General features: G+C 31.7%; 3 protein-coding genes across 10 annotated transcripts; 2 read left to right on the top strand and 1 right to left on the bottom strand.

Annotated features, from left to right (window-relative positions):
- The first annotated feature begins 10,870 nt into the window (after window positions 1–10,870).
- LOC143246556 (carboxypeptidase E-like) lies at window positions 10,871–37,382 on the top strand. Its single transcript, XM_076493456.1, has 9 exons — window positions 10,871–11,287; window positions 12,661–12,857; window positions 16,856–17,014; window positions 20,296–20,459; window positions 23,038–23,168; window positions 25,541–25,680; window positions 29,531–29,657; window positions 30,838–31,004; window positions 31,807–37,382. The coding sequence occupies exons 1-9, from the start codon at window positions 11,026–11,028 to the stop codon at window positions 31,966–31,968; spliced, it is 1,509 nt and encodes a 502-aa protein (XP_076349571.1). The 5' UTR covers window positions 10,871–11,025; the 3' UTR covers window positions 31,969–37,382.
- A 1,741-nt stretch (window positions 37,383–39,123) lies between these two features.
- Window positions 39,124–64,410, bottom strand: LOC143246557 (cyclin-dependent kinase 1-like). 5 transcript variants are annotated; one of them, XM_076493458.1, is made up of 7 exons: window positions 64,317–64,410; window positions 54,464–54,514; window positions 50,619–50,775; window positions 46,905–47,028; window positions 43,500–43,834; window positions 41,392–41,533; window positions 39,124–39,765 (listed from the first exon to the last, which is right to left on the bottom strand). In XM_076493458.1, exons 2-7 carry the CDS (start codon window positions 54,507–54,509, stop codon window positions 39,664–39,666), a joined length of 906 nt encoding a protein of 301 aa, XP_076349573.1. In that variant the 5' UTR covers window positions 54,510–54,514; window positions 64,317–64,410; the 3' UTR covers window positions 39,124–39,663. The 5 variants fall into 5 exon arrangements, with proteins under 5 accessions (XP_076349573.1, XP_076349574.1, XP_076349575.1 ...); XM_076493459.1 differs by having other exon boundaries at window positions 64,230–64,365; XM_076493460.1 differs by having other exon boundaries at window positions 64,216–64,326.
- A 6,805-nt stretch (window positions 64,411–71,215) lies between these two features.
- Window positions 71,216–124,098, top strand: LOC143246555 (ribosome biogenesis protein BMS1 homolog). Of its 4 annotated transcripts, XM_076493452.1 has the most exons (26): window positions 71,640–71,720; window positions 73,398–73,432; window positions 73,727–73,929; window positions 74,807–74,997; window positions 75,921–76,000; window positions 79,279–79,467; window positions 80,053–80,195; window positions 82,908–83,029; window positions 83,773–83,972; window positions 84,995–85,128; window positions 85,969–86,227; window positions 90,610–90,799; window positions 94,526–94,627; window positions 97,176–97,336; window positions 99,970–100,048; window positions 101,682–101,747; window positions 102,102–102,277; window positions 103,614–103,802; window positions 108,462–108,642; window positions 110,300–110,358; window positions 112,618–112,740; window positions 116,610–116,705; window positions 119,779–119,830; window positions 121,552–121,727; window positions 123,072–123,227; window positions 123,798–124,098. In XM_076493452.1, the coding sequence occupies exons 3-26, from the start codon at window positions 73,760–73,762 to the stop codon at window positions 124,002–124,004; spliced, it is 3,501 nt and encodes a 1,166-aa protein (XP_076349567.1). In that variant the 5' UTR covers window positions 71,640–71,720; window positions 73,398–73,432; window positions 73,727–73,759; the 3' UTR covers window positions 124,005–124,098. The 4 variants fall into 4 exon arrangements, with proteins under 4 accessions (XP_076349569.1, XP_076349566.1, XP_076349567.1 ...); XM_076493454.1 differs by lacking the exons at window positions 71,640–71,720; window positions 73,398–73,432 and adding an exon at window positions 71,216–71,303; XM_076493451.1 differs by lacking the exon at window positions 73,398–73,432 and having other exon boundaries at window positions 71,603–71,720.
- The last annotated feature ends 7,497 nt before the right edge of the window (window positions 124,099–131,595 follow it).

Here is a 131,595-nt window from a genome sequence, read left to right as displayed (position 1 = left end):
AAAAGGACAAGTGTTAACTATTGGGATAACATAGTATGTATTAATTAACAAAAAAGTGAGGGTTAATCATGAAACATGTCTGATATGTTATTTGTAATTATCTATATAATTAAAACAAGACAAAAGTTTATTATTAGATTGTGAAAACTGTTCTTGAAAATTAGTCATGAGTAAAGTAAAAAATGAAAGTTTATATGCAAAACGCTCGTTTGGGTTGAGAAAATATTTTACATAGAAGAGCGAACAACGTTTCGACCTTCTTTGTAAAATATTTTCTCAACCCAAACGAGCCGTTTTTGCATATAAATTTCTCAACAAATGGGTTTCTCGACATCACTGAAAAAATGAAAGTGTTATGTGACCATTTCAGGAGGAACTGCAGAATGTAATTACATTACAATTTAGAATAAAATGCTTATTGTGGTCTCAGTAAAACTGTTAGTTTCAAGGAACAGAAATAAACTTTGACTTAAGTGGAATTAAAAGTAAACTACTTGGATTTATAAATTGTTAAAAAAGAATGATACGTGAAGATACTGTGTGTTGACCCTCATTCTTGCTGGATAATATGCGACACCATGTTCTGTGAGACATTTTCAAGTGTAAATGGATTTACATCGGCCATATTTCAATGAAAAAAAAAGAAACAAATTTATAATAGATGTGTAATTGAATACAACATAACATATGGATGGGTAGGGACTTACGGACCACCCTGTACAATAGGATCAAAATTGTTGAATGAGTGAAATATACTCTTCAAAAAAAAGAAAGCAAATTTGAGAAATTGTTAACAAGTTTATTCCGGGTAGTTCTATATGACATGTGTGAAACTTTGCACATTCACTGCTGAACATCCAAAGTCTGCAAAGGCGAAGTCCACGCTCACTAGTTGACGTTTAACACTCCTACGAAAATTGGGTCCTAATAGGCCCCAGAGCAACTTGAAAGGTTATTAATATTAGGCTAATAATTTTGTATTTAAATGAAATTGCTATTAACTGACCCTATCCCTTTATATTTTAAGGAGCAATAATATTTTGACTTTTCAGACATTTGCGAAATAATATTTAATTTAAAACATCCACCACTAAGGGTATTTTGGGGCCTATTAGGCCCCAGATCAAAACATAAAATGACTATTTATTTCCTGAATAATTTTAGAACAGGCCTGGGCAACCGAAAAAGAAATTATAGTAAAATATATTAATTTTACAACTTCTTTCAAAAGATGGATATTTAGGATAATAACTCTTCCTGATTATAGTTTGCTGTTCTAGAACATTCTAGAAACTTTACAGAACTAGAAGAATCCACAAATCCTATATATATAGGAGCTGAAATCTTCAAACCGTGTCAAAAATGATATCTCTTGATGAAGCTGTACATTTACTGACAAAACCATCCGACGATGAAAGTGAACATGATAATGTCGAAGACTACTTGAAAGTTGTGATGATGATCCTTCTGAAGCCGAAAATGATGAACAAATCGCGCCGTACCCTTCTGAAAGTGAAGAAAGTAATCAAGAAGATCTTACTACGATGCCAGTGAACGAACTTTTGTCCAAAGATAAGAATTTTAGTTATTCAACAACACTTTCAAGGATCAACAGGAGAACCGCAGCTCTCAATATATTCAATGGGAACCCAGGCATTACAAGGCAAGCTGCTCCAAGAGTCTCTACACCATTCGAAACATTCAAAATTTTCATTTCTGATAATATGATGGAACAGATCATTCACTCAACAAACACCGTCATGAAAGAACCAATTTTGAAGAAGACCTCTGGAAATGGATCGCAGCTAATCTTTTCCTTGGAATAAGCAAATCCAAAATGCATCGATAGACGAAATGTTTTCAACCGAATTCGGTTTGTCATTTTGCAAAACTGATTACACAAGACAAATTCAAAAAAATGTGCTAAAAATCAGATTTGACATCCACTCTCAAAGAAATAGAAATCAAAGATGCCGCCATCTCTGGAGTCTGGAATTTTTTCATTGAAAATTGCAAAAACAGTTACAACCCAAGCGAATACCTGACAGTGGATGAACAACTATGTAACTTCAAAGGAAGAGTTGGCTTCAGAACATACATTCCGACAAAGCCAGGCAAATACGGAATAAAGATTTGGTGCCTAACAGATGCAAAGACAAGTTACCTCCTCAACGCTCAAATTTATACTGGAAAGGTTGGAAATACGACAGAAACAAATCAAGGAGAAAAAATAGTCAGAGAACTGAGTCAGCCATTTCTTGGAAAAGGAAGGACAATAACGACAGATAATTTCTTCACAACAATGACACTTGCCAAGTACCTACGAAAAAAAGAACAGGACTTGTTGGAACCATACGGAAATCAAGAACCTTCCTGCCTCCTGAAATAAATGCAACATCTAGAGAGTTATCACCAAAGTTTTTCTACCATGACGACACCACTCTTTTCAGGCACTCAGACAAACCAGGAAAATATGTGCTACTACTGAGTTCTCAGCATCAGTCTGGTGAAGTAGAAGAGAATGGAAAGCCCAAAATCGTCAATCTTTACAATGCAACGAAGGCAGGTGTCGACACTCTCGATCAACTGGTGAGATATTATACAACAAAGAGGCGATCAAAGCGCTGGTCAGTCTGCATATTCTATAACATTCTAGATCTTGCTGCGTACAATGCTTTCGTTCTATACTCGACAAAACATCCAGAATTTTTTCGTCAACATAAATCAAGAGCCAGAAGAGAATTTATACGGCAATTGGTGCTTGAAATCAAAGAAATTTACTGCAAAGATTATGACAAAACAACCTCATGTGAACCGCCTGCAAAGAGGGCAAAAAGAGGACGATGCCATTTGTGCGGCAGATCAAAAGATAGACAGTCGAAAATTGTTTGCTCAAATTGTAAAAAAAATTTTGTCAGAGCCATTCTAAAGTTGTTTGTAATGAATGTTGCTAAATCACTGTGTTTCTATTGGAAAAATATATGGGGCCTGATAGGCCCCAAAATCACTTTAGTGGATGTAAATATTTTTTTCGTAGGAGTGTTAACGTCACTCAACGTCAATAACGAGTATGCCCCCCGTGAGCATCAATAACTGCTTGGCATCTCCTGCCCATGGAAGCGATGAAATAACGAATCACATCCTGTGGAATGGCTGTCCACTCAGCCTGCAAAGCTGCTGCAAGCTGAGGTAGAGTCTGCAGTTGAGGTTGTCGCCGTCGCAGACATCGGTCCAACTCGTCCCAAAGATGTACGATGGAGTTTAAATCTGGTAATCTGGAGGGCCAGGGAAGAACGTTGATGTCGGGCTGTGTGAGGACAGGCGTTGTCATGTTGAAAAACGTCGTTGACGTTCACCATGATGGGTTGCACATGGGGCCTAAGAATCTCGTCGATGGTTGCGTACGGTTTGATCGGAAATCCTAAGCAGCCCTGGTATGGTTGAGGCAGTAGACGTCGCAGTGGTGGTCCTATCCCGAAGGTGACGTAACCGGATGTAGCGATCTTGTGCGGGCGTGGTCATACGAGGTCTGCCAGATTGTGGACGGTCACAAGTTGATCCATGTTGTTGGTGACGATTCCATAGCCTTGTGATGGTGCTTGGGTGGACATTCACAGCTCTGGCAACATCTGATCGAGGTTCGCCTGCTTCCAAGCGACCAATGGCGTTGTTGCGTTGTGCTTCAGTCAGTCTTGGCGTAACTGTATTGCGTGTCGGTGGCTTAACACTGTGCTATGGAAACCGAGAACCCGTCACTTTTATAGGGATTTTGCACATGTTGCACTTGCAGAACATGCAGATCTCTCAAACAAATTTATTGGACACGAATGCGTTTTGGCGAAAAATCCGATGTTTTCCTCCGTTTTCAAAGTGCACAACTTTTATTGTCATTTTGGTCTGACAATCAGTGCCTTAACACGTGTAACATTACATACTCTGAGCTTGTAACGTTATTGCATATATTTCTCTTTAAAATAAAAAAATATCCCTTTTGCGTTTCTTTTTGTGAAGAGTATATATAATTTATAAATTGTAAACTTTTTCTGTTGTTGGCAAAAAGCAAAGGTATAGTAGATTGAAGTGTTACTAACGGAAGAGATGAAGTGATAATGGGCTGAAAATCTTAGGGAAAGAAAAAACTTTACTTTCCTATATCACAGACCCGAACTACAAGAAAACTGTGGAGAAAAAAACGTAATTATATTATTTTTTCAAAACGTTTCCTGTATGGAAGATATTTCACTAGTTTATCTTGAATAAATTCAGCAATTAAACGGTTATCACAGTACAAAAAACAAGATAATTAATTCATAGAATATTCCAAATATTAGAAGTAAACTTAAATTGTCTGAATAAAGATAAAGGATTGATGTGAACAGTAAGGGGACATGAAGTTAGAGCAAAATGTTTGTCTTACTGCAAGAAACTGCTATTCTTTTTTTGGGTAACTGGCATTGAGTAAGAATACATTAGGAACTAACTTTGTGTGGAGGTTCAGGTTCATTCTTCAAACACTTTCTGTCTATGATCAGGAAATTTTTGTGCACTACAAAGTAATTACTTTTCCAGAGATTGATCTTCCTGTAACAACAAGGAGGGTGGGCTTTATTTCACCAAAAATGAAATATTTGTGCCTTGGGATATACAAGATTGTTCGCTTTAAGGGTTATTATTTTGTGATTTAATGTTTAATGATTATTTAGCTTTCATAGCAAGTTTGTTAGTTATTTTAAAAGCAATAATTATTACAAGTTTGATTACCTCTGTTCAAGCCAGTGTTGTGTGTGCACTTTAATTGTTGTATATTAAGCTTCTGTAATATTGATTTCATCCCAGCTAAAGCTTTTGAGTTTATCCTGCTACTAGTATTTTTCTAGTTGCATGTTGTAAATATACAGATAGAGAAAGTAAGTTAGTGAAAATGAAGTTAGACTGTATGATTCAGTTTAGCCTTGACAGGCAATTTCTAAGGCGACAGTTTCACAGCTTGTATTGCAATAACAGATATATATTACTAATTTGTCTTTTCTAAAGGTATTTTATATTTAAAGTAATTGAACCCACCCACTTGTGTGGACTTTGACAAAAAGGAAACAATTACTTAAAGTTCTGGATATAATTGTAATAACCAACAGAGATGAAGAATTAATCTAGTCACTTGGGTTTTAAAATGAATGAACCATTCTGTGTGGAATCCTGGTGTACAAAATAATTATTTGAAGTTGGATACAGCTGTGATGACCCATGGAATAACGTAATTTCACTTATCATCGGTGTAATGTAATTAAAAAAGTTATGCATTTCCTTACTTTGGTTCAAAAGTAATTGAACTCGCCTCTGTGGACTTTGGATGAAAGAGAGAACTATTTATTACATTTCTAGATTCAACTGTGTTATGCTGTAGTGTAAGTAGAAGGTGCATAACATATGCTGAAAGTTACAATATCCACAAATATTGTAATCGTGGAATGTTGTAAAGAATAGTAAACTGACAAGTTCCTTGTACATCTATTTTGTTTTTATTTACCAGTTACATATCCACCCTTACTAGTTCAAACCCTTACATTTACGGATCGATAATGTATGTTATTAACAACGAACATTGTAGGCCAGGTGGGTTAAGGGACTTGACTCGTAATCTAAGGGTTGCGGGTTCGAATCCCCGTCGCACCAAATATGCTCGCCCTTTCAGGCGTGGAGGCGTTATAATGTCGCAGTCAATTCCACTATTCCTTGGTAAAAGAATTGGCGGTGGGTGGTGATAACTACCGTGTTTCTCCGAAAATGAGACAGGGCTTATATTAATTTTCACTCCAAAATATGACACTAGGGCTTATTTTCGGGGGATGTCTTATTTTGATATATCAGTTAATATTTATATTTCATATAAAAAATGAAGTTACAAAGTAAAACTATTAAACTAACCATTTAAAATAAAAATTAAAACTATTAAACTAACCATTTAAAATAAACTATTATTAAACTATTAAACTAACTGATTAATACTTAAACAAACTAATTAACTAACTATTAAACTAATTAATAAATTATTATTTTTTTTATTTCTTTCCTCTTCCTGCCACTCTTAACTAGGGCTTATTTTAAGGGTAGGGCTTATATTAAAACTATCCCCAAAAATCACACTAGGTCTTATTTTATGGGTAGGTCTTATTATCGCAGAAACACGGTAGCTGCCTTCTCTTTAGACTTACACTGCTAAATTAGGATCAGCTAGCACAGATAGCCCTCGTGTAGCTTTGCGCGAAATTCAAAAACAAAGAAATAAACGATTTGAAATAACCCGAAATTTAAAAATTAATTAAATGTCGATAGGTGTTAAATTTGTGACACTTTCCAACAAGATTGATACACACAATTTTCTATTTTAACACACATATATTTTAGTGAACAAACAACAATACGATTTGTACTAATAGTTATTACAAATAATGATTTACATACAATATTTTTACAAAGTTGCAAGCAGTACTAAGTCTTCTGCCTGGTTAGGAACTGAATCTTTTATCGACGTTTACAGAGAGAATACAGTTAATTTTTTTCTGCCGGCTTGAAGCACACATCAGTTTTCCAACAACGACAATATCTGTGTTCTGGTAGAAACTCTAATATCCGAAGTTAATTCTCTGAAGTTGAACGGTTCGAAATCTATAAACGTTCCTGGTCAAATATCTGTAGTTCTCCAATTAATAAGTGTTCATCACAGTTACAAATTCTGAGGTTTATGGTATATTAACCGTAGCTAACCAACAATATAAAACTGTCTCTTGTAGATTTATAAACTTTTTAGCAACATTACTGTCAGTCTCCAGTACTACATACATGTCTGGTATATTTCTAACGAGGTCAGCATTGCTAGATGGACAAGGCACTCGTCTCGTAATCTGAGAGTCGTGGGTTCGAATACCCGCCACACCAAACACGCTCGCCCTTTTAGCCGTGGGGGTTTTATAATTTAACGGCCAATTCCACTTGGTAAAAGAGTTGGCGGTGGGTGGTGATGACTAGTTGCCCTCTGCTGCTAAATTAGGGACGGCTAGCGCAGATAGCCCTCGTGTAGCTTCACTCGATGTTAAAAAATTCTGGTTCTAACTCTTGAGAACCTACAAATTTATAGAAGAGGTGGGACTTGCGCAATAGTGTGGAAGAAATCCATCGTTGTCCAAGCAAATAGTAAAACTGAAACTTCTTATTGTCAATTGCTTAGATGAACATCAACTGAATTACATGTGGAAATATTTAAAAGATAAAAACTTTGCGTGAACTTAAAAACAAATTGAACAAGTGTGCTCATATCTCCTCTGTGTAAAAGCTTTTAACCGAACTCACAAATAAAAAATTAATTACCTTAAAGACTGATGTTCCAATGTTAACTAAATTTACCTACCTCAATAATCTGAATTTTTTTCTTCTTTGCACCCTTGTAAACAATATACTCTCATTCTCACCTTCCTCTGGTAAACCTCTATCCATATCCTGTCTTTCTTCTGCGACTTCTGCTTTTAATAACGCGGTCTTCTTCCTCAAGTAAGCAAACCCAGTTAGTGTATTGTGCTGTACCTTTCTGAGCCTTCTGAAAATTGCAATTTAGCCTATAATTTTCAAACATTATCTTGTCTTGGCATTAATGTTTCCGAGTCGATGAGGAACATGATATTTGAAGCATTTTGAAATCACGAAACAAGTTTAAGTTGTCTAAAGTTAACTAGTAATAGGTAGATGTCCTCAGCCATGAGCGAAAATGTGGATTGAGAATGGAAATTACAAAAAATAATATTCGTTTTTAGCAGTCAAAAGAAATAAATACACGTCTGTGTAAGATGGCTTTCATGGACGTGTTGTCACAATGGTAATTTCTCTGGTTTTGTGGTAATTCAAAGTATAAACATATGAGAACTGCACCAGCAAGTCTTGGATTCTTCAGAATTAAATCTAATTTGCCTGAAAAAACTGACATTTTCGACGTCTTCAGTTCGACCGGAACTGAATAACTAGAATGTGATAGTCAGTGATGTCGAGAAAACCCACTTGTAGAGAAATATATATGTAAAAACGGCTCGTTTGGGTTGAGAAAATATTTTACGTAGAGGAGCGAACAACGTTTCGATCTTCTTCGGTCATCGTCAGGTTCACATATAGAATGTGATAGTCTTTAAGCAACTTCAAATTCAAAGTGATACTAACATATAACTATCTCACGAAATGATTCATAATGTCCTTCTCCGATTCATACTATATAATGTAACACCTATGTGAATCTATTACTACTTGACCTAATCTGGATCTAATATGTTCTGTTTGCTTGCTGAATTTTCGTATAAAAATACTCGAGAGCTATCTGAAATAGCCGGGCTCAATTTTGGAATAATAGACTTCTCGTTATCAATGAATAGTAGATAGAAAAGGGGTAATCAGTGAAGGTCTTTGATTCCGCGATCCGCAGTTTATCAGTTAAGTATCCCAACTATAGCCAGGTAGGTTAAGGCGTGCGACTCGTAATCTGAGGGTCGCGGGTTCGCATCCCCGTCGTACCAAACAAGCCCGCGTTTTCAGCTGTGGGGTGTTATAATGTGACGGTCAATCCCACTATTCGTTGTTAAAAGAGTAGCCCAAGAGTTGGCGATGGGTGGTGATGACTAGCTGTCTTCCCTCTAATCTTACGCTGCTAAATTAGGGACGGCTAGCACAGATAGCCCTCGAGTACCTTTGCGCAAAATTCAAAAACAAACAAACCAGCATCCCAGCTATAAGGCCAGAAAACTGAACTAGAATAACTCTAGAAAATAAAAATAAATTTTGTATTTTATGTTAAATGTAATACCATAGAGGAGCAGGAGATGTGTTGTCTGCACATCAAGTTTGCAGTAAATAGTCCGTAACTATGTCTTGCTCAATTTACAAATTTGGAAGAGACGTTTGTGTGACCTATTTTATATTATCCCATCTAGTTTACAGCATTTTATTCCGCTCAAGTCACGTAGAACATTCATTGACTGGAGATATTCATTAGAGACTCTTTTCACCACTGGGATTCCCCTGTGAATCAGACAATCGGTTTATGGACTTAGAACATAAAAATCCAGAACTCGATTCCTCTCTTGAACACAGAAAACAACCCAATGTTGATTTGCACTAAAACAAATGCAAACACACTCACCAATACGTTGATTTGTCTTTCTGTATGCTAAAAATATTTCATTTAATGCACTTTATCGATATACTAATAAATCCGTAGACAATGCAGTACCCTAACCCTATGGACTACACCTATTTGATTTTTATAAAGAATTTGGTTTGGTTTGAATTTCGCGCAAAGCTACTCTAGAGCTATCTGCGCTAGCCATTCCTAATTTAGCAGGGTAAGACTAGAGGGAAGGCAGATAGTCTTCACCACCTACCGCCAACTCTAGGGCTATTCTTTTACCAACGAATAGTGGGATTGACCGTCACATTATAACGCACCTACGGCTGAAAGGGCGAGCTTGTTTGGTGTGGCGGGGATTCTAACTCGCGACTCTCAGATTACGAGTCACACGTCTTAACCAACCTGGCCATGCTGGACCTTTTATAAAGGACAATGTGAAAATTATGATCTCGAGAGCATTACGTAAACAATCTTATTTGGAAAAATACTTGTTCATATTAGTAACATGTAACAGAGCATTTTAATTCAAATTATATTTGACGACAAAAGATAGCTATTTAATCTTTACAAATATGTACACAGTTATGCAGTAAAGAAAATGCCATGAATTATAAAAAAATATTGTCGCTCAGTTGTTTAAAATTAAATTTACTCGGCGGAAATATTTCGTGAGTGGGCAACATTTTAGTCATTATGAGCACATACTTCATCCCTGAAGCATGGAGTCGTCAGTGACAAAAATATTACTTTTCAATTTTTATAAATATATTCTTAAACCGGAAGGATGCTGTTTTTGTATTCTACTCCTTGGCATGAAAAACTGATCAAATTTGTCATAATTTCTTATTTCACGTGTTTTCCTTTATACTGATTTTACATTCTACGTCAATCCAATGCGAGAAATCGTGTAGAAAACAATTGTTTATGCAATTCAATATAAATTTGGTTTTAAGTACGTGTTTCATATTGTCTATTCTTGCGATCACGTGAATTAATGGATTTTAATTCTATGACCTAAATCAGCACACTTCAAAGTTTTAAAATTACGGCACACCACTCCACATATGTCATAAAATCTATTTTCTTCGTCACAGACACCTTTTCCTGAATTTCATATCTGGTGAAAAAGAAAAGAAAATTTTAACGTAGGTCCGGTATGGCCAAGCGTGTTAAGGCATGCGTTTCGTAATCTGAGGGTCGCGGGTTCGCATCCCGTCGCGCCAAACATGCTCACCCTTTCAGCCGTGGGGGCGTTATAATGTGACGGTCAATCGTTGATAAAAGAGTAGCCCAAGTGTTGGCGGTGGGTGGTGATGATTAGCTTCCTTCCCTCTAGTCTTACACTGCTAAGTTAGGGACGGCTAGCACAGATAGCCCTCGAGTAGCTTTGTGCGAAATTACAAAACAAACAAACAAAATTTTAACGTGTGTAATGCACAATCATTTTCTTTGTTATTTTTACCAATTTCAACACGACTTAAATAGTGTAAAAAAGCAAACGTTATTAAAACTTTAGGTATGAAACTGAAAGATAAACTTATTTAATATTTAATTTAACGAATATTTAAGATCAAAGATTTGAGATATTGTCCCTGAAGAAGCCGGAAAGGCGAAACGTTGTTTAAATAAAAATATATATATTTAAATTATAGAGGACGTTTTCTCTTAACTTTTATCAAAATACGAAATATTAAATTTTGACGTAGTGCGCCCACGGTGTTTATGGATTTATTACGTCATTATTACCTTGACGACGGAACTTGAGTACCAGATCGATGACAGCTCAATTGATAAAGATTCGTAGAAAGGAAAAGGAAGGAAGAGGTCAGAATTGTTTTAAGTGAAAGATCAGAAGACGCCATATGTTAGGAAAAACTATCACGATGATCATTTGTGTGTTAAATGTTTTGTTTAACTTAGCAACAGCCTTGTCAACTTCTATCCCTCTATCTCCTGATTTCAAGTTTAAACATCATGATAACCGAGAACTGAACGATGTTTTGAAGCAAGTCGCTGAACGTTGTCCAGATATAACGCGAGTTTACCAGCTGGCAGAAAAAAGCGTTTTAGGTTGGCCTTTGTCTGTAATTGAAATATCAGATAAACCAGGAATCCATGAACCATGTAAGTGTATTTCAGTAGCCGGTTTCAAACTCAGTTATTATGTAATTTCTTGTAATTAGTGGGGAAAAAACCAACTAAAAGTATACGAACGTTGTAGCTAATAATGTAATGATGAATGCCCCGACTTATAATTCGACAGTTCTTTTATAAAAATGATCTAAAAAATAAAATTAAACTTGTGTCACAGCTATTTATTTGTTCATCTTTATAATGTGTTTTTCTATACTCTAGCATTACTTGCAATAATTTATGATGTCTTACAAAGAATTGTGTTTAAACTTAGAAGTTAAAGACCATATGGATTCTTCATTTATTTGTGATAAGAGGAGAATTATAGGTTGTTGTGAGAATGAGATAAGCAAACATGGGACAAACATAACTTTTAAAAACACATTCATAAATATAAATTTACTAAAAAAGATAATTTATACTTATTTTACAAAAAAAGAGACCAAAAAATGTATATTTGGGAGATAAATTATATGAAGGTATGGCAAATACAAACACTTAAGTAAAAAAATATGAAAAAATTATACAGGTCAGAAAATGAGAAGTGAGAGAGTTGTGTGTGTGGTGGCAAGAAGCAGACACAAAAAGTTGATCAAGGGAGCTGTTAATAAAGTATATCATGAGCTAATATTTTCAATTAAGTAACATTGTTAAATCATTAAGACAAACAAACTGGTTTGAAATAATCTTAAACAGTAACTTAAATCAGTCACAAATATTAAAACAAACATTCAAGAGCTGGAAAGGAAAGTGCAGTTATAATTTGGATAAGAAGAAAAAACATGGATAGAAAACCTGTTTTGATAGAATTAAAATATCGAGTAATCAGATGTATGCCTCTTCAGTGACAACTAATGACATTTAATATTTCTGTAAGTATTTAACAGTACTGCCACTGCTGAGTACCAGTAATAATCTAAGATGTAGTTTTGCAGTGATAAAATGTTTTTCCAATGTTAAAATTTGCAGTAAGAATTAAACAAGCATGTGACAAACACTTTTCATAAATAACATTGTGTTTATAGAGAAAAAAACACATTAATCACCCATATTTTTCTTAATTTAATGTTTTGGTTTTATAATTAATATAATTTTAGGATTGCCCTATTTTATCTTATAATTTATGTAACCTTAGTTTTAAACATAGATTGTTAATATAACGCTGCTGAAAGCCACTTAATTTGAATATTGTATGGCGAAGACTTTGTCCTTGTAACTTCATTTAGTGAACTTTTAACTGTGCAGATACCAATGAAATTCTTTATGTAGATTTATCTCTTATTTGTTCATATTACTTATATTCATTATGAAATAAATATAGTATTTTTTGTGTATAATATTTGTAGGACTTGTATATTTTCTAGTGGAGCCAGAATTTAAATATGTGGGAAACATGCATGGAAATGAAGTTCTTGGCCGAGAAATGTTACTGGCATTAGCAAACTATTTGTGTTGGCAGTACAGAAAAGGTAATGAAGAAATTCAAACCCTTGTCAACAACACTCGAATTCACATTTTACCCTCCATGAACCCTGATGGTTGGCAGATATCGACGGAACAGGTATGTATGTTTAGATTAAATAGTTCAAGAAATGAAATCCTGTAATTTGATAAGTCATTTAGATGCCACATTTTTCTTTATTTCAATTATAGGAAAAATGTTGCAGTATGTTGTTATGCAGTTGTAGTCTTTAAAGCATCTCTTCTGTTTGACCAGCCTGCAAATAAAAGTTGATCATTGGACTGAACATTAGTTGTGTAGGATTTGTAATGTTAACTCAGTGAAGACTAGTTGTTTTAATATAGAAAAGATACAGAAATAATAAATGCCAAACATTAGTAGTTAATATTTTTTTAATGAAAATTAATTAATCTTTAATTATATACAAAATCATGTCTGTAATATTTCCATAGATATCTGGCCTTTTTTTCTTTTTTTTTCTCTGTATAAATGTTCAGATATAAAACAGTAGATCATCAGTGGATTATTGATTAGTGAAGTGTATGACAAAGACTGTGTCCTCTTGACTTTAGTTTGTGAGGTTTCACTGTTCAGATACTAATAACATTCATAATATAGACATATCTCTCATTTATTCTTAGTAATTATGAAATATTAAAGTTTCAGAGGTTGCTTTTTGAATGCCACAAAGTAAGTATTTTATTATGTTAGATGAGTAACTAGTGTCCAGTTTTAAACATCTGTTGAATTTGGTGTGAAACGCACAAAGCTACTGTTTTATTCAGAATCTGTTTTTCCTCCCCTTTCTTTTTCTTCCACAAGAAACAAGATCATATTTGTAATTTACAATAATAGTGAGTTGGATCTGCTGAAACTACCAACCACAGTACCAAAAGGTATACTTGTATATATTAAATATAATAATCTAACAAACCTTTAGCATTAAAATCTGTATACTGAGATGCTTTTGTGAAATTACAGAGGTAATAATTGTGAGACAAAAATTCAGAGTGCTGAAACAGAATAATATTCTACTTTATGTCAGTGAACCTTCCTACTTTGTTCGTATGCAGTTTTGGAATTACTTAAATTTCTAATGGTGGTACTATGGCTAGAAAAATTTTGAGGTGGATTTTCAAATTTTTATTCATTCTACACAAAGTTTACTTATCCTGCAAGAGGCTTAAAACATTATATTCATTTTAAAAATATTCTTTTCACTGTACAAGCTGTAACTTGTAATAAAATAATAATAATGCTAGTTTACTATTTTTATTACACTTCTAAATAGATAACACGATAATGTTATACAAGTTTAAAGGTACCAAAAGTTTTAGTATTTACATCAACACTCAATGAAACTATTAGCCTTGCATTTCATTGTATTAAAACAATTATTAGTTCATAATAAATAAAGTAAAATTTGAGATGCTGACCTTAAACTCAGAATTAATTTCTAAACATTTCAGACTTATCCCAACTAAGAATTATTTACTAGAGGGGTCTCAGCAATTGCTTAATAAATGAATGGTTTATTGCAATATTGATTCTTTAAGTTATGCACCATTATCGTTGTCATTTTATGTGATATATATATACAAATGTGATAGGCATTATGTACATAGAAACATAACTGGTCAAATTTGATATCTTATTCTGTATAAGATCACATAAACAAAAACACTATGAGAGATCAGAGTTTGTTGGGAAACATTTGAGAGGTTAACAATTTCAAAGATTTACGGAACTGTCAGAAAATAAGTACACATACCCTCGATTGTGATATGAAACTAGAAAGTAATACTAAAGAAAATATACCTGTACAGGAACTTTGTCTACTACTTTTATGAAACGTTAGTTATAAATTTTTGTAGGGTGGGAGTCAGCTTCAGCCTAGACAGTTTTATTTTTCTAATGGGGTAGATGGCATTTGGAATGGGTTGCCTTCAAATGTGTTGGAAGAAGTATGTTAAAGGGGTTTAGTAGAAGGCTTGATATATATTTGAATAGTGGATGGGGCAGCTTACATAGACAAACAGGTCCTTTGTTTCCTTTAAATATTATAATTGGTTTATGCAGGTTATCAGTGTTGCTGTGGATCAAAGCAAATACTGATCTGATTAATTATGGATTTGACTGCTTGTTTGAGTATATACAATGTAAATCTAATTTTGGCTTCAACTGTGAAAACGTTTAAGAAATTGCATAAACAACAAAACCCTAACTTGAGAAGTGGTTTTGTTTAAATACTGTATGGAAAATCTATATTAAATTAACTTTTTTTTTATCATAATGCAGTGCTTGTACAATAAAATTGGCATTACATAACTGACTTTGTATAAATATCTAAGGATTCAAATTAATTGTGGCATTTGTAATCACACCTGTGCTCAACATTAATACAGGGTGTTCGGAAAGTCACTGTGCACTTGTATATTTATTGACAGACATGTTTCAATATAGGCTACAGGAGGTAAGTGTGAATGACAATTATAAACAACGTTGAAAGTGACCCTCATTGGCATCAATACAGGCTTGGATCCTCATTATTTTGTTTCTAAACACTGCTATCAGTTGCTGGCTTGAAATAGACTGAATGAATGTTGTTATACAAAACTGCACAGTGACTTTCCGAACACCCTGTATGACAGCTCATTGAGTGCTCTTCCTTTTACAAAATGTCTTTCACGTCTGGCTGTGTGTGAAACAAAATAAAATCACTATTTTGAGGTTTGGCTGGAGATAATAGTTTGGGTTGATTTTCATTTATGAGATTTAGCATTCTTAATTATGTTACATTTTTCTACTATAAAAACTGTTATTTTCATCTCATGGCCATGTACAGATATTTACTTACTAGAGTGATGTTCAGAGTACATGTTTCTATTAATGAAAGTAATAGTAAGGACATAACTTTCAGGAGAAACTAACAAATTAAGAAAAATATGGTAAGTTTGTTAGCTTTCTGGATCAACACATATGAAAACTAATATTCCTAAAGGTTTATTTTAAATAAATCATGAACTTAGAGGACACCAGTGAGAAAAACATTAATGTTAGTGATTTATTGTTTGAATGATTTATAAATTACAGAATTTGCAGTGACAAAATTGAAGAAAAAGTAGTTTCTCTACTGTGCTTCCATGACATTAAAAAAACAAAAGGTTACAAGTTATTTAACCTTTTTGTACAACTAAAACTGCATATCCATAAATGAGATGAAATGTTTCAACTTTATTGGATTAGATGAAATTGTTTTGAAAATCAGATGAAATAAAGCTGGTGTGTGTGTGTATACATACATACATACATACAACTACCATCAGTTGGTGTTTCTGCTTTAATGTTTTTGATCTTATTTTTGGCTGATATAATTTTATTGCACTTTTTTGTAATTGTTCCTCATGGATTAATCATTATTTTCTTGTGCTAAATTGAGTGTTGATTTAAGATTTTAATTACACAATCAGTGCCAACTTATCGATTAATGACAGTAATTTTAAATTTTGCATGTTAGTTGTTCTGTGTGGTGTAACGTACATCATGTTAAAAGTGAGTCTACAGAATTAAGCTCTTCTTTATGCATAGAAGACATCTTAATCTTGGAAGTTGTTCTTAATGGGATTAACTTTTACATTATGATGACTCATGGCTGAGAGGGTGAGCTTGTTCGATAACAGAATATGATCTTTCAACTTGTAAATTTCAAGTCATGTGCCCTATCATCAGGCCTCAATTAGTTAGATGTGTTGGAGTTACATGTTTGCAACCTGAAATAAAAATAAATTCTAAATCATTTATAGTATGCAGTTTGAATGTTGCATTTAAATTTAAGCTTTTGACTAATGTAAATGAAAGTTCTGGATCTCTGTTTCACTGTAAATCTATAATATATATGGATTTATATAAATTTTATGGAACTTAATTAACATTTGAGATTGCCAAGTTGATCATCTCTTATATAAATTTAAATACATATAACACCTTCAATTTGTAAACAGTGTTTTGAACACTTGTTATTGGATGCTCAGAAGTTAATGTTAGTGTTGTACACTGAACGTATTTCGAGAAGTTGTAACATGGTGTGTTTTGTGCAGAAAGGAGGAAAAGACTGGTTGATTGGAAGAAGCAACGCAAATGGTGTAGATCTTAATCGTGACTTTCCAGACTTGAATGAAATACTTTACTCTGAAGAAGAGCTACCAATTCATCAGACTCACCACTACTTCCTAGGTAGTCAAATGATAGATCACATGGTAAGAGGAAAGATGTACAGGGTATATACATTTGACAGTTAAAATTAGAATAGACTAGAAAGGTCAGTGAATTTATTAGAAATTGGTTCTAATATATTTGATTTTTAATGATTTCTACTTTAGATGGTGTGCCAGAAATGCTCTGTGGTAATTTTACTAGCTTAATTGCAAAAAATGTTAATTAATTAAGAAGCAGTTTCATCATGTATAAAACATTATCAATGATAAATAAATAAAGATTCATGTTGTGATATGCAGGCATACCATATATTTTCTACCTGTTTAATTGATGCAGAAGTTTAGAAACATTTTGGTTATTTAGTTTTTATGTTTTTATAGTGACAACACAGTGGTCAGAAAGCCATTAAGACAATACTTTGTTCTAGTTGCTTCATTACTTTGTTCTTACAGCAGGTGATTTCTATTTTGTCTAAGGGAATATTGCAGTAATGTTTATTATATATAGCATCTAAGGTAAATGGATTGACACTGTAATATCTTTTGCTGGCTCATTATGACATTGGATGAATGTGATAACTAACTAATGCTGTAATGGAACAAAGTTTACAAGGTTAAACTGTCAACTGGGCAAAAAAGCAAATTCACATGTTGAGTTCTGGTACGCTTTGTTTAGCTAGTTTTAGTAAGAGATTGTAAAATGAAGAAATCTTTTTGAAAATTGACATATTTATTTCAACTGTAATCTATTCTGAGAAAGAGAAAGCTGTGGAACTAAACATAGTTCAGTGAAACTGATTATTGTTTCCTAGTACATATGCTACATTTGTTTTTTTTTATATAATGATAACAATTGTTTTCATTTTTACCAGCTTTGTCAAGCCTCATTATTTCACATGCACACATGTGGAAGACTCAGTTATGTGGTCAGAATCACTCTCCTTATTTTGTGAACCAGTCTGAAGTTATACAGAAATCCATCTATCTGACACTTGTGTTTAAATCAGAAGTTTTATCTAAAATTACCATATTATTATTATTACTTTATAAATTTTAAAGGAGAAAAAAGGAGCTTATCAGCCTATCCAGGATGTCCCTTCCAGTTCCCAACTATAACTTCTTACTACTCATATGTTCATTCAATCTTTTCTCAAATTCAGTTAACTTTTCTGCCTCTGCCACACTTAAGATGAGTCATTTCGAAAGCCAATCATCTTGTTTGAAATGTAATACTGTCTAAACTGGAAGTGACTCCTACACTGCCAAAATTTGAATGTATGACCCATTGTTCCGTTGTTTTCACTGTTAAACACAAAAAGTTTGTATTTATGCTATCAATACCCTTAATGATGTTAAACACCTTGATTAACCCTTCCCCCTTTTACTCTTTTTCTCTCCAGAGAAAACAAGTTTAGGGATTTTAGTTTCTTATAATAGGACAATCCCAGGAGTCACCCTAGTTGCTTTCCTCTGAACCTTCACCAACAATTCAGTATCATTCTTGATGAAGGGAACTCAGAACTGTAAACAGAATGTTTTTGTTGGTGTTTTTTTCACCATAGGTAATTCTACAAATATTCAGTTAATTTTCAAAATACTTTGTTCCACACAGTATGAAACTTTTTAAAAGGTGTCTTGAACTCTTATTATTTACCACATCTTCAGTTATTAGTTAAAATAATTTTTGAGGGGGATATAAATAAGTGTCATGTTATCTCTCTGTGGTTTAAAAAAAATAAATTTATTGTGAAGGAAGAGGATAAACACTTCTGTTAAAGTTCACACTGTCTCCCTGTTTCACCCTTTAAATACAACATTCCTGAAAATCTGGTATCCAAAATATAATATCAATAATATTAAACTATACTAGCAGAATACAAGCAAAAATAATTACAATAACTATTACAGTTTTGAATTTTTTTTAGTAATGAAAAAAAAAATAGAATAATTAAGAAAACTTCAGCATCATGAGTGAATGATTGTTCCTGTTTATAACAAAAATAAATTCAACAACTCAGTTTCATTTTATCACAGTAGATCATTCATGTTTGAGTTTTTTTTTCTGTTTTTAGTTATTGTTGTTCATGTTTTATGAAATCTAAAACAGAATGGCATTTTTTAAAGATTTAGAACAAATGAGTTATGAATTGTCTGCCATTTTGATGACAATTTGAAATATTTTTTTAGCTACTACTTATAACTTAATACATGTGCTCAGTTCCTCCCAACTATTTTTACAGTAAACAATGTATTGGAAAGGCTTGTGATTGTTTTATGTTTATTTATTATTATAATAATTAGAGTTGAACATTAGCATTCATAATGTTTTTTTCTCTTTAACATCTCATTCTATCCAGTTTTTCTGGATACTGAGCCACGTTGGTATTCGCGGGAATGAGCTCGCCGACACCTCATCTAAATCTGTCTGCTCTGGCACTGCTGTGCCTGTTCCATACATGGACTATGGTCCTGTATTGAAGACTTGGCTCCGTGCCAGCTGGCAATCGACTTGGAGTGAGCAATGCGAAAACAAGCTTTACCAAATAAAACCCTATATGGCCATCTTGCTTCCATAAGGATCGGAAAGAGGAAGTTGTTCTAACTAGACTATGTATTGGTCACAGTTTTTTAACTTATTGTTTTCTTTTATCTAGAACTGGTGCACTAGTGTGTAGTCTGTGTAACACTCAGATCACAATATACAACAGTTTACTTTCTTGCCGTTGTTATGACTGTCGTTATAAAATGGCTGTAACATTAAATAACTCGAAACCAGGACTGGAACGGCCAACTTCAGATGACTAACACTGCTGTTTAAACTACCTGTTAGTCATCCTGGCGAGTTATTATTAAAATTTTGCTACACGTCTTTTAAAACTTTATTACTTTACTTTTTGAAAATGGCCATAACGTCAAATAATTCAGAATCATGACTGTAAAGGCCAACTTCAGGTGACTAATGGTGGTTTTTGTACTTAGCTGTTAGTCTTCCTCACAGGTTATGATAATTTCAGTTATGTTACAGAAAGTCCTTTACATCTTGTATTACTGTAGTTTTTCTCTTACTGCTGGAGACTAGATGTAAACACTGGTTTTATGCTACTTACGTTTTGTTGTTTTTTAAACTTTGTTTTGTTTAACCTTAATTTCCTTTTATGAATTTTACTAAATTTACTTTAATTTTACCCTTTTACCAGCTGTTTGGTGAGATAGCCTAACTGTTTTGTACCATAAAACACTAAATCAACCAACCATAATGTTTTTTATAGTGAAACATTTTTTGAAAGAGAAAGCACTGATGTGATTTTTTTTTATTTCTGTAGCTCCAACCAGAAACAAGAGCAGTTATGATGTGGATTCTTAATAATCCATTTGTCTTGTCAGCTAATCTTCATGGTGGTGCTTTGGTGGCAAATTATCCTTATGATGAAAGTCCAAGTGGAAAGACTCAAGAATATACTGCTACACCTGATGATCAAACATTTAAGTTAGTGTTCTAAATAGTACTTTTAATTTACAACCTATACCCTTACAATACACAGACTGAGTGGGGTATATCAATTATTTTACTTATTTCTGACAAAATAATTTAGTTCAGAGCCCATAGTTTCTCTTATTGTTACCATCTGTCTCCACTTGTGTTTATAATATGTCGTTATGTATGTTTTGTATTAATGTGGGATAAAGTTAATAGTTCAAGACAGAAATTTTTAGTGTGTTGTATTTGTAGAAGTAAACAAAACATTATCTCAGTTATTTAAAGTCATGTATGTGTTATATTTTTTTGTTCTTTAATTTCCTTTTTATGACCTAAAATTTTGTACTCTTGGTTTTGCTTTTGTAGTGCTTTCTAAAAATTTTTGGTCACTGTCTCAATTTTTTTTTTGTCTTTCTTTTGTTGTTGTTTTTTCACTTCTACAACTAACTGTTACCAGGTCACTTACAAATTTCTTTTGAGAGATGTTTATAAATGTCACTTCAGTCCTGGATGTCAAATTCTTTATGGGCTAGCAAAAATGTTCGCAGAAATAAAAGCTCAGATTTATTGCAGAAATTTAAAAAAATTATAAAAGTTTAAGTGTTAACTTTTATATTGTCCAGTAAAATAACTTTGGAATTCACCTCATCCAAACAACGAAGCATTATTTATCTTTAAATATGCCAGTTTTTGACAACATTTATATTACATTTTATTTCTGAATAACTCGATGGACAGAAAATTCCCAGCATCTTAATATTTTCATTAACGACTATTGGAATAATTAGAAACTGCAGATACAACTAAGCTTAACAGACTAGAATGCTTTAAGAGTAACTCTAAAGCTATTTTTAACTCTGTATTAATCTTCTCTAAGAATTTTCCGTAGTTGGGGATCTGAAAAAACCCCATCATAAAAATATTTAGAAGATAATAAACAATGATAAACAATTATTTTGGATACAAAAACCATTAATGCTCAAAATATTCTCCTTTATTAACCAATAAATATTTAATATTGCAAGTTGATTTTTTTATCACCTAAACTAGGTGTAAGAATTTTGCACAAACTAGTCGAATGCTGAAGCTACTGAGAACAATAAATATTTATGTGCTTCCATTTGTCTCTGGTGACATTTATAAAATATTTGGGGTCCACAAAGACTAAAGCAGGGTTAACAATGGACTAATTGCATCGCATAATGGTTAGATACGATGTTGATGGCAGATTTTGCAATAATTAAAAGTTTATATGATTGATTTGGCTATTAAGTTTGCATATTTATTTTAAACATCAATTATCAATTTGAAACCTCCTACTTTTTATTTATTTCATACACATTGAATTAGTTTTATGAGGATATGGTTTAGTTGTTTTGTGTTAAGTTGTAAATAGTATATTTTCACAGCAGTGTTATACACTGGTAATCAGCAGTAATTATTAATGCTATTTACGTTGCAAACACTTTCTGTTTGTTAGAGTTGTAGTTAATAGCTCCTAATATTACTTAGTGTTTTAACACTTCATTTGCAAATAGCTGCTGTACCTAAAAGTTAAGAAATGTATCTTCAAGGGTATAACATATACCTAATATGGATCTCATTAGAACATATAACTTATCGAAATAAAAGATGAAATTTGTCTGAAAATTTGTATTTTAGAGCTAGAGACATGCCAAAATTAGTTCAGTTAGTTATAAACAGTGAAAAAAACAGGCTTAAGAAACTGAGAAAGTGTTGGAAGTAGTCCATGAGAGTTTTCATGCTTCAAGAATAAAGTTAATTAGACTTGTAGAATATAAATGGAGTGTACAAACTTATGCACAATGTTTTTGTCTTTCAATTTTGTAATTCATGTGCAAACAAAGCTCGGTTCATATTAAGCTATGGTTAATGAAGAATTGGCATAACCATTCAGTGATGTTTGCTTAACTTGTAACTTGTCTCTAATTATTTTTATGTTTTCATTTCAGGTTTGTATTTAATCTAATGTTTTATCATGATGAAAAATATCCGAGCATTTCAAAAAATAAAATCAGTTGTCTTACAAGCATTTAATAAAGACCTCTTTCATGATGTGATATTCACATGCAACTGTGTTTAATACAAGTTTGTAAAAATAAAAATAATAAGGACTTCAGGAATACCTTTCTTCATTTATTTTTCAAAACTTGCATATGTAAGAAGGATAACCTAAACAATTATTTTATCCATGAATTACATTTATATGTTAAATCTTGATGTGTTTAAGGAAAGTTGGTGTTAAATCTGAGATAGAGCAAGGATTTGCATTTTTCTTTACTGTGTTGGTTTTAAATTTTGTTTTTAATTATATGCATTTTTTGGTATAATTTTTGTTTATTTTTGGAAATAACCAGTTTTTGTAATTAATTAATTGTTCATGTAAAACCCATGTTTTCAATTCATTAATTTTTCTGTACTTGTCATCTTTTTATTAATTAGCTCATATAAAAAAGTAAGAAATTAATTTACATTTTAAATCTTGTACACCTAGCTTGTTTTTGTTACTGAACATGTAAAAATAAAATGATGTAAGAATAAATTAGTTCATCTTTTATATTTTCAGACACCTGGCCCATTCTTATGCTTTAGTACATAAAACAATGTCAGGGAAACAACATGTAAATTGTGGTGGTGATGATTTCACTCACAAGGGTGGCATCACTAATGGAGCTGCATGGTACAGTGTTGCTGGTGGTAAGCCTAACTTTTAGTAAACTTGAATATTTCCACTTTGTATTCATTAGAAGTGGAATCACTCAGGGCTTTCTCATAAAATATCATGTTTTTACAGTGTACTTCAAATAAATAATTAATTGTTTTCTCTTCAGTACTTCAAATATGTGTGTGTGGATATATATTATTATTATTGTAGAGTTAGTTAAAATGAGACATCTATTTTCGATGCAGGTCCTTAGAATGCATTCAACTGTCGTAATTATGTTGAATTAACTCAGACAGGTAAAAATGGGGGGATGCCCCAAAAAACCCCTATAATGTTAGTGCCCACAGAATAAAGGGAAACAAGCTAATATCAAACTCAACCACTTACTTTGGAATATAATGAGAGACTGATATCTGCATAAAAATATAAATTCATAGGATATCGGCAAATATGCTTACATCAGGGGTAGGTTCACACATGGACATTTTGTTTTGTGCACAGGAGAAAAGTTAAAAACAAAAAATTTTAAGTTAAGCATTGTGATGCGTATACTGACTTAAGCGTATTTGCCGATATCGTATGCATTTTTTTTATGTAGATATCAGAGTCTCTCATTATATCTCAAAGTAAGTGGTTGAATTTGATATTGGCTTGTTTTCCTTTATCCTGTGGACACCGACATTATAGGGGTTTCTTGGGGCTGTACTCCTCCCCCATGTAATTTTAATCCTCGTAGAGGGCAATTTTTACCTGTCTGAGATAACATTCCTTCCAGATTTTATCAACATAATTAGACAGTTGAATGCATTTTAAGGACCTGCATCAAAAATAGATGTTTCTTTTGCACTAACTTTACAATAATAATTCTTATTGTAATTCTTACAAGTAGCCAAACAGAATGACAGTTGTTAAAGAATTTTACTAATTTTAGATAGAAAAAGAAACTTATAAGAACATGAAGAGATAGTATTAATAACATACATCAAAATACTGTATTTATAGCCTTAATTGTCCTCTAAAAGGATAAAAGTATTCCTGAGATATTTAGTAAAATATCCCAGTAATCTACCCAGGTATAAGCTAACTATTTTAGGCATGGCTGTTGAATTTATGACACTTGCTTTTTTGTTTTAGTTAACAAATTTTAGCAATAACTGACAAAGAACTTAGGCTAAAAATACTGTTAATTATTTTTTAAATGTTTATGTTAAAGATAGAATATAAGAATTCTGCAACATCCATATTCTTTATTTTATCAACAATTTATGGTTTTTAGATCTTTGTCAAATGAGCTTGGAGAGCATGTTATGTGCTCATAATATTATTCCAACAACAGCCACATGAAAAGAAATGTTGACAGTTGCACATTTTAAGAAAAGATAAATTGTAAAAAAATTGACAGCATCTCTTGACACAGTTAGAGACAATTACATAGCCAGTTAACCAACATATTTATCCAAATTTTTAGAATACAATGAACTTGAAAATTATATTTAATAAAAGAAAAAGGATTTGAAAGATCAGAATGTTCTGCTGCTGCTAATCATACTTACCAAACTTAGCTAAGATTATGTGATTCTTCTCATCAAAGGAACTTTTTGTAGCTTTCAAACAGATGTAATTTAAAATCCAAACACTTTCATAATGAAAAATTATAAAGAGACTAAACAAAATTCCAAAATCTGTGATTTATTCCTAAATCTTCAAAATATCTCATTTAATGCCTGTAGTCAATGCTCCAGGAGTTCAAACTGTCACAAAATCGAAAGCTGCTGCTCAAATAAGCTAATTTATTTTGTTGTGATGTGAAAGTAAATATTACTCCAGTTGTATATAATTCTATTTTATAGCTATTTCAAGAGCTGTGTTTTATTAGTATATGATCAAAATTCTCAGTGTGATGTCATTGAAGGATGATAACATCAAAGCTTATACAGAAACAAGTATGACAAATTGAAAGGAAAGACTTGAAAGTCAAGAAATAAGTAACGCATATTCTCACGGTAGATACTTTCTTATAAAAAAAGGTTATTCTTTGAGATAGGCAAAAGATATTCTAAGAAAAAATCTGCAATATATATATTGACTTCTGTAAGTATTAAAACATGATAGTTTGTCAACATATATAAAACTTAATTAAAAAAAAATTTGGTGAAGTGATGGGGTTGAAAATTGTGAAAAACAACAGGAAATTTTGCATGAGATACATTTGGTTTTATACTCAAGTAAAAGGTGTACACACCGTAAACATTTTTTTTTGCATAGTGAATAATTTTAAAGTATTGAAGTTTTATTAGTGTTTTCATGTGGATCTTGCTTATTCACATTTTGAAGGTTAGGTTACGGGAACAGAATGCTAAGCCAGATTTATAGGTGAACTGAAAGTTTCTACTCTTGTTCACAGGAATGCAGGACTTCAACTATTTAGGATCAAATGACTTTGAGATCACTCTGGAACTTGGGTGTAATAAGTACCCTTCAGAGGAGCAGTTACCAAAAGAATGGGATATTAACTCAAAGGCATTATTGAACTTTATGTGGCAGGTGAGGCATTATTTATCTCACAGATAAAATGTTTTTTAGTACAGTGAAAGTAGTATAATGCACACTGAAGTTTAAACATATTTAATATTTAAAAAAATCCTCTTTTCAGTGAAAGGTGTATTACCTTAGCATTTCACCTAGCACCTTCTTCAGAAGGTTAACCTTGTCCAGTCCAGAAGACTACTTTAAGTAAAAATTAGTAATTCTATTTCAACAATTTTTAACCCAGAGGTTTTTTTTAAGTGATATTTTGTCATTTTGTGATGTTCATTTAGTGTAATTCCTAGATAAAAGGGTAAAAACTGTTTTTCAAACTTGTAATATTTATACACAGCTCTGAAGAATATTGCTTGTATAAACAATGTACTTTTTAGTTTCTTTTTATGCCCATGCCAAGGCATATATTTATATATTTGCTAAAAATCATCTTTTGAAAAAATAATTATCTGTGCTTTGTTTGACCCATTTTTTCCTTCTCTTTCAATGATTTTATTACTAAACATACTAGTCCTTTCAGCTATGAGGGTGTTATAAAGTTTGGTCAGTCCAACTATTCATTGGTAAAAGTGTAGCTCAAGAGTTGGGGGTGAGTAGTGATAACTAGCTGCCTTCCTTCTAGTCTTACACTGTTAAATTAGGGACAGCTAGTGCAAATGGCCCTTGTGTAGCTTTTTGTGAAATTTGAAAATCAAACAAATCAATTATTTTATTAATACTCCCTCTTTTTGATCTCACAGCATGTTGTCTCAATAACAAGTAATGAAGTTCAGCATAGACCTACAGGTGTAATTTAACCACTGTTGGGTAGAGAAGGTTATGTACCATGTATGTCAATGTAAAGTCAATAAAGTGGTGTGAGTAGTAATTTATGGTTCCATGGTAAACTGACAACTTGTAGTTCCTACACTGGAAAATATTGGAAAGTTTAGAAAACTTTGATATAAACCACAGATCTGAGAAATTTTCAGTAGTTTCTCTAGACATTCTCCTCATTTATGAAAAAAGTTCTTGTGTTGAATTATATTTGTTTGAAAGCTACAGGAATTTTCTTCTCTTGAGAGACATCACGTAAGCCTAATTAGGCTTAGGAAGTACAGAATCTGATGGCAACATATTGTGGTTATTCAACTCATTGTTATTGAATGTTATTAAGTACATTGTATTCAGCAACACATAAATAAAATAACTTATTTATTGAATAGAAATTACATTCAATGTAAGCAAAAATAATTGCCTCATCAGACCTGATACCATTTTTGAAAAGGCAGGCCTGACTTCACCAATAAATCTTTGTCAGTCTTTCTGGTGTAATTTAGAGCCAGAAATGACCACTGGAGTTGAGAGATAAAAGTATCAAGAGAAATATTTAAATAAAAAGTAAAGTTGAAACTTAGACATATAAAATAGTTTTCCATTCAGCATTAAAATCTTGATTTTCAAAAGTGAAAAGAAGCTGTTTTTTTTTCCAAAACAGTGTTTCACAACAAATCATTGGAAATTTAAAATCATAAAAACGACAGATAAATTAAAACAAATTATAGAAATATTTTAAAATTGAAAACCATATGTTATTTAGTAAATTTTTCTTTGTTCCATGTTATTTGGTTAAGTATTTCCACTGTGAGAAGGAAAGAGTCCTGAATATCAGTGAAACTCCTCCAGTTCCCAAAAGGCTAACACTCTACTGATCAAAATAGTAAGTTTAAAACAAATGATAAATTATGCAATATGCACAATCTTAATAACATTCCACCACAGTTTTTTACAGTTGACAATTATGGACAAATAATTCATCTGCCTGTCTCCGTTCCTTATTTCCCACCATTTTGAAAACTGAGTGAACCTGTTTTCATCATTACAAAAAATGTGCTCCTTTTGTCAAGATTCCATTGTTGATGTGCAGTTTATATATTTTAGTCCTTGCACTGAGCACAAAACTAAACAATAGTGCCTGTTCAGATTGGATAAGATCATTAAAAATCTGTAACTTTAAAAGATGATTTCTGTTTCTGCCTGTTTTGTGTTTTTCCATCTCTAACAAGTAAACATTTATCAATTTCTGATGACATCTTTGGCTTTATAGATTTTTTTAGATGTTATGTTTTCATGTTCCCAGTGTCATTGCACAGTCTAATATTTAGTAAATCGTTTATGTTTGATTATTCTGATGGACTGACTCACACAATATACAAAGTTTTGGTATATTATATGTAATTTTATCATTTTTCAACTCTGTAACAAGTATGATAGTATTAAAAGTACATTCAAGTGTCTTACATTCTCATAGTGATAAGACTTGGTACAAAGATTTTAAATAGTGTGTAGTTTTTATGTGAAACAAATTCCTAACATTGACTGATTTCTGTTTTCTTAAACCATTTTTGAGTTTGTGAAATTGTACTATTTTTGTGTGAAACTGTTTTGAAAAACAAAAACAGAAATATTTTTCCTTTATATTTTTCAGCATTGGTCAGAAAGCCCTATTTTATCTGATCAAGTCAGTTTTAACTTGTTTGATACTAGTTAGTACATTTCTTTTGGTACTTTAATTTCCTGGTCGAAACAGTAAACTCCCACTGTTGATCATGTAAAGGTAATATGCCTGACAAAGAGTTACCAGAGAACAATAACCTTATTTTTTAAAATTGTAGCACTGCTACTTGTGTCAGATGTCATGTCATAGCATGATATTTTGCCAATAGTATTTGTGTTTGAAGTCAATTTATATCTAAGAATTATAGTTTTTTCTTTAATGAATGAGACGTTATTTTATTGTATTTTTGTGCATTGTTTGAATACGATATATTCAATAAAAAAGGATTTGTCTCACATTAAGAGATGGCCTTCTTAGGACTCAACTTACTGAACTCATTAAATCTAAACATTCTAAACTGGTTACTTAACTGATTATTCCAGTAACTTGAAAACTTCTCATGAATTTAAAAAACATCAGATATTACAAGAAACAATCCCAGACCTCTAACTAGTTGGAAAGTATTTCAAAACTTTGTCTTGAGATTGGTTTTATATCAGTCACAGTGTTTGACCTCAACATTTTCAAACAAAAAACTGTTGTTTTTTTCATATAACACTATTATATTCTCAATTGCAGAGTGTTAAAACTTAGAACCAACTCATTTGATGGTTATTAGATTCAGGCTGCATTCCTTTCCAAAACTGACATAGTTTAAATTTCTTGGGATCTTTCTCTGAGCAGTAATAACAGAAATATGAGTTCAGTCAGTAAACTCACACTTAAAAATGGAAGCTTTTAAAAAAAATGCATGAGTTTGAATGAGAAAACAATTAACCTTCAGAGCTATAAAAAGTTTGCAAAATGTCTAGGCCTAGCATGTGTTAAGGCATTTGACTCGTAATCTGAGGGTTGCCAGGCCCTCACATTGTTGGTACTTGCCAAGCTTATATGAGCATCTAATTTGCTGCATCCCTTCATGGCCAGGTGAGTTTAGGCATTTGACTCGCAATCTGAGGGTCACGAGTTCAAATCCCCATCGCACCAAAGATGCTTGCCCTTTCAGTCATGGGGGTGTTATAATGTGACGGTCAATGCCGCTATTCATTGGTAAAAAAGTAGCCCAAGAGTTGGTGGTGCATAGTTATGACTAGCTGCCTTCCTTCTAGTCTTACACTACTAAATTATGGATGGCTAGCGCAGACAGCCCTCGTGTAGCTTTGCACAAAATAAAAAAAAATCTAGTAGTGTAAGTGTAGAATCCAGACTGATATGAACATGTACAAAGTGTACTTGTTTCAGTGTAAAAGACCACTTTTTGCACTTGTTTGATTAGCTGTTAAGTTTCAGTATTCTCAACCCAGTTTTCTACTTTAGGCTCACATAGGAATCAAAGGCATTGTGCGGGAAGCAGGGAGTGGAAGACCTCTTCAGAATGCTGTCATTAAAGTACATAATATAACTAATGGCAAGGATTCTCCTATCAACCATGATGTGACATCAGGTAGTTGTTTGGCATAATTCTTAGCAATAGATACTGAGAAGCTCTGTTTCTAGAAATAAAATAGTTTAAGCCATGATGAAGTAATTGATGAAAGGATAACTTAAGAAACAATAGGCAAGATTTTTCTTCAGCAGTAAAAGTAAGAATAGCCAACTGTTTGAAGGTGTTGAAACTTCTGAATCTTTTGGAATCTATTAAAATAGTTACTGAGAAGCTCTGTTTCTAGAAATAAAATAGTTTAAGCCATGATGAAGTAATTGATGAAAGGATAACTTAAGAAACAATAGGCAAGATTTTTCTTCAGCAGTAAAAGTAAGAATAGCCAACTGTTTGAAGGTGTTGAAACTTCTGAATCTTTTGGAATCTATTAAAATAGTTTAAAATGCTACATGGGTCATCACTAAAAATAAGGTAAAGATGCAAGTTCTCATTTCTCAAACATTTTTCTTCCACACCTCCCATAAATGAATTTATCCACCTCTTCTTTTAAATAAGTGAGAAAAAGTAATACACAGATACACATTAAAATGCTGTAGTGTTGTATTAATTGCATATTATTTTCATTTAATGAAAGACCTATGAAAACTTCATTGTTTGGACCTCTTTAGGGAAAAGCACCGCAAATTTTGCAAAACAACTGTTTAAATAATCAAAAATAACAAATAACAAAGACAGTTTAGTATAACAAACTGAGGAGAAATACTTAATATTATAAATCAGTATATCAGAAAATTAAATCCCTTATTGATTGGGTTGCATTTATTCATAAGTTGAGGGTCTTTCCTGTTAACAGTATTTTTTAAATAAGTGAGAAAAAGTAATACACAGATACACATTAAAATGCTGTGGTGTTGTATTAATTGCATATTATTTTCATTTAATGAAAGACCTATGAAAACTTCATTGTTTGGACCTCTTTAGGGAAAAGCACCGCAAATTTTGCAAAACAACTGTTTAAATAATCAAAAATAACAAATAACAAAGACAGTTTAGTATAACAAACTGAGGAGAAATACTTAATATTATAAATCAGTATATCAGAAAATTAAATCCCTTATTGATTGGGTTGCATTTATTCATAAGTTGAGGGTCTTTCCTGTTAACAGTATTTTTCATCAAACAGTTTTATCATTTAAATAATTATCTAGTAGATTAATTTATTACATTTAATCTCCTTTAGTGAGAGGAGGAGAGTACTGGCGACTTCTGACACCAGGCACCTACAGAGTTACGGCTGTGAAAGCAGGTTTCCAGCCACAAAGTCGAGAAGTGACTGTCACTAACATTCCCTACCAAGAAGCACAAAGAGTAGATTTTACACTGGAAAGAGAACCTGTCTACACAGAGGTATTTATAAATATGTAATTTTTAATTGCTTAATAGTCAGTAAAGTTGGAGTAAATTGTATTATAGTTAAAAAGAAGTGATATTTTTAATTTTCTTTTCCTGATTGTACAAGGTGTAGCATTGCTAGGTTTTAGAGTTTGGGGGATAATTATCCAAAAGATTTGATTCAGTATTTAATGTTTAGTAAATGTGTGGAAAGAGTGCTATGGGATGCATAGTAATTTAAAAAGAAACACTACTGAAACCTATTTATTCCACTTAAATTTTTGGTCAGTAATTTTTATCTATTTGCCTTTTGTATGAATGTTGAGAAACGTGATTATGGTAATGTCTTAAAGTTAACATAAGAGTTATTCACACATTCATATCTGTCTCTACAAATTTGTATGCTGTAAAGCAGATGGCCTTATGAGCTCTGTTATTGATCCAAAATTCCTGTTGTATGACTGATCACTAGTCTTACAAAGGAGTGATGTGAGTTAAATTTTGATCAGTCTTGTTGTAATGTATTAACTCTAAATATACAACATGTGTATGCAAATATTAAAACACTCTATGTATAACAAATATATTTGAATAAATTATCTGTAGCAGAGAAGTTTACTTTATTAACAGTGCCATGTTTGCATCTCCTTTGATTAAGCGCTCTTAAACTTGTAAAGTTTTCCACATAAAAAACATTTAAAATCACCCTTTAAAAGACAGCCACAAGTTTATTTATCCAAGATAAAAAAACTTTTCAATTGCAGTTATAAATTAAAGAGTTGGGCATAAATTAAGTTTGTTTTTTGTTTTACTTTAGTCTGAAAATAGTTTAGAGGAGAACAACAAGGGAGACATCCCTAATCTTATAGAGAACAACAAGGGAGACATCCCTAATCTTATAGAGAACAACAAGGGAGACATCCCTAATCTCAGCTTGTCTCGTCTCCTGGCCTACATGAGAAGTCGAGGACGATCATGAAAATATGTACTTACATGGAAAAAGGCTTCTGTTAAAAGGTTTTTTTTAAAGTACTGAAACTGATATAGTCACATTCAACATATTATTGTTATTAGTAACGTACATTTTATTATTTTTTTAATGTCTGAAACCTTTAAAGAATCTTTATATTTCACTTTCTTAGTTTTAGCTTGTTTATCCTGTAACTTTTAAGTAAAACATTTGTAGTGTTCCAAACCATTTATGATAAGAAAAAAGAAAAAAATTGGGATAAACATAATTTACGACTGAAATTTTATTTATGAATATCATGTTCCTTTAATACTGAAAATATATATTTTTTCAGTTTAAGTTTATGACAAAATTCCTACCTCAAATATTTGATTTTGCTGTTTTATCCAGATGTATAATGTTTATTTAATATTACATTAAAACTACAGATACACAAAAAATTGTCACAAATTCAAGCTTAAAGTTCCCTTTTCATAATTTTTAATGTTTACGTTTACTACGCAGACCCACTTTTTATGGATAGTTAACTTTTTACTACTGTTGGTCTTAAATCAAATTGTGTTAAACCTTCATGTAACATATTTGTCAAACGGATTCGTAATGTCACAAGAGTAACTAAGTTTATATTCTTTTATATATACATAAAACTGTTGTAATTTTATTGAAACTTGCTGTTTTAGTTACAGTGAAAAAAGGTTATTAATAAGTAGAAATTTAATATTGCTCATATGCACAGATCACACAGTGAATCTTTGTTAGTTTTGATTCAGGTTCTTGAAATTGGACCTGGTGATGTCAAGGTCTTGAAAATCCTGGAATTTGTTTGTGTACTGAACAGTGTACAGATTTTTCAAAAGTCTGCCAAATTTACTAAATATTTAATGAATTTAAGCTAAAGAAATTATATCTAAAATGTCTTTCTCATAATAAATCTTTATATTATGTAGAAAATGAAGGAAAAGATACTTCTATGAAATGTGTAACTCTGCTGGAAGCATAAACTTTCTTTCAAAAGATTTTAATCATATCAAAAACAGAAGGTCAAACAAAATATCTAGTCATACAAATTTCTATCCATGACACCTTAATTTTTGTCATTACTTTTAACATGGTGTTTTAGCGGAGAGTTTTAATGGTAATGATATAGATTTTCGTAGTTTTATGTATTAGTGGAAACAGTTAATAGTGAGTTTATCATGAATTCCCCTAAAGTTGTCATCACAAACATTTGTTTGATCATTTTTACAGTATTTTTATTTTCCTTTAACCCCTTCTGTGATTTGCAAGAGATAAATGCAGACATCCCTGTGTTTCAAACACACCTGCATTAGTTAATGTGGGCAAACTGTTTTTTACTGTCTCTTTAATTATTTGTCTAAATTTATTTTGCACGTTGCCATGTATTACAATCATTGCTTGCTGGTTTTTTATTGAATTTATTCTGAATTATGTATTCAATAGTGTGGTGAGTAGAACACACTGGTCTGTGTTGGGAAGTTATATTTTCTGTTTGTAATCTCTAAATTTGTATCCACTTTATTTGACTTCAGCTTTTTTGTTGCTGAATGGGTGTTGGACATAGAAATAGTTTTTCTGTAAGTAAAACTACTATCTCAGAACAGCGTTAATACTGCATTATTACAATTTTAGGTACGATGTGTTGTAAACACTACCAGACAACTTTCCCCTTCTTCACGTAGGTTCCAGTTGTGTGGTACTTCTTCACTGAATATTGACCCTAATTATGGCATTTTGCAGCTCATGTTTTGATAATGTATTAGTAGATACAGTAACAACAGAAACAAACCATTATATTGCTTAGTGTCTCTAAGAATACTAAAGTAACTTTTACCAATGTCATCTCACAATAAGTGACTGAACATGAACATTTCTTACCATCATAAATTTATAGTGTGTAAACCTTAACAGGAACATTTTGGTCCAAGAATCCTCCAGTCCCATTTCCCATTTCTCCAACGTTACGTCTTACCAAAGGTTTGTAATGTTGAAATGATACCTTCATTTCTCTAACAATGATACTTATGATCAAGAAAATTATCCAAGTTTAAAGCCAAATAAGATATGGCCTGTATTTTAACACCTGAATAAGAAATTCAAGACAGTTTATAAACCAAACACTATACACTGATAAAATTATGCTTTCCAAAGAACGACTTGGTTGAAAATAGTAGTCCTCTAAAAAGAGCCAGATTTGGTGTCAAGAAATTATTGCCTTGTGAATCCAAGTCTGTAAACACCTAGTCAAGACTAATATAAACAGGAATTATTGTTGGTAAAGATCAGAAAGAACTTCCTGTATTGGTGCAGGTTGTGCTGTTGTTGTTTAAACATTTATTAAGCAAGGACTAACTGCCTAACAATACAGTTTTTACACTTTCCCATATCAGTGCACATATGGGACAATAAAACTTCTAAAGAAACAACTACAGACTTACGATGAAAAAATGGAAATCATGGTATATCAGCGAGGAAAGGTCACGGATACATACTGATGGGATAAGATGCAAGGTTTGTTGTTTTTTCTAGTGGAAATTTGAAAGACTGCTGTAACTGTACAACACAGTTAAGGTTTCTACTGTATGATTCCTTATTAAACATGAAGAACTTATGATTTAACAAGACAATGGAGACTTCTTTAGCAGTTTAGGTACCATTTTTAGCAAAAGAGAGACTTCCAGTTTCACTTGAATTCCCAAGTCAACATTCAGTTTGGATATATCCATGTGATTTACTGAGTTTTGGAAATCACTTTAAAAGTCTAAGTGCATATATAGTATCTTTCTTTATTTGAGGTTTGAACCCTTCTATCAGTCCCTTGACCAAAGAAGTCTTGTTGTTGCACAGAAGTAGTAGCATTGGTTTGTCTGTCTGATTTCTCTAGCTATCATCAATAGGAAAATTCAGCTTGGCACCCAGAAAAAAACAAACTTCAATAATTGCCTAAGCTAGTCATTGTTTGGCTTAGAGATATTTGAAGAAACATTGAATAAATCAGGGTTTTCTTCTTTAACTGAACACATGTTTCTTACAGAGCATAAGGCAAGTGATGAAAAAATCTGCATCAGTAGGTTGGATTAAACCAGGGGTTCCCAACCAATGGGTTGTGACCCCTTGGGGGGTCGCGAAACCTTAGCAGGGGAGTTGCATAGCCTTGTTAGAAGTAGCTTGGGATAACATTAATTTTATTTCATCAATTACATTTTCATGTTGCGAGTGCCAAAAGGTTGGGAACCCCTGGATTAGACCAACTGTTTGGATTATTTACTTTAAGAAGAGAAAGGCTTAAAAACCTATTGGTTTCTAGGCTTGCAGATTTAAGTATAGTAATTATGTGTTTAATCTCCTTTGCATTATTCTTGTTAGAAATTATTTTAAATAATATTTAGTTAAATAAGCTCAATTGTATCAGAATCCTCAAACAATCTTTGAAACAAATTATTAAAAGCTAAGCTTTTTTAAAAAGTGAAAACTTTATTTCACACTGAGGTTAGAACTTATCTGTAATGGGGCTTGGCAATGTAGATTTCTCCATCTAAAATGCATACTAATTTTTTTTACAGTGAATACAGTAGGCTTTGTTCAGGTTCTTCCTATCTTTTTGTACCGTTTTCAATTACCTGTTGCTTAACTTACTTTTTTTTTAACATTTTAAGAGTAAATTTGATCAACTTTTTGTTAGGCATAACACAAGAACTAAATAGCTCAGTAATCTTAAATGACTACAAGCTCATACTGTAGGACCTTCTATAGCAATGGAGGTTTACTCTGGTGTGCAGGTGAATCTCTGCCAATTGCAGCACACATTGTTTCTGGTTCTGTATTATCAGGGATTTATTAAAACCAATGACTATGAGTGTAAAACTTTAATGAGCATTTCACAATCTCTTACAAAATATATTACACTCTCAGAATTAAAGAACTTTTTAAGTACTTTAATGACCTTGGACTGATCACTTAAAAAGTTAAGACTTCTGAGGTTTTCAAGGACCAATGCAAACACTTAGATGTAACCCTAATCTTAATACTCTGCCCATAGTGTTATTGTTGTTAATGACTTCTTTTGGCAAGATTAGTCATCGTTAATCAACATTTTTCTCACTATCCCATTCAAGGAAAGTGGGCAAAGAAATGTTACAAAAGTATATTATTTCACCTTTTAAACATAAGCCTATGGAATGGATGATTGAAACATTTTTTTCATTCATTTATTTATTCAGAATATATAAAATTGGTTTAGATTCCCTCTCCCCATTTTCAAAAGGTGGGTGTCCAAAGACACCATCAAATCCAATAAAATGCCACTTCCCTAATATTATACCAGTCCTAACAAGACAGTGTGTAGTGTACAAAGGAATTAAAAGAAAGAATATGAAGCGAGAAATCAGATGCTATTATCTAGGTTACAATGTCACATTTTGAGATGTTCCCTGTTTCAGTGTGTGCCATATTGAGGCAGATTTTTAAAAATGGAAATTTTATTCTCTAACAATGTAATTTATTTATTTATATTAGACCATTATATATTTTTGTCAAACTCTGGAGAAAATAATTTATTTTTTACTGTAATTTCATTGAAGTATGTCACATGCTGATGAATATTGTACCATTTATTTGTGTAGAAATGTAATAGTAAGTCATGAAAAAACTTTTGTTAATTAGGTTTTAAAAAAAAGATGGTAAGCTATTAAGTATAAAGTAATTTAAAAAAAAACAGTTACGTAGAAGGGGTAAATGATATTGCCACATTATTTTGTTACCCTGGTAATAGAACTATAATACGTCATTGCGTATTAGGACTACTGTACTAGTGTTTGGAGTTTCGTTATCAATACCGTAAAAAAAAAAAAGATTGTTTTAAAATCTTCAACTTCATTAAGAAAATAGTTTATTTTTCAATGATAGGAAATAGTATTTGTAGAATGCATGGTTTACTTTATCACACCAATACGAAAGTTAGCAAAGAAATATAAGAACTGTTTTTTTAATGTAGAAGACAAGGAACAACCACAAAGAAGCAGATTAAAATTTTTGTATGGTAGAATTATTTTGTATCAAACTTTACTTCTGATGGTAACATGTCTATAGATCATGTAATATTCTAGCATTTCATTTATTTAATCATGTTTTTATACAACATTATCTAAGAAGTAGTAAACTTTAATTGGTAGTCTTTAACGTGTATTAAGATATTTATTAATTATGAAGTGTTAATTATCTTGTAACCTAACAATAAAGTTTGTTGTTGCAAAAAATTAAGTTATGTATATAAGATATAAGTGCCAGGCTGTTTCTATCTATATTATTTTAAAAATAAAAAAAATTAAGTGTAAGAAGACAAACTTATGTAAACTGTTGAAAAATATTAATCTTTTTCTCTGCTAGTAAATAAAGTATCACACTTGCAGTAGGGTGTGTGTGGAAGGACTGTCTTACATTTAAGGATGTGTTCACTCATAGAAAATGGAAATTTATAACTTCAAACTAAACATTATTACTTGGAAAAGGTTGTCAATAACATTCACAGAATTATAGAAATGATTATTTTTTACTATAAATATTTCTAATGCCTCTAAAGAAAATTAACGTAAGGGTGTTTGGCATTTTAAATCTCGGTGCCTCATATCTTATACAATTAGCAAATCCATGGCTCTTTGGGCCACTATGATGTTTGAACTAGAATTTTTAAGTTGAATGATTATTGCATTATGATGCAAGTTTAGTTTCTTTAACCAAGTTATTAGTGGTAATTAGTATGCCCATATATTTTCCTGCTTCAAGGGTAAGTCAGTGCCAGAGTTAGGGATTAGCTTATGGGGACTCCCCATAAAGATTTTGTGAAGTACTTAGGTTCCCTAAGGGATTGAATGAAAATTACCATTGGGCAAACCTCAACGCCAAGAAAATTCATTTGATATCATTTACAAGTTAGTGAGTCCAGCAGTCAGAACTGACATGATTCATTTGGTGCCATTTAAAGATTGGTATGACCAACTTTTTATGAGTCACATGACACTGAAATTTACATGCAAATTCATTAATTAAAACCTCCTTCAAATAGGTTTACTAAAGAGCAAAATCTAGTGCTAGCTCATGGAACAGATGTATGAAACTTAATTTCTCATGTAAATTTCAATGATAAAAATGTCAGCCACCTATTAGGAAAATGTAGGTAAGAAATCTAAATTCCCAGGTTAACAAGACATGAAGTAGTAGATTATACAAACCTTGTAAACACAGATTAAATGAATTAGAGATTTCTTTAAAAAACAAGATTGTACAACAACTAGTGTATGTATATACTGAGGTAAGACTTGCTATAAAGAATTAAAAGATCTTAAAATATTTGCATTTAAAACCTATAAATGTTCAGTTGATAGTTTCTTGCAAAATGTGCTGCTTCTGCAATGTGTATCCACATTCTAAGAACAACTTGATTCATTTAATACAAGTAAAAACTTAAAGAAACTTCAGAATAACATTAACATTTGGTAAAACCAAAGGTAGATTAATGTTCAGTAACCATTAATGCATCATACAGCACCTTTTGTTACCCAAAGAAATGTTATCACTAGTAGCTGAATGAGGTAAGTTGTTGTCAGCTTTCCTATTCAACAAGTGAGGATGTATAGTATTTCCTAACTCTCTTGGATCTTTTGATTCCAACCATGGCATTGGATTTATAGATCCCAGCCACCAAGTGGCCCTGTTGAAAGGTCCATTGAAATCTATTTTGTCAGAGCAATACCAGTTTGCTTCTCACCTTCTCCACATCAGTGCTATCATCGACAACACCTGCCTTGGTCTTCTTTCTGCTTCTGCATCCACCAGACATTTGCTAAATTTCATTACTGACACTTGCCAAATTCCTTAATCAACATACACTAACAACCATAGACACTGTAATAATTAAATTCGTCTAATTTTCCATAGCATCCACGTGTGGGAAGTAAAGGGGGATAATTTTATCCCTGAATACCCCAGTTTTGGAAAGTGTAAGAAAACGTTCCTCCAAAAACTAAGTACCTGTCATAAAATTTTGTTTTTCTGTTTTAATATCATGATTAATGAAAACTATGTATTTTTGTTTAAGTTGTAAAAACGTTTCACACACAAATCCAAATAGAATATTGTACACTGCAATCTTAAAAGTAAAATCTCTTTAATGATTAACTTTCATTTACACTTACAAACATGCTTAAAATCATATACAAAAAACAAATATTGTGGTCCCACATATTTTTTAAAGTAACCTTTATCAAGTTTAAAAATCTTCAGTGTTTCAAAGTATCCTCTCACACATGCTGCATACATTCAATATATTTAGTATGGATCATGCATTATATTACAATGTAAAACTATGCACAATGACTTATGTTGTGAGTCCTGAAACCATTAACTGGAAATGCTCAAGCAGTTTCCATAGAATAGAAAAATAATGATAATTACCAAACACTGTGACAGGTAATGGAAGGTATAATATTGGATAGAAAACACAGAGATGGGATTATGACACAGAAGAAAAATATACAACATCAGACTTCATAAGAGAACACACGAATGGTGATCTGACATATGTAACGTACCACATTCTATTATTGAACAGGAGATAATTCATCAATGCAAGACACTAGGTCAGTATCAGATTAATGATTTATACATCATTTTGAAATATAATAAAAGACTTCAGTTAGCTGGAAGGATAGACTTCTCCAGGTCATCAAAGTATGGATGGTGAAGTGCTACTTTAGCAGTTATTCTCTTAGATGGGTCATACATCAGCATTTTCTGGGGGATGGAGAAAAAAAATCTTAACTGTGATTTTATTTGACACCATACAAGCTCACTTTTAAAAAAATTAAATTAAAGTTGATGCTACTAAAAGTGTGCATTTATTGTATTTAATTGAAAATACATTTTTTGTGTACAGTAACTAGATGGGATGAACTTGTTCACACTGTAGTTAAACAGAATTTATTGTTATATGTGTGTTCTGTATTTACATAAAATATTTAGCTGTATTTTGGTATAGTCAACTACAATTCCATTAGTTCAAGGCTAAATTTAAGCTTTAACATATGTATATATGCATGTCTCATAGTAATTAAAATACGTGTTTAAACAAATGGATGATTCAAACACTTGGTTAAAGTCTCCTATATATATGTTGAAATACCACAAAGCACAAATTAATGACTAAGTCAGTCACAAGTTGTACTAAAAATAACTAATACTATTAATAGCAATTACAGATGCGTACAGATAATAATATGAAGAAAATATTTTGTGTTAGTTACAATTTTTCATAACATTATGTCTTGTATTTATATATAAGCTGATTTATTTGATTTACTAAAATATACTACATTTTTGATGAAATCAAAATTCAAAGAGATTATGAATTTCCATGTATAAAAAATTGCAGTTTGGAAGTACACTGTAATACAGTGTAATAAGCTAATAATGCCAACTCTTAACAGGTGAACAATAAGGTATCAGAGTTCATATAAATATAAACCATATGCAAAATATATTAATAGAACTGTGGTAAAATGATCAGTTATGTTAAGTAAGTTGCTTTAATAACATCTTTTCCACTCAAGTTGCCTTTAAAGGTACTAAATTAAAATAAAAGTTGAACATTTGTAATTGGCTATCTTTCCAAGAGCTACAGAACAAGATAGCTCCATCATATTACTACATTTTCCCTTATACAACAGAATGTTACGAGCACACTAAATGTTTTTCTCCAGCAATAAAAATGATATTTTTAACAAGTATTAAGAGCTTAACACTTCAATTCAGTTAGAAGACCACTCACCTAAAGGAGCAGACCCTCATTTGAAACATACATATGTCAGATGACAACATTCAAGCTATCACAAGTAAAACTGATGTTCAGCGTAATGCCATTAAAACAATCGCAACAAAAGACTCAAGAATGTGTCATTTTTTATGGAAGGACACGGTAGTTTGAGTTGTTAAAACATCTTACTAGTAAGCACTAAGAAGTAAACCCTTTAGCTCAATTATCTAACAGTGAAAGTGGTAACAGTTATAAGAACTGCAAACATAATCAAGAGGAAAAATATGAAAGTACAGCACATTAAAAGAATTCTTGATATCTGCTTCATAGCTGCAAGATGCAAATCAGTTTGTTTTTTACCACACCACATCCTTAACTTTGCAATTTCTTTCTAAAACTAAGCACTTGTGCAGATAAATGTGACATTTTTTAAAGGCTTCAAAATGTGTAAAACAAAACCAAGGGCTAATAGTTTACCTTATGATAATATTGAGGCCTCCTTTCGAAATGTTTCAAAGTTTATATTGTGTTGAAAAATATAATCAGTAGTCTTAAATAAAACAAAACACAAGTTATTGTTGTTTCAAGGGAAGAAAAGTAAAACTAACCTGTAGAATATCTATACCATTGTCATCCATTTGACTACAGATAGAATGTAAGATGTTCTCTTTCCAGCTTGGAAATGTTGGTTTGTAATCAGGAAGATCAGTGACTCCAGGCCACACTTCTTCTGTTGCAGTTCCCATGGTTCTACATGAAACATCAACCATAATTTAACATCAACGTATTTTAAATCAAATACTTTTGTTTCTCAATACATATGTACATTTTTTAAAATCCTATGGACTCCTAATTAAGAATGTTTGCAGGTTGGGACATTATGTAGTCCCGAGAAACTTACCAGTCTAACACAGTGACAAAAGTCACAATTATATATTTTGGGTTTAAGCTAAAGGGGGACTCGCAAAGATGCAAGTAGTATATCAACACTGATTATAGCACATATATTAAAGCCCTACCATAGCAATGATGATCAAAAGATACAATTACTTTCCTACTAGTCTTGTGTTTCTGATAAAAGTAGCTTTTTACATTTTAGGTTGTGTCCAAACTTGTAACTGGTAGATTTGAGAAATATACCCCCACAAAAACTATGAAGTGTAAAATGGTTAAAATTATATACAGAAGTACACATTTTTTTAAGTTGAATCAACATCAACTGGTAAAACATAATGCATCTCTGTATATATCTTTTATATGAGTTTGGCTAGATAATTATATTTTAGATCCAAGGTGGTATGTCATCACTCTTTCATAAAAAAGCTTTTCTGTATGGTATGAATAATATACAAAGTTAATCATGTGGAAAAATATATCATTATTACAAAAGAATGAGCTTTAACTATTGCAATATAATGTTTTGGAATGTGTGTAACACCATTCCTCTCAGGATTTTATTAATGGTCACTGTCACTTCAAGACACTGGATGTTGGAACCATGGTACATTATCTGACATGCAAATGTACGAAATCAATTTTTATTATTATTATACATTACATTTTACACTACAGAACCTTTCATACAAGAAAGTGCACAGGCATTAGGAAAAATATGTATTGTTAAATAAAAAATATACACAAGGCTGACATAGAAAAAATAACCAAACAAGACAGATCAAAATGGACATATTACTTGATCTGGTTATTGATGTATAGCAAACCAATCACCTGAACTTAACATGAATAAAATTTCTACATTACTGGCTTTGTCTATCAAAAGCCTGGTGTTTGAATAGAATATCAGCTTTCATCATTCTATATTTCATTCAGTTAACTTTATAATATTACAATTATTGCTACAATATAACAACTTTTTACAACTGGAAATTCTGGTTTTTCTTGTTTTATTAATGGATTGTTAGGTGGTTTTTGGCCACTTTCTAGTGTGGTATCATAAAAATGATTTCTCATCTTGTTTTTGGGTAGAGAAACAAATGAAAGCAAGTGACAATCATCTTTAAAGTAAAACTATGTCACTGTTGATATTTTAACATACATATTTGTATTCTGTCTATTGAGTACCTTGGCGATTCCTACACATAGTCTACCAACTCTATGATATTTTTAAGAATTATTTATCTTACCTTAGGTGAATAAAACAATAAAACTGAGTTCAAAAAACACTTATTGGTTCTCCAATTCCTTTCAATTATGAGGAATAATTCAGATCACATAAATATTTAGTATAAAAATAATTTGACATTAATAAAAATTATAAACCTACTTCTGATATGTAATTTTTAAAAATAAATTACTGGTAAAATTACAGTTCATAAATTTAATCAAGTTCACAATGGAACAGTTTTTCAAATACCTGATGGTAGAAACAGCATCTCAACCACTACTGTCCATTACATCCAACCGAGCCTGTTAAGCCCCAGTATTAAGCAAAAGGTTTAGTCAGCACTGTACGTAGCAGATATAGTGTATTTGAAATATTATGTCATTGTTTACTTTCATTTGAGGGTTTTTATTACTACCATACTCTAGTGAAAAGGAATCTCATTAGCTCCCATTCAAGATATTTTCCAAATCTTGAAGCAAAAAGATTAACTTCAAGCATGGTAATAAAATGGACACACACATATTAGATTAAAGATTTTATCTATAAAAGAATTTAAATTAAGACTGGTTTAATTATATTTACTCCTCTTACCTGAAGATACGAAACAACTGATCAATCTCTGAATCCCCATGGAAAAGTGGCCTCTTATTCATCATTTCAGCAAACATACATCCAATACTCCAGATATCCACAGGAGTGGAATACCGTGGGGAGCCCAGTAGGACCTCTGGTGCTCGATACCATAATGTCACTACTTCATGAGTATACACCCGCACAGGAATTCCAAATGCTCGAGCTAAACCAAAATCTGCTATTTTAATCATTCCATTTTGATCAATGAGGAGATTTTGTGGTTTGAGATCTCGATGTAACACTCTTCGCTGATGGCAAAACAATATAGCTTGCAAGATCTGGTATAAATAGCTCTGAAAAATAATCTTCATTTGAATAAGTACATTTTTTACATAAACACATCATAATTCCATTATTACTAAACTGAAACCAGAAGAACTCTTAACTTCACTTTTAACAGAAATAGAGCAAATTGTAACAACACGAACAGAAACATCTTGAAGTGAACAGAAAAATGCTTTAGCTTCAACAATAGCTAAGCTAATCCTAACCACACAAAATTTTCGCTCGTATATTTTTCGGGAATACCTGTTAATAAGTATCAAAGAACAAAAGATATTTTGAATTGGGATTTACATAAAAATATATATATTGTAAAGACTAAAACAGTGGATCTCAAACTTTAGCCTATGTGAAGGGTAAATTATTACAGCTAGCGAAGCACATATATCCCACTGAGACCCCTACTACCACCTAAAGTAAAATTAATCATAATTAGAAGGTCCACAAACAGAGTTTGGGAACAACTATTCTAAAGTATCAAGTAATGAGAATCTACAATCTATCGTGTTTTTAAATCTTTTTTTCTCAAAAATAAAACTCAATTCAGAATCTTCATATGATATGCTTGAAAAACTAGTAAACATATATATCTACAAAAGACCTTCAAACACAGGACAAATGAATGCTACTACAAGTTATACCAAACTACCAAAAAAACAGAGACTTTGCATTAATTGGTGTCTGATATTCTCAAGAGTGATATCCAGGTTCTGATTACTTCTATTTTGGGTTTCCTGAGTGTGTCACCAGTTAGGTGGACATAGAATATTTACCTTTCTTTCCTATTATATGAGCATCATTCTGATTTATTGCAGTTTTCTCCTTGGCTCGATGGACTATTTCATGCAGATCGGTACATTTGTTATGCTCTTGATGTCTAACATGGTAACTAGCACAGAGAAGAAAACTAAATCTTCATGAAAAAGATTTTTAATAGAATCAGTCCAACTACCAGTACACATAAATGTGTGGTTTCCCGAAAACTTGTATACAAGGCTACTCTAGTACCTACAGAAATTCACCCACATACAGACAGCAAGTAAAAACAACATCTCCATTAACAAGTCAAACATTCTCACATGTTAAGTCTACATTACAGCAATTATGATAACCTCATATCACACAATGATCACATTTGATGTATCCAACCTCTTCACAAGTGTACCAACCCCTACACCCTACAAATACACCACCATGAACTTGAAAATAATAGGAATAACCTACATCCTTCTGTTTCATCACAATTTAATTCTAACTTGAAGGTAATTTTGTATTGTTTGTTTTGAATTTTGCAAAAAGCTACATAAGGGCTATCTGCACTAGCCATCCCTAATTTAACAGTGTAAGACTAGAGGGAAGGCAGCTAAACATCACCACCCACCACCAACTCTTGGGCTACTCTTTTACTAACAAATAGTGGGATTGACCATCAAATATAATGTCCCCACAGCTGAAAGGGCAAACATGTTTGGTGTGGTGGGGATTCGAACTCGCAAGTCTCAGATTACGAGTCAAGTACATTAACCACCTGACTTTACCAGGCCTTTTCAAGATAATTACTGCCACTAACACGAAAAAAACCTGACTACAGGCCTTCCCCTATTAGGTAATCTCTACATCCAACATTTTGAAATTAATGTCCTCTAAACATCTCTAAGACTTAAAATTTGACTCAGGTGTGTCAATGTTACATTTTTAATATGGCCACACCTACAGATAAGATAGAAGATTTCAAGAATTATTTAAAACAGAAAATATCTCTTGACACACTTCAAAGGAAAAAAGAAAGATAAACTTCCATTCTTTGATGTGATGGTTACCAAGACATACAACACAGACATGGACAAGCATCTTCACTGTAAATCAAACCACCACTGCATATGTTTTGAGAATGAACAAGATTTTTAATACTTAAGAACCTAAGATGGAATAAAAACACACCACAATAACACTCTTTAACCACAGATACTTGGAATATTTTATAAACACCTAGAATAAACAGACAGAAAACTATAAACATAAACCATATTTCAATAGATTAAAGTTTATCTGAAAACACAGAAAAATATGCAAATAACATGAAGTCAGAATAGTCCAAGGCCACAGTACAATATGACCACAATTAATGCAAACGAAACACCACCTAAAAGCCCAAGTGAAAGGAAAAAAAACACCAATTACAAAACCACCTATAAATGTAGATTTGAATACACTTGTGATACAAAAACAGCACAAATGTTAGAACTGGAAATAGAATTGAAGATAATGAACTATTTTCACAGCATCTTGCTAGTGAAGACCATACTATAAAGTGGAAATATGTTGAAATAGGATATCAATCATGCACGCACGCACAAAAAAAGAAAAATCTCCTACATTCACTTAAGTGATAAACACAAGCCAACCTAACATAAAAGTCAGTAAAACATGGATAACCTGACTGAAAAACATACAAGATCAAGAAATATTTACTGTACATATAGACTACAAAATAATCACTAAATTAAGCTTGTTTATACATCAATGAAGATAAATTATTTATTTATTTCCAAATTCATATACTCAATACTAAACTAATGGAAATCTCAGGTAATGTGTTGACATTTCTAAACAATGTAAGAAAAATATCAGACACTAGAATAAACCAGTAATACACAAAAATGCACATGCTATCTTAAAGGGAAAGTCTCATGTAAATATTTTATAGAATACATAAAAAATACAAGAAGCTAAATCCTGTCACAGGACAAAGAACTAAAACAGTGGTCCTCAATTTTGTCCATTTAATGATTAGTTAGTTCTGATTCCAAAATTTCATGGACCAACTTGTACAATGCTAATTTTCTAAGGTACTTTTATGTTACATTACAAAACACTATACTCAAGTAGTTATTATTTCAAATACACTTTTTCAACCAGCTTGCATATAGGCTTAAGTGTTCCTGTAGTCTGTGTAATAGAGTGCGTTTTACTCTTCCAAAGAATGTGTGGTACATTTCTAAACTTAAATTTTTATCTACTCATTCTTACCTTATATACTTGTAACAACATACATACTTATTTTTCACTTAGAATAAATACCTTCACCAGCATCTTGTCCATATTTTGACCACTGGGAATGCTATCAAGATACTTTTTCAGATCCATAGACAAGAACTCGAACACCAAGTACAATCGACTTTCTTGCATTAAAACATCCTGCAAACTGAGATACAATACCAATAGTAATAGATTTCTTAGCTTCAAACCTAAAATATTACAAAAAAAATTGTTCATTGTATCACCACGAAAAGAAAGATTTTTATGTGAACAACATCTCTGTCAATAGCGTACTTCTACCTAAAAATTAACCCCTATTTTCAGAAGCAAATAATTTTGTAGTCCTCTAGTTAGCCACTAATAATGTTTAAAAGATTCTTCTCCTGCAGGCAGACCATATTGTGGTTTCACACTTCTGCAGGCAGACCATATTGTAGATTCACACTTCTGCAGGCAGACCATACTGGTTTGTGAAACAATATTTTTGTCATTTATATTTGATTGATAACAAATGTGATTTTCTATAACTATCTGTAAAATGTCCATGAAGTAATCCATTGTTGCATGTATAATAACAGATTTTATCAATTACACTCTTGTAATAGTGTGAATTATTCTACTGTGCCATAAACAGGTCCAGAATAATTACATTTTCACTGGCTTGTATTCCATATTTATGGTAATACATTGTTTCTGGTTAAAAATACTGCTTCACCTTCAAATATCTAGGTTTTTTTTGGCTTATTTTAAACACAAATAGTTTCACAAGTTTTACAGGTTTCACTCACAGGTTTAAATGTATCTGAGTTAGGTTTAGTGTTGTCTTTAAGTGGTAGATAACAATTAAAAATAATAATATAAAGGTGTAATTTCACTCCCAATCACCTTAAAATTTAACATTTCACTGACTGTTTCAGCTGTATAAAAACAGTAAAAAAAGGCAAAAGATATATGGTTACCAAGATATTGCAAGCCTTTCCAGTTTAAATGTAAATGTATGTTTTTTATAATAAACATTATTTTTACAATACTTCAGGTTGGTTGGTTGGTTGGTTTTCAGAATAAGTTTGTAAAGTTGGTGTGCTTATTGTGCATTTTCTTCCAGATGCTGTCCGGAGTAATTACAGAATGTTTTGTAAGTCAAACGATCATCAGATAACTACATTTTTGAAGATTTTATCTTTTTCTCCATTTCAGCAATATGACCTCTAATGGTATGCGACTCTTAGCCATAATCATTCATTTTAACACAAGTTTTTTAAAGTATCTGAGAGCTTGAAAAACCTAGTATAATGTTAAGGTCTGTACCAACAACATAGTTTGTTGGATACCAGAATAGTGCCTTAAGACAACAGAACAAAACCTTGAGAAAAATACGTAATTTTAAAATTAGATGTTAGAAACACTGAATAATTATGATATTCATTTAATATTCTAAGGTTTCAAATAGTTCATAATTACTTGATCACTGTGACACACAACAAACAAAGGATCATGAATCTAGTATATAAAAGGACAGTTGCAGTCATTTGTCACAAGTGAACAGAAGAATCAACATTTACACTGAAGATGAACAAATACAAAATAAAGGATGGATCATCTAACTGTCTGAAATGACAGAAGATTACTACAGTTAAATTGGTGAGACTTGATGAAAATTATGTTAAAACTAATTTTATTAAAAAAGAATATGAACTTAGTTTTAAAGTAAATCAAAAGCTGGAACTGGCTTTATTGTTAACACAGAATAATTTGTTCAGAAATGCTTCAAACAATGCAATCTGTATGAATACCTATTTTCAAATTAGTATCACCTAGCCAATGGGGAACCCACATCTTCAAGTTAAAACAAGGATATAAATAATTCATCGATGGGTTTCATGAATGAATGATCTTTTCCTTTGCATGGCCAAAACTGATCTTCTGATAGCTTGCTGGGAGAAAGCATCCACAAAACATTCATTAATCAATGGCTCATTAGACAAGCAAAAGATTAATTCTGCACTTGGAAGCTTAGCTCTAAGTAATAAGTTTACTTTGGTATTGAAAACTTGATTTCCTAAGTTTTTCCTGCAATTATTATGTTTAATGTTAGAGGCAGGTAATAAATTCAATTAACTACTATTTTTCTCAAGGTACTTAGTTTTGTTCTGTTGTCTTGCTGCATTATTCTGTATGCAACAAAGTATGTGCTAGCACAGGTCTAACCTTATAGTAGGTTTTAAAACTCCCAGATACTTTAAAAACTTGCAATAATGACTGATCATGGATAAGAATGACATACTTTTAGAGGTTATGTTACCAAAATTGAGAAAGATAACACTCAAAAGAATAGAGTATTAGTGATTGTTTGACTTAAGAAAATTTTAAAATTACCATATATGCCAATTGGAAGAAAACAAAAACTGAACAATAAGCACACTAACCTCACAAAACTTATTCTAACAACCATACTTTTTAAAGTATTGTAAAATAATTTACACAGGTAAGCATCACATAAATTATCAATTAACGTTTGTGATTTATAATGCTCTTGATTATTCTATCCAAGTAATCAAAATACTGGTACGATGATTTCTCATATTTTTAGTAATTCAAGGTTTTTTTTGTATGATCAGTTTGTGTCACAACTCAAAAATAATCAGCTAATCAAAATTAATATTTCTAATTATTTCAACTATTCAAATGTAAAATGAAATTACACAATTATTTGAATGTTACTGATTTCAGAGTTAAACAAATAAATGATTAGCAGGTTCCACTAACTACCCAGCTGTTATTAATGTTTTGTTCTCTACAATAAAATGCTTTCTTTCAAGAATGAATTGTTAATCCCAGTAAATTACACTTCAAAATACATGTCTAACAGACAATGTTTCAGAATCTGCCACTTAGGCCTTAATGCTTTGTTCATGTATTAACATCTGAACAAAGGATTGAAACAGTCAAGAACAATGATTTACTGAATCCTTGAAGCAAGAAGATTATAGTTTTGCAAGTCACGTTTAAACATTTTCTTTCACTTTCATATCTAAACTAAAATTTAATTTTTTTTTTTAATTCTGAGTTTGCTTTTATCCAAATGCATGTTCTATCAATTTCATTGAAGAATTTATTAACATGATGTAAAACAGTAAGGTTGCTCGTTTGTTTGTTTTTCCTGTTTAGAACTTTAAAATGCACATCTCTTGGAATCAGTCAAGAACCAACAACATTGTTTGGAACCAATGAGATGCATAGATTAAAAACAGATTAATATTTTTCCTCCATTTAATTTCTTCAAAGACAATTAAAAGTAGATGGATCAGTTTCTGTAAACTAAATTTATCAAAAGATTTTATATATGCTACACAAAAATATGTTTGACATCTATAAAGAAATTAAATACATTCAACACGATGCTCTAAAATCAGTTTAGCTGTTGCACAACAGTTCATAAAATTGCTGAGTTTTTCAAGTACACACTTTTAGTTCATTACTCCATCACTTGACCAATTTGAGATCTAATTACAGCCACAGCTATTGAGGATTCCTTCTTTTCATATTTATCATATTGTTATGAGATCAAACATTACAACCAACACTTACTAAATACTTTTCACTAGCTTAACAGTAAAATAATTCTTCAAGATACCTTAAATACATGAACAAAACAGATTTAGTACTAAAAAAAACTCTAGTATAATCTTTTACAGTAGGTCATGTGTCACTGACAAGGGTACATAACAGCTTTTCCTAACACAAAATGGAACTCACCAAACAATGTTTGGGTGCTGTAGTTCCTTAAGTAAAGATATCTCTCTGATTGCTGTTGAAGGCACTCCTTCGTCCTCACTCTCAAGTCGTATTTTCTTTAGGGCTACCAACTGTCCAGTTTTCTTATTCTTGCCTTTATATACAACTCCATAAGTACCTATAAATATTCAGTGATTAGGGCTACTGAAATGTGATATTTAACCTGTCTGTTTTAGCAAACGACAGATAATGCTGTCAAAGTACAAAAGCAAATTTGCATATACAAGTCCAACAAGAAATGCTCATTGAAAAAATTATAAAAAAGTTACTTTTGTTTGTAAAAACACAGAAAAGTGTTTTTGACTAAGTACTTATGTGAGTTAAACACAACACAATTTTGAAGAGGAATACCTACACATGCAGTACAGAACCTACCTCCATATGTTTTAAAATTTATTTTCTTTCAAATCAGTTTGAAGGTAGAGTTGCCCAACTAAGCAACGTGATTTCTCCTTACTTCAGCTGCACATGGGTTTAGATCCATTAACTGTTCACTAAAAATATTATTTTACATGAACAAATATGACTTCACACATTTCACAATAGATGACACTCTTTTCTGTTGACCAATTTTGTATTGGACTGGGGAACGTTTCCTGTCCCTACATTAGTGTGAGTGATTTGAAGTTACAGACAAAATGTGGCATAAGAAACCTGGTTTGTTTGTTGTTATCTTAAATTTTGGTATTTGAAGCCACATTCTCCTGTTAGGTAAAATTTTATGGGCTTTCATAAACATATGTATATTTCAGATATTTTTGAATTAGAGATCTTTTAAGTTATCATTTAGTAGCTGTTTTACTGTAAAGGTTCAAATTGGGTTTACTATTTCAGGATTTTATTTTCACAGTGTAACCTTTTCTTTTAGCTTATGAGGAAAAAGGTTCACATTATACTGGCAAGAGAAAATGAATGTTTCTTTCTGCATATCTATTTTTTTCTTACTTCTTCCATGCACTTATACAAATACATGCCTTGAGTATATTTCATTCTGTGTATGTAGTACCCCTACCGTACTTTGTTATTAAAGCTACCTGTTGAGACATTTTGTGTGATGATTCTTTCTTGTTGAACTCAGAAAGACTTGTACTCTGTGGTACAATACTCAGTGAACCTCCTGTTTAGCCTACCTTTAACTCTGATGGAAGTCCATATACTGGACAATCTCACAAAAGTTTTCAATTCATTGTCAGAATAGTGTTTAAGATTATTGTTTTTGATCAAATAAAAGTTAAAACACAGTGTATAGTCAGCTGCAAAAAATATTTCATTATTTCATAATGAACTGGAGATCCAATAAGATGTCATTCATTTCTTAACTGGAAATACAAGTAGGGAAAGAAACATACATGATCAAGTGTTATCCAATCTTCTTTCACGAACATAACTTAAAATAAAACCAAATGGTACGATTCTTTCAGACAAACTTGGTCAATGTCAAAATTCAAATTTAATCTGTTTGGTTTGGAATTTTGTGAAAAACTACACAAGGGCTGTCTGTGCTAGCCATCCATAAATTACTAGTGAAAGGTGAGAGAGAAGACAACTAGTCATTGCCACCCACTTCCAACTCTTGGGCTACTCTTTTACCAAAAAATAGTGGGATTGACCATCACATTACAATACCCCCACAGCTGAAAGGCCGAACAATTTGGTGTAACCTGGCCATGCCGTGCCTAATTTAACCTATATTACAATTCCTGATTGAGCCTCTTTGTTACTCGCAACTAATACATGAAAAGTATGGCACAACAGTAAACATAAACAAAGGTTAGTGGGTAATAGGGGTGCATATTTATCATTGTATTCAATACATGTATCTAGATATTGATGCCATTGTAACAATATGTATCTAGATAAAAAAGTGTAATGAGCATGTTGATACAAGGTTTGACAGTCTCATCTGTAATTTATTATCTGTATTACTTGTATCATCTCATTTCAGTAGTTCACACATTACGGTGCTTTTTCAAATCATCAGGTTTGATCAACTGAATGGCAGCTGCCAAAAGTAGTAAATTAATAAAGTTAATATTTGTTTGTCCATTTTGTTATTGTTAATTTATTGTATTACTTTGCATGTAATGGTTTTGATAAAAGAAATGAAAACAACAACTAATACTCAATACCCATCTTCCTTCATTGAATGTTTAGTTTTTAGCAATAAATAATTCATTAGAAATTCTGATTTTTTTCTGTCAAAAGATTTATGACATTTACTGAAAGCTTGCCAAATTTCATGAAGACACACAAATTGTATCTGATGATGTATTGATACAATCAAAACATGGCTTCACAATATGATACGAGTATAGTGTTGCTGTGTTGGCACACAGTCAGTAAGCAGTCTTGTCTATCACAAGTAAATATTCATTTTTGTTGTGGCAATGATGCTCAATTGATTACACAGGCATGGTAATTTTGTAACATGGTAAAGGCATATAGTTTCCTTCACATCCATTTATATCTGTTACTTGTTAACTTTGGTCTAATTCTCAAAAATATGACACATTTGAGATATTTTCAGATAAAACTGATTTATCCAAAGAATGAATAAGATAGATCTTAGTAACAGGAGGTTTGATTGGGAAATATTGTAATCCTGGATTTCTTTGAAACTGAGTTTGTGCAAAGAATTAGAATGGACACAAATGTAAACACACAAGTGTATTGTTTAGGTCCAAATGGAAAACTGCAGTTGTTGAAATCTATCTAAATTGTAATAACGTTAAATCCAAGATGAGTTAGGTGTGTAGGATGATAAAAATGTAAAAGCGTATGCTGTGTAGAAATCAGTTCCAATTTGAAAAAGATCACGTTTTGTATTTGACACCGACAAGTTTTTCCCAATATAACTTTTGCTCTCCACATGACCAGTCGTTCCCATTAGAAAATAAAGGAGGTTGTAACTTTGAGATATCACCTGGTTTATCATTAGAGAAAACTTTAAACCTTCATGCATTACAAATAATTTTAAGGGATGACAAAGTGATATCTGTGGTAAATGACACAGAAAAGTAAGTAGCAATACCAAAAGAATTTAAAACTTTCTTGAATATGTAGAAACCACACACTCAGTAGAATAACTAAAAAAATTGAAAAGTTCCTATATTAAGACAAAAAAGGCAGAAAACATGTGGCATGTTGCATACACACTCTTGTAATTAAAATACCAGATTTAACTATACTTTGATTAGCTTTTGTTAAAGGTATTAAAATTAAATGTTAAAAATAAATAATCATCCAGCCTAAACTATGTTATACCATAAATACTTACTCTACATAAAAATACTTTTAAAACATGGTTTCTCCTTCCTTTACCCTCACTTCACAGCCTAATAAAAACACATCATTTTACCTTTTGTCTAAATTGTCCTTATAAACAGACAAAATGATAAGCAGTATTAATATAGATATTCAAAGTAATGTAAACAATAAATTTTTATCATTTAACTATGTCATTAATTGGATATCACATGAATTTTAGAAAGATTAGCAGATGATACATACAATTCTTATTCTAAAACATTCTTTCTACAGATTTATTAACATTATTTCACAAAATTGATGGGGACCATCTTAAGAAATGTCTGCAAAATTTCAGCCAATCAGTGAAAACAATATATTTACATTATAAAACTATTAATAACTTTAAACTCCAATCACTGTACAAAAGTCATCAGAAACAGACAAAAAAATGAAAAAAACTTCTTCCTTGATGTGTAAATGAAAGTAAAGATGTTTACTATTACATAACTTACAAGTGACAAAAATATTCTAAAAAAATGGTACTGCAGAAAGCTTACCTTCACCTATTTTTTCAATTTTTGTATAATCTTCAAATGTTGTCATGATTCCTTGGATAAAACAAGAAATGTAAAACTAAATAACTGAAAATTACCATGTGTTAAACTGTATATTCCACATTAAGGACTTGCATTTACTCTCTGTTTAATTACACTACACACAATATGACAAAACATGAAGTACTACAGTATAACTTACAAGTGCTTATTTGTGTTCATCTTTGCCTGAAGAACTTTATTAATTATACATTATTAATCACATCAAATCCAATATATTTTCCCCTATATTTCACAACATACAATGTTTTCATTTTTCTAAAATTGCAGCACATTACTAAAAAATAAATTTATCAAATATAAATTATTATGTTTATTGAGAAGTTTTTTGACAATATTAGACGCCATGCTAAATTTCTCTATAGCCACTTTGGTTGATTAATTTTTCATATTTATCAGTTTTAAAATTTCCTTTTGTACGTCAATTGAGTCATAATGTTCATAAAAGTGAGAGATTCTGTAATGAATCTGCTTTTTTAAATGTTTAATGGTTCACTGCAGCTGACAAAAAAAGGTAAGTAAAACTTGACCCTTTCAACACTAGAAATGTTGAAACACCACCATAAAGGTCAGCAATGTGAAATATAGAACACGAGATGGAAAAACCCTTTGAAGAAGCTATCCAGTGAATCACCTTGATGAAAATGATACCCAGGTATTAGAATTAGTCATGGATTTCTTGGATTACAAAATCAGACATACATCAGTTGATGACAATCATATGTTCAGAGAAAAGACACAAATGTCCCAGTTAACAATGATGTAAGAAAAGGAAGAATATTTGAAACATGCAACTTTGTACTTGAGTACAAAACATCGAAATAATCAATGTACTCCACTGTAGAGTTTGATTCAACACGAAAAGTGAATCAAACATTGCATTGGAATCCAAAAACATGTATTTCAGCACCAAAAAATGTAGGAAATGTTATCCTTAAAAAAAAAAAGGAAAAGAGAAAATATTACTAGAACAAAAATAATCTAGTGAATTACAGCAGAAGTGAGATACCTATTTATAATTCATTAACCATGGAAATATTGAAGCAATCATTAAATCAGTATTAGCAGAATAGCCAATCTGTTGGAAGCACAGTAACACGCAAAAAATAATTTTCAGAGCAGACAGGAGGTGTTCAAGAATGGAAAATGAAGACCATTATAGCAAGTGAATAACAAAACAGACATCTAAGTGAAGAACAGCAACAGTTCTAGTTTGTTAAAAATAAACAAAAGATATATGGGTAAACTTTACTGTCCACTTATAGCCAGTTGACAATAAAAATCCAAGTGCACAAAATCCTCTTGGATGTGAGGTTTATCAGGGTCAAAAAAAGATACTCTCACATGGAAAGTGAGAAGAAAATCCTAAACTTCACACACAAACAATTAAGCAATAGATAAACCTGGACAAAGATAATTCAGGTCATCCAATCAATTACTGACCTTATTTTCCATGTTTCACAGTTTTAAAAAGTTCTGGATGAATGTTATCCAAATGAACATGTAATCTGAGAGATACCAAGTTTCAAAAGGGATATCACTTGACATCCAAAGAAAACAAGACTTTCATAGGAGTTTTAATGCAGCCTAAATAGTTGAGCACAAAAAAAGTTGGTTGGTTGGTTAATTTGGTGTTTTATGGCACAAAGCAGCTAGGCTACCTGCACCAAACATCTGGTAAAAAGTTAAAATTAAATTTAGTAAAATTCATACAAGGAAACAAAACATGTTGTTTTTTTAAAAACATAAATAAATAAAACCAATGTTTACATCTAGTCTATAACGTTAAGAGAAAAACTACAGTAATACAAGTTATAAAGAACTCTCTGTAGCATAACTGTAATGATCATAACTCCCCAGGAAGACTAACAAGTAAGTACAAAAGCCACCGTTAGTCACCTGAAGTTGGTCTTTCCAGTCCTGGTTTTGAGTTATTTGACATTACATCCATTTTCTAAGTTCAAATTGAACTAGATGGACTTTGATTCTTAAAATGGAATCACATTAAAAAATGTCTAATGTATAAATTAAAAAACTTCAACAGCATTAAAAAGATTAATGGCCTTTAAAAAACTGAAAACATTTCCAAAGTGGACAGTGTCACCATCACCAATAGCACTGTCTAAGGTTATGGACAAACCTTGAGACAGAACATGTTTAAAATGGTGCCATCATTGAGTCATAATGACAGCAAGAATGTAAAATGTGGCTTATTGTGACCTGAGTGTTACACAGACTACACACTGGTGCATCAGTTCCAGATAAAAGAAAAGAATAAGTTAAAAACTGTAACCAATGCGTAGTCTAGTTAGAACAACTTCCTCTTTCCGATCCTTATGGAAGCAAGATGGCCAAGGTCCAATATAGGGTTTTATTTGAAAAAGCTTGTTTTGCAGTGCTCACTCCAAGTCAACTGCCAGCTGGTACAGAGCCGAGCCTCAAATACAGGACCATAGTCCATGTATGGAAAAGGCAGAGCAGTGATAGTGCCAGAGCAGATAGATTTAGCTGAGGTGTCAATGAGCTCATCCACGGGAATACCAACATGGCCTAGTATCCAGTAAAACTGGATAGAAGTAGATGTTAAAGAGAAATGGGCCAGTTGGTTTTGAATATCAGCAAGAACAAGGTGTGAACCAACGTGAAGCAATTCCAAGGCCAGTAGAGAACTAAGCGAGTGAGTATAAATAGTACAGTTTGAGTACTGCTCAGCTTATATGTGATCCAGGCCAAGAGAAATGGCATACAGTTCAGCAGTTAACACAGAAGCTGTAGAGGGGATTCTGTACACAACCACCAAACCACAACAAACCATGTCACAGCTCACACAGTCACCTGATTTCGAACCATCTGTATAAATAGCAATGAAAGGATGGTTCAAAAGATGTTCAGCAAATAACACAGTATTTCCAATCAGCCATGGTGGGATGTGCTGACCAGTGGAGACAGCAATGTTATCCAAGAACAGACCCAATTTATTCACAGCACCTGGATAAGAAGACCAAAAGGAGCAATGGCAGATCGTCTGTTCTGAAAAAGCATGGCTCAACAAGGAAGGAAAACACAACCACAGGTGGGATGCTTTGGTAAGGAACAAAGTTTCAAAGCATATAGTAAAGATAGTTGCAAATGGCAGAGATGCAAAGAAGGTTCATGAGACTATGTATAAGCTCTGAACTGGGGAAGTACAAAAAGCCCCAGTGCAGAGCCGAAGTCCTTGCTGATGAATTGGGTCCAGCATCTTTAAAGCCAAGGTTCTAGCAGAGCCACAGACCAGTGATCCATAGTCGAGTTTCGATCAAATAAGAGGATGATGTATCTTTAGTATAGAACATTAATGGTGGAAGACAAGACATGGAGGATGTTCAGTGCTCTTGTACATTTGTCTTGTAGCTGCCTGATGTGTTGTATAAAGGTCAGCTTACAGTCAAAGATAAACCACAAGAACTTTGTCTCAGTGACCACAGGCAGCACAACTTCACTGATACGGAATTCAGGATTAGGATGAATATCCTGTTGGTGGCAAAAGTGCATGCAAATGGTTTTAGAGAGAGAGAGAAGTTTGCTGTGGTCACTTCAGTAAACAATTGAGGGCAGTCTGTAGCTGCTGCTCAATATACATTATGTTCGAAGACTGACATGAAATGTAGAAGTCGTCAACATAAACCTATTTGCAATAGTGAGAGGGAGTTGTTCAGTGATGGCATTAATCTTTATACTGAAAAGTGTGACACTTAAAACACAGCCCTGACAAACTTCAAATTCCTGTAGAAAAGAACAGGAAAGTGTGGAACCCACATGAACTTGGAATCTCTTGTCCATTAAAAAATGTTTAATAAAAATGGTCACGTAACCCATATATAGAGGTCTCACAAAATGCCATACCTCCATGTTGTATCATAAGCCTTCTCAATGTCAAAGAATATTGATACAAGATGTTGTCATTAGAAAACGGCTTCTCTCATTGATGTTTCAAGTCGAATCAGATAGTCCATGGGGGGAGCTTTATCATCGGAACTCACACTGGGTAAGCGAGAGGAGGTTCGTTGATTCGATGAGCCAAACAAGATGAGCATTAACCATTCTCTCTAAGGTTTTGCAGAGACAGTTCGTCAAAGCAATTGAATGGTAGTTTGAAGGAATCTTGAGATCCTTCCCAGGCTCAGAGAAAGGTAGGACAACAGCATGGCACCAAACATCAGGAAAAACATTCTCCTGCCAGATCCAATTAAAAATAATCAAAAAATAGCAAGAGAAGCAGTAGATATATGGTGCAGCATTTCATAGTGTACATCATCAGGTCCAACCAATGTACTACCAGACCAATGAAAGGCCAGTTTGAATTCCACCAGTGTACAGGGAAGATTATAATCATAGAGACAAACAGCTCAAAAGGAAAGGGGTGACCACTCTGCCCAAGTCTTGATGGCTAAGAAGGTGGAGGAAGAAGCAGAAGTGCTAGAGACCCAGCAAAAGCTTTCACCTAGAATATTGGTGATGCTCCTGGTATCAGCTACTTCCTAGCCATTAGAGACCAAGATTGAGATGGGGACAGAATTATATTGCCCACTGACCATTCGAATCTTATCCCATATGATTTTGGAACTGGTGGTAGAAGATATGCTTGTTGTGAACATAATCCAATATTCCTTCTGGCTTTGACATCTTACCCACTGAACATGTGCACAGGCCTGCCGGAAAGCAATGTGGTTCGAGAGTGTGGGATATCTATGAAAAGCACCCCAAGCCTGTTTTTGAGCCTTCCATGCCATGTAGCAGGCAGGATTCCACCATGGATAAGGATATAGTGGGAAAAGTGTTGAGGTTTTAGGAATACATTGAGCAGCTGCTTTTATAATACAGTCAGTTACTGCTGCCACACAGTCGTGTATTGATGGCTTACAGACTATGGCAGGATCAAGTTCTGCGAGAGTAGTGAAAGAGGGCCAATTTGCCTGATCCAGCTTCCAACGGGGTACACAGGTCAGGTGGCATAGACCGCAGCCAATCTCTCTCAAAATTCTAGGAAAATGATCACTACCTCGTGGATTATTGTCAACCCTGCATGAAAAATGGGAGAATAGTGAAGGGGAGCAAATTGAGAGATCAATATCAGTAAAGGACTGACTAGGTGCATGAAAATAAGTAGAAGAACCAACCCTGAAAAGAGAAAGATTGCAATCAGAGAGCATATGCTCTACAGAGCGACCCCTCCTATCAATATCAGCACTTCCCCAAAGGAGATGATGACCATTAAAGTCACCCAAAACTAGAAGGGAGACGGAAACTGTTTAATGAGAACATAAAGATCTGATTGATCATATGTTTTTTCATGTGACAGGAAGAGAGAAAAACAGTGATGATATGACCCAAGGAAATCACGGATGGCTATGGTCTACAAGGGTGTGTCGAGAGGCAAAGACAGGGTGGGAACATGCTGGTCAACCAAGAGTTTCACCTCTTCATGCACTTGTCTATCACACAACCTGTCATTTCTGTACAAAGAAAACTGCCGAAAGGTGACTGTATCGGCAGGTTTCAGAAATATAAGGAAAGACATACAGGATGGTAGGAAGCAATCAGTGTTTTGATGTCATCCAGATTAGAACGTAAACCTCGACAGTTCCATTGTATCAATGTGGCCATTTTTATTTATGTATAGATGAAGTAGGTGGAGAACCTTTCTGTTTATGGCCACATCTTTTTTCCATACTGTCCTTATTCAAGGGAGGTCTATCGACCTCCATAGATCCTGCTCTGTATCGATTGAGCAGGTCTTTGCTGTTGGAAGGGTATTCCAGTGACTGAGGATGTGGACGAATGATCGTTTTGCATCTTGGGGTGAAAAAAGAAGATGTATCTGAGGAAATGCCTGTACCTGGAACCAAAGGAAGTAGATCTTGGGATTTGTTGGAATGTATGTAAGGGATAGAGATGGGTGTTGAAGTTGATTCATCAACCTTTTTAACCATGGAGTTCTAAAGACTTTTCAATTGTTTTGAGAACAATTCATTTGGAGGCACAGAGAGATCCATCTACACTCCCACTGTAGTAGTGGAACAAAGTGCAGCAGTGTACATCCAAGAAAAAGTGGTGGACAGCAACCTTCAAGCCTCAGGACAAGTAATGTTACGAATCATTTTAAATGTTGTACCTCTTTTTTCTCCAACCATTTAGGGTAATAACAAAAGTAGGACAGATGAGAGTCGTTGCAATTGATGCAATGAAGGTTCATTTCAAACTCACAGGCATCATGGTCCTTGCCACCACAACGAGCACACATCAAGAAACCACGACATGACATCTTTGAGTGACCAAACCGCTGACACTGGAAACGTTGGAGAGGATTTGGAATGTATGGCTGTACCCTGCATTTAAGATAACCTGCCCTGATGGTGGCAGGTAGACGTAGTGATGCAAATATCAGAATGAGGATATTGGTCAGCATCATAATTCCATCTTTGAGATTGGAGATATGCCTCACTGCAGAAACTCCTTTAGTGGAAAAACCAGAGAGTATCTTTGACTCTGAGATGTTCTTCAAATCCCTCTCAACAATAACTCCTCATGATGAATTCAAAGTAGCATGAGGTGTAACCTCTACAGGTATATCCCCAATTGACTTTGAATGCAACAGGAGTTCAGTCTGTTGAGATGTAGATGTTTCCACCAATATGTCTCCAGATAGAAGCTTCTTTACTGACTTTGGAGAGCCAGCAAGTCCCTCTAGTCCCTTCTGAATAAAAAAGGGGGATATTTGACCTAAAGGTTTTTCTGAAAGAGAATGTAAATAAGAAACTGGGATGCAGGTGTTACAGATGTTGAAGATTGCTGCTCAGGATCTTCAAGACAAGACATGGTCATTTACCTATTGACTGTTATTTCACTATTTTATTTAAATTTGTTATTGGAGGATCCATAGGAAAAAAGAAAAATTTCAGTACCCACTGACCCCACCCACCATGGAGCCCTACGAGGGGACGCATTACAATGTCAAGCAAGAACACTGCAGCAATGCTAGGGTTTCATGAGCACTATACCCAAACACCAGCATCAGATACAATGTCCACAACACCTGTTGAAAACATACAACACTGGTACTTGGTTGAACCTAGCACAAGTGGACCAGCTGATTGACCCAAGAGGGGCCGCCTGTCTACAGGAATTTAAGGCTAAAGTGGTGTGTTAGGGTTGGACCCCTGAACCACCAGGATCCTCTCCTCCCATTTATAGGTCACCATGCACAGCAAACACGTGGGTGGATGTTTAGATCCCACAGGAGGTAAACTGAAAGAATAGAATCCTCCCTGGGAGGTCCCTTCACCACCTACAGGAATCCACTCTGAGGGGAACACAAAATAAACAGAAAGATTTGGAGAAAATAGTCAGGGTAAAGGTGAATAGAGAACAACTTTTATGTTACCCACTATAATGGTGCAAAGAAACTTTTCCTGGGAAGTATTAATTTTAGCTAGATGTCTAATAAACAACAAATGTACAACAGAAAATCAGACTGGCCAAACAGTTGAACAACATAAAGAATCATGCTTCCATTTTCATGCATATACACACACACACCCAAAGTAATATACCATTATTACTCATGCTACATTTTTACAATTTTCAATGCTTTTGCCTCCTCTAAATTCAAGTTATTTGCAAAATTCTTTTGTTCTTGTTAAATGTCAACTTTCAGAGATAATCTACATTACAGCAAGGTTAATTTATGGAAAGATTCACTCACTTCCTTCAGGCTTATCACTAGTTACATTATGAAAAATTTGAAAAATTTATTTACTACTTAGTTACCAGATCCAGAGTTGATTATACTCCAAAACTGTCTATTGTCTTAACTAGCTACTATTTATGGCAAAATAAATTCATATCAAACAATATCTGAGCCAAAAACTATGTAAAGATTGGTTACTCATGTTACCAAAGCTTCCTTCGTAAATTCCTTTTCAACCTGGAGACTTTCTCAGTTCAAAAAACAAAAATAAGGCAAGTTACCATAAATAATTAATATTTCTTCATGAAAACATTTTTTTGTAGAAAATTGCAAATACATAGAGAGTTAACAAGTATTTTATAAAGTTTCAAATCAATGACCCTATACATTTTACAAATCCAAAAGTCATAGAGCTGGGTAATTAACTTTTACCCATCTTCAATTACACAAATTAGTGCTGTGTAAAATAAACACCATTATAATTAAATTTATGTCATGGTGAAATTCGGTACTAAGTTTCCAACTGTCAGAATATTATTATTTTTTTATTCCAACTATCCATGTCTTACGTGATAGTAAATAATATAAGCTAATTTTTGGAACAGTAACTACTTTTGGAAGTAAAATATATAACAAACATGTCATGAAAAAGTCAGGAAAGAATTATAATAAAAGTGAAAAAAAAAAAACTTAGATTGTTTTCTTTATATCACACCTTTTGGTATTTTGCTTTCCCTCAAAACCCATCTGGGTGGATAATCATAATTCTTAATAGCATCATTTTTGGGTTTGTTTCAGCTAAAGCACTACTCAAACTCAACTGAAATCCAGAGCAAATTTCTGCTACTGTGAAAATTACCTCATTTGTACTAGGTTATTGCTTCTTGAATTAATTTTTTGGTATGACCCTCTGTGTGGAAATAATCAGTTTAATATAATTAGTTAATGATCCTGATGATTAATTAATTATTAAATTTCATAGATTGCCAAACTCTAAAAAATACACTGTTATTCTAAACTATGTCAAACATTTGAAGTTCTTTAACTATTTATTCATGGTATAAAAGATGTCCCCTTATGTGTGTGTGTGTGTGTGTGTGTGTGTGTGTGTGTTAGTAACCATTACCCAGAATTGGCTGGTTTAATTACTGCAATTTTTGTATGTTAACTCCAAACTGTCTGATAGTGTATGAAGACAACTTTTATTTAAGGATTTCTGTCCAAGAAAGAAGAACAGCATATTATTATTTCCATACTAACCTGGAGAAAACAAAAGTTAAATTATTTGCATAAACTTCCATTTCAGGATTAATTCTTTAATTAAAAAAAATCCTTATCCAATAATAAAACCTGAAACATCCCATAGGAATACAAAACCCAAACTGAGAAAGAAAGGTACTGATTACTACTGAAATTGAATATACTTAGTTCAAGTATACCTGCAAATCCAAAACTTTTAAAAAGTATATGAACCACAAGGAAAAATAAAACAAGATGTTCCTGCCACATGAACACAAGTGTAGAATACAAAGTCGCAATCTCAAGCATTGTTTTGTGCTTCATATTTCAAGAGACAGAAACGCTTGGCGTGAATTTTATGTCATTATTGATGTTCTATAGTTTATACTTCCACATAAATATCCATAATTAACTTTGGAAGTCGTAAGTCACTTGATAAGTTTACTTACATTTACAGTATCTTACTATAACTAAGGATAACGTTAGTTTATAGTTTTGTATAGAACATAATTATCTAAGTAACTGTCGCCTACTCAATTCAAGCAGTTTTACTTTTTTAGATACTCTTGAGTAGCTATTTACAATTAACTGGAGGCCTAAATAATTAAAATACATTTCCTTTTCACAGTTTTAAAGATAAGTACTTACGACCTGCTAATTCGCAAATCGGACTTATATTTATAAATTACACTACAACCTAAAGACTAGTTAATTACTTTTAACTTACTGAACCAAACTCAAAGAAAGTTATAAACGTTTAACCATACACAACATATATATATGTATATATTTATATGCTAATTCAAACTCTCGATCTCTTTATTCTACCTTCAATTTTACCACTCTTCCTAACAAAAAAAATTACTCTTTCAAATGCCCCACTGATAACCAGTTGTTAGCTTTATTAACCAATGAAATTAAGCCAGGTATACAGCGTCATCTAGCATAAATAATATTATTGAATATAATGATATTTTCCATCCTTATTTCCTGAGCAATTAGATTTTGTTGATATACTGTAAAAATCAAACTCATTTTAAAAATATTTTACTCTGTTTAAGTGCTTTAAATTAATACCAGATTGCTAGAATATGGTATAAGACACGATTCTTATATAATAAAAGTAAACTGTAATAATTAACTAAAAATTATATTTAAAAAAGAGAGAGAGAGAGAGAGAGAGAAAGAATGTTCTATGGTTTAGTGATCAGAATGCAGAACTACAATAGAAAAAAAATCTATTTTTCGAGTTTAGCACACCAAGACCAGAGGCTATGGCTCTAGAATCGTAATATGAAAGTCACGGATTTAAGTCCCCATCATACCAAAGATATTCGTCCTTTCAGCCGTGAGGGCGTTATAATGTTGGGCCAATTCCATTATTAATTGGTAAAAAAAGTAGCTTAAGAGTTAGTGATGAGTGGTGATGACTAGCTTACTTCTCTCTAGTCTTACACTGCTAAATTAGGGAAGGCTAACGTAAATAGACCTCGTGTAGCTTTGACTGAAATTCAAAACAAACAAACAAACATTTTCGAGCTCACAATATTATCGCTGAACTGCTTTACCAACTAACTTGGTCACTTAAAGAATAGTTTGCGGTTGGTGATGATGACTAGCTGCCTTCCCTCTAGTCTTACACTGTTAAATTAGGGACGGCTAGCGCAGATCGTCTTCGTGTAGCTTTGCGCGAAATTGAAAAACAAAGAAACATAAAGAATACCAAGTCACAGAATATGGGGCTTTGTCCCTTTCCGAATTCTAACTAAGTTCGTTGATGAAAAAAAGAAGCAAAACGAGAATCTTTATTAACAAGAACACAAGCACACAAACATCATACATGATCAAAACCAAGAACAAAAGTTTATAACGAGAGTACTGAGCTTGTAAAAGAAGCATGGAAAATCTTTTATGGGTTACTCTTACCAATGCATTACGAGTTCTCCTTTTAAGATAAAAGAAAAAGAAATATAAAATAAAGAATTGTGGTATATGTATGTACATATACCACGTGGTTCTATCTTCTTGCAACGGTAGAGTGTTTATTCTGAATTTTGTATGTTTGTTTTGAATTTAGCGCAAAGCTACAATGGAGCTATATGCACTAGCCATCCCTAATTTAGCAGTGTAAGACTAAAGGAAAGGCAGTTAGTCATCACCACTCACCACCAACTATTGGGCTACTCTTTTACCAACGTATAGTGGGATTGACTATAACATTATAACGCCCTCAAGGCTAAAAGAGTGAGGTTTGGTGTGACGGGAATTCGAATTCGCAACCCTCATATTACTATTAAAGTGCTTTAACCACCAGGCCATACCGGGCCTATTCTGAATTTATTCTTTGTTGTATGTATATGTTAATTTTTATATAACAGTGATACAAAAAGCCATTACATGATATTGTTATGCGATATATTTGGTTGTTTTTATTCACTAGAAAACGTTTGTTTTTTCAACGTGATGGTGAAGTCTAGAAATTTCATGAAACTTAAGCAGTTATGGAATCTCGCAGCTTCCTGTATTATGTAGAAAACTGGCTCAATATAAAAATGTTAGTCTAAATGAGTGAACTAATCAGTTCAGTATCTGTTAGTGAATTAGACAGTAAGAGTTAATATATCTCTCAGTTATATCTCCATGGTCTTTATCAATCAACTAATAAGGAAAATTTTGCAAGTAAGTTGAGCTTATATTAATTTTGGAAATTTTGTTGAAATATTTTTTGTGAAGTTAGGCCCACCATTGTATTTTTTATCGTTATGTGGACTGAACTGCAGGCTATTATTACCGAATAATCCAAAAGAACCAACTTAATGATGGAACATAGTATATCCCTAATGCCAGAAGTGTAATTATCTTGGTGAAAATAAAATAGTACTTTGAATAGATTTCAAGGTAACAACTCAAGCAGAAAACGAGATCGGGAATTTTCTAGAAATGATGAAACTGAGGAAAGTAAAGGAACCAGAAAGAGACAAAGCATAAAAGGAAGATCAAGAGGAAAGTTTACTTTAAGCGCAAAGCTGCTCTGTTTTTAATATTATAATACCCTCAGTGGTACAACATCAAACATTCGGATTTTAACGATAAAAACTGAGTGGCCTGGCATGGTCAGGTGGGTTAAGGCATTGGACTCCTAATCTAAGGGTCGCGGGTTTGAATCCCGGTGGCACACAACATGCTTGTCCTTTCAGCCGTGGGGGCGTTATAATATGACGGTCAATCCCACTATTCGTTGGTAAAAGAGTAGCCCAAGAGTTGGCGGTGGGTGGTGATGACTAGCTGCCTTCCTTGTAGTCTTACACTGTTAAATTAGCGACGGCTAGCGCAGATAGCCCTTGAGTAGCTTTGCGCGAAATTAAAAAACAAACCTAATGGACAATTAATGGATCTGAGTATTGTGTGCGATAGAATAAGGAAATCTTAGTGGTTTATTTGAGTGACTATCCAAATTTAAATTGATCTGGAAGAAACCACAAAAGTTTTGAAAAAAACTACATATTGGTATCACTCTTTACCACGTCTTTTCTCCCCTCTTTACTGGCCCTCCGCTAGTACAGTACTGGGTCTATAGATTTACAACGCTAAAATCAGGGGTTCGATTACCCTCGGTTGACTCAGCAGATAGCCCGATGTGGCTTTGCTATAAGAGTAGCACACACACCTCTTTACTACCAGGCCAATCCAGGCAGCCTTAATTCTAAAATTAAAAACCAAAAAACTTTAATTGATTACCAACAACATCTCGCCTTCCCTAGAATTTTCTTCATCTATACATTGAGCACATAGGACAGTAACTATACCTTACCTTGAAAGTGTTAATTTCCATTTCTAATGTTGCATATACAGTCTGAATACAGTTATAACTGGCTTTGTACTGGAGAATGTTGACAATATTTATTCAGAAAACTGTGTTTTTGAAAGGTTTCGATCTGCATATTTAATATTTTCAAATAAAACATTGGATACATCAAGTTTAAATCTGATATGTTTAACGATACTCTGTGTAAGCCTACTTTCTATAGATAATTCACCTTATTCACTCACAGCACCAAAATTAAACATTCACACACGTGTATTAATTGATAAAAACAACATGCCGTGGCTTCAAATAATGTCTCACAGGCCAATAACTACAGTTAGTTTCGTACTCCAAGATCCTAAAATTCTGATCAAATTATCGCACTCTCATTTGAAGAGTGCCTAGTGTTTGTGTATTTAATAATTGATTAATTTTGTGTTGTATGAGAATCATGAATGATTTTGTGTAAAATTTCATATGTCTACAAAAACTCACAAACGCACGCACACACATAAACATGTAACGTACTACCATACACGTATGTTTTTCATATCCACGAGCATCTTTTAACACACCGTGTCATGAGCATGTAACATTGTCATAGCACATGGACACTTTTATAAATCACCATCATTATTCATAACTGGGCGATAAGCCAGCATCTGAATGGTGAATCAAATAGGATTTTATTTGCATTATGCAATAAATAATTCTTGTTAGAATTTAGCTAAGCTAAAATATTCAGTAAAAACTTCCTTTCACTAGAATTAATATTCGTTCTGTTACTGTTACCTATGTCAACACACCTTCAACTCAACTGCGGATAAACACAATAGCCAAAATTAAATGGACAGAACAGCCGTCAGTTGAGGATAAATGAGAAGTTATTGCTTTAAATCACCATGGTTGAATTGAGATTGTTCGATTTTTGTTGTACAGTGTTGTTTGTTTTTCACAGTCAACTTGAGTCAGTTCAGTCACATACAAAAATCAGCTTACCTGTGCACAGCATTTTCTACCGTTCATTAAGTCGTTACGATTAGTATTCGTACCTGTGAATTAATTAGTGTATCTAAAAATTTCATAGTAAAATTTCTGGTTTTAATAGCTCAGCACATAAATCGTTTACGTGTTATCATTCCAGGATCGTCAAGTAAATTATATGTTGTAAAACATAAAGCTACAAAATGTGATTTTTGTGAACCTCTCACTGCCGGTATTAATATCCAATGTTCAGCATTGTATACCTTCAAATTTACTGCTGGACCACCAGGACAGGAGTCATCTAAAATGAATATGTTTATATTTTTATGTGCCATCGTTATGTTCAATGATGAACATTGTTAAGGGAATGTTCTTAATCTATATGTAGGTTGTTTTCAAATTTCAAAAGTTTTGTTGCAACATATTCTGTTGTTGGATGAGTTGTTCTTTTACTCAATTTAGTAAAAACAGCAACAAGTCTAATCCACGAAACAGAGCAATTTATCTATTTAATAACGTTTGCTGTAGGAGTTGTTTAATTTGACACAAGTTACAGGAATAACGTTGAAAACAAAAACTTGCAAACTTAAGCTCTGAAACTAGTCTATGCCTTATGGTAATACACTAATAACACTATGTAACACGTACCCCGCTAGTACAGCGGTGGGTTTACGGATTTACAACGTTAAAATCAGGGGTTCGATTTCTCTCGGTGGGCTCAGCAGATAGCCCGATGTGGCTTTGCTGTAAGGAAACACACACACACACACACTATGTAACACAAATTTTGTTCCTGGATAATACGTGTTATTTCTTAATTGTTTATATTGTAAAAGTACAAAAAATGGCCATTATTCCCTTCAAACTTCGCTTTTGTGACCTGAATAATGAAATTTAGAAATTAACCTATTTTTTGTGTAAAAACGGGCAAATTTGCACATTTTCATGTACGTAAGATCTGAATAAAACAACATATAGATCAAGATTTACATGTATTTATACTAAAATATTTAGAAGTGAGTAGATTTTCGAGAGTTGGGACTGTAATGTAAATCACTTTCACGCATCAGCCCTCAAATATTGCCTCCCATCATGTTTTCGTTATACGCTCCCAGGTCACTAAAGCAACGTTTGAAGAGCAAAATAGGTCTTTTCCATTCACTTTAGGCATAAGCAATTGGGAAAGAACATTTTATGCCCAGAAACAAGAAAAAGTAAAATTTTTTTATATAGTGTAATGTTTAACAGAACTTTCTTTCGTTGTTAGCTTACAGAAACGTTAACTTTTGTTGAATAACTTTATTCAGTCAATCTTTTCTCAACCAATTTCCTATTCTGTCATTCGTACCAGTGGGTCAGAGGTAAGTGTACGGACTTTGAAAAAAAATTAAAGTTACATTCTCCGCAGTAGACACAGCAGATAGCCCAATGTGGTTTTATTTTAAAACATACAAATATGCATATATAATGAATACTCCACTGAATTCTAATCAATAATTTCTAAATAAACTTCTTAGTTTCATTAACTAATAATTCAGTGATTATTCGTATTTATAAACAACTCGTCATTATATAAATACTAGTCTAACTTACTATGATGTACCCGAAGCTAACATCTATATTCAAATATTGAGATCATAGATGCAATGGTATGGTACCTGCTGGGGTTGGAATTGTTTCTCTTATTTAACGTTTAAATTCAGCTTTGTGCTTCAGAATAGTAGGATGAGTAGTCATTTTGTTTTTTGTAATGTTTAAAGTAATTTCTTTTTCACTCTTGCTTAGCTAAAACGTTTTTCTTTGTTCTTTCATAATTCGTAAGTTAACATATATGCTCCTTAACGTCTGAAGGTGGACTGCACAGTGAAAAAAATATCTTAAAACGTCTTGTCATTTATACCAACAAGTTGATGTTATAGTGCGATTTCTGTTTTGAGTTTTGCCATTTTTCACTTAATTTATTTCTAGGTTAAAGTTTATATCTTTGACTTTTCATTTCCACATTAAAAATTGCACAATAAAAATTGTGTAAAAATTAATGATCACACTCATACCAAATTGATAAAATTATTTATTTTGTTTATATCTTTGTTTTTATTTTATATCAAAACTACACAACTGGATATTTGCATTACATCTGCTGTTGGAAAGTGAGTATCGACTTTCGGTGCTATAACAGTGTAATCACTAAAGCTTAACATTTCACCAACTGTCCGCCACGGGATCATCAATAAGCCTGCGGATTTACACTACTAAAATCAGAGGTTCGATTACTTTTGGTGGACTCAGCAGATAGCCAGATGAGGCTTTGCTGTAAGAAACACATACACACACGCTGCACCAATTTAGATAACTATGTGGTAGTAACTAGTATATTAGAAAGTTTGTGTAAACACTATGTATGAATAACTTTACGTTTTTTAAATTTTTCATGTGGTTATTTTTGTTATTTTGTAATTTATTGTTACTGTCTGAAGTACAAGATTTATAGACGAAAGTTATGATCAATGAAAGGTCATCTGAAGAGATGAAAAGTTGCTTCCCTTGTATGTAATTGTAAAAAAAACTAAAAAATGTCCATAAAAACGGCAGAACACAAAATTTGAAACTGTAAATTTGCATGGACCCAGTAAACCTTCTCGACAAATTTGGTGAAGATCCATTAATAGGGATGAAGTAATAGTAAAAACAACACAAAACTGAAAATTTGTATGTATTTCTCCAAGGGCCCAATGAAGAACCGAGCAAAATTTGTTGAAGATATTCACACCTTGCAAAGTAGTTACCTAGACATACAACATACAGTGCTATTATATTTATATAGGTATCTTGTAATTTACAAGACATCCATTTGTTCTTTGATAATATTGTTAATATATATTTATATTAATAGGTCAATATAAGTAGATATTTTTTGCAATAAAACTAGTAAAAGCGGTCCTTGATGTGTAGTTATTAATTAAAAAAAAACCTTTTTCTTTGACCAACATTTTGTCATTGTGGCTTTATCAGAACTAGTAGTAGTAGTAAGTAGTAGTTAAAGAGGACCAATATTTATTATTCAAGCTTTCATGTACATTAGTTTATTAACTTATTGTAGTCAGTTTGTATTGTAATAATGGTTTGACATTAACACTTCAACTAAACAAAATGTACAACTACAGCAAAACACTTTTTGTTTTTCATAAACCAAACTCTGAATGTTACCTGTGTTATACTTTCTGTTTATTTTACAAATTGTAAAATACCTTATTTGTTGAATAAACATGCATTATTATTTATATTATGCTATTTTTTTACCTATTTTGTAATCTTTATACAAAATAGCTGATCCTGATAGTCTAATCCCCTAAGCCTAATTTAGCGCATTGGACATGTGCACGAGATAGCATATAGTACACGAGTACGAGAGGTTTCAATTGAAATACTCATTTGTTTTTAAGGTAAAACGCGTTGTTGTACATTTTGTAATTTTTTTTTCAGTTTTGCAAAAGAACTTTTAGTCTCTCGCCGTATATTTTTCTTGCTTTAGTAATAAAACTTATTTAGATGTTTTCAGATCACGTAGCGTCTGAGGTATAGAACTAAGATGCCACATCACGTTTCGTTATGTACAATATATTAGATAAATGCTCGTAGTCATAATGTTATACTTAACAAAATGAGTATATAACTCACGTACTGATGATATTTCAGCTTTAATTAAAGACTGATAATTCTCAGTAGTGACTTCGTCTACAGTTTATAAATTGTAATCACTTTATGCGTCGGATTAACGTAAAACTAAACTACTGTAATTTTAACTTTTGGAGAAATTGGTTAACTGTGATGTGCCTGATTTGTCAATTTTTCGTTATTGGTTAGCAGGTTTGGAGATAAGCTTTAGTGTCAGATTTATTTATAACTACAGATAGTGCATAAGTTATGTCACTAAACTGCTTCTGGGATTAGTTTAGATACATCTGTCATGGAATTAATATTGACATTATGATGATACAGTAGCAGGTGTCGATTGTTAAATATAGAAGTCCTACAAAGTGAATTTTGTAGTATATGGAAGTTGTATTTAATGACTGAATGGTCTTTAACCTTACTTTTCAGTTTCCTTATAAATGTGAAAGATGGTGTCACTTTTAATAATTTATTTGGTCATTGTTTTGTGTGAATAATTAGAATGTTATTTTATAGAAGAGAACACATTTGATCATTGGGGCAATGGATATCTGAAATAACAGTACAGTAAATGACATTTTTACCACTTTGTCAAATGAAATACTGGTGTAAATATGAGATAAACCTTGCAGTAAAAGTTTTAGGTAGCAGAAAGTGTTGAAGGAAAAATCACATTGGTCTGTGATGGTTTTATCGTCTTGAAATTTTTGTGTTATGTGGTAATATCTGTATGTTGAATGATATATACAAAAATGATATCCGTATTTCTCCATTACATACAGATTTTTCATGAACTGCCATGTGTACTTTAACATAAGTGAATCATTTTCTTTGAAGTCAGGTCACATTTTGTTGTGCTTAAAATACTTAAAACCACTCTGTATAGATTTCTTTAGATCAATTACAACATGAGACTCTTATCAAATCAATCGTTCTAGAACCTCAACATAAGAAATGTAATGATAAAAAATGTTCGTTCTGGTAAACAAAATAATAATTTGATCAAAGTAAGTTTTTTAAATTCCCTATTTGTAAAACATCCTTATGCAATAGAAAAATTAATATTGTTTTCACATTTGTATAGTTGTTTTAGAAAGGTTCATTATTTAAACAAAACAAGTTTTATGATTCACAGGTCTGTGTAATTAAGTAATGAATCAAAGAGATATCTGATGACTTGTACATTTGTGATTCAGTGATGGAACATAGAATTCTACGAAGCTTCCATAATATATAAAAATAATATAAGTTATAGTTATCTAGTAAAGTGAGGGCATATGCATCAAGTACAAAATGTGATTTCTTAAATTGCTGTCATAACTGTGAAAAGATGTAAAGTCAGGCCAAATCCTATGATTTTTAGATGAAAGTAAATATGTAACAGTTATGTACTAAATAAAAATTGAAATGTCTTTTCTGAATAAAGAAAAACACTGCTTTATTTATAGCTAGAACAAAGTTACAAGTATTTGGAAAACATTATGTAAGTATAACATTATATAGTATCAAAGATATTTCAGGATAATTACAATAATAACATAAAGTATGTTGGGTATTAACTGTTATAATGGTATTTGTGCTTTAAGTATCATACTTACATACGATATATAACTTACACTTTTAGCTTTGTAATTATCATTATATATATTGTACATAAATGAGTTATTGTGCTTATAGCTGCTTATTGTTTGTCATATAAACTATTAATGTTTTCTACTTGCTTGTATTGGTAAATTTTGTACAGTTTTTATCATCTGTCAGTTTGTATCTACTTTAGAAATAGTCTTCAGAGGCTTTTATATACGTAACAATGGCAGAAAATGAGGAACATCATAAAGGTCATCGTGCTCGACACAGTGGACGCAAAGCTGAGAAGAAGAAAAGAAAAAAAGAAGTTGAAGATGGGTTGTCAGCTAAACAAAGAAATCCTAAAGCTTTCGCGATCCAATCAGCAGAAAAAGCAGCACGACAATTTCGCAGGTCAGCATGAACATACATCAAGAAAACTCAAAGTATTTCCATGGTGATGCAACTATATGAAACGCTTTTATTTTTTAAATAATTTATTTCAACTAAAAGACAAGTATAGTTGTTACTAATTCACCTGAGTTTTACATCACTCATTACTTAAAAGTATCAGTTGAATTTTGTTCCATTACCTTGTAATTTATAATAGGTCTAACTTCAATTTTAATGTTAACTAAAAACATAACCATGGTATTTGCAGATTTCTAATTTCTTTGTTTATGTATGAGTAACTGTCTGTGATAGTGAGTGACTTGTTGTTTGCCATAAAAATTCGTACGTTCTAGTTGAAAGAGTATAGAGTGAAGGCAGTTAGTATTTTGTAAACTTTAGTTGACGTGCTTAAAAAAAAGTCGATGAAGCATTACCTATGTTTTGTAAATAAACAATACAGGAAACTTAAAAACATTTGAGAGTAAGGGGCTGTTTGAGGGTGGTTCATAAGGCTTATTTTCAAGCTTTTGTTATGATTTTAAAATCATTTTTTGAAATTAAAAAAACAACAACATATTTATATGTTATAACCCTAAATGTAGGAAAAAAAACACTATTCTGTGTAAACAATGAAGTTGAGCCAAAGAAAAATTCCACAAATATGATTTTGGGAGTGAATGTGTTAAAAAAAACACTTCAGTAACATAAAACATTTAAAACTGTTGAGGTTTTTTAGGCCTACTAAAAGTGATGAAAATTAGACTTGACTTAGTCACAGAAGTAAAGAACTGATAAGAGAAATGCATGAAAAAATATCTGATAAGCATTATTTTGATGTTTATATCAGTGATGACAATTTCAATTATTGTGAGATTCAATAAGAAACTTCTCACTTTAGGACCATGGACATTCAGACAAAAAAACATCATATCCCTCTTGTTGACCGGACACCTCTAGAACCACCACCAGTTATTGTGGCTGTTGTTGGACCTCCTAAAGTTGGGAAATCTACATTAATTCATTGTTTGATAAAAAATTACACTCGCCAGGCTATGTCTTCTCTTAAAGGCCCGGTTACAATTGTGTCTGGTAAGATTTCAATCTTTATAACATATCAAGATGAGTATAATTTTTAAAGATAAATGCACATCTTTGACTGTCTTACTTATTATACAACTGAGTGATAAGTATTTGGTCATGAAATTGATAATCCATGGGATGAATGTTACGTATAAGAGTACAGTAAGAGTACCAATCCGAAACAATTCCATATTTAGTGTATGGTATTATTATTATTATTCCTAAAACAACGACTTTATTATTATTGTAGAATGGCAACATATGGAATAATAACATTGAAACCCTACATTTCTGTGTCATCAATATTTACTCTAGAAATGTAACATATTCTTGCTAAACATCTTAGCTTGTTTATAGCTGACAACAGCCCTTGATTAATAACCTTAATGAAAAATTATGTGGTGGTCTTTAGCCCAAGAAAGCTTCTGATTGCCTTGTGGTATTTTTAAGTTTAATGATCCAGGTTTTGAGGTTATCCTTGACAGTTGATACGTTTTCTGAGGGTTTTTTTTTGTTGAAGTTAATAAAATAAAATACATAAAAGTTTTTGTAACATTAAATGTACCCTTAACACTACGTTTGTAAAATTAAATGCCTACATCAAATGTTACTGTTTGGAAAACTTCATTTCTGTATTATGTTATTTTATACTAATGATTTATCAACATAAAAGTACAATACTGTGTTATATAAAAACTGTTGTTTTACTAGAATTTTATGTATAAATTCACCTGAACGTAAAAGTAAAACATTTCTTGTTACTTTGAAGAAAAAAAAGATTGTTAGCATAAGTCTGCAATGAATTTTTCATGTAATATTAACATTTTATGTATAGTTTGGTGACCTGTTTTTATTTTTAGTTGCCATACACTACAGGTTTAACTTGTCTTTGTAAGCTAATATATATTTATTACAGTTGTTTGTATTTTCAGGTAAGAAAAGAAGACTCACACTCATCGAATGCAATAATGATATCAGTGCCATGGTTGACACAGCAAAAGTTGCAGATTTAGTAAGTGTTGCTTACAGTTTTTCTTTTAAGACGTTGTGAATTTCAGTGTAATGAAAAATGTATCCTTTTGAATATTGAATAACTTAAATAGCTTCACTTTTTCAATACATTCCCCTTTTTTGTGGTCTGGCATGGCCAGGTGGTTATGGCTCTCAACTTGTAATCTGAGGGTCATGGGTTTGAACTTCCGTCATACCAAATATGCTCGCCCTTTCAGCTGCAGAGGGATTATAATGCTACGGTCAATCCAACTGTTCATTGGTAAAAGAGTAGCCCAAGAGTTGGCAGTGGGCAGTCTTGACTAGTTGCTTTCCCTCTAGCCTTACACTGCTAAATTAGGGACGGCTAGCACAGACAGCTCTCGTGTAGCTTTGTGAGAAATTAAAACAAACCAAACCCTTTTTAGTTTTTAAATGTTTTTAAAAGAAGGTAGACTCTTTTGTGTGGTAGTTAATATGAAGATAAAATTTAAAGGATTGTATTCAAATACTCCAAAGGTTTGTTAAGTTTTTTTCTTTATTTATTACAAAAATGTTAGAAAATTAAATTATTTTTGTCATCTAAATGTATACATTTTGTGAATTGTTCTTCATCTACAAAATATGGATTTTAGTGTCGAAAAGATGATATAGAGGGCTAATGTGTTCTATGATTTGCTACTTTTGTTTCAGTTGAATGTAAGACTATACATCAAAACAATGTCTAATTGTTCTTGCTATTTTTAATTTTTGTTTTAATTAATGGTAATCAGACTTCTAAAATATGTATTAATCACAAGACTTTGTATCTCTGAAATTATACTAAGAAGAACATTTTCATTTAAATGGTATAATACATAAATACATATTTGGGGATTCATAAAAATGGTTTTCATATCATAAACATAGTTTAAAATGAATTATCAAAAATCTGATTGTTCAGATGAAAAATAACTAAAACAAAATTTTTTTGTATTCAAGTTAGATTAAAACTTTTAGTTATTACTCACACATTGTACAACATGGCCTTAATACTGGTAAAAAGGCCTCATCAGTGGTGAATATGGCTGGTCTAGCATGGTTAGTATATTCTCCCCTGCTTCACTCATGAATTCTTATTGTTAATGTAATGTTGTCCCATTGATGCTAGAACAGGAAGATATGTTTTCTGGTATCTCAATTCTTATGAGTGACAGTAAAGTTAATTTAAACAAGCACAATAATATAATTTTTCAGTTTTATAAGTATCATCATATATATAACTGAGCTAGTTTTTAATCATAACATGAAATCACTCAGACTAGTGACAAAACAGACTTATTTTCAGGAACAAATCTTTAGTAAAAAATATTTCATTGCAAAATCAATTTTTTGTATTCAAAATACTTGTAATCTTTATTAAATGTCTACCAAATTTTCTGAAGATACACATGCTGTATCAGAAGTTATAGTGCAAATACTTAATGTGTGTAAATGTGTAGATGAACTTGCGTTGTTTTTCCCAGCCCATTGCGAAAGAGTTAACAACAGCCTTTGGCTTACTTTTGCATCCAGCATCTACAGTCTAATTAACTAGTCTTCCTCCAACTCACATCAATGTTCATTTCTTAGCTAAACTTCAGTGTGTAACTTATCAAAAGTCTTTGGAAAACCTGAGAACTCTTAACTCCACAATTTTTCCATCCTCTAGATAACAAGAAATACATTTGAAAACATTTAGTGATTAGTAAGCCAATACTTCCATTTGGTCAATCCATGTTGGTATTCTTTCATGAAATCATATTTCACTAGTTAATTTTGTTGTTTTTTTGGTTCTATAAATAAATCTTTGATCCTATCTTGCAACTTAAACTTGTAATATTTATCTGTGATTTCCTTCTGTATATCAGTAGTAATAAGCTGATTAAGTTTGATGTATCATGTTTTTTTTTAGAACTTTTCTGTTGTGAATTGAAAATATTTTACCATTTGACTCGTATCGCCTGAAGAGTTTTCACTCATTATTTCAATTCACTAATGGTAAATTTTGTCTCATGTTTTCAAAACTGTCTCTTTTAAAATAAGGGACTATAATTAATTTATCTCGATGTTTACCAAAGCATTAAACCCTGTTAAATTGCAACAATCACTTTTCCCCAAATGTTCCTCCCACTTTAACTTTTTAAACTACATTATTGTTAGGAGTTAATAGCGAATTTTAAAATAGCATCTCTTTTGGTTGGCTCTTTAGGGTGGAAAGCCATTGTACATCATTTCAAGCAACCTCTCTACCCCAGTACTCGGCTTCATACGGTCTCACTTTGTGTGCATGTAAAGTTGAAAAACAAAACATGATTAGTGCATTAGTATCCTCATTAGTAACAGTCCTGTACTCATTATAAATTTATCATTGATATCACTTGTATGATCAGCTAGCCTCTTACAAATGCTGTACAAAATCTTTCTGTTCTCGAAACTCCTGATCATGACCCATAAAAATTGAACCATAAGGTTTCAATTTTTTGTTTTCAGTTACAATCCAAAGGAAATACTTTTAAAAAGCCTGTCAGTATTAAATAACTTGTGACCTGTATTTCAAGACACTATCGTTTTTATCATAGTCTCTTATTTCATCTTGAGCCCTGATCTAATTCATTTTACTCCTAATATTCATAATATTAGTATAATAGCAACTACATTTACTCTGAGTTTAATAAAATTTTTATATTTAAATCTGATAGACTTATATTTAAAACTATTATTAAACTTGTGCTCTAAGTGTTCTTTTTTCTAGCTTATTTTGCCTTAGCTATTGTATGAAAGTTTATTTTTTGCCTTAGCTGTTGTATGTGTTCTTTTTGTATGAAAGTTTATTTTTTGCCTTAGCTGTTGTATGAAAGTTTATTTTTTGCCTTAGCTGTTGTATGAAAGTTTATTTTTTGCCTTAGCTGTTGTATGAAAGTTTATTTTTTGCCTTAGCTGTTGTATGAAAGTTTATTCCCTGTTTCCAGAACCCTTCACCACTACTGAACTTTAATTGAGCTATGTTTAATAAAGCTTGTTAGAGCTTCCCCAAAAATATCTGGTTTAATCATCTTTCTCTTGAAAACCATTTCTTTCACATTCAACCAGCCTGTTAAAGTATGATCATTAGTGGATGTTATTAACCAGTGTCCGTCTCTCTGGTTAGCATTTAAAATTTATGTATGGTTACTTCTGAACAATAGGGTCTTACGCATGGCACTGAGCCCACATGGTTCATAAATTTAGAAATACAAAAATACCAGATTAAGTTGTGTGTATGTTTTCTCTTTATATTAGGTTCTGTTACTAGTGGATGCCAGTTTTGGATTTGAAATGGAGACTTTTGAATTTCTTAACATATGCCAGGTGCATGGTTTCCCTCGAGTAATGGGTGTGCTTACACATTTGGACTTATTTCGTAATAAAAAAACTTTACAGAAAACCAAGAAACAAATGAAACATCGATTCTGGACAGAAATCTATCCAGTATGTTCTTTTTATCATGTTTGTCGAGTATTCACAAGTTTTTCATTAAGTATTTTTTTTACTTCTACTTCATATTTACATTGTTCAAGTCTGTGCATACGTTTGTTTTGTCTGTTTTTGAACTCTTCCTTTTGAGAGTATTAGTTTCTGAAAAGAAGTGCTTGTGAGTTAATTTGAAAACTAATTACTGTAAATCTTCCCATTACAATAAAAGTAAGGCTTTAAATATGTTTACTTATCTAAGTGAAAATTTGAAGTTAGGTTTATGTGTTTTTTTTTTTACTTTTCGGCAGAATTTGACTAAATTATGTGCATGTGATACAATCTTAAAATAAGTATGAAACATAATTCAAATATTTAAATTTAAATTGTGATTAAAAGACAAAACTTTAAACTCATAAATAATGTTTTTCACTCATTTGAGGGTTTATTTAATGTAAGCTTTCATCTCAAGTTTTAAAATTGTGATAGGTCTTGCAACAGTGATGTTACTTCATGTAGTAATTTGTCCTGTTGAGGAAGGCATTATTTATATGTTTTATATTAAATTTTTGATGATATTTTTCTTTTTCTTTTGTTTTTCAGGGTGCTAAACTTTTTTATCTTTCTGGTATGATACGAGGAGAATACCTAAAGACCGAGATTCACAATTTAGGACGATTTATCTCTGTTATGAAGTTTCGACCCTTACAGTGGAGAACAACACATCCTCATGTTCTTGTAGATAGGTAAATAGTTAGAAAGTGACTATTTCTATAAGGTTTGTGTGTTGGTTTCAGATGTGTTTTTTGAAAAAAACATTCATATAGTCACAAAAAGTACAGAAAGAATGAATGGCAAGCGGTGAACAAACTGCATATCTCTGATGGTTAGCTCATCAGATTGGATTTCCAGAATTCTTTGGTTTGAGGTGTGGTGCTACCAAATATATTTTGTACTTTTAATTGTAGATGTGTTATAAGAATGACAGCAATTTCACTTTTCAGGTAGAGGAAGGTTCTTCAGGTGATAGGCACTGCTGAGTAGTAATTGCTTTGTTTTTGGCTTGGTGGGGGGTAGCTATATTTAAGCTATAAGAATTTTTAATTTGACTACTTAACCCATTTTTAAGTAAGTTGTTGTTCCAGTGAACAATCAAATACATTTGAAGGAGGTAAAATATCTCCATTTATTCAATGCTGTTAGTGTGTATGAAACCTTCAAAGCACAATGTACAATACATATATAACTAGTATCGAATTTAAGTTTGATCTAGAATTTGTAAGAAAAGCTATGACCCATAAACTTTCTGTAAGATGAATATTAAACGAACATGAAGCTCGTGTAATTAATGAATAATTAATGTGACAAGTCAAGTAAAAGTGCCCATCCCCAGTGACGGGAAAAGTTTAAATCAATGTATCAATTTGTATTTTTTCACGAATGTTAAAAAAGTTATTTAAGTTGCACTCTTGGTTTCACTTGGAATCAACACTCTGAGCTATTTATACTGCCTACTGTAAAAAGTAATTGTTGAGCAGTTTGATCATGCTAAGAGCCACTCAATGACAGCACACAGTAAATCTACATTTTATTATTTATTAAATGCAGGTGATAGTCTGATTGATTCTTGACAAGTTAGTGTAAAAATCCTGCTTGTGTAATAAAATTTGGCAACAACATTATTCGTATCTGTTCTCCCTTCATTTCTAAAACGAATGTTGAGCTTTGCTCACGTGTGCCACCTTTCAAATGCTGTGCAAGAAATGACTGTCATAAGAGGGAGACAGACGAATAATGGTCGGATAGATACTATCAACAGAATTACTTATAGGTAGAACTGACCCTTCTGTTTAACTATATTTCATATTGATTTTATTGATTGCTTATAATTATGTTTGGAATTGAACATTTTTATTGTTAGATTACATAATATATTTATGAATTGTTGAGTGTTCAGTGAGTGAAGTATTTCATTGTTGTATTATAATTTGTGAAAGTTTAATGAAAGAATGCACATTCTGTTCTCAGTCAGTTAAACTGTTACATTAATTTTAGTTTTAGATTTGCTGATAGTTATTTCTATCTGTACTATATTTTAATTATTTATATAGATTTGATTTTTCGTTTTCCACAATCAGCTTGTTTATCACAGTCTCTATTGTTTACAAAATTTATAATGACAAGCTTAATCACAGAAATAGGAGGTAACATTCTCATTGTTTTCTTTATTTGTGAAACTTTAATATTTTTTTTTTATTTTTGATGTGATTTAGATAATTTTTTTGTTATAAATGCCTGTATTTGGTCAAACAGTTGCAAACAATTGTTAAAGTATGATTTCCTAGTGTTCTCGCACCAGATTTGGTGGTCACACAGCAATGATAGAGACACAGAGCAATGAAAATTTTATGGACAAGAGTGGCATACTAGTTAGTATGCTGTGCAAGGTTTGTGTTATATATCTCTGTATTTTCAGTTGTGAGGCCATTGGCTGTTGTAACTGGCAGTAAATCCAACTATGTAGTTAAGAATAGCTTCATTATTAGAGCATGCTGTTGATTGGTTGCTTTCCCACTGATCAGAAGTTATAAATTTGGAATGGTCTATGAGGGGTCTGTAATACAACCATTTATTCCATGTGTTGCATAAGATGCTTGTTTAGGTTGAAAAACAAAAATACAAGTTTTTAGTAATAGTTTGCTGTTTGATACATTTGCAAAAGTGATGTATTAATAACAAACTGATTGTTCTTAACAAGTGTATCATTTTAACATTATGAAAAAATCCAACAATTCAAGATTTAAGTACAGCTTTTAGTTTTTAATCTCAAATGAGATTTTCATAGTTTTCAGTTCATTATTTATTCAAATGTAAATATATCTGTAGTTATTGATGGAGTGCAGATGGGGACCATACTAACTTTATAAATACATTTGTTTAACTATTTGTAAACCACATTACTTGTATGTCCAGGACTTTTTGGTTAATGAGCCTCTAAATATCACATGGAATTTATAAAACAATAAAATTACCATCAATTTTACAATTAAACCTACTAATTTGTTCCAGTGCCCCTATGTATTTTTCTCACTTTTTTAGCCTTTTTTTTTTACATTGAGTGTTTAATAACCAGAACATAAAGCAATTTGGTATGATGCAATATGTGAACCTTCTGAGTAATTAACAGTTTCAAAAGAAGATGGTAATTTGAAGGTTAAAATTATTATTTTTAATTAATTATATTATTATTATTTATTTTGCCTGAAAACGGATAGTAATCTATAGTAAAAGACCTTTGTGATAGGATATGCTCTGCAAACTTATATCTTTTTATAAAATGCAAAAGTTCCTGAAGCATTTTGAATGTTATTTTTTTTTCAAATTTGGTTATGTCTATTAATCATTCAAGATATAAAGTAATATTTGTGAGTTTAAAGCTAGAGTGATAACCATTTCAGAATGGAAGACTTGACAGAACCAGATGAATGTCGAAAGAACCCAAAGTGCGATAGAACAGTTTGTCTTTATGGCTACACAAGGGGTGCTCCATTAAAAAACAATTCAGCTGTTCATATCCCAGGTTATATTGACTGTTTGAACTTTCTTTTTATAAGATATATTTTTTTAAATTTTTGATTAATGTCTTGCTCCTTTTGTTCATTTGCCTTCATTATTTCCTTGGCATCCTTTATGGATGTTTAATATTTTTTGCCATTCTTTGTGGTTCTTTCATGTTTTTTTTCTATCATTGTAGGCTAAATCAATCTTATTTGTTTTATTTTGTTATTCAATGCTTTAGAAATTGGTAAATTTCTGTAATTTATTTCAAAACATGAAAGTTTAGATACAAGTCTTCTGCTGTTAAAATTTCTCATAGTTCAGTTAATAAACTTTTATTACATAGTTAGATGTACTGTGATAAAAAATGTGTAGTGGCTGAAAGTTTTGTTATGAGTATTTTTTTCAAAGCTTTCATTTGAAACACTGAATGCAAAGCATGATTGTATGAAAACTGACAATGATCATGTTGTGAATGTTTTTGTAGTAACTTTTATGTTTTTGAAGTAAAACTTGGTTTAAAAAAATGGCTTGCTGCAGAATCCCAGTAAACAATTTTAAGTGAGAGTAGAAGTAAAACAAGATGTCTTAAACGTGAAATTCTGTATATATTTTTTTTTGAAGCATTCATAACTTCTTTAGAGTTGACATCTGTCATAGAACATGGTACTTAAACTTGTGATTGTTGGATGTACACAAAGCTTAGATTACAATAAAGGTGTAATATAGTTGTATAAAAACGAAGAAGTAAAAGTTATTTTTCAGGATGTGGAGATTTTTCACTGAAAGATGTCACTTTTCTACCTGACCCTTGTCCACTCCCAGACAAAGAAAAACGTCGTTCACTTAACGAAAAAGAAAGGCTTGTATATGCTCCCATGAGTGGAGTTGGAGGGATCGTGTATGATAAAGATGCTGTGTATATTGATTTGAAGGGAAGTCATTCCCACCTTCAGAGTCATGAGGTACTTTTTATTCTGTATTAGAATTGGTGCATGTAGAGAAACATTTTTTGAGGTTCTATAGTAGCACGAGTTTCTGAATCTCTGTGATTGTTAATTCCACAGTGTTCAAAATTTCCATCTAATGAAAATCAAATCTTGTATTAAGGTGACAGTCTTTTAGATTAAGAAAGTTCTGAATATTTTTAATAAAATGAAATGGAATTGTGATCTTATTGTTTTCATAAAAAAATGTTTCAGTTGGTAATAGTGAAAAGATGACTAGTCACTGTATCATATCTTTTGCTATATTTGGCAAAATAACTATTTTATGTTGATAATAATACAAAATGCATAGTTTTTTTTATAGTTATATAAAATTTCAAAACACTTTAACATCAATGTAGAAATTTAGAGCAAGTGAAATAAATCTATTGATACCATACTATTGATGTATTTTATGATTATTGTATGAAAAATTAAGTTTTTCATGTGCATTGTAGGTTGTCATAAGCTTTAATAAACTTCATGTCTTACAAAGAGCAATTTATACAAATATTACCAAACTATTTATTTCTGGAAAAGTTGCTTCATTGTGGGACTTTTAAAACTTGTATTTCCATGAGTGTCCCGTATTTAGCATGCTTGAGTGAGTTTTCACGTTTTGTTTGTGCATTTAGTTTCATGTATTTAGCAACTCTTGTATCTGTGTGTTTTTAACATTTCTGTTCTCTAAACAGCATGATATTTTATACAATATTAATTATTAATAAACTGTTAGTTATAAAACTTCTTTTCATGATTTTAAATATTACATTATCCAGTATGATTTTTGTTATATCTCGCATTAAAATATTTATATTTTAACATTTATTAGAATCTCAAAACCATGCAGCACTCTCTTTAGAAACATGTTACAAATACTCCAAGCAAATAAAGGTTATATGATACATCATATAACTTTACACTTGTGATAACTTAAGTTTAGTAAAGGAGACTTCTAATCTCTTCAACTCACCATTGTTTTAACTTGGGTGTTTCTACAGGACACTAATCAGCCTGAAGAAGAACTTGTGGCATCATTGATTCAAACACAACAAACTATTGATTCAAAGATGGCTGCCAGCCAGTTTACGTTATTTAGTGAGTCAAAGCCATTAACTGCAGACGAGTTATCAAGGTAAGTACCAAAATTAGACAGGTTATATCTGATGTAGTTTTTCCAAGACACAATGCTAAACAAGTTTATTCTGGTGTGGTTCTTCCAAGACACAAAGTAAAGCAAGTTATAGCTTGTGTGGTGCTCTCTTTCTATGGTCTACCACTTATTCAACATAGTGTGGTTGTCCCCAGGTTGCTATAATCCAAAGTACAAGTTATAGATTCATCTTCTGAACGTGTGAACTCAATATGTAATGTAATAAGTAATATATTTATTCACTTATCATTATACATGTTTTCATGCTCCCATACCATTTTGATGTTTGCTAATTGATTAACTGAAGGTTATTTTAGTCAGTTGCATTTGACGAATCTATTAGTACAGTGTCAAAAAGAGAAAGGTTGGCATCCATCTAGCCTGCAGCTCAAGACTAACAATAGTCTCTTAATAGCTTTTCCATGATAAAGACAGGGCAAATAACCCCATTCCAAAATAAAAAAAACAACAAAAACAAACAAATGCCAAACAGACAAACATTAAAATAGTATGAAATTAGGAAAGAAAATATTTCTCAATTACTTGGATAGTTGAAGTAATCAGGATTCTAATTTTAGTTACCTTGACAGTTGATTGAAATGTTCAACTGACTGTTGGAAGAACCAAAACATGGTAATAATAAGAAACCTAAATTAGTCAGTTTATTTACATGTCACTAATCAGTATAAATTTGTTAACTTTCTTATATTAATGGTCAGATACAGCATATTGTTTAAATTTTGTCTAATTTTATAATTTGTCTCTCTGTGTTCTAATATATTGAAATTTTGTATATAGCGTGTTATAACTTTATTCTCACAGTGTAGCACTTCCTTTGGAAGAGCCAATCGAAGATGTCCAAACTGACAGAGTGCGTAGACAAGTAGTGTTTGAAGATAATCTTGTTACTTCAGAAGATATGTTAATTATGGAAGAAAATAATCAAAATGTAGATAAAAATGATGAAGTTAGTGATGTTGATGATGAAGAAAGTGATGACTATGAATCTGAAATTGAAGATGATGAACAGTGTCAAGAAGTTGATGCAACTGTGGAACCTGATAGTAAAAGACTGAAAACTGTGAGTTATTTGTTAGCTGTTCAAATTTTTAAGCCATTCTAATTTTAAAAATAATATACTCTACAGTTTGCACCTTTTTATTTATAAGTAGAAGGGGATAGTAATTTTATCACTATAGGAAGTAATGTATTTTATATGTAGTAGGAATAGACATTTGAGTTATTTGATTGCTAAAAATTAGCACCAACGCTTTTTTCTCAAATATATGGTAGACTGACAAGAGTTTCTTTTTGAAAATATAGCAGTGAATAGTACTGTAGTTTTTAATTTGCCCCCTCAGTGTGGATTCCTGTATGTAGTTAGGGGACCTCTTCGGGGATGTTCTGTATTTTCAGTTTACCTCTTCTGGGATCTGATCATCCACCCAAGTGTATACCGTGCATGATGACCCATCAAGGGTAGGATCCTGGTGGTTCAGGAGTCCAATTCCAACATGCCACTTTGGTCTTGAATTCCTGTAGATGGGTATATTTGGGGTGTCTCCCCCTAATGTCAGTCAACTGGTCCTGTTGGGTTAAAAGAGTCAACTGAGTGTCGGTGCTGAATGTTCTCAATGCAGTGTAGTGCTTGCATGGTGGGTGGTGGTATCAGTGGGCTCTGAATCTTCCTCTTTTTTTATTATGGATTCTCCAATCTTTGAAAAAAAAGGCTAACTAGTAAACAACCAGGCATAGATGACTCTGTCATGAAATTATCACCACAAACGGAAACTATTTCACAATTTTTACCTCTTCATGTTTCACCAGACAAATTGTTGGGGCTAATGCTTCCCTTTTCATCCAAAAGAGATTTGAGGGGCTTGCTATAGACAGACAGAAAGTTGCACTGTCAATACATTTTAGTGGAAACATCTACACCTTTCCAGGTCAAAGATCATTGGGAATATATTCAGCGGTTACTCCCCATTTTACTTTGAATTTATCCTGAGGAGTTATCATTGAGAGGGATTTAAAGAACATTCCTGAGTCATAGATCCTCACTGGTTTTTTGAGCCATAGTTTTTCTGTTGTTTACCATATCTTTACTCATAAGGATGGAATTATGATGCTGACTGATATCTTAATTTTGACATTTACATCACCATATCCATCTGCCTCTGTCAAGACAGGTTACCTGAACTGTAAGGTGCAGCCATACATTCCTAACCCTCTCAGATGATTACAGTGTCAGCAGTTCAGAAATTTGAAAGCATATAGTTATGGTTCTTTGATGTGTGCTCATTGTGGTGACAAAGACCATGATACCTGTGAGTGTCAAACAGATTCTCATTGTGTCAGTTGTGTTGGTTCACATTCCTCTTACAACCAATAATACCCAAAGTGGGTGAAGGAAAACAAAATACAATGTTTGTTTACTGTTTGTAATATTTCTTATTCAATGCTTGGAAGTTATTGTTCTCAATTCTATCTCGGACATATGCTGCTGCGTTATGTTCCACTGCTACAGTAGGAGTGCAGACATATCTTTCTGTGCCTTCAACAGAGTTGTTCTCCAAACATTTATAGTCTTTTTGTCTTCTATGGATAAGTGGGTTGATAAGTCATCATTTACTTCTCTCTCTATCTCCACTATTCCTGCAGTGATTGACTGGGTCCAGTTCCTGATCTGGCCTGTGGTTCTGACAGGACCTTGGCCTTGAAAATACTGGACCTCATTTACTATGTGGAGCTTCAACTCTGCACAGGTGTTTTCTTGCACTTCTTCAGTCCAGAGTTTGCACACTGAGTTTCATGAACCTCCTCTTCACCTCTGCCATTTGCAGTATACCATTAAACTTTGATCCTTACTTATGATCCTTACTTACCTTACTTACAGCATCCTACTTGGGACTGGATCCTTCTTCCTCAGTGGTCTGTGCTCTTTTGGAATAGACGGACTGTTATAGTTCCTTTTGATATTTGTATCCGAGCCATCTGGCTGAATTGGGTTTGACCTTGGATGGCGTTGCTGTCTCCACTGGTCAGCTTATCCCACCATGGTTTATTACCATCCTCATCTGTGACCTTTCTTTGAGTAATCTACAGAAGATAGATACTTCTGTTTGGGAGTTCTATCTATTCTTTGCTAAATATTTTTCGAACCATTCTCCCATTTCCATTTATAAGGATGGTTCAATATCAGGTGACTCATGGGGATCTGTCATGGTTTGTTATGACTTGGTTGTTGCTAACAGATTACCAACTACAGTTTTTATGCTCACTGCCAAGTTGTATATTATATCTTTTTCCTGGATCACATAGAAGCAAGCAATACACCATTTGTACTATTTATAATGACCCTCTTAGCTCTCTACTGGTGCTGTTCTTGTTGATATTCAATAACAACTTTATCTTCCTCTTCTATCCAGTTTTTCTGGACACCAAGCCATGTCAGTATTTGTAGAAATGAACTTGCTGACACAGTGGCTGAGTCTGTCTACTCTGGTGCCTTCATAGCTGTGCTTGTCCCATATTGAAAGCTCATCTTTGTGCCAATTAGCAGTTGACTCAGAGTTAACAACATCATAATAAGTTTTACCATATCAAATCTTCTGTTGTTCTTTGGCTGTATTGTTTCTGTAAGATTGGAAGGAGGAAGTTTTGCTGGCTAGGCTATGCATTGGTTACAGTTTTTTGATGCATCATTTTCTGTTATCTGGGACTGATTGACCAATGTGTAGTCTTTGTGACATTAAAGTCACAGTAGTCTACATTTTACTGTCATATAATTGTTACAACTCTGAGCAATGGCACCGTTTTAGACGTGTCTTTTCCGTAGACTTACTCCTGACTTTGGACAGTTTCAATGAATGTGGTGACACTGTCAGACTTGCTTTTAAAATATTTATGGGCCATTGACCTTTTTAATTCCATTTAATTTTTTCCCTGCCTTTGGAACTGTATTTGTTTTTTAACAAGATTAATTTTTACCTTGTATAACATTTTACTTTCTGTATTATTACACCTTGTTTGGTACAGAGAGCCTCATTGCTTTGTGCCATAAACCCCTAATAGACCAACCAAACAACTCTGAATTTATTTAATAAGCAAAGTAATTATTATGTGTAATGTATTTTTATTATTATATAGTGTGGAAAGTTATATTTTGTAATACTTGCTGTATTGTGGTAAATGTGGCTAGCTGAGTGCCACGTTTTTTTTATGGTTAAATATTAAATTAATTTTATTTGTTAAAGATACTTGTACAAAGGTTATAAAAAAGCAAAATAAATTGTAAATTTGTGGGAGATGGCTTCAGTTCTTATAATGCATAAATTTAGGGCTTGATTCCTTTTGCAGGCACAGCATAGATAGCCCCTAGTGTAGAGCTTTGCATTAAAACAAACAAATGTGGTCATGACAGGCTCTATTTTCTACCTCCTTGTGTTAGTTCTCATATTTGTTATGTGTTTATTGAACATTTTGATGGCTTTGTGTGTACCTTATTACAAATGTTTAACAAAGAAGTAATGAATCTTGTGTAATATTAACCTTTTAGATCCAGAATAACTACCTAAAATTTAGGAATGAAAAATAAGATATATATCATAAGTTTCAGGGGTTAGGGGTTTATCTGGAATATTTGTCGTTGTTCATTCACCAATAGTTTTTTAATCCCCTTCAGTTGTTATCTAATATTAGGTAATTAGATTCATCCAATAGATACAGTTTATTAGTCGTTTAGGCCTGGTTCATGCAGCTTCCTTCAGTGATGTCGAGAAAACCCACTTGTAGAGAAATATATAGCAAAAACAGCTCATTTGGGTTGAGAAAATATTTTACATAGAAGAGTGAACAATGTTTTGACCTATGTAAAATATTTTCTCAACCCAAATGAGCCGTTTTTGCATATATACATGTAGCTTCTTTGTTCAGCAGTGAAATTTGTACCAGATTCAAGTAATTATAATATAGCATGATATTTCTGTGTTATTATTTCACATTTTCTTTGTTACCCTTTGGCCAGTTGAGTAATGGAAGTTCATGTGTATTGCTTTATTAATGAATTAATTATGTGAAAGTTTTGACATTGTATCTGAATATTTTTTTAATCCTTTTGATACCTTAAAGCTAAATACACCTTTCACATTATCCACCATAAGATTCTTCAAGTAGATAAGTCTTTTGTAATGAAGAAAAATAATTAGTTTTTCCATCATTGAAAATCGTTGTTACTTTCGGGGATAACCCATAACTTTTGAAGAGATACTCGTCTTTGAATAGTAGTAGTGAAATTGTATAGTACTGATTTACTTGTAAGGATTTTAATCATATATAACTATTTATGGATTTTTGAGATTAAATAGATGTGTTTCTCCTGGGATAATGCAATTTGTAGCTGTTGCATACATTCAAATTTAATGTTATTTGCTAACTAGTTTTTCACTATGCTGATTGTTTTAGAATGAATCAACAGAAGCATTAGCATTTGATGACAGTGATGAAGATGAATGTGACGATGATAGAACAGATACTGTGACTGTTTCATGTCACTCATCTCAACCATTGAAGAGTTTGAAAAATACTAATGCAGTTGTGGACAAAGCTGAGGAAAAAGATGAGGATAGTGAACCTGACGATGAGGAAGAAAAAGGTAAAGTAGCTGGGATATAGATTGTAATAAAGATAGTGAACCTGACGATGAGGAAGAAAAAGGTAAAGTAACTGGGATATAGATTGTAATAAAGATGGTGAACCTGACAATGAGGAAAAAAAAAGGTAAAGTAACTGGGATATAGATTGTAATAAAGATAGTGAACCTGACGATGACGAAGAAAAAGGTAAAGTAACTGGGATATAGATTGTAATAAAGATAGTGAACCTGACGATGAGGAAGAAAAAGGTAAAGTAACTGGGATATAGATTGTAATAAAGATAGTGAACCTGACGATGACGAAGAAAAAGGTAAAGTAACTGGGATATAGATTGTAATAAAGATAGTGAACCTGACAATGAGGAAAAAAAAAGGTAAAGTAACTGGGATATAGATTGTAATAAAGATAGTGAACCTGGCGATGACGAAAGAAAAAAGGTAAAGTAACTGGGATATAGATTGTAATAAAGATAGTGAACCTGACGATGATGAAGAAAAAGGTAAAGTAACTGGGATATAGATTGTAATAAAGATAGTGAACCTGACAATGATGAAGAAAAAGGTAAAGTAACTGGGATATAGATTGTAATAAAGATAGTGAACCTGACGATGATGAAGAAAAAGGTAAAGTAGCTGGGATATAGATTGTAATAAAAATATGTACTTAATATGTTCTAGTTTATATATGTTTTAACATGATGGATAACCATCTTTGTGAATAAGTGTCCAAAAGGTATGAGAATAATTCATGAAGAATTTTGTATTATTAAAAATGAGAAAAACAAAAAGGGAAAAAGGCAAAAGTTGGGAAAGAAACAGGGGAAAATAGAAATAATTGTATGTTGACTGTTGAATGTTGTTGGTAAATTCATGCCATGTGGTGCTGTTGTCCATTTTTTATCAGTTGAAAATTTAGGAAAGATGTTTAGGAACCTTAATTAAGGCTTTTGGAGAATTATTTGTACCTGCCACATGGAGTTTTCTTTCTTCTACAAGTGAAATTTACTTCTCTGAAGGTTATCATTTTGGTTTTAAAGCATTAATCTGTTCACATATAAGTCATTACATACAAATAAAAGTAGAATTTTCTAGAGCAAGTGAACCAGCTGGTGAAAGAGAATTTCTGAAACCAAGAATCCGAATCTTTCTGTGAAGGTGTCAAGCATTTGTTAATTTTATCTTGTCTGTTGTTTTAAACAGTTTCTCATATCGTTATCATTAATTAATTAATTAATTTTTTGAGTGATTATAAAGCTGGTATAAAAAAAGACCTGTGCATCCAAAAGCTAGTGTGATAATATTTCTTAGTATATATATACAAGGCACTCGTTCAGAAAAGTTGGATATTTTAGAGTAGTTGGCACTGTAGGGTTGAGGTATAAATTGGGCAAAGGCGTAAGGAATTTAATATTCAAGGGAAAAAAATTTTCTGTAACTCTATTTGGTCAAAATTCACCATAAGTAAAAATTGCAACAAAAACATAACAAAATCTGTTCCATGTAGACTCAATCAAACCAGTTTGTTTGGGACAGAATGTATAGAAACAGAAACACAAGTTAACTCAAAAACAAATTTTGGACATTGTAAACAATTTAATGCAAGAAAGTATTGAAACAGTAAGAACACAAATAAAGGAAATTAAGTTAAATAATAAAATATTATGTTTTTGAAAAAGTCCTTTTATGCTGTTGTAAGTACAGCCTGTACTACACACTGTAATTTTGTTAAAATACCACTTAACTTTTTAAAAACAAGATCTCAAGTCTGTTATTTTTAGTTTTATGGTTTTGGTTTGTTACATGTCAACTTGACTACGAGATGAAAACTCATGGTATACTTTGGTTTTCTGCTATCTAATTCTTTTTATGTTAATTTGATAATCTTTAAAGCTATTTAATGGTAATTTATACAGTTTCTTTGGTTTAAGATTTTCTCTTCAATTATCAGTGATGACGAGTAAACCCACTTGTAGAGAAAAATATATATGTAAAAAATGGCTGGTTTGGGTTGATAAAATTTTTTTATGCAGAGGAGCGAACAATGTTTCGACCTTCTTCGGTCATTGTCAGGTTTGCAAAGAAAGAGGTAACTGACCGATAGCTGACCACATGTTTGAAGAGGGCTGTGTAAATAAGCCTTACTTATACAACAACTCAAGCCCAAAATAAACTAATACAAAGGAACACCTTTATACCTATATTGATAAATATAATCAAACATCTAAGCATGCCCTCTACATTCCTACACCCAGTTACACAACCCCCTTCAAACATGTGGTAAGCTATTGGCCAGTTACCTCTTTCTTTGTGAACCTGACGATGACCGAAGAAGGTCGAAACGTTGTTTGCTTCTCTGCATAAAAACTTTTCTCAACCCAAACCAGCTGTTTTTACATATATATTTTTCTCTCTCAATTGTTGTAAAAAGTGTTTTGAACATCACAACATTTAAGGTGATAGGTTTCATATTTTTATTGGTATTACTTGACTACCCTTATGTATTATTCTGTTTTTTAGTAGGGAATTTGGCAACATTTTACCAACGTATCTTCTTAATAGTTCCATACTTCTAATGAATGTTTAATGGTTACATTATGTAAATTTTTAAAATATAGCATATAAATATATATGCACAGAGTGTACAAATTTACATTCTAAACATTCTAGTTTCTTGCTGAAAATGATGAAAGAAGTGTTTTTTTTTTCCATTTCTTTCCTTGATTATGGTGTGGCATGACTTAAAGGTTGAAAATAGTTACATTTTGTTTATCTCTCTTATTGTGTTTTTATCATAATTTAGCAGTGTTAGAATGGGTTAATATTCTTCCAAATAATGTTCAAAAGGTATTGTAATAATTTTGAGATTTTGAAAATTAGGGAAGAACTTATGATCACAGAATGAGAAGAAAAAGGAAGAAAATGTTTGGAGGAAAAATAAAGAAAGAAAGAGAGAGATAGAAAAATAGTGAAAAACTGTTTATTAACTATTGGAATATGTTGTTGAGGCTGTGATGCTGTTATCAACTGGTCAGGCATGGTAAAGGTTAAGGAAGAAGTTCGATAACCTTAAATAAGGTTATTGGAAAAAAAGATATGTGATTTTTGTAGAAGAATACTTACCTCTGTAGTGGAACCATTCTAATGTTACCAGTATGAGATACAGATGTTCAAATTGTTTGGGATAAAATCCAAAGATCTTTTTTTTATCAATTAAATTAAAACGTTAGAAACATTAATTAAAGTTGTATTTCTATGTTTAAATGGCAATCAGAAATTTAAAAGATTTTTATGATGTTCTAAAAAAAAGTCTAAACTTAGTTGAATGTTTTAATACCTTTTAGAAGTACTGTTGTATAGTGTGATGCAAAACTCTCAGACCATATTGATTTTTGGAAGTCCTGTCCTGACAACTGTTTGAAGCCTGCACCTCTGATATTACGAAACAATGAGATCACTTCTCTTTCTTTAAACGTTAATGATATCCAAAGAAACTAGTGTCATAAAAGAAAGATACAGCTAATGAAATAGAAACATGACTTAGAAATATCTTGATAATGGTGGTATGTAGAAATATGGTAGTGCAGAGCTTTAGTTTAACCAAGTATTTCTGTTTTAGTGTTAAAACATAAAATGTTTGAACTCTAGTTGAATAAGAGGGACTGAGGATGCCTTGTAACTATAAATAAGTGATGTGGTTGTATGAAAATGATGATTTGATTTTTACAGGACATGTAAAATGGAAGGAAAATCTTGTTCAAAAAGCAGCAGATTCATTTTACAAAAGACAGCAGGACACAACAAATCTTCGTAAACTGGTATATGGAACTGGTAAGTAGTACAAGTCATTCCTACTATTTAAGTAAATATTAGTAGTTTTAGTAATATTCATAAAATTCTTTCTCATCTCATGATTTGTTTCTGGATACAAATGGATACAGTATCATGAGAGTGCATGTGTGCTACATCATTGCAACTTCTGTAATGTTAGTCAAACCAATTTAAATATATATAATGCTATGAGATTTAAAGTATTAAGATTAAATATTTATGTTTCGTGTTATATTTTGTAGTTATATTAGAAAGGAAGAAGCATAATTTATATCTATTTCCTAATTTATATGGTGGTTATGAAGTCGGTCAAATCGACACAAACTGTGCATGGTACAATGATGGAAATAACAGATAAAATGTAAAGTTTTTTTCCTTTAAAAACATTTGATAATTATCTGGAGGTTATAAAGATATTTCCATGTGAAATTTAAAACGTTATTGATTTATAAAAGTATTTTAAATCTTAAAATCAAAATTACTTTGTATGTTGGATAGTCAACATTCAAAAACAAAAAATGCAAGAGCAAATCATTATTTAAAAAAAAAATTTTTTAATTTGATGCAAAATTTGATATTTGTAAATGAAGCTTTTCTAATGTTTACTGATAGCCTGTGAAGTTTCATTAAGATACACTTACTGTGTGAGAAGTTATTGTACAAAAACTATAGTAAGTAAAAAATGGTAGTGTGAGAGTTAATGTGACTGTGTATATAACATTGCAACAGCTAAAAGTGAGGTTGATCACATACTGTGAGAGATCATTTTTATTTACAACTTTATTCTAAAATTTTTTTAACTAAGATGGGTGTGACAATTATAAATTAATGAAGGAGGAGTCAATTATTTCCTTCCTGAAGCAGATTATTCTTATTTGTTCATGATAATAAATGGTAGTAAACAAAGGAAATTTCATATGGGATCTTTTGTACAGTTCTAAATCTATTAGAAATGCTTGTGATATTTGGTTAGAAGAATATTGCTATTCCTTAAGGGTACACTGTTTACTGTTAAAAGTTTTATGTTCTGAAAGTAAAAGCATTAAATGCATAGGGTTCTTGTAAAAGTATGTAAAAATTTATGTACTAAAAGTTATGAAAGTATCTGAGAACATGTTTCTTCCACACCATGAAGACAACATGTAGAAAGGTGTAAATAAGTTTTGTTATATGTGATTGGTGAAAGTTTATTCACATTTGTTAAATTTATTACAATGTCTATAAAGGGTGAAAGAAATACTTTACTAACATTACTGGTGAAAGGGAATGAATTGGTTGGTCTGTGATATAGCTCTGCATTTTAACAAAGAATTTCTCACACTTTAAGCTGTGGGGAGCTTTGTAAGAGTCACAGTGAATCCTTTATTGTAAATGGAAGGGTGCTGCTGACAGGTTATTGTGTATTTGGGTAGTAGTTCAATATTAGGGATGGCAGCAGATAGTACAGTTTTTGCCATAAATACAAAATACAAGTTATTGGTCAAAGTTAATTTCACCAGTGTAGGGAGATTTTTACCAGAGTTTCAAAATTGTTTTAGACACAAGACAATGGGTATTTTAAAAAAAAGCTTTAAAGACCTTGAAGCTACAAATATTCTGTTTATTATGTATGATATACCTGCTGTTCTATTACAACATTGTGAATTTGTTTGTGAAAGTTATTTACCACAAATTAATTATATTGAAACTTTTATTGTTGATATATTGATGTTTTAGTTGTGATAAATATATATATATATAACTAGGTTTCAGGTAGACTTCAGTTGTTTTTTTTATCAAGTTGTTATTTTGCCTTTTAACCACAATTTATCCCTTGTATTTTGTTTGTTCTATTTGTAATAGTTTGTCAACCTAAGACATTACTTTGTAGAAGTTATAATTTATCATTTAATCACATGTGAAATAATTTTGTACCAAGTGGCAGAATCTAAAGCAAGTATATATTATATGCTGCTGTTTAGTGTATGTATGCCTTTCTGTAGTTTCAAACATTTTTTCCACTAACACAGTTTTATTTTTAATAATTGTTTTAGTTTCCAAGAATGGGCATAAATACATATTTTTTGTTGTATTTCATCATAGTTTTGTATTTTGTAAATAATAAGCTGTATGGACAAGCTAACATTGAAACTTCAGAAGAAAATATAATGAAATTGGCAAAAAAGTGTTTAGTTTATATTACTAATATATTTATATATATATATATATAAAAAAAATGTTTATATATTTTAGAAATTTATACTGTTGGTTAATGCATTTCATTAAATTTTATAATTTCCATTCTTATATATGTAAAATGTGATGAACCATTCTATAAGTAAGTTGGGTTTAGGGTTAAACAGTTTCTTTTGTTTATGTATTAAGAGTAATTATGTATCTTTTAAGGGGAAGGGTTAGGTTAAAGCAGACATGTTTTTCTGTTAAATGTATGATAATTTTTCTCTAAGGAATGATACAAAACTTGATTAAATGCAGTATTAAATAAGTCACTAGAATGTCCTGATCTTTTATAATTTAAAGTGATTGTTGTGTTTAATTAAATATATAGTTGCAGAAGAGGAAGACAGTAGCAGTGGTGAAGAGTTAGGTGGTTTGTTTCGAGTTGCTGTTCGTGAGCAAGGAGAAAAAAGAAGTCATAAGTTCTCCATTAATGCTGTTGATTGTTCTAAGTTTACTGTTGCTCATCTCAATGATTGGACAGAGCCAGAGGCAAGTAAAATGTATAGTGGAAGGAAATTAAACAAGTAAATTTCATTAAGTAAAAGAAACTGAAATTCAACTGTAATATATTAACAGGCAGTGTGGTTCTGTGAAACAAACTACAGGGTGTTCGGAAAGTCACTGTATAGTTTTGTAATCATGTTTTATTCAGTCTATTTCAAGCCAGCAACGGATAGCAGTGTTTAGAAACAATATAAGAAGGATCCAGGCCTGTATTGATGCCAACGGGGGTCACTTTCAACATTGTTTGTAATTGCCATTCATAGTTACTTCCTGTATTCTATATTGAAACATGTCTGTTAATAAATATATAAGTGCACAGTGACTTTCTGAACACCCTGTACAATGAAAGAAACATAAAAATAATATAACAGAATGTGGTGTAAGATACTGATAAACATTTATTAGGGGGATACTTGAAACGATTTTGAACATGTGTGTTTTTTTAATTTTGAGTAATAAACAAATTTGTCAGACTTTTCTTAAGTTAAATAAAGTTTTTTTTAATTTGATTTTTCATGAATGAATGCCTGCTTTTTAAACACAAAATTTAACAAAAGTTGTATTTCACTTTTTGATCCCATGTTTAGTAACAATTTTTGGCAACTTCCCCCTCTCTGTTATTAAAGATCTTACTCCATAACATGTTTTTTCCTTGTATTTATTCTTTACAATTATTATAAAAAATATTTATGTTAATTCCAAACTGTTTCAAGCATTGTTAGCTCTCTTTATATGTAGACTGTGTTTTAACAGCCCATAGAACTTTTGGAATAGTAGTGACTGGGCAGTTAGTGAAACTTTCTAATTGACAGGTTCATTATTTGATTACTTTCATTTAACTCATTATTATGCCATCAAAGCAAAAAAACAGGTACACCATGGTTGATGTCAAAGTAATAAAGTACAGAATGATAATGTTAATACAGTAAAGTCTGTCTGAGGTGGAAACTGTATAGGGTGGAAATCTGTACAAGTCAGAAACATCAAATATTTGTAGCATTATCTACAGATTTCTCTTATAAAATGCCCTCTATATGGTGGAACCTGCGTAACACAGACGGAAAACTATTTTTCACCTACTTTATCTGTCAACAAGTTGGATTAGAACCTGAGTAAGACGGAAAAAATAATTTGTTTAAATATTAATAAATTATCGGACATTTTGTTACAGTAAGTATTGGTTAAACATATTATGTTCTTGTTTCTGCCATTATTATTTTTGCAGTTAAATTAGATTTATAATTTGTAGAAATATATTTGTCTCTTAAGTGCAAAATTCTATTCTTTAAATAATTCTCACACAAAAAAAACAAATTCCTTTCTTCCCTAATTTTAAAATTTAGGGACAATTTACCATGGGTAATAGGTGAAAGTGAAAATCCATGCTGTTTCAAAAACTTATGAATCAACTTCCTGTGAAATGGAAAGCAAATAATAAAGCATGGATGACAAGTGCTATATTCAAGGAATTTTTAAACAAATTAAACAAAAGAATGGAACAATAAAATAGGAATATTCTACTTTTCGTAGATAATACAACTTGTCACACAAAAGTTTAACTTTCAAATGTTTGTTTAGTCTTTATACCTCCATGTACAACTTCAGTTTTACAGCCACTAGATAATGGAATTATACAGTGTATAAAATTGAAATACTGAAAACTGATGCTTCAGCATATTATTGCAAACATAGATGACTGTAAGAGAGCAACTAAAATGACCATGAAAATTAACATGTTGGATACAATTGCATTTTAAAGTCATTCAATCAAATGCATAATAAAGTTCTTTTGAAACTGTGGATTTATTCTTGATAATGGCAGAGATTGATTGAAAAAGTTGTTTGTTATGACGATTTTAGTGAAATCCAAACTCTGATTGAGAAGACTGATGCAGATGATTCTGTGAAGGCGGAAAGTTTCGTGAACGTTGATAAGAATGTTTTAACAGAAACTGATGAAATTGATTTAAAATATATAATAATATCTTACTTTTAACTATTTATAAGACTTGTTAATTTGACATTTTCAAACCTAAACTCTCACATAATAATCATACAGTACTTAAAAATAAGATATGCATCAAAGAGATTGCATTTTATTTTTCAGCAAATCAAAAATGTTACCTATGAAGTTATTGTCTTATTTAGTTTTTTTGTGGCTAATTAGTTCAAATTATTATTTTATTTGCATCTGAAAAACAAATTATTTTCCAGCTGTTATTACTTTGAAGTATGTTATGTGTACATCTAAAAAAAAAATTAGTTATTTTTCAAAAAATGTGTGGTAGGAAAATTAATTGCTCATTATCCAATTTATTGTAATATAGGAGAGTTATTTTTAACTAATAGATTGTTGAAGAATTAGATATTAGGACTGGTATGTTATGATTAGGTTATGTTTTATGAAGGTGCCAAATTTAGGTTATTGTACGGAAGTGAAAACCATGTTTGTTTGTTTGTGAAAGTATAACGTTAGAAAACTGACCCATTAGGATTTAAAAACAGTTTTCACCTGCTAATATTAGAAGTTTATTTATAAAATAAGGTTTATCAGGCACTTTTGTAAAAACATGGGTGTCATGATAAAGTTATCATTTACTTTTGGTTTTTAATCTTAGGTACAAAATTCAATTAGGGATTGTTTCGTAACTGGAAAGTGGAAGCCCTCCGAAGATGCACAAACTTTGTTAGAAAATGGTGAATATATTCAGCTCTGAGAATATGTTAATGTTTAAAGTCTGAAAATGGACTTTGTTTTCTAAATGATGGAATTACACAGTGTCAACATTAACTTGTGTGACAAACAAGAACAAAAAAACATTAAGTGTGAGTGATCAGTACTTGTATAAAACCTAAAGTCAAATAAATTAAACTAGTTTTAGGCAACACAAACTATATTTATTGAGACAGTCAGTGATACTATATCATCTTCATAAGTATTGTATTAGCACAATTTTTTATAAATTTGTAACACGTCACGTGATGTCACATATTACGCTATTTCAAATAACTTGCTGAATGACCCTTTACAAGAAGTCACATCATATATTAACACTAAACTAGATGGACATTCATCTGTTTAATACTTTATACTTTATTTTATGATATTAAAGTTTCATGGATGTTTTTAGCAATCAATTTGTTCAGTTGAGCTAGAATTATCATTTTATCCCATCATATTTTGCTGTGGTGTTTGCACATGTTATATTATAGCTGAATTTCTGATTTTGTAATTTTTTTATGTAATCTTTGTTCTTGTAATGTGTAATTTTGTTCTTTTTAGTCTGACTAATATAAATACTATCATATTGACATTCTGTGGTATCCTCTTTGTCTTTGACATTACCTAAAATTAGCCTAATAATATTCATAGATTTCAAGATAGGATATAATATTTATTCTTTTTTGAAAACATTAAATAATTGATTAGTTGGTCCTAGAACATAAGAGTAAATCTTTTATTTCATTTTTTCCATAAATATGTTAAGAATAATATTTTGACCAGACGCAGAATAATTTCCAGTTAATGAGATCTTTATTAACGATATTCAGATTAAATTCTTTTTCAGGTCCTGCACTTTTAATTAATAACAACTCATTTTTAGATATGATTTAGTACATGTTTTCATATTCCTTAAAGCATTAGGATAAAATACAGAATTTTTTTAGTGGTTTAGTATGATATGATTCTTGTTGTGACAGCATGTCGACAGCAAAATCTGTCAGTAAACTGTTACTTCTAAATAAAGATACATTATTTTTAAGAACACAGTGAGTAAATTATTTAGAATGTTAGTAATAGTCTAAAAGAATTTCATTTACAGAACCTGGAAATTAGAACAAAAAGATTTACTGAAAATTCAGTAACTCATCCCTTGGTGTCAAATCTGCAAGGCCTCTATAGAAACATAATAACAGTTATTGTTTCCTGAAAATATCTTATCATATACTTTAAAGAGTAAAAAGTGTTACTTTTAAATAATTAGTGAATAGAATGTGAATCTGTTGAAGTGATAAAACTAATTTGTTTTTAGTGCTTACAAAGGAGATAATTTATTTCTAGATTAAAATTATAAACCAAATCAGTCAAAGTGTATACAAAATAGTTCTTTAAATTGTAAAGTGAAACTTTAATTAAAGGGTAACACCAAATAAGGAAATTAGGCTTCACTTTTTATGATTTTACTTGATTGATCAAGCAACGATAAACCTGTATCTGTTGTTTAAAGTGTCTTGGCAAGGAAGGACTGATTTATTTTTAACCTAAACATGTTAGATTATGATAAACTTATTTACCAGAACAGTAACTCAGATTTGTTTCTCTACATAGATACCATTTATGGTGATTTTGAAGATTTGGAAACGGGTGAGGTTAATGGCGAAGCAGACAATTCCAGTAGGTTAAGTTAATTGTTTGGTTTCTTTTTTTCTTGTATCCTTAGTTCACATTTGTTAATAAACTTGAGAACAGCCTATGAATAAATAAAATAAAACTATGCATTATATTATAGTTACAACTTTAATAACATATATATAATAAAGCACACAAATATGTTATATACAAAATATGAATGTCTGAAACTAGTGTTTTTTATTTCAAGCTGAACTAATGGGAGATTGTAAAATGAGAAATATTTTTATATATTGTTTACTTGATTTTCACTGAAGTGTGAAAGCTGTAAACTATTTCATGACAAGTATCATATTAGTTTTAATAACATTAGTCATGAGGCTCATATTTCTCATTAAGTGAAAACAGAAGAAATTCCAGAAGATGAAAAGGAAAGTCAGAAACCTACAAGTCTTGAAGAAAAACGACTGGCTAAAAAGCGAAAACTGAAAGCTTTGTTTAATTCTGAGTATGATGAAAATGGTGAAAAATCATACTATGATGACCTGAAAGATGAACTAAGTCACCAAGCTCAGGTAAAACATTTTATGGTAAAGTTTTACAACACTTTTACCAATTTTCAATAATTAAATAAATATTAATTGGTAAATATTTGTACAGTGTACTACTACATATAATCTTAGCTTGTATTCATTTTGATATTATTATAATTGCTAAAATATTATAAATAGGTTTTCCCACTTTCAAATTATGCAGTTTCCTTTGTATAACATCTAGAATTACATAAATGAACACATATTTTTTTGTTTTGTTTTTGTAAAACTTTATGTTTTATGATAATCTTTATATCAACACTAATTGTAGAGAAACCAACTGTTCAGTAAAATGAAGAGTTGAAACAAGAAATAAAATAAATAACATTTTTTTTCTTTTCCACTGACATAACATTAACCAGGAAATTACTTATTTTATTTAATGGTTTTTGACTGTTAACCTTTTCATGTCTTATATTTTATGATTTTATTGTTGTACTATTTACCAACTGAAGCAGTAATTCTTACCACAAAACAGAAAGTCTAGTAGGAGCAACATATTATCTGGCTGAGCTCTTTCATTCTTCCAGATCTCTATTGAGAAAACTTATAGCTTTTTACAGTTGTAAAAAAAAAAAAAGCTTCTATAATGTATTGGGGTGACTTCTTAAAACTGGGATAGAGGCAATAATACCATACAGCCAAGGTTGGGAAATGGTGACTGGCTAAAATATGATGAAATCACACTTCCTCTTTCAAGTTTCAAGGATGAATTAGATCTATTTTGTTCAAATATTTTTTTGCAAAGGTTATGAGTACCAAATTTTGTTCAGGAAAATATAAACAATACTGATTCTGTTTTTTTTTTTGGAAGTTTTTCAAAATCAGCTCAAAATCAATATTTGTAATAAAATTTTTTTTTCTATAAATTAAATACCTGTGTTGAATAAATTTCAACTGTGAAGGTTTTTTTTAATATGTGGAGAAAATTACTACGAGTTTATTTTCTTTGAGTGTTTTTCTTAATTCAGCAATAGAATTTTGAGTTGGTGAATAAAATCTATTTGGGTAAAAAAAAACTAATGTAAAAAATGCAAAGTTTACAGTAGTGGTTTCCAATCTGGTGTCTGAGAAGGTAATTCTGTGGAGGTTCTTGAGCTATTTTCTTTAATTAAATGATGCATGGAAGGACACAAAAATGGGTCTTTTGGGAAAAATTTAATAATAAATGGGTCCTTGGTGGTGTAAGGTTGGGAACCACTGACTTACTGCATGCTCTAAATAACTTTTGTTGGCTTATTTTAGATGAAGTTTTTCAACATAAATAAAGAAAAAAATAAACCTTGTATTTAAAAATAAATCACTTTGTCTTATTCAGTTGAATAAATCTGAATTTGAGATGATGGATGATGAAGTTCGTGTACAGTATGAAGGTTTTCGGCCAGGAATGTACGTACGTGTTGAGGTAGAGAACATGCCAGCAGAGTTTGTTTTGAACTTTGACCCAACGTATCCTGCAATTCTTGGCAGCCTTCTTAATGGAGAAGATAGAATGGGTTTTGTTCAGGTGAGTGTCTCAAACAGTACAGAGACTCTTAAAATTCTTTCACATTAACTCTTGCTACATGAGCTCGGTCAAGTTGACTGACCATGCGACCTTTCTTGTATTTGTATGAAATCTTTATACATTTGATACCACTAATTTTTGACATTGCGTGTGTATTTTCACAAAATTTGGCAGTATTTCAGTGAACATTGTAGCCTTTCATGTACAAAAAGTCATTTTTTTCATAAAGTATTTTTAATAAATGGAAAAAAAAACATTTGCCTTTAAATATATCAAGTACTTGTTTTGATTACTCCATGTGTATAGTGATATCCATGTTAAGATTAAAAATACTTCATCTCAAAAACCTGTAATTTCATTTATATAATCTCAAAAACCTCCTAAATACATTTTGAATGATTGTTTTCAGTAAAACGTATTTTACCTGTTATTTTCTTTACCCTAACTCTCGACAAGATTGATCAGTTGTTTGACATTGTTAACACCTCTCGAATCAAATTTAAATTACTCACTGTTTCAACATTTCAATATGAAACTGCATTCATTTATCGTAAGTTGATTTAAACTTATAACAGAATACATCTAGTTATAATTAGATTTTGTTGTTTTATTGCCCTTTCAAGTGTATCTAACTGCTATTCATGCTATTATAAGTTGTAAATCACATATGGAATGTGCAGCTTATGTTGCACTATCGAATAATGTTGCCCATAAGCTACTCCAAACTGCTCTTGTCTGTGCCTCTTGAATGCGTTTATTGTATTTTCATTATTCTTTACTTTACCTAAGTTAACCTCAATTAAGCTACTGCTTATTTATTTACATTTATAATAATAAATAAAGAGTAAACATGATAAACGGGAAGTAAACCACCCGAGTATTATTTTTTTTTATGTTGATTGTTAATGGCATTTTACCTTACTTTTTATACTAATAGTAATAATGCATTAAAAATCTTTTTATTTAATTGAATAATAAACCAAAAACAGTAGGCTAATAACATGCAAAAAGGAGACAGTTTTCTCTAACTATCACAGTTTTTCTGGCTTTCTAACTATGCAACAATAGCCTTTACATATTCATCCAAGCTAGCTAGCTGTTGTGATTCCTGTGGGACCAAAGTTGTAATGTAGGTGAAATTGATGCTTATCTATTCAGTACACAACATAATATAATACATCATACGATAGACAAAAATCTTGACTTGTTATAATATATTGTAACACAACATGGTGTTCAAGGACAACAAGAAAATTGTTGTTCCACCTGAGCTGTCCCATCATCTTAGCCAAACTAAAAATTATTTTAAAAAATTTAAATCCAGTCCTTATCATGCATATATATTTCAAGGATTCTTTTAATCTCATTTAAATTTACTGTCTCCACTATATCTGAAAGCAACCAACTCCATAGGTCAACCACCTTATTTGAAAAATAAAATTGTTTTCACTGAAGACAGTGACTACCTTGCTTAAATCTACATTTGTGTTCTCTAGGTTTATAATTCTCACTCTTAAGTATGAAAAATGTTGATGCATGAACTTTATCAATTCCTTTTACAAATTTAAACACTTCAATTGAATCCTTTCTAAATCTTCTTTTTTCAAGAAAAACAGTTTTAAGGACCTTAATCTCTCTTCATTTGACAATCACTCCATCCTAAGTACTGTTTTAGTAACCTTCCTCTGAGCCATTTCCAACAATTCAATATCTTTTCTAAGATAAGGAGCCCAAGACTGAACACAGTACTCTAAATGTGGACTAACCATTGATTTATAAAATGACATTATTACCTCTTTAGACTTGTATTCAGTACTTCTGTAAATACAACATAAAATCATATTTAACCTTCCACTAGCAATGGCATACTGCTTGGATGGTTTAAAACTGATCAATCATTACATCAAAATTTTTTTCTTTCATGACACTGTTAAGAGTATTCTTATCCAAATTATAATTCAGATTATGATAATCCACATGCAGTATTTTGCATTTATTTTAATTAAAACCCATCTGCCATTTACTTCCCTGACTCAATAAATGATTTAAATCCCTTTGTTAAGAAACAGCATCCTCTTTACAGTTAGCAACACCCAATATCTTGATGTCATCAGCAAATTTCAGTAACTTATTGATCATCCCATCATCTATGTCAATGATGTAAATCAAAAAGAGAAGGTCCTAAGACTGAGCCCAGAGGTACCCCATTTGTGACAGTAATCCAGTTTTACTAAACACCATTTGTAACATCCCTTTGCTTTCATCCATCAAGCCATTATTTTATTCTATTGGTTAACTTATCCCTCACACCTTTGGAGATAAGTTTCTTTACGAGCCTTTTATGTGGTACTTTGCCAAATGCTTTTTGAAAATTCAGATGAACCAAATCTACACCTTTACTTTTATCTACATATGCAGTAACATTTTCAAAAGATTTATAAGACAAGATTTTCCCTCAGTGAAACCATGTTGACTGTGTGATAAAATTTTAAACTTTGTTAGATGACTTTGTAAAGTATCTTTTTATCAGACTTTTCAAAATGTTATTCACAACTGATGTAAGACTAATAGGCCTATAAAATCTGTGACAACTTGTATTATCTTCGTTGGAGATAGGAGTGGCATTAGCTGACTTCCAATCTGTTCTAATTTCCTGTTTGACCAAATTTCTTGATCTATAACCTTTTAAATCTTCTATAATACCAGCCAGTTTAAATTTCTTAAAGTTGTAATGCTTTTCTTTAATTTTATTTGTTATATATATTCTTTATGAGTCAACCTGGTTCTTTATTTGCAGCTACTCTTGTCTTTTTGTAAGGAATATATAGAAATAGAGGAAGTGACAGGTGGGTGTGGCAGGAGGGGTCTGAAACCCCTGTAACCAAACAAAATTGAAGGCTATAAAATTTATGATTCATGTGTGCTTATGAAAAATTTTAGTTAGTAATTGTGTTTAATTTTGTTGTTTATTGGGGTTGATGAATAAATTAAGAGATGAAAAAATACCTGGAGGAAATTTGTGACTTGAGTCACAGTAAGGGAAATGCAGGATTTTTTTAAAATATTGCCTTATAAAATAAAGAACTTAAAACTTTGATATTAAAATATTATTAGCTAAGATTTTATTCTACGCTAATTGGTATAACATAAACAAACAATAATTTAATAAAAGTTTTTGAATACGAGACACAAAAACCTTGTGCTGTGCACAGTAAAGGCTACTGAGGGCTAATATGATTGTTGAAAAGTAAACATTTCAGATGAATGGGGTGAAAATGGCCGTGTGAAAGACTACTTGAACAGCATTTACAAATACTTGTGTAACATTTGCTGTGACCATGTAAAGGTGTAAATGAAACAGAGACATGACTATCATGTTTACATTTCACATTTTATGTAACTTTGCTTAGTTTTGTGTAGAAATACATTAAAGTTGATGATGTGATCATGGGTTTTATCCATATTTCCAATAGACTAATCCTGAGAAAGAGTTAGATTGATATTTTTGCTGAGACATGAAATTTGTTTAAAAATAAATTACAGTATCATGTAGTAGCCCACATCTGTTGTGGATAAATTCAGTCTAGTTTTGTTTTTATTGTAAAGAAAGTTTTTTATCTTTTAAGTTTTTATATAAAAATTTAGTATTTTTAATCTTAACATTGAAATGCTATGTGTAGGTTTAAATCATAGTGGATATTTTTAATATAATAATTGATTATGGAATAGTGTTTGATTTTTGAAGTGATCTTCTGATATTCAGCTAATTATATTATTATTTTTGTTAGCTGATTGTAGCTATTTTTAGACTGATTATTAAAAAAACAGAAACAAAAACACTCCATTTTCATTATTGCCAGTGGAAACTTGTGTGATTCATGTTTAATTAATTACTTCAATATTCTTATAAACATTAAATTCCTATCACAGCAAACTATGTACTCGGGAAAAAAATTGAAAAGGAACCTGGCAGTCAGTTTAGCCAAATAAATGCACACATCTTATATACATTAGAATGCATTGTTTCATAAGTTGAGTATCCTCGCTGTTAACAATACCTTTGGCTGTAATACCACTAATTGTTAGGAGATTTGGCTAGCTTTTGATATCTAGGCTAGTTCTAAATACATATATTAAGCTAATGTTATAATTTTTATAAGAAAAGTATACAATAAAAAAATAAACTAGAGAAATAATAAAAAAATAAAAAAAATTAATTTGACTTGGGTGATAATTTCCTGTACTTTTTCTTAAGAAAAGGCCTAGGAACTTTTATTTGGTAAAAAGCAAACTCAAAAAAAAGGAAGAAACTATATAAACTGGGAGAGGTTCTTGAATAAACATTTTGACAAAAGTGTTATTAAATTGTTATATCAGACCAGAAGTATGTTGCTCTTTTTTTTTTTAATTTCTGGTTTGCAGTTTTCTATATATTTGTTGTAGTTAAAGACCTGTTCACTCTTGATGTTAGGTACAGTATATCTATTTGAAAACAAATTTACCTATTGTGTGAATGAATAGTTTAACCTTTGTCAAACTGCAGTAAGAAGTGGTTTCTGTGTAAATATGAAGCTTTCGGGATGACCTTCTTTTTTTTTCCTTTGTTGTTCGGCTAAAGCAGAATAATCTTTGTAAAATGAAAATTTATATTTATTTAAGGCCCGTCTCAAGAAGCATAGGTGGTATAAACGCATTCTCAAAACTAGAGATCCTCTGATCATATCTCTTGGTTGGAGACGTTTTCAGACCATCCCACTTTTCTCTGTTGTTGATCACAATGGTCGAAACAGGCTTTTGAAGTACACTCCCCAACACCTTCATTGTATGATGTCGTTCTGGGGTAAGTTGTTTGTTATATTTAAAGTCTAGTTTTGTAAAATGTTGTTGTAAACTCACATTATTGTAGAATTAATTATCATTTGTTAAAATATCACACTGTGAGAGTAGCTAAGGCAAAATGAAAGTTTAATTATTTAGGAATACTGCAATACTTGAGGGTTTGTTTTTTGGCCTCTGAGTGGTTAGGACAATTAGAATTTTGTATGTTTTATGTATGTGTGTGTGTGTGTGTGTGGGTGGGTGGGTGTTGTAATATGCTCCAGGCTTTCAAGTGTATTATTTTAAGACTTACAAGTAACTGTTCCACTGAATGAGAAATAAGGAACTTGATTTATTGGAGAAATAAAACTTAATTAATTAATTGCCAATTAAATTTATGCACGTTCTGTCATAAGAAAATAAAATTTTCACTCATTTCAAATGTTAAAAAATTAATTATTTTGAAACATCTTAATCCCAAATAAGCTTAACTTGACTAAATACACTTGTTACTAATAAATCCTTACTGGATTTCTCACTCAACATGAAGAGATTGACCCTGAAATTGCCAACTCATTTGTATACCATTCACTAACAGTGTAAGTTTTTGCTTATGGCAACACTCAAAAGATAAATGTTTTTAATGTAAAATGCATAATGGACTAGAAGTAATAAATATAATTAATTGTAGTATTGGCAGCACTTACATTAAAAGTAACTACTATAATACTGAAGATGGTCATTGATCTACAAGCATTTTGGTGCACAGATAATTTGGAAAAATATGCTTACAAATCCAGTAGAGTTTACAGTTTATTATTATAAATACATTTCTGCACAATAATATAAGCTTTTTTTTTCTTGATTCTAATAAGTTTATTACCCTTGAATTTTAACATTGGACAGTAATGTCTGTCATCTAAACTTATAAACACAAATCTGTAAGGAATAATGAACATTGATTTTACATTCGTGATGATGTGAAAACCCAATTGTAGAGAAAAATATATATGTAAAAACGGCTTCACAAAGAAAGAAAGAGGTAACTGACCGATAGCTGACCACATGTTTAAAGGCGATTGTGTAATTGAGTGAAGGAATGTAGAGGGTGTGCTTAGACGGTTGATTGTACTTATTAATATAGGTATAAAGGTGTTCCTTTGTATTGGTTTATTTTGGGCTTGAGTTGTTGTTATAAGTAAGGCTTCTTTAATTTTGTGTTTGTTTCTTTATTTAGTATTTGTGAACCTGACAATGACCGAAGAAGGTCAAAACATTGTTCTCTCCTCTACATAGAGTTTTTCTCTACCCATACCAGCCGTTTTTACAGATATATATTGATTTCACATTATTTAAACATTCTTTACAGAATGTAATGAGAAACTGTTTACAAAATAACAGTTTCATGTTACTGTGTAGCACTGTATTGTGTGCCATGAAAAAAGTTGTTTACTTTATGTGGTCTATATATGTAAAAATATTTTATGGTTGTTAGGCAACTCTGTTTCGTTAAATGTGTGTTAAAACTTGTCACTCTGAGGACGCTCAGAACATGATTTTGTTGAATGTGTTATATAATATTCTAAATTATAATCATATAAAGTATCCTTCCTTGTACATGATTTTAGTATTTAGTTAAAATTAAGTATTTGAAAATATTCTTTTTACAATCCTGGTAGGTCCAGTGACACCTCAAGGTACTGGACTTCTAGCATTACAGTCTGTCAGTGAAGTCACTGTAAGTATATCAAAGTTATTTTGGTATCAAATATAAGAATGTTTCTTGTAATAAAATATGAGGTTTTGTTTGTAGAATTTGTTGTGTGATGTGGAAATGACTGTAGTGATGCTGAGATAACTTATTTCTGTGATGTTTGAAGAAACGTGAATGATTATAGAGTTAATGTAACATTTTAAAATAACCTTTAATGTAATAGAATATTATATATACATAGAAGATTAATACACTACAGTCAAGTAAAACAAAATCAGAAGGAAGTATCACATGCATTCACTAGTATCACATGAAGAAATTCATAAAAATAAATTAAGAGAGTGAGATGTGGATACTCAAGCCCACTATGTCTCACATCTATATCAACCTTCACTGCCTGCAGACAGTTGTGGGAAGGTGACTGTTCTACAAAGTAAGTAAGAAAAAAAGATACTAAATAAGGTACTAGCACTTGAGGGATAAGCAAGATAAACTTACTTCCTGAAGTTAGCATTCTGACCCCTATTTTATTGTATAAATACTAATCAGTAGCAGAGTAGAAAAATTATACTAGTATAGTGAATTCCAACCAGTTATCTAAACTAACTGATATAACTCCCAACCACCATTCATTAAATCCATTGTAACTACCTATTTTCAGACTCTATAAATAAGCCTTTATATGAAATAAAGTGTTCATCCACATAAAAGTAGTGCCAAGTTATTTAAATGACCTTATTAGCAACTAGAAATACTTATCAGAAAGTTTCAGTAAAGTTTTCTGAGAACATCTGGTCATCAGAGAGTTAATACTATGTGTTATTTGTGAATTAATAACCAATGAAATTATGCAGCTGCATGCACCTTCTTTTATTAGAGCATTAATACAGGGTGTTTGGAAAGTCACTGTGCACTTATATATTTATTAACAGACATGTTTCAATATAGAATACAGGAGGTAAATATGAATGACAATTATAAACAATGTTGAAAGTGATCCCCATTGGCATCAATAAAGGCTTGGATCCTTCTTATTTTGTTTCTAAACACCGCTATCAGTTACTGGCTTGAAATGGATTGAATAGACATATAATTACAAAACTGCATATGTGCTTTTCATCAGAGGGTTGAAACTGTGTGAATTAATAACTAGTGAACCTATAGAGCTGCAAACACATGTTTTATCCTTGCTTGTTGTAACACAAAATCAAATATTGTAAAATGTGAAAATAAAATAATTATATTTATGTGCTTATTATTCTTGAATAAACTATTGCTGTGAAATATTTAAAACACTCAATTATTTCAGTTAACTAACTATAATAAATTATTTCTTTAGTTTAATAAATATTTCCATTTTATGTTTATTTTTCATGTCTTTATTTGTTTGGTGTCATGAATAGCATAAGATGATGAATAATACAAGACCAAGCATTAAAAGTTGCTTGATGTGACAGAAACCTCATTTACTCTAAGGACTATGGGAAAAAAAGAGTTTTGTTGAAGTATTTTTCATAAAAGGACAAAGATATCCAAACTTGATCACATACTTCATACAGTTCATGTTCAATAATGAGAGTTGGTTGTTTCAATCAAAGTAAACAGCTAGACCCCATATTGTAACTAGTAATTGGGTGAGAATTGATCTAAACGAATATTCCTGGTTGTTTTGTTTTTTTGTATGAAAGTCAACATAAATTTCAGAATTTTGTCTTATTATGACTTCCATTGTATATATAGAATAATGTGAAATACTACAAGTAAATGTTGAATTTTTATTTAATTTATGAAATCTAGAAGTTGGAAAAGCTTTTTGTAAAAATACAAAGAAAAGCCTTTTTTAATTTCCCTGTGGTTAGTAGAGTTTGGTGTTAAAATATTTGTTAGTAAATGATAACTTGGCTTTGTTCTGTAAAGATTATTAATTTTTAATAGTTCGTATTTCCTTAACGTATAATAAATTTGCCTGTTAGTTAAACTCTAAGTTTCAAAGTCAGTGAAATTAGAAAGCAGACATTGTAACTGTGTTGTTAGGCTTAAACAGTTTACAAAAGCTGAATAGAGATTTCTGTTCTTCAGTAGATGCTATAATATTTGTCCAGGTATTTTCTAACAGACATCATTGATTCACAAATATAATTTTCAAAAAAAATGTGTCATTTGAAGTGGTTGGCCATTTGATGAAATGCTTCTCTCTTGAAAAGAACCAGTTAAAATTTTGTCATTGAGTTAGATGAGAGGTTAAAATGTGGACATATTATTTTTCCTCTCCTTTTTAACCAGGTTGATTTCCGCATAGCAGCTACTGGTGTTGTTCTGGACCTAGATAAGTCTGCACAAATTGTCAAGAAACTAAAGCTGATTGGCACACCTTTCAAGATCTACAAGAAGACTGCTTTCATAAAGGTGAATTTCTTTTAGTTCAAATACCAAGTGTATGATTAAATATGTTCTGTGGAACTATGCAACTATATATATACTTCACACAAGGTGTCCCAGAAGTCTGAATCCTAAGAATTGATATGTGTGTGGCTTTTAATAACATGCAATTTGAATAATAAATAAATCAATAAATAGTGTATTATTCTCTATGGGTTCAGACTTCTGTGGCATCCTGTATATAAATGGATATTGAAAATATAATGTCCCCCCTGCCCCAAAAATGAACAAACCAAAAAATTAATAAATGAATAAACCTTTAGTCACTATTTCTAGACATGTTGACCATCAACATTTTTAACCATTTCTGAGTGAGATTTGAATAATTTTAACTATGAAATAAACTTTTCATGTTTCAAAGCTCTCCAGACAGTGGTGTGATGCATGCACGTTGATGGGATGAGTGACTGCAAATTTTGTGATTTTTTGAGTGCTTGGAAAACTCTTGCCTATTTTGTTGTGAATAAATCACATTGAAGGAGCTGCAAGTCGTCACTTTCTTCCAACTGTCTGTTTCAATTCATCATCAGAATCTTCTTGTTTGAAATCAGAGTTTCACCAGCACTAGACTTATTTTTTTTAGTAGTTTGCAAAGTTTTTCCAAAAGCTTAATTGACATGGGGTTCTTCATATTTGTCATTCCAGTGTGATGATTTAAAGTTTTGAAATTTCTCAAAATGTCTGCTACTAGTCTGCAGGAAACCCTGAATCCAGCAGAAGCAAAATGAATCTGCAATTGATCCAACACCATGATAACTTATGATGCTATAAAAAAATGACGTTAATGATACAGTAATTGTGTGATAGTGATGTTTCATACACAGCATCATCACATATAACGGTTTATGCAAGGGTTTTTGTATATTGTAAAAGTTTTTCTTGTTCAGGATGGAAAAATGGACATTCTTTTTACAACACCCCTTAAACAAACAATATTCTTGCATTACAGTCTTTAGTTAACTTTTCATGGTTCTTGTTATTCAAAACTGTCTTAAAATAGTAAAATAAAATTTGCATTTTGTTCATGAACAAGAACTAAGTTGAAGAAATGAAGTAAAAGAGTGTATCTCATTTTAATAATGGTGATTTTTATTGTAAGTGTTGTGGTGTACATGTATAATAACTATCATATATGACGTAAACAGAGCGGACAGTTTTGTTTGTGGTAGCATTTAAAGGTGGCATCGCCTGTGTCTACATATTTGAACAGTGTATGTGTGTGTAATAACATTAATTACCTGTGGATTGCCCTAATAAACAGAATTGAAGCTTTCACATACAGTTACATTCTTTCTTCAGTAAAAAAGTCAAAGCATACTCAAAAACTATTTCCAGACCAGAATGACATCAGATAAAATAATCTGCTATTACAATGATAAATACATCTATATTCCTCTTTTTACAAGTTGATTGTTACGAGGTTTTTCTTGAGTTGAGTGATGTTTTTATATCCTCTGTCTGAAAAATTCAACAAGTGTTGAAAATTATCTTGACGACTTACTTGCTACTAGTTTGGACTTTCAGATTAAGTTATTCTTTTTGTTTTAATAGACTGTTTAACACTTCTGTTAAATTTTAAATGTTGAACTGAACACATACTTTTTCCAGTTGACCACCAGGAAAATAATCAGTTAGGTGAGAATTCACCAATGAAATTCATTGTTGACTCCTCCTTAAGTTTTAGAAAACAGTTCATTTAGTATATCATTACAGTTTAGAAAGCTAAACAGCAAAACGGACCAAAGTATCTTTTAACAGACTTTCAAAAATTTTTTCCCACAACTGACATAAGACTAAAGGAACTATAATTACTGGAACAGTTTTTGTTGCCTCCCTTGAGAAAAGAAGTGACATTAGCTAATGTCCAATTTTCTGGTACCTGTCCACTGTTTATGGACTGACAAAAAAAGTAATAAGTGGTTCTCATATGTAATCTTTAACCTCCTTTAAAACCTTTGGGGAAATATTATGTGGCCCAGGAGCCTCATCATTATTTACATTTCCAAATACTTTATTAATAAACTTAGATTTCATCTAGTCATTTTATTTCCATCTATCAAATGTTCAAGATGTGGAACACTGCTTAAATTTTAGAAAGAAAAATATCAAAATTTAATAACCCAGCCATCTCATAATCATCAGATTTTAGCTTTCTATCATCCATCAAGTGCTTCACCTCCATTCTAACAGTTTGTTTACCCTTAATGTATTTGAAGAAATCCTTACTGTTAATTTTTACATCCATTTTGATGATGTCTAATTTTCTGTTTCACCAACTTTTTTGATCTTCTAAATCTCCTGTTATACCAATTAATTTAAATTTCATATGCTTTTCTTTAATTTTATTTTGTGTACTCTTTGTGAGCCAACTTGATTTTTGCTAGCAGCTATCCTATTATTTTAATAAGGAATATGTTTACTTTGAATATGTAAAAATTTATTTTTAAACATTTTACACATACAGTCAGTGTTTCTAAACAACTCAGCTATCCAATAACAACAAATAATTATTGTTTTGTCCCACCAAAATTTGTAACTAAAATCTATTATACCTTTTCACCATATGCAGCAAAACATTGAACCTAATAGAGTAATGATCACTTGCACCCAGATGAACCAAATTTCTGTATTTTAAGTTAACAATAAATCAAAATTATCATTGTTTCTAATTGGTTCATTGACTAATTGTTGAAGAAAGCCATCTTGAACAGTTTCCGAAAATCTTTCTCCCTCATGGTTTGACCAGAACAATCCCAAGTCTATATGCATGAAATTAAAATCTTGCATAATTATGACTTTATTAACAGCTGAAATCTGAATCTTACTGTAAAGTTTCTCATTAATTTCATCAGTATCATTTGGTGGTCTGTAACAAATTTCCACTAAAAGCCTTTTCCCTTGTATCCATTAATAAAAACCCAAATGGATTTGACCCTTGCATCAGGGTGTAACTTACATTTTACATATGAAGCTATTCTCCATAAATAAGCTGTAACCATGTATTTCAAAGAAATTCCTGTCATCAGAATCTTATAAATTTAACCTTGTTTCAGTTATTCCCATTATATCAAAATCTTCATTCCTATTAGTGCTCTAAGGTCATTAGTTTTATTTCTTATACATCTAACATTACACCAGCAACAACTAAGCCTGTATATACAACTAAATCTGTACTTGGTAGCCTATTGTCTACACTCTTGCTGTTAAGCCTAATGTTTAAGAATCATCTATATTAGTTTTTATCGCTACTTTGTCTTCACAGTAAAGTATTTACGTTTACCTTGAAGTATATAGAACTTAGAAGTGTAACTTTATTAAAAGTGACAATAATTATTTGATGTAAACATAATGTTAATAGTACAATGAATTTAGCTTGATTTATATTATAATACACCTATTACTCTAGCCTAGGCTGAATTTAAACTACTGGATCTTTAAAACAAGAGGAGATAAAAAACTGGTCTGTATATTTGTATTTATTTAATAAAACAATGTATAACCTGTTTTATGACTTACCAGTAAGTTGAATTATATCTAAGCCTAAAGTACTGTTACATATACTAAGCCTAATTTAACTTTACAATACAATTTACACCACTAAATTTTAAGTTAAAATTTTGACTGTGTTACTTTTATTACCAATCTTACTAAATCTAGTAGGTATTCTTTTATGTAATGTAAATTATTAGAAATGATAATATTAAATAATTTTCAAAAATCTGTGAGCTTAACATGTCATTGTTTTTTTCTCTTCTGTAGCACCTTCTAGTGTTTTGACTGTTCTAATAATATTAAAATTATGTTATTAAATTTATTATTTTTTCCATGTTTTGCAGGGAATGTTCAATTCTGTTTTAGAAGTCACCAAATTTGAAGGTGCCTCAGTAAGAACAGTAAGTGGGATAAGAGGACAGATTAAGAAGGCTATAAGAGTAAGTATCATGATATTTTATGCTTGGTGTATTTGAAATTTTGTATTGTGTCTTTTTGACAGTATGGGACTTGTATGGTTCAGTGTTGTTCTGTTGTAGCTTACCTGAAAATCTGGGATTATTTCTTTTAACAGTGGCATTGTACATATGTCACATTTTTCACTAAAGTAGTAAAATCAAAGATAACTTAGAATAGAATCTGTGATTGCTAACCAAATTATGGTTTAGTTGACAGCTAGATCTTTCCTTATTGCAAATCTCGGACTACATTTGATTTTTTATAGTAAGAACAAGTATTTTTGCAGTATTTTTGAGCTATGCCATTTGGTTGTAATTTACAAAATCTGTTTATTTTTGGAATTTTTAGTTTTTATGATTGAAATTTAAAAAGTGACAAGTCACTGTGTGAAGTGAAAGAATAATTAAAATTTCATAAAGTATATTATAGTGGTAATATGTACTATACAATAAAACATTTAACACTCTCTATATTTTTATCATACTAAGTATTAACTAAATGGACTAATGAGTGTTTGTGTCACTCAAGATAGATGTGAAGTCATCAACAGTATCTGTAATCCACTAAAGTCTGTTAAATGCAGAGATGCCAACCATTACGATTTTTGTGTATACATTACAACAATACGCTTACACAGACAAATATTATGACTTGTTGTAACTCCCGTATTATTATATTTTATATAGCCCTATACAATAAAGTGATATATTGTTCCCCCAGGGCTTGAAAAGGGTGAAAAGAAAATTTCTAGTGAGATACAAATAAATTTTGATAATAAATAAAAGACATAGTCCAAATGGCTACTTGCAATAATCATGTTTGTGCTTGAAATAATAAAAAAAATATTTGTACCTCCGACACCTACCAATAGTTTGAGTGAGGTGCTCTCCATACTGGGTACATGGGGGAATCCATAGTTGCACCATCAGTGCTTGTCAGCCAATCAGCACTCACATAGATGGGTATTTCTTGTTTTCTAAGCAGCATAGAAACACCAATGCGATCATTCACAAGATGGAAAAAAAGAGGCCTCGTTCACCAGATTGTCTTGTTTCTGGCAAATCTAAAAGGACTAAAACTGTGAATCAAAAATTTAGGAAAGAGTATAGTGCAAAATATCTGGTCATTGCATCAAAAGTCAGTGACAGTCATGTGTTTTGTACAGTTTGTCACATCAATTTTTCTGTGGTGCATGGTGGGATAAACGATTGTTCCAGACATACAAAATTGGCATCTTGGCTGAGGCGAAGACAAAAACGATGCAGATAACAACATTTATGAGTAAGAATTCAGAATATGAAACCATAAATGCAGAGGTGATGTTCACGCAATTTGTCATTGCTCATAATTTACCCCTAACTGTAGCCAATCATGCAGGACATCTATTCAGAAAAATCTTCCTAGACTGACATAGCAAAAAAATATGTTTGTGCTAGAACCAAAATTACAGCCATTGTACAAATGTTGGGTTGTGAAGATGACAAAATGATTTCAAGCATACTTACTAACAGTGTTTACAGTTTAGCCACAGGTGGATCCACAGACGTGGATGACTCAAAACTGTATCCAGTGGTTGTACGATATCTGTACGAGCTCTGTCTACAATTATTATGCTCAGTCACTTGAAATAGTTGGCATCTCTGTAAATGTGCTGATAGATGAGCATGTTACTTCAGGTATGCACCTATGTAATCCAAGTTTAAAAAAATTGAATTCTGATGTAATTACTCTTACTAAATATATTCAAAAATTTATATCTTAGCACTATATATAGCACAGATAAAATATAGCAAACAACAAAAAGCACTTGCACACATATTTCTGTAGTGTCTGTAAATGTCAGAAGTACAAATAAAATGCTGTTTTTTGTATTCACTTTGTGGCCTCTATGCTTGTATGTATTCCCTACAGTCAAATTTAACTGTTTTTTATTAGTGTGATCTTTGTTCCTGTACCCCTGAATTTATTACCTGAACCCACATTCTGGTACCATGCTGGGGGATATTGAAAACTCCAAATGGTTTTCAACTTTGGAAGAAAGAAAAAAATTCTCCTTCTATTTATAAGCTTTAAGCTATGTTAACCAAATTACAATAATAGTACCATGTAAAAATTAATTAATTAAGAGGTCTGAAAGTTTTTTATTGTTGTGATGTTTGTTCATTCCTGAAAATATTTGTTTATTTATGATGATGTCTGATCATTTCTGATGATATTTGGTTATTTCAAAGCTACAGGAATATTCTTCTCTAACAAGAAATTGAGTTAGGATGTTTGAATAATACGAGTACAGCTAGCTAAGACCTTTGTTGGCAGACTATTAGAATAATGCACATCTTTTCTTAATGAATATATTAAGTTTTTATTGTTTCAAACAACATAAATACAGCAACTTATTTATTGAAAACAAGCTGTAATTACTGGTTATAAATTCCTCTGAACCTTATAACACAGTTGGCAGAATATGACATCTGACTATGAAAATGATGTCACCATATTGAAGAGTGATACCATTGTTCACTTGTAAATGTTTTTGACAGTCAAATATATCTTTTAGAATTCACAGCTTAAAGTTGACTACTTCAGCTGGCAAAATAAAGAATCGGAAAAAGGACGCTAATGAACATGAAACTCAAACTACATTAACATATAAAATGGAAGTTTCTGATCAGTTATATAAAAAACAAAAATAGTTTAAGGTTATGAAGTTAAGGATTTGTGCTTTAGAAACAAGAAAAGACCGGCTGATTCATTGAGCATTTTAACAGTAATTAAAGGAATAATTTCCAACATCTACACTTCATTGTTTATGTTACTATTTGTATATATTTTTTCTCAACCAGTAACCTTGGTTCTACTTTTCTGATGTTTTTGTTACATCACAAATAAGGTTTTTGTGTTTGATTCAACAATGAAACTGTAATATTAAATATTCTTATATTACAGCTGTTCACAACTGTGTATCAAAACTGATTTTTTACTTATTAAGTCAGTTTAAAAGATTTTAGATAAATTTCTATATATACGTGTATCTGTTTAATTTATCTTATCCAGGCACCAGAAGGAGCTTTCCGAGCCTCGTTTGAAGATAAGATTCTTTTAAGTGGTAAGAATCAAAACACACACAAGTGTGTATTTTATATATATTTTTTTTTTTAGAATAAAAAAAATTAAAGCCAATTTTATGATTACAATTCATACACCAATTGCTTTCAACTGTTAGTTACATTATAGTATAACAAAGAATTATTTGTTGGTTAATAAAATATGGTTCATAAAACAACTGTTGACTACCAACACTTAAAAACACATACTGGGTGTCTGCAGTAGAGAGATTAAAAAGAGATTTATAAAATACATGAAATATGTTTTATGATAGTACTGATAAGCGTGAGTATGTGAAACTTCAGTACGGTATTTTATTCAAAATTAGTGTTGCTTGTAGTCGACGTTTTTTAATTATGCTACATGCCACCTGTTGTTAAAACTTGTAACAAAAGATTCATGCTAGTAGAAGACCAGTATTGATGTAACAACATTACAGATAATATTCATTGTATAAAAAATGAGATATTTCTTTCTATTACTGACCACTTTGATGCTTTAGACCTGCATTTATGCAGTTGGTTAATAATGGTGTGGTTTATAATGAATTTTGTGCAAAGCTACATATAGTCTATCTGTGCTATTTATACCTAATTTAGCAATGAAAGACTGGAGGGAAGACAGCTAGTTATCACCACATAACACTAACTCTAGGAATGTTAAAACTATTGTGACTAGTGTAATAAGAACATTCTAGGAATGTTAAAACTATTGTGACTAGTGTAATGAGAACATTCCAGGAATGTTAAAACTATTGTGACTAGTGTAATGAGAACATTCTAGGAATGTTAAAACTATTGTGACTAGTGTAATGAGAACATTCTAGGAATGTTAAAACTATTGTGACTAGTGTAATGAGAACATTCTAGGGAATGTTAAAACTATTGTGACTAGTGTAATGAGAACATTCTAGGAATGTTAAAACTATTGTGACTAGTGTAATGAGAACATTCTAGGAATGTTAAAACTATTGTGACTAGTGTAATGAGAACATTCTAGGAATGTTAAAACTATTGTGACTGGTGTAATGAGAACATTCTAGGAATGTTAAAACTATTGTGACTAGTGTAATGAGAACATTCTAGGAATGTTAAAACTATTGTGACTAGTGTAATAAGAACATTCTAGGAATGTTAAAACTATTGTGACTAGTGTAATAAGAACATTCTAGGAATGTTAAAACTATTGTGACTAGTGTAATAAGAACATTCTAGGAGCATTAGAGGTACTGTGATCAGTGTAAAAAGGACATTCTAGGAGTGTTATAGGTACTGTGTTTAGTGTAATAAGGACATTCTAGGAGTGTTAAAGGTACTGTGATTAGTGTAAAAAGGACATTCTAGGAGTGTTAAAGGTACTGTGATTAGTGTAATAAGGACATTATAGAAGTGTTAAAGGTACTCTGATTAGTGCAATATACGTTTCAGTTGAGTCTTTCATGTTGCACTTATGTAGCAGTCTTGTGTATAGTATACATGATCATTTTTGATGCAAGGTGTATTCAAAGCATTACTGATCAAATTCATGTAAACATAATTATACTGTTAGTAGTCAGAGAAAATTGAATTAATATATATTTTAATATTTGTTGATAAATTTATATTTTATATTTTAATTTTATACGTATTTATATAACGTTATGCACAATTTTACTTTTAGTTGTAACTGGGAAACTGCCACTTCTATTATTGTTGTTTCATTGTAAAGATGTTTTCTCCACAGATATTGTCTTCCTTCGAACATGGTATAGCGTCACAGTTCCAAGGTTTTTTACTACAGTGACATCTCTGCTGTTACCACCAGAACAGAAAGTAAAATGGCAAGGCATGAAAACTGTGGGAAGGCTTCGTTTTGAGAGAGGACTGCATGCCCCTGTGTCTACAGATTCTTTGTATACTGTAAATGAAATTACTTAATAATGTTAAAATATAGTCATTTGGAAATAAAATGTTGACACATTTTTGTCGGACTACACAAAAATGGATAAATATTTAACTTGTTCTGTCATGCTTGTATAATCAAATGACTGCAGGCATTGAATATATACTTTGATATCTTTGTAAACTTTGAATTCTGTGGTTATTTAAAATTTTTCTTTACTATTATTATATGTTTTATTATGTTAAAAGTCTTTCGAAGTAATTGATTTATTATTTACTGGGTAAGCATTAAAACAACATTAGAATTGCTTGGAAAAATATATGGTTAAAAATAATAGCTTTTAACACTACTTGTAAATAAAACAATTATTTTAACATTTTCTTAATGGAAATATTTCATGTGATTCAATAAATCAAAATTGAAGTTTATAGTTATTTTAATAATGACCTATCAGTGTGAGAAAAGGAAAAAAATCTAAAACCTTCAGAGCCATTTTTTAAAATTTTTACATGAATTATCCAGGCTTCATGACTACACTATCAAATTCGTCGTTTGATTAATTAGTTTTACTAGTTACAAAGTGAATAACAACCTTTGTCATTACTCAGTGTTTTTTATACATATCAACAAGATGAGCTTTGGGACTTAAAAACAAAATGTTTGTAATGTGTGTTACAAGTGTAAAACATATACCGATTGATTTTTTAATTTGTATTGCATCACTAATTAAAAACACCTTAAAATGATACTTGTTTTAATAATTACATTTTTAGCTGTTGTTTAACCAACCAGCACTTTAAATTTTATGGGATTTCTGGAGTGTCTTTTAGGTTATTTTTAGATGCTTCAAAGTGTTTATCTGTTCATTGTTATTATTTACCATATCCTAATTTTTAATAGTTCCATCTCAAAAAAATATTTAACTTACTTTCAATAGCATTGTGATTTATTAAATTTTAAATTGATGTTTTAACACAGTCCTAGTACCATTTTATTTTGTTAAACACAGTCCTAGTATCATTTTATTCTGTTATTTCATAATAATTTTTGATTACTTTTCAAAAGATCAGAAGTTTTATGGACCTTTCCAATTTGAAGTAAAACTTTATTTTTCACAAAGCTTTTATGTGTGAAATAAGTTGCACAGTGTCATAAATGCACTAAAACAGCAATAGCCAAATTGTTTTCTTAAAAATGAAACTTTCAAAAATAAAGAATAGAAAGAGAGAGATAGACCATATCTCTCTCTCGTTTTATGCAAGCTGTGAAATTTATTGTGCCACAATATTTAAAATATTAACAAAGTGGTAGTTTTGTTGAAGTGACAGCTGGAAGGTGATGATGTCTTTTGTTCTCTGCAGGATGTCCAGAGAAAAATGCACCACTTCTCTCCTCTTTATGTTCCGCGTGAACTCCAGAAACGGTTACCGTATCAAGATAAGCCCAAAAATAAGGCCAAGAAACAGAATCCAGGGCTTTCTCGAGTTGCTGTCATACGAGAACCTCAGGAAAGAAAGGTAAGGTGCTAAAACCACAGAAAGTTTGAATGGTTCTCTACTGTTACTTTTATAAATTTATAGAGGTGCCTGTAATTCGAATTTTTCTTTTATGAAGGAAAGATTTCTTTGTAATTTATATGGAAACATTTTTACTGTAAACTTAATTGTGTAGATATGGTCTTTAACTTCTGCTGATTGCAAAGAAACATTAAATTATAAAGTATTTCTGAGAAAAGAGATGGCTATTCTAAATTCTAGTGTTAGTATTTTTTACTGTTGAAATAGGTTTAGATTTTCAAATGAAGCATTGATACCATACTTTATGTTTTTTTTTCCTATTTGTTATGCACAACTTTGGTGAATTTTAATTGCCAAAATGAAGTATAAGTCACTATTCAATTTGAAAGATTGTTTTCTTTTGGTTTGAAACTTTTTTTTAAGGAAGAGAACACATTAAAAAAATGTCCATTTCTTATGGATGTTGTAAGAGTGATTTATTTTTAAGACTGTACCTAAGTAATTGAAATAATGTTACTGTTTTTTATGGCAATCATACGTTGTTGAATATTGTTTTCAAATAATTTTTAGGTTGCAAATTTGATGAAGATTTTGAAAAGTGTGCACTCTGAGAAATGTTTTAAAGAACAGCTCACCATGAGAAACAGAGTAAAGACTCACAAGAAAATCTGTAGACAAGAAGAAAAGAAACGAGACAGGCGAGAGAAAGAGTTAAAGAAACGGATATTTCGAGTGTTAAGTAAAATGGGGAAAAAAAATGAAAAAAGAACTGGCTAGTTTGTGAGAGACTAATCTTTGAAATGATGTAATATTATTCTGTTGGTAATATTGTACAATTCAATTTGACAGTAGTAAATTGTTATTTTAATTAGCTTTGTGGTTTATGTGTTTTTGTATCTTTTATTCATGTGGCATCGTTTTTAAATTTGTATACGTAATTTTAATTTGCTATATCATCTAACAAAAGACGGTTTTTACTTCAACAAGAAACCAAAACCTATTTAATATTAACAAGGTCATCTCAGTGACATTTTCTTATATAAAGCTTTAAATTCTAAGAATTCTTGGATAGAACATACACATTATAGGGTAATAAAAGCACTTGTATTTCCTGCAGTATATTGGTACACCTTTTGCTACTTGGTATTTAGGCAGTAGTTTATGAGATGTGGTCATTTGAAATTGGTGATACATGTTTTACCTTTTCATTAAATGCGATGATGTTTTAATCTCAGTATGTACAATACAGATTTAAACTTTACAATCTCACACTGATGAAGTAGGTACCTGTAGTTGTCTGGACTGGTATTTTCTTTGTCTTTTACAGTAACACTCGATTTATTAATTCTAGTCAAAATGTGGTTGTTGTTTTGGCAGAATAATGATTAGACTGTAAAAACATAATGTACTCGGTCACATAGCTTATTGTGAATATTGTAAAAAAATATATGTTCTCGTTGTTCAAACAAGTTTGCGATTTTATTCCTAGACGTTTCAGTTATGTACTTTGATTTTTTTATTTTTATTTTGCAGTTATGGGACCATATTCTTTTTTTTTTTCTCATAACAAGTTTAACTCAATATTAGTTATTAAAAAATGTATTTGGTAAGTGGAGAAGTCTGAATTCTATCAATAATTTCTATGCTCATCTCAATGAGAAGAGAAAGAAAGAAAAAAATGTTTCATATTTTACGTCAAGTGGTCCAAAATTAAAACAGAGTTGTGTGCAGAAATGCCCTAATAAAAGGCACAACTAAACTGGTGGAGAATAACATATGTAACAAATTTTTACTTTTTCTTGTTCCTGGGCAGAAAGTGTTATTTCCCAATTGCTTGTGCCTACAGTAAATGGGAAAAGACCTATTTTATCTTCAAACTTTGCTTTTGTGACCTGGGAGCGCAACGAAAACATGATGGGAGACTGTATTTGGGGTCTGATACGTGAAAGTGATTTACATTACAGTCGTAAGTCTCAAAAACTACAACTTCTAAACATTTTTGTATAACTTTAGTATAAATACATGTAAACCTTGATTCATATGTTTTATTCAGACCTTATGTAAATGAAAATGTGCAAATTTGCCCATTTGTACATAGAAAATAGGTTAATTTCTAAATTTCATTATTCAGGTTACAAAAGCAAAGTTTGAAGGGAATAATGACCATTTTCTGTAATTTTACAACATAAACAATTAAGAAATAACACATACTGTCCAGAAAGAAAATTTGTTACATGGTGCTATTGGTCAGATACATAGAAATATATCAAAGACAAATCTTCTTTAAAAGCATTCTCCATTGATTAATTTAAGATGAGGTGTAAATAACTGGTATATTTATGTTAATAAGAAAACCCATTGTTAAAGGCTGAGGCCTGGACAGTTATCTGAGAATGTTTTAGTACGAATTTTCGTAGTAATCATATATTAATCATGGAAAGAAGACATAGTGTATACTTTGTTAGAAATTTAAATGAACAAAAGTGACAATTAGGTGATACTGGTAGGCCTAGATGAATTATATGAATAATATTGATTTGATAAATTATAAAAACGCATATAGTATTGATCAAATTAAAATATCTGTACGACTTGCGTTATCTTGAAATAATTATCATTTGTCATCATTACAGTTAATTTGGAAACTAATACTATATGCGTTTTTATAATTTATCAAATCAATATTATTCATATAATTCATCTAGGCCTACCAGTATCACCTAATTGTCACTTTTGGAAACTATTTGTGAGGTGGGGGACGGGTTAGAGGTACATTATTACAAAAAGCTATCGCTTGACATATCTGTGGCAGCTATGGGAGCGATACAATGGAACGGTTGTTCCCACTCTTCGTTAGTAAAAGAGTAGCCCAAGAGTTGGCGGTTGATGGTGATGACTAGCGTTCTTTCCTCTAGTCTACTATTTTTAAACTAGAAACGGATAATGCAGTTAGCTCTCGTGTAGCTTTGTACGTAATTCAAAATAAACTAAACTAAACCTAATTTAGAACTTCTGACTGTAAAGAAGGGAGTCAGTAGCAGCACTCTTGACTTCACAGAATAATGGGATTGACTGTCACGCTTATGTAATTGAAAGTACGGAACGCATTAGAAGCATAAAGCGGTGGTCGCAACCTTGGATTTCCGGTATGAATCCTGGCACGTAAACCACTCATTAGGCCTCATCCGGCCTTTTAGGAGGTACATAACGATGTTTTCGATCTTAGACTTCCAGTATGCATCCTGATACGCTAACTGATCACCAGGTTAAATCCGGTCTTCTAGTTATATATATTAGCAGTTCTAACCTTGGACTTCCAGGGTGAATCCCGGAACGCTAACCACTCACTCCGCCACACCCGATTGTTTAGTTGGCATAAAGCAGCAGTTACAACTTTGGACTTTCGGTATTAATCCCGCCAAGCTAACCACTCAATTAGGCCTCACCCGGTCTTTTGTCGACGCGTAATGGCGTTTTCAACCTTGGACTTCCGGTATGAATCCCAGCACATTAACCACAAACAAGGCGTCGCCTTGTAATTTAATGTTAAAGTACCAGCTGATAACAGTGGTATGTTTAGGAGTGCGAGTGTTAAATAATGCACGACCACGTAGAGGTTTTGGATGGAATATTAAAAGATAGATTTCAGAAATTCGTCATGTTCGGTCTTTCAAGGAAAGACTGCCCTTAAAATCGCATTTAACGGAATGTTGACAGTGAAAATTAAAGCTCGAGACCACAATTTGAGAATATATTATTGTCAAATAGAAAAATAAAAGGGGTGTAGGGTGACACAAAACGACTACACCTGGATATCCTACTACACAAATGGATGAAAAAAAAAATATTAAATCAGATTGACTTTTAGCGATCGTTGTGACTATAATTTAATATGTATGTGGTATATACATATAACTTCGATTAGGCCCGGCATGGCCAAGCGTGTTAAGGCGTGCGATTCGTAATCTGAGGGTCGCGGGTTCGCATCCCTGTTGCAACAAACATATTCGCCCTTTCAGCCGTGGGGGCATTATAATGTGACGGTCAATCCCACTATTCGTTGGTAAAAGAGTTGGCGGTGGGTGGTGATGACTAGCTGCCTTCCCTCTAGTCTTACACTGCTAAATTAGGGGCGGCTAGCACAGATAGCCCTCGAGTAGCTTTGTGCGAAATTCAAAAAAAACAAACAAACTTTGATTATGCCAATACGAGTTGAGTGAAAAATATATTTTGAAAAGATCAATTTATTAATAATAAAACATGATTGGTGTGCATATTTCGAATACAAGAATAATTACGTAAGATGGTATTTGTGTGTGTGTGTGTGTTTTCTTTTAGCAAAGCCACATCAGGCTATCTACTGAGCACATCAAGGGGAATCGAACCGCTTATTTTAGTGCTGTAAGTCCATAGACTTGCAGCTGTACTAGCGGAGGGTAGATGGTATTTGATTTCTTTGAAGAATAAAGAAACACCATGGGATATCTGTGCTCTGCCCATTACGGGTATCGAAACCCGGATTTTAACATTGTAAACCCGCATATACACTGCTGTGCCATTATGGAGCTTCGTAAATGAATGTTAATTTATAACCATGAGTCATTACAGTTTTTAACAATATTTTGTTCAATAGCAACATTATTTACTTTTGTAGTTTAGTGGTTAACTTTTCCTAGGGTGATCGTCGGAAGTTCCAAGATTCAAGTCTCGATAATGCCGTTGATCACTCTTTGCACTTTCAATAGTGGGTGTGTAATAGCCTCGACAGTCATTCCCGCTGTTCTATTTACTGAGAATAGCAGCAAATTTTGTTGTCACACGCTACCATCCGTCTGGACAGAATGCTAAATTGAAGGTAGCCCTGCTTTAGTCTTGGAGTTTCTGACTTGTTTTAGCACACGTGTCACAGAATGTGTTGCTCGGGTTGGAGACACTAAATGCTCAAGTGGACATATTACATACCATATAACGATGAAAACAAAATTGTGTGTGTGTTCATCTCTGTTTCTCATACGTGTTATTTATTCGTGTTAGCTGAATGAACATTATGACTACTATTTTTATCACAAATAAAACTGAAAATCCAGATCGGTAGCAGGTACACGAGCCAGTGAACAGTCACAACCTAAATAATTTCGTAAAGCTCTGAAACAAAAATAATTGCTTAGCAACACTAATAAAACTTGAGAAAGTGACCGTTACGTAAGAAGAATTGTGATAAATAAATTTACTAGTAAGTGAGAATAATGAATGAAAAAAAAATTAATTAAGAGCAGTAGTTTTAAGCGAAACGACCCAGTTACACAGATATAATTTATGACCAGAGTTCGATATTTTAGTGCGTACAACGTGTAAACTGTGCTTGGAGCCAGGTATCTCTATAGTTTCAATATTTATACGCTTGACATCTGGGTACAAGGAGACCTTGGGACTATGCGTGAAATAATTAGAGCAATGAACAGAAGTTTTATGGGATGTGATTTTTAAGTTATGTGACTTAAAGTTGCATTATAAATACATGTTCAGAAAGTTTTACAGTTGGTCGCATTATGATAAGGTTTATATATTTTAATATTACGATCTTGATTCTGTGATGTCGTTGAGTTGGAATCTGTAGCAAGGATTTGTTACTGCATTACTCAGTCACTGTATTTTAGTTATAAGTTACGTCTTACTTAATGAGGAATATGAAAATTTTTATAACGTTTTGCCTATTTTGGTGTGGGTTAATAATTCTGTTTGGAGTTCCAGCATCGTGTTCTGGTCAAGTTATAGTTTCAACAAATATGGCGTATATTAGTGTGTTGTGCTGTTATTAACTGACTTATTTCTGGTTTTGTGAAATTTATTGGGATTAAAACCGAAAATATCACTGGTAGGAACAGTATGTTTAATTACCCATAGTCACTGTTAGGATGTTTTTTTAGTTCTGGTCTACGTATATAGCTTGCTTTTATCACAATTAAATACTAAGTTGTAATAAAAAATTAGGAAGTTTATTTCTGGTTAAAAAAGACATAGTAGAAACGTTATACTTTCACGGGACTTTATAATAGTACGGTCACAGACGTGGGTGGGAACCTTCCGACCCCATTTCAGAAATTTTGAAACAAATCGCAGCAAATGATACTAATTGAACTGAGTCTAAAGAACATGTACAGACATGTTGGCCCAGCATGGCCAGGTGATTAAAGCACTCGAATTGTAATCCAAGGGTCGCAGGTTCGAATCCCCGTCACATCAAACATGCCCTTTCAGCCGTGGGAGCGTTATAATGTGTTAGTCAGTCCCACTATTCACTGGTAAAAGAGTAATCCAACAGTTGGCGGTGAGTGGTTATGACTAATTGCTTTCCCTCTAGTCTTACGCTGCTAAATTAGGGACGGCGAGCGTACATAGCCATCATGAAGCTTTGCGCGAAATTCAAAACAAACCAAACAGACATGTTAGCGTGGCCCAGCTTTAGCTTGTTTAGTGTTGTGTTAGTGTTTAATCTATGTCTTAAAGCCTAAATCTGGCGACTGTGACGTTTTTAAATGGAAATAATTAGTATAGCGTGTGTTTACAGGTGTTAATATAGTAAACGAATTAATATTTTAAATGCATTTTGTTCAGGTAAAGTATTGATTGATTTAAATTTGACGGGGAGGTTCGAGCTATACTTTGTAAATATTTCAGGTTTAATAATTTGAGGAGAACAGTGGGTGAGGGGGGACTTAGTGTTTGAAATAAGTTAGTTTTGCATAGTTCTGTAGAAACCTATATTATTATTATCATTATTCAAGGGAAGGGTTTCTTGACAGTTTTTATGTGAAATATAAATTCTGTTTAATTTGATCTGACCTGATTATGTTGAATCACGTCCTTGATCAGTGCCAAGCCCAACCCAACCATCCGCCCAAAGACAGTTACGAAGTAAGTGGTAATGAGTACACCTCCCTGTTCATTGCTTGATAGGCTAGCGAGAGTCGAGGTTTTATGTTGAGAAAGGCTTGTTAAATAACTTATAAATAATAACCTGTGGCTAAACAAACGAGGCCATTCCGAAGAAGGCGTTGTCGGATATCGACTGAACCATTTTCAAGGGTTATCACCTATCCCACCAGGGCTATTACCATGCCCAGGCCTGGGGCTAACCTTGCCCTCTGGAGAAAACACCCTTTTTGATGTAAGAAATTAACTTCATGGAATTGCGAATTTTAGTTCTCATTACTCAGTTTGGATTGTTGAATACTACTTTATTCAGTGAGAAATAGTGTGGGAACTTTTTTTTATGTCGGAAGGGGTGGCTACTTTCAACGACCCACACACGAAAAGTATTGTTACAGAGAGGTTATTGACAAACTAGCGGCACTGCCATCTCTATTTTGTTATAGAAAATTCCAATGAATTAAAATTTAGAATTTTTTCCTTTTTAATCTCACAAAATTCATCTCCCATAGAATGATCGTTGCCGATCCCATTTATTTCCATCCAAAGGAATCTATGAAAACCAATTATTTCCAGGTTGCTGCACCACCGTCTGTATGAGAGGTTAAAGGAAAAAAAAAAGACATTTTTATTTAAATATCGTAAATAATTAAATAAAACAAAAACAAAAAATCAGTTATTATATGACAGTACGTGACTTCTACACATTGACAACTCAAATTATGTGTGATGGCATCGCATGTGCATTAGTGTGAAAAAATGAAATATTTTAAAAACGTATTTTTAATAATAAATAGTGGTATGTTTGAATAATATTGAAGTTATTTTATTTTATTACCATAACTTCAACAATATTATGTTGTTCTTTTTTGATACATCATTAGTAAGTGCTTGTAAATGTACGTGCGTTCGTATTTGTATTGCGACTTTTTTTTTTGGTTTCGTATCAGTAATTAGTAAATTTCATAATGACTTAGCTAAGGAAGATTGGCTTTATTTGTTCTCCCTCATCTTGATTTGTTGTACACAATACGTTGTCAGGTGACGAAGGTCTGCAACATCATATTGTATATAACCCTAGAACGTTGTCAGGTGACTAAAGCTTACAACATCATATTGTATATAGCCCTGGAACGTTGTCAGCTGAATAAGGTCTGCAACACCGTATTGTATATTACCCTGGAACGTTGTCAAGTGACTAAGGTCTACAACATCATATTGTGTATAATTCTGGAACGTTATCGGCTGACTAAGGTCTACAACACCATATCGAATATAACTCTGGAACTTTGTCAGCTGACTGAGGCCTGCAACATTATATTGTATATTACTTTGAAATGTTGTCAAGTGACTAAGGTCTACAACATCATATTGTATATTACTCTGCAGCGTTGTCAGCTGACTAAGGTCTACAACATCATATTGTATATAATCCTGG

This window comes from Tachypleus tridentatus, chromosome 3 (assembly GCF_004210375.1).
Source record: "Tachypleus tridentatus isolate NWPU-2018 chromosome 3, ASM421037v1, whole genome shotgun sequence".
NCBI classification, from domain to species: Eukaryota; Metazoa; Arthropoda; class Merostomata; order Xiphosura; family Limulidae; genus Tachypleus; species Tachypleus tridentatus.
The sequence above is the reverse complement of the archived record's forward strand: the minus strand, read 5'-3'. Positions and strand labels throughout refer to the sequence as shown.

Coding starts and splice junctions, on each gene's coding strand:
- LOC143246556 (XM_076493456.1), top strand. CDS start 11,026: ATGTTAGGAAAAACTATCACGATGATCATTTGTGTGTTAAATGTTTTG. Junction 11,288..12,660: donor ACCAGGAATCCATGAACCAT/GTAAGTGTATTT, acceptor TATATTTTCTAG/TGGAGCCAGAATTTAAATAT. Junction 31,005..31,806: donor GAGAACCTGTCTACACAGAG/GTATTTATAAAT, acceptor GTTTTACTTTAG/TCTGAAAATAGTTTAGAGGA.
- LOC143246555 (XM_076493454.1), top strand. CDS start 73,760: ATGGCAGAAAATGAGGAACATCATAAAGGTCATCGTGCTCGACACAGT. Junction 112,741..116,609: donor AGAAGACTGCTTTCATAAAG/GTGAATTTCTTT, acceptor CATGTTTTGCAG/GGAATGTTCAATTCTGTTTT. Junction 116,706..119,778: donor AGATTAAGAAGGCTATAAGA/GTAAGTATCATG, acceptor TATCTTATCCAG/GCACCAGAAGGAGCTTTCCG.
- LOC143246557 (XM_076493457.1), bottom strand. CDS start 63,812: ATGAAGCACAAAACAATGCTTGAGATTGCGACTTTGTATTCTACACTT. Junction 41,534..43,499: donor CAGTTGTTTCGTATCTTCAG/GTAAGAGGAGTA, acceptor TGTTTCATGTAG/AACCATGGGAACTGCAACAG. Junction 39,766..41,391: donor ATGGTATAGATATTCTACAG/GTTAGTTTTACT, acceptor TCCATCCCCCAG/AAAATGCTGATGTATGACCC.